At 52.7% G+C, this 142,949-nt stretch overlaps 1 protein-coding gene across 2 annotated transcripts; it reads right to left on the bottom strand.

Annotated features, from left to right (window-relative positions):
* Positions 1-52,527: 52,527 nt before the first annotated feature.
* Positions 52,528-128,647, bottom strand: PRDM5 (PR/SET domain 5). Of its 2 annotated transcripts, XM_054561990.1 has the most exons (16): positions 128,555-128,647; positions 115,848-115,931; positions 105,052-105,174; positions 95,467-95,644; positions 93,392-93,566; positions 92,260-92,352; positions 91,934-92,055; positions 89,518-89,597; positions 87,573-87,657; positions 86,238-86,395; positions 79,354-79,447; positions 76,919-77,079; positions 74,696-74,789; positions 66,141-66,226; positions 53,840-53,944; positions 52,528-52,692 (listed from the first exon to the last, which is right to left on the bottom strand). In XM_054561990.1, exons 1-16 carry the CDS (start codon positions 128,645-128,647, stop codon positions 52,528-52,530), a joined length of 1,896 nt encoding a protein of 631 aa, XP_054417965.1. The 2 variants fall into 2 exon arrangements, with proteins under 2 accessions (XP_054417965.1, XP_054417966.1); XM_054561991.1 differs by lacking the exons at positions 53,840-53,944; positions 92,260-92,352.
* Positions 128,648-142,949: the final 14,302 nt, after the last annotated feature.

The raw sequence follows: 142,949 nt of genomic DNA, 5'->3' as shown, positions 1-142,949 counted from the left end.
CTCAAGTGAGGCCGGTGCCGAGATTCTAAGATACATCCTGTGGGTCACGGCCAAGAGTCAGCCACGGCCAGGGCTCAGAAATCGGTACACTCGCTGATAGGTTGGTTGCCAAATCATAAAATACAGTGGGCTCGGAAGTGAGACCATCTTTGACATTTCTGCGACAGTACAGGTACAAGCGACAGAGACACCTGGTCCAAAGGAACAGCTGAAGCAGCTTCCTGCCACCTTAATACAACTGTGAGCCCTTGGCATAGAGAGTTGCTGCTTCATCGGGCTCAGCGAGACACAAGCTTAGTGTCTGGCTTTCTCCCTTTGTCCCTGTTCTATGCTCTCCATCTAGCAAAAGGGAAATGAGAGGCACGTGTCTATTTCGAAGGATTATATCACTTCTACAAAGATCTGCTGATGTCTTTAAATCTCTCCATTGAAATATTTCCGAAAATAGAACTATCACACGGGGGTGAGAATGCTTTCACTGAACTGTAGGTTCGAATTTCCATGACTCACAAATAATATCAAGTTTCCAATATCTGGTCAGCAGGAATAAACCCAAGTAAAAGAGTGATATAAAAATTATATTTTTATTTTTTTAAAAAATGGTTACTTAGAAATGCAAACTCACAAGTGAATTAAGGGACCAGTCTTTAAGAAAATCAATTACTTTACCGCGTATTATTTGAAATTTAAAACCGCGTTGTGTTTGTCGACATGCACTGTCAGGAACCCCAGCTCAAGGTTCGTGCCGAGGGTAGATGGGGGCAAGTTGCAGTTACTTGCCCGTTAGACCAGTGACTGGGAAAGTCTCGGCGAAGGCCATCAGACCTTCCAGACACTCGGTATCTCAGTGTCGGTGCCACGATAACAATGGGAATGGTTTTTATCATTGATTTCTTTACATTGTGAATCAGACAAAAGACAGGAAAAAGTTAGGAACTACATTTAGTGATGGTAAGTCTTCATACATCATTTTAAAAAGCAAGCTTCCCCAAACCACAGTTTCAAACGTGTCATTTGAAACCATGATCGCTGCAATAAAGAAAGGGTACAAGGAGCAAGGAAAGGGGCCAGAGGGGTTCTGATCAGGTTTTCGGTTTGGGGCTTCTTTGGGAGTGTGTGAGTCGAGATGGAAGAAGAGACTCCAGGTTCACAGGGGGCCGTGGATCGGTGCCTTCCGAGGTGGAAGTCTCTGCGTCGCGGGGGCGGGGGGTTCTGGTGGAGCAGGCGCTTTTAGGAATCAGGGAGCCGGCCAGCCTGCTGTACCCAAGAACTTGAATGAGCAGGGTGGGGAGGGGTCTTGTGCCCTGTTGTCAGCAAAGAGGCTGATAGCCGTTTGGTGGCCGCTGGCAGGACCGAGGACAAGGGCCTCCCAGTCCAGGGAAGCCGCGGCTCATCTAGGAGCAGGCTGACCCCGGACGTTCCTGGAGTTGCAGAACCGGGGAGACCAGAGCCGCCCGCCCTACCTCGTGGCCATGCCCAACGGCAGGGCGGACCCGCTGGGCTGCAGCGCGCCCCTGCCCACGCTGGCGGCCCTCTGGCCTGTTCCGGGAGCGCCCTCTGCCGCGGCCTCCAGCTCCCCTGGCTCCGTTCCGGGGAGCGGCTGTGGAGCGGGACGCTCGGCACTGGCGCGGCCTGATGGCATTAGACGACAATGAGGGGTGTCCCCAGCCCCGTCCTAGTTGGCTGTCAGGGTGGAAAAGACTCGACTAAATGAGTGACCACCCCTCCCCTGAACCAGACACAAAAAGAGATGAGTCAGTGCGGAATAAGGATGGAAAACGGCGCCGAAAGGGACCAAACAAAAATAAAAACCACCACCATGGGAAGCATCAGAGGAGAGAAAAGACCCGGGGCAGGGAGATTCCCCCCGGGCCCCAGGAGGGGTTCGCAGGCTGCACACCAGCGCTTCCCAGGGTGCGGTCCCCTCTGCCTCACCTGGGGACTCGATAGAGAGGCACATCCTCAGGGCCTACCCCATCCCGGTGAGTCAGAGGTCTTGGCGGCTGCGCCCCGGGACCCCTGCTCTCCGTCCACATTCTCACTGGCTTTGGGACCAGCACCGGTGGAGGCTGTAGCGGATCACTCTCTGTGGTGCGTGCTATGCTGGGTAGAACAATAATGCAAACCTAAAATAAAAGACATTTTCTCTCTGGATCCCATGTGTGGGCCTGACCAGTTGTCAGGAAAAGCACTGGCTTCTATACCGTGCCAATTTTCCATTATTAGTTCTGAGTTTCAAAGTATGTCTGCTTATTTGTGGTATTTAGCACATATTTTAGTTTAGATTTACAAGTATCACATAAGAGGCAAAATAATGTATAATTGGAGACGGGCCGCTCATCTGAAAATATTTGTATTTGATACTTTCCTTTGGCACAGAAAGAATTCTACTTGAACTTAAAAGACAGTGAGGTAGCCATGAAGATTGTTTAATAATTTAATGAGATAACTGGAAAGTTCTGATTTCTACCCATTACTAATATTTCAGAATTCACTTGCATGAAGTCCCGCTGCCTGTATTGTTTTGATAAGTAACGAACCGTGAACACACATGTGCAGCTTTCTTTAAATTTTATTCTTCAAAAATGAAGTGACAAGTGGCCTTTTCTGAATATTTTAGTGGCTTGACAGCCTGAGGACCAAGAACAAAAATCCAACAGGATGCTGTGGGCATAGTGGTCAACGGAAGACGAAATCAAACAGTGCGTTCGAGCAGCTGGGAGGCGACCGACTTTTCTACCTGGGTCAGCTATAACTTTGATGGAATTTGTGCGTGATAAACACTAAGAAGCAAAACTTGCCACACACTAGTGGGACACATCCACGCCCTCACCTGCTAGTGCACACCCTCCAAGGGGTGTATTTGCAGGTGTCCCCGAGGCTCCTGGCTCTCCACATCCCAGCGCCGCAGGTCGCCGCTGGATCCCCGTCCGAAATTCCCTACCTGTCTGTCTTTTGTCCCCCTTGTCTTCAAAATGGGCACAATGTTAGCACCTCCCACATAAAACCGTCGTGAATGCTAAGTGGCTTGGCACATGTACAGTGCTTAGACTAGTACTGCAATCAGTAAATGTTTCTGTTGTTGTATCTGTAACAAATTTAATGTTTTACATTTAAAATGAAGCCCATGAAATTATGTAGTACCGAAATCAGTCCTTGGTAACCTCTAAGGGACGTACCTAGCAGTATTGCCTAAATACCTTTGACCTGTGAGTCACAGCTCATTTTAAAACTTAGCACACTGACTGGGCCCGGTGACCCCTGTGGTCCCCGTGGTAACGCACCAGGAGGCGGATTCAGGCGAGCCGGCAGGTCACCAGCGGCAGCCCGCAGCGCTGCATGCCCTCTGCCTTTGCCGCCTGTAGGTAGCAGCAAAATATAGTGATTGCTCTGTCCGTCTGGTGTGCACCTGGCCCTCCACGCCTGGACCTTGGGTTCCTGTGATGTCACCCTTTGATCTTTCTGCTTCTAATGTCCATCTGTTGTGTGACTTTCCCTCCCAGCCTGAAGCACAGACGTGTGAGAATGAGCACGCCTCATTTAACATGAAAAACTGATTATTTCTATTAAATAATGTTTAAAAATAGACATGGTCTAATACTTTCAAGAGATTTGGAGTAGATTCATGAGAACTTCAAACATCTATTTGTTCTCTTGCCTATGGCTGACCTAACAGAGAAATGAAGCGTGATACCTCTCCACTGGTCACAGCCCACATTTTAAAATAAAAATAAATGTCAAACGCCACCATGGATCCCCGTTCTCAATATTTTTTTTTAAACATGGAGAAAAGAAATGGCGCGTGGACCTGGACTGGCAGCTGGCCTGCGACAACGGAGGCGGAAGGGCAGCGGGACACCCGGGCCCGGCGAGATGGCAGAGAAGCGCGGAGCAGCGCAGCAGCCTTGCTGGGCCCCCTGCTGCCCGACTCCCCGTGCGGCCACAGGGGAAGAGCCGTTTGCGGTTGAGGCTGCGGGCAGGACAGCGGGCCGTGGAGCTGCGCACATCTGGTGCGCAGGTGTCCACGTGGAACCTGCCATCACTCTGGGAAACAGTCAGATGTTGTCTTTATAAGGGGAGAACGGTGCGAGGGCGGGCAGAATGCGGTGTGAGATGTCAAGCGTGCAACATGTTCTTTAAAGGCAGAGTTGCTGTTCGACTTCCTCCTGAGTTAATTTTGCTCTGTTGAAAATGTTTCGTGGACGTGAGGCCAAAGCCAATGTGTTGCTCTCCCTTTGGAATCGTGTCTCCGGAGGAAACTGGTGAAAAGCAGGCTGTTTTGAGTTTCCCTCACTGAACTTGACTTTAGTTACAGAGAGATCAAGTGCTTTTCTGGCTTGAAAGAAACAAAAGAGTCTCAGAAAGATTACTGGTTGCAGAGCTTGAAAACAGACTTCCAAGAGCCCATTTATTTGACATGCAAACGGACCCTTTTGACAACAACGTAAGCTGTCTGGCTCCTTGAGTCCCGTGGCTGGTGCCTCCCCACCCCTGGATTCACAGTATCTGCCTTCAGTTCCTCTCCGGGAGGCACCTGCTGCTCCACAGCGTTGGCCTTATAGCCTTGGATCTCCCCACGGGGAAAATATAGGCACAAAACAATGACAACACCAAGCCCTCTGTTACGCATTAAGAGGCTTGGTCGCTCTGTGCTTTAGCCCCTTGAAAACAGTCCTTTGACTTTTTCTGCTCCTGTGTATAAGTCAGGGTGGTGCTTACATGGTGCTTGGGGGGTCTAGGAAAGAGCCACATGCTTCTGGCTTCCAAGGAGCCCAGTGACGCACTTGAAGTCAGCCACCGGTAACAGCCTGCTGCTGAGGGGACTGTCCGCTCTCGGCTCGGCCCGAGCAGGATCCTTGCCGTGGAGCCTGAGCAGCAGAAGCTGTTGGCTGATGGGCTTACCGAGTCCCCTGACTTTCTGGGCCTCTTCCTTCTGACCAGGCTCAGGGACGTCCCCAGGTCTGCTTCCCTCCCTCATCCCGAGGACTGACTCTCAGCCCCGTTAATATGAGGCCACCACTCTGGTTCCGCTGAACATCACACGGGCCCCCTTTGCTTTCTTTGGACAGACAGTGATTTCGTGTGTGTGTGTGTGTGTGTGTGTGTGTGTGTGTGTGTGTGTGTGTGTGTGTGTGTTACTTAGAAATGCGGCTGAGTCCCTGGGCCTCACAGTGCGTCAGGGTATTGGGGCATCGTCTGGACTCTGGGCCTCTGTCCACTCTGTCATTTGCCCATGGAGCTCTGCGCCATGATCGTTCCTCACTCTCCCCTGCGTGACCTCCTCACACGCAGTGTCTCGTCCCTTCGGCTCCTCTGGTTCTGATCCTGGGGACTGAGAATTGTCCTGCTTGGAGCCACGCCGGGGCCCCGGAAGCCCTGGGATGCTGCCTGTGCTTCCGTGTGTCAGGACCCATTTCGCAGCTGTGGCCTCTCCAGGGTCCTCTCTTGAAATGCTCGAACTGTTGTTTTCAGTTTGGTCAAGGGGGTAGATTTCAATGACGGATATTTAAATGCTGACCAACCTTGCGTTCCTGGGATAAATCCTACTTGAAATCCTGTAGTATCTTTTTGTGTCCCACTGGGTTTGATTTGCTAACATTTCACTAAGGATTTTTGTCTATGTATTTATGAGTGACATTGGTAGTGAGCCTTCTGTTTCTAACATCTGCGTGTGATTGGGTGTATTAAGGTTGTACAGAGGGTGAGGTGAGCAATGCGCCCTCCTCTGTTTCCTGAAAGGGTGTGTTCAAGGTTGGCCATGTTTCTTTCTCGAAAGATTTATGGAACTCACCAGTGAAATCATTTGGATCAGCGGGTTTTGTTTTTTTTTAAGAAAAAAAATCTTTAATAACATTCAATTTATTTACAACATATAGGGCTATTAATATTTCCTATTTCTTTTTTAATGTATTTTGGTAATTTGTTTCTTTCATAGGTTTTTCCAGCTCAGGCATGTTGCAAAATCCATTCGTATAAAGTTGTGCATAATATTCCCTTACTAGTCTTTTAATGTTCATAGAGATTCCTTAATTCATCCTTGATATTTAGTACTTTTTAAATCAATCTTGCTAGATATTTAACAATTACATTATTTTTTCAGAGAAAAACGTTTGAGTAGTTGATTTTCTTCAATTGCCTGTTTTATGTTTCACTGATAATCCACGTTCAATGCTATTGTTTTCTTTATTCCACTGACCCTGGGCTTAATTTGCTGGGGATTTTTGTTTTTGTTTTCACTCCTTAAGGTGGAAATACCTGCAATGGTTTTACACCTTATTATTTATAACACCTTAATTATTTATAACACTATTTATAATACCTTATTATTTGTAACTTAAAATTATAACTTTTTAAAAACATTGCTTTAGTTGTACCCACATAGTTTTCCATATGGTTTCATTATCATTTAGTTATAATTTAGTTCAAAATATCTTCCCGTTACTTGTGTAATTTTTTCTTTGCCTCATGGGTTATTTTGAAGTGGGTTGTTTAATTTAAAAGTGTTTGAAGATGTTATAGGTGATTTGTTTATAATTTCCTATCAATAACCGTTATAAGAAGGACACATACTCTGTGTGCCTCCCATTCTTTGAAATACACTAAGACATGTTTCATAATCTATAATATGGCCTAGCTTAGTGAATGTCCCGTGTTCATTAGGAAATGCTACTAAATAGCCACATACTATCTATAAATATCAGGTAGGCAAGACCCACTGTCGGTGTTTCTCAGCTCTTCGGCGCGCGTCCCGTCCCTCTGCTGTACTCCACGGTTTGAAGCAGGTCGCCCCCCACCATCAGGGAGGGGGTCACACCTGCGTGGGAGCGCCGGGGGCAGGAATCACAGGGCTACTTTAATAGTTAACTACCTTTCTTGTAAAGATCACATACTTGGTTTTTGTGCCTTTATCAAGCCTGAGAGTCTCTACCTTTTAATTGAAATTATTGGTCCATTTACATTTAATGTATTATTGCTATCACTTTGTCTGCCTTCTCTTTTAAAGTTCTATTTGTCCTTTCTTTCTTTCTTTCTTTGTGCTTCCTTTCTTAGAGTCATTTAGGTGACACACATAACTTTTGTATTCAATTTTATATCTCATATCAACTTTTAGATACATCTCTTTACGCTATTTTATGTTACCCTATGATTATAACATATACCTATAACTTATCAGAGACTGCCTTTAAATAATACACTGTTTATACTTCAAATAATATACTCTGAATTGTATGGATTATATATAGTATCTACTATATGTTATGTATTCTATTCTTCAAATAATATACCATTTTATACTATTTCACAACCATTATACGAACTTGATGACAGTTCATCACCTTTTTCTTTCCCACTCTGTATTCTTCTTGTCCTGTATTTTAATTCTGCACACTCCCAAATCCTCCAGAAAGTCAGCTCCACTGTCAGAACCACAGCTTTCAAGTGTTATACTTGAGACGCACCTTTGCATTTTGTGAGACACTAGTGGACCTTGAACGGTTTCGCCCAGGTCTCCGGCCGCTCCTCTTCCTTCAGCAGGCTGCTGAGTCACGCTTGGCAAGTGTCTCGTGTCCATCGGGGCGATGTCCCACACCCCTGGCCTGTCTCTGATCTTTGGAGAACAAGCTCCATCGACTCGTTTGGCCAATAAGAGAGTAGTGGTGGTGGGTCCATGCCTTCCGTGTGCCTGGGACTCGCTAGGATTGCAGTGTCCTGATCCAGCACATCCACTTCCGTTGGAAGTTCTGCCCATTTCTGCTCAGCCCACCTACTTCCCTGGTCTTACTGTTGCTCCTCTAAAGATGATTGCAGTTGTTGGCTTTTCTTTCCTAGTGAGAGTTAATCGTTTTCTAGAAATCAGCTTAGTGAGCTTTCTTTGCATCCTAAACTAACTGATAGTTTAGACAAATCTATGATTTTATAGATTATCTAGCTTTTGCATTTCAGGGTGGGAGCAATTGTCTCTTGGGACTCTCTATAATCTAACAGGAAAAGGAAGTCCGAGAACTTGGAGTCTTTAAGAAAAATAAAGCCAGGAAATTATTTTTCTCAATTTACATTCATCCTTGTTATAATTTCCCCATGGACAAGATCAAGGAAGCAAAACAACATATGTTAATGTTTCAAAAGTAATATTCTGGTCCAAAGATTAAAGATCCAGAAAAATTGCTCTCTTCTAATTAGTAAAGTTTCTATAAGTTTATTTCTTAGAAAATACACACTTCGGAGTTATTTGCTGGAATGGAGAGGCCCATTGCCGGACGTGTGATAGAGGACGAGCAGTAGCAGGTAGAATGTAGGTGTTTGAGAGTGTTAACTAACGCACAGCACTAAAAACGTGGCCTTGTGGATCATAGAAGTTTTTCAATTATTAAAGTCTCAATCCATGTCACTAAGAGCATGTAGGCTGTTTACTAAAAGTCTTAATAAAGTATGCGAAGCCAGATATAAATATTATAATTTCATTGACTGAATTGAGAAATATTTATTTCTACATTGGGCTTCTTATACCTTACTAAATAACCAGAGAGAAACTACTCATGTTCTTAGGTGTATATAAGAACTCCTCCCATTTCAAGCAAAATTATTAATTTCCTTTTGAGCTGTGTTCACTTAAGTCGAGTGACTGGTTTTTTAATACTTTTAGCCACAATGTTACCCATGTAAGAGTTTGTGTTTGTTATTTTTAACATGATAACCCAGGTTGATGATCACAATTAAAAATAACATCTATATAATTCAGCAAAAGTTATCTAGACTCATTTCATAATTATCAAAGACCACCAATGACTTAACACACAAAGGAACTGGAACCTGAAACCATCCGGCCCCTCACAGACCCACCTCGCTTGGTGTTGGACTGTATTTCATTGCTGTGATCTGTGTCATCATTACTGCCGGGTCCTGTTTTATATACACAAATAGTAACAAATATTGTGCTATTTGTTATTGGTATATGACAAATAACACAAGATTTTTTATTACAAAATCTCTTATTACAAAACCCCAAGCACATCATTCTGTAACAGAACAGTGTCACACGCAGGCACACCCTGAGGCACTGTCGGCGAAAGGGCCGCACTACAACCGTGAATCGTGGCGCCCGCCGCCCCGCCGCCCCGCCGCCCCGCCGCCCCGCCGCCCCGCCGCCCCGCCGCCCCGCCGCCCCGCCCACACTCTGGCAGGCCCCCTGCTCCCAGGCCCTGCGTGTTGCCCTCCCTCTTGAATGGTCGTTCAGTCGGCTGTCAGTTGTGAGTTCATGTTTTCCACCCAAGCAGACATCAGATTTTTAATCATTATTCTTTACATTTTGATTTATTTATTTTGCCAGCTGACGTCCCCTCCACCCCGAGGATGTAGTGATTGGACGGCTCCGGCTGCATGCACTCCCCCTGGTTGCCCTCCCGCCGTGCCCTGTCCCCTCCCCGGCTTGGCGATAGAAACCTAAGGCCTGGGGCCGGAGCTCCGACAGCCACAGCGCGCCCGCTGCCGGCCCCCGCCGCCCTGGCTTCAGCTCTCTCTCGCTTTGGCTTCTGCGGACTGTCTAGAGGTTTGGGGAGCGCAGCTTAGCATCTAAAAGCTGTTTGTATTGTCTCCTCCAGAAAGCGCAGGCGATTTCAGCGGGCGGCTTTCCAGCAATGAATGCCATGGTGCCCGATCCTGGGATTTCTTCATGCGTGCCTCCCCGCGTTGCCCCGGTACCGAGCTGGGGCTCCGTCCCTGTCCTAAGGCCCCGCCGGCACGCACTCCCTCAGTCCCTGGCCTCCCCTTCTCTGCGTCACCGCGGTGGCCCAACCGCAGACCTGGTCCCACAAGTCCCATCCATCCCGCGAGCATTCTATGTCTGCACAACTGCGCGGGCCGGGACACTTCAGTTCAGGAAACAAGCCTGGAGTGGTTCAGCGGGGCCAAGAGACCTTTCTGCATTTCCAAGGTCAGCTGCCTGTCCCCCTCTCTGGGAAGACACATACCCACCTTCCCTTTTTTGCAGTCATCAACACACTTGGAGCTAAGGACCTGCCCCTTCTTTCCCCGAAGAAAAAGAGAACAAAGAACAATGACCTCACTCCTCCCCACCCGCAGGGTCTGGCCTGCCGTTCTTCGAGAGGACAGCGGGTGCTCCCGCTAGTGACCGCGCGTCCCCGTGTGTGCTGGGTCCCTCCCCCCAACACCAGAGCCTGCCCCGCACCTCCACCGCTGCCCCACAGCATCGGTCCCCTCGCCCTGCCCCAGCAGCACGTGACCGATCCGCGACAGCACTGCCTAACGCAGCTCTGGCACCTTCTGGGCAGAGCTCCACGCTCGCAGGCACAGGGCCAGAGGGGACAGGAACGTGCCCCCACGGCCGCCCTCCGACGTCTGTGGGCCGTAGGGCAGCGAACAGGTCTGAAACACTTCGGTACTCTTTGCTTTTCTTTTTTAAATTTTTGAAATAATTTTAGACTTACAGGAAAGAAGAACCTTTTCCACAAATGGAACCAAGCCAACTGGATGTCCACAAAACAAAACAACTTTGAAAAGGAGACTTGCTCCTTTACCCTCTGAGTTATCTTGTTACTCGGTTCCCGTCCGTGGACGGTCAGCGAAGGAAGCCATTTGGCCCTCAGTTGTGTCTCACCGACTTCCGCGCCAGCGCTGCCTTTTCTCGGTGACTGTGTCTCTGTGGTGGCTTTGAACTCCGGGAGTACAGATGCTCCGACTTCGCTCTTTAACAAAATTATTTTGGCTGTATGTCCTTCATATTTCCAGACATGTTAGGATCCTTTTCTCCATTTTGATAAAAAAGAAAAAATAAAACCCACAAAACCTTCTAGATTTTTGATAGGTATTGTGTTAATTTTTACATTAATTTCAGTAAAATTGACATCTTGGTAATATTGAATATTCCAATCTATGGATATATATTATACTCCATCTATTTAGATATTCTTTAACTTATCTCAGCAATGTTTTATGGTTTTCAGTAGAAAGGTGTTTTACTTCCTTTATTAAATGTATCCCTAAATTTTGTCGATGCTATTATGAATGAAATTATTGTCTTAATTTTATTTTTAGATTTTTCTTTTAGTACTAGGGCATAGAAATAAAATGAATTTTTGTATGTTGATCATGTATCCTTCAACCTTGTAAGATTTATTTTATTTCGTGGAACTGTGTGTGTGTATTCCTGGGGAGTTTAACTAATAAGATCATGTCATCTGCAAATAAAATTTTTATTCTCTCTTTCTAACTTGTATATCTTTATAGGGATTTTTTCTCCCCTTTTCTCTCTACTTTCTTTTTTAATTACATTTCTTGTGCTTGAATCCTGGCTTCCCCGCATTCTATGTGAGCCTGGGAAAGTTACTTTATCTCTTAGAATCTCCATTTCCTCATCTATAAAATGAGGTTAGTTATTATCAATACCTCCTTTCAAGTGTTGTTAGGCAGTTCAAATGGTTAAACACACACAAAGTGTTAGAAGAATGTGGTGTCCTGTACATTCTCAATAAACATGAGTTGTTACTAGTTAACAGCAACCATGTTTGAACTGTGCCATAGTTCTTCTAAATGCCCTTGGCCTGACCTCTGAAACCCTCACGTCACCACACCCAGCCCTGCCTTGAGGCTCAGCTGCAGGCTTTGGCCAGGCCCCAGTGGGTATATTGCAGACCCATTTTTTTCTGCTAAACTCCTCATATCCGTCAGACCAGAAAAAGGCAACAGAAACTGGCAGTCCAATATAATTTCTTAATAATATTTCTAGTGTATAACAATTAAAGAATCCCTTGTTTTTATGAATAAAGTCTATGAGTAAACTCTGAAAGGAAAAAAATTAAAGTTTGCCTAGAACCTTCAATAACGTTTGCTTATTAGAGCAATAATAGTAATACGACAAAAATACAAGTGTGTCTAATAGAATATAGAAAATAACAGACATTACATCATGGTGTTGTGTTAATTAATGGTTGTCTATGTACTTGGGAAAATTTAATTTTAATTAGGAAAAACATCAACCTATGCCAGAAATGTTGCTGAACTTTTTCTTTTACTTACTTTCAAGTATATATATATAATTACAATAGGTGATGTTTGTAAATAATACAAGAACATAGCACACATTGTAACTTTGAAAAACTATTGAAAGTGTTAATTTTATGCCCCACCAATAATGTCACAGTGGGTTTTAATCAATCGGGCATATACAGTTTGTTTTTCAGAAATTAAATGTTACTTAATGTCCAGCAGGTCAAAGAATATATAACTTGTAAGACAGGGTTTGGTGAGACTTACAAACTTTACTAACAAATGAAAATAAATACCCCAGGCAAAATGACATTGTTACATTTATTTTTAAAAAGAATCGATTTTCGTGGTGGAATTTCTACAAACAAGACAGTGGATCAGATTGTATCAAGTGGCCATCAACTCTCTGTCACATGACTGGTCTGTGGCTTGATTATAAAGAAAACTTTACGAAATTAGTGACTGGCTCTGGCTTCCTGTCATGCACTGCAGAACATAAATTCAAACGTCCTTATGGAAATCGATTAATAGGAACTAATAATCAGATGGCAAAACGAGCTCAGCCGAGGGAAACAAATGTGTATCGTTCCCAAAGTAAGTACAGGACTGCTGTGGCTTTCCCGCCCCTGAGTCCATAGAAAGGAAATTTCCAGGCTCTTTGCGGGGGGGGGGAAAGCATCATAATCCACCCAGCTTCTTCCTGCAGCCCAATTCCTTTCTCTCCCTGAGATGAAACGTCACTTACCTGTTTGAAAGTTGGGGAGAAGGAATGGGGCGGACCGCCGAGTCTGGTCACGGTCCTCTTTCCGCGGTCCCAGACCTGTCTATGTGAGATGTGACTCACTCCCTCGGGGAGGCCAGTCACTCGAGCTGCTCACACGCACCCTGGCAGCAGCACCGGGAGACCCTGCGCGGGCAGCGTCTGGGTGCCCTGAGCGGCAGCTGCGTGGTCCTGTGGCCGAGCTTGGCTCCACCCGCCAGGCGCAGCATTGCCGCAGGCAGGCAGAGCTCCCCAGTGAAAATCGTGAGTGAAGCTGATGGTGATCGTAACAGCAGGGCCCATGCCTTCTGATTCCACTAATTCCCACCTCATCGTATGTGCGAACCTTTTGCTTTGAATACATTTGAACTGTGTGTAATTTTTGATGCTTCTTGCATAAAAACAAGCAGAACCAGGCAAGTCCTTAGTGTTCTGAGTACCCAGGTTGTGCAGACCCGAGTCGGGGAAAATTGTACATGTGCACACCGGGAACGCACCACCACTCGGGCACACACAGAAACGTCCATGTGAACACGTGTGCAAGAGTCCAGGTGCTGCGTCAATGTAAGACGTTGCCGCTGTTATACATCCTTTATGCACAAAATTACTTGGGCCATTGTTCATTTGAAATAGGTGCCTCAAGTGCGCTGTGCTGAGCCGGCGTCTCCAGAGGACCCCATGCTGGCAGACACACCCGTTGGCCCGCTAGCCCCGAGCGCATGCCGCGGGGACGCCAGCCAGGCCGGATGCGACCCATTCCCTCGCTTGGACTCCGCTTCCAGGGCCCTCATTTTCTGGCTCAGTTCGGGTTCAAAGATGTGTCAGACAACAGTATCTGGCAATTCTAGGGCAGGAAACGTCCCAAACTAAACGGAACTGGGAAATCTCATAGGGTTTCTATGCCAGGACTTGCTGGAAAGGGAACAAGACCAAAAAATAAAAGAAAAAAAGAATTTAAAGCAGAAATGCAACTTTCGCTCCTGGGACCGATTCAGACTCTCCCCAGTCCTACACACGCGCGCACATGCGCATGCAACATTAAGGCAGAGCTTAATCGTTACTCTCTCTCTGGATCACGAGCGGCCTAGAAGAACAGTTCAAGAAAGAAGAGGGATTGAACGCTGACGCATATAACTCTGCTCTAGCAATCTGTGAAGGAAAGTCTTTGTTTGCAATAACTCGATTGTATGAAACAGCTCCAAGAGCCAAGGTGCATGGAAACTCCTAGGGCGCCTTGTACGAAGGATGAAGTCTTACAAGTTTTGTTTGGATGAGGCACTACTCGGCCAGATTCTCGGTTGGTGCCAGGTGGAAAATGACCGCCTGAGCCCCGCCGGTGCCTGGAGGACAGACACAGTGCCGCAGACACAGGGAACGTGCGGGGAGTAAGCTGCCGCCCGCAGCCCCCCAGGCTGGAGCAGGGGCGGGTGAGGATGGTGAGGGGCAGCCCTGCCTTCACTCTCACCTTCACCACCATTGCTTGTTACCTGGACGCAGAGCCCACGTCCACGTGGAGGCCAACTGCGACCAAGGGCAGCGGTCACACACAGCGGACTTGCGGAGCCTACCCTATGTATATAGAGATGCAGGTTCTCTCATAAAAATCCCTCGGGTACTAAGTTTGCACCACAGTAAAATACCTCCTGCTGCCTCTGGTGCGGGTGAGAGCTGGCCCGCCTCGAGCTGGCTCGTCTGCTGCTGACGTGTGCGCAGGTGGCAACTCAGGGGCTACCACTTAGCCGGGCGCAGGAGAGAATGGCCTCACGGCCCGGCCAGCTGGTCATCAGACCCTACACCGCAAACCTTCTCTTTCCCCAAAGCCACACGTCCTGTGCCCGTGGAAGTCAGGGGTGCATGCGTGCTTGTCAATTCTACACGCCCACACACTGCACAAGCCCTTCCACGTGGCCTTTCAGCTATGTCTTTACCCTTTCTGTTCCCACTCTCTCTCCTGCAAGGAATTCCAAAGCGAAGACCGCATTGCCGGTGCCTGTGAGTTCTTCCCTCTCTCACGTGAGTCACCGACTGCCGTCGCCCGGCCGGTCCAGACATCGCCCCGCGTGCAGAGCCCCCTGAGAGCAGGGACCCACTGTGCTTGCTCACCAGCGCAGCCCCCAGGCGTGCTCGCGATGTGTGCTCAGTAAACGCTCGTTGGCTCGTATTGAATTCACCACCTGCATTTTTTATTCTCATAAACCCCCACAATAACAAAAACAGAAAATTAGAAGTGTTACTTTGAGTGGCTCTCATTTTATGGTGAGTCTTTTTCCACTGCTGGAAAGTTCCTGAAACCCAGGTCTGCTCTGTCCCCTCCACCTAGTGCACTGTCCGCTCCCCCTGGGGCGGCCCCAGCACCCCCGCCCGGTGAAGGCCCTCGGGCGCCCAGCTCGCCCGCGCACCAGGCTCCGCTGCGGACCGCCGGCCTGGGCGCCTCTGATGGCAACTGTGTTAGAGGGGCCCACCCTCGCCCTTTTTCTACGAATAGTTTCCAGGGACAAGGCAGTATTTAATATAAAATAAAAGGGCTTCTGTAACTGGGAGAACGTTAGTAGCCGTCTCATTCAAAACCTTTCTGCCGATGACGGAATCGGGTGTGGAGAGGGTTAAAACATCGCTGAAGGTCCTGCCACTGCGAGTGAGTGTTCAGTGATCGTTGCTTACTTGACTCTAGAAACAGAGAAGCACCTCACCTTTTTAATATACCTACAAGTTCCAAAACATTGATGAAAACCCATCCTAAATTGATCCATGATCTCTATATGCTTTAGTCTAGGAATGCCAAGAAATAAGTGATTTATATTATCTGCCTGGGATGTGTTATATGCATAGAAGAGTTGAGTTCAGCAAAAACTCTCAGCTCCGGAATTCTAGCTCTGGCTTCCACGGGCTTCTGGCGGCTTCTCTTCCACTGGGGAGACAAATGGTTATTAAGCCTCTGCAATTAGGTGTAACATGAGGATTTAAGTGGCCTCAAATTTTCAAAATTGTACCTTAGTTTTTTAGCTTGGTAAGAATTTGCCTCAATTAAATGGCACCGCGTGTAGCTAGCAGTGGGAGCAGGAAAATAAAGTTGAGGGCAATTAAGTTTGTATTTAAAAAGAGTTCCTGTGCACCAAATTTTATGTCAGGTTCTAAAAGAATATAGAGACAAGCAAGTACAACTCTGTTTCAGGAAGCATGGATTTTATTAGCACAGATAAAGAACACCCACAATGAGACATAAAACAGAAAATTAAGAAAGTGTTTACTTTGAGTGGCTCTCATTTTATGGTGAGCTAAGAATAAGTCTGGGCACACAGAAGGTCTGGGCGGAACAGGAGGTGAAGGAGAGAGGGAAGTCCAAGTTCACGACCAGGACAAGGCCCAGAGGTCACTCTCGTGACTTCTGTTGGCAAGAACTTGGTCCTGTGGCCACTCCTGCTCCAAGGGATGTTGGCGAATGCGGTCCCCGGCTGGCAGCCCACGTGCCTGGCCAGGAGTGGAGTTGTAAGTTGAATTTTAACTAAGGCTTTTTTCTGCTTCAATTGAGATAATCATCCACATTTTTCTTTTAATGTATTCTTTGCAGTGAATTGTATTAATAGATATCTTACTTGCAGCAATTTGGCATATCTGAGAAAACCATGATGTGATAACTACATGATCTCTTGTATATATGTCTAGATTTGGTTTGCTAATTATTTGAGAAGTTTGCATTTATGCAGATGCTTTTGATCAGTTAGATATTTACTTTTCTCTCATTGGCTTCAGTAGACTAAAGCAAAGAAAAGGGTAGACTCAAAGGAATACAAATTTAAAGGCATTAATGACAGCGTGGCTGTCATCAAGGAGATGAGGGGTCATAGGTGCTGGCCAGGCTGTTCGCATACCCAGAGCTCATTTATTAGGTGTGTGTTAACGGGAAAAAATAACTAATCCAGGGACAGGATGAAACGACGGAATGAATAGCAGCTAGGATGACCAGCGAAGGCCTCGTGGCAGGATGTGCGGCAAAGAGCCCCGGGCCTGCCTGGAGGGCGGGGGGCAGCACTTCAGGCAAGAGAGTGGGGACCCACCCTGCCACCTGGAGGCGGGGGGAGGGCACAGCTGCAGGCGACCGGATGTCCTGGTTGAAGCCGAGATGAGCGCTCCATCCCCGTGGGCCACCTGGGAGTCCTCTTTTATTAACGGTTATTCTTTGGTTGCAAACTCGGATCATTTTCTATGTTTCAAATGAGTTGTAGGGACACGCGCAGCACGGAGGGCCCCAGTGAGTCCACACCGCGCCGCGCCGAGCGTGGCCGAGGGCCTGACGGTGTCCGGGCGGGGGTCGGGGGGCGCTGCGCGCTGGGGCGCAGGGGGCCCCGCCAGCGCCGGGGCAGCTGCCGGGTCCCTGGCGCACAGAGCCTGTCGGGCACCGCCCCGGTCAGTGCGCCCTTCCAGAGCGGGAGCCTCCTCTTGTCTCGCGCCTTCCCTTTGGAAGGCAACCCTCCCACGCAGTCCGGAGGCGTCTCTGCGTGTAGCGCGTCTCTGCGCGTAGCATGGCCTTGCGCTCTGAGCTTTGGTTTCCTTCGGGTGATGGTGTGGAGACAGTTTGCCCTCTGAGCACCCCATTTATGTCCCATAAGTAGGTATGTGGATGCATTTGTACATACGTGTTTCTTGGCTGCCTTTGCATCTTTCACAGAAGCATCTATTCAGATCCTTTGCTCGTGCACTGTGTGGGCTGCTTGTCTTCGCTGTTGAGCTGTGCGTTTTTCCTTGGATTGTGGCTTCTAGACTCCATCGATAATTTCTTAAATGCTACACTGTAAACAGATGCTTAGGTGGGTCATATGCTTTTCTATATATTTGGAAGTGATTATGTGATTTTTCTTCTCAGTGTTATTAATCTTAATTATGTTAACGGGTTTCCTAATATTGAACTGCACTTGCATCCTTGGAATAAACCAAGCAGATGAAGTGTTTTTCTTAAAGAGATTTAGAACTATTCTAAATTTTTGAAAACATTAGGACATAGTACAAAGAGTTCTCATGTAACCCACACACAGCTCCCCCTATTATTAATTCCTTCAATTAGTATGGTGCATTTATTATGACGAATGAACTAATATTAACTAATTTCAGGTAATGTCAATCCCTGCCATTAGCCGACGTCCACACTTCATTCAGATTCCCTCCGGCTCTTTCTTTGTTAACCGAACACCCCTTTCCTGTCTCGGGCCCCGCCCACACACATCACATTTCCTCGTGGTCTCGTGGCCCCGGCGTCCCTGGGTCTTGGCGACTCTGACGGGCGAGAAGTCCTGGTCAAGGGTGATGAAGAACGACTCTCGGCTGCAATTTGACTGAGGTTTCTCTCAAAACCCGGGACTGTACGTCAGAGGGCCTGCCTGCAGGAGCGTTTCTGGCGGCGGCGGGACTGGGGAGGACAGTCGGGGTGACCACACCGTCTGTGAGAAGTGGGGGGTGGGGGAAGTGGCCATGTGCTGTGACTCTATTTTCATAGAAGTGAATGTGGATGCAAATTTGTATTTTTTCACACAAATCTTCTAAGCACATACCTCAACGGTAATAGCGAACAAAAATGCAAGTTACCACAAAACGACCATCCGAGTTTGGGGACATGGAGAAAAGAAGGCAGTGCCCCGCGCTGCGGCAGCCAGCTCTGGGCTCGGGAGGCTGTGCCGAGCTTTGTGCACCTCGGGTAATTTTTCCGTGCCGGCCGGTGACGACAATAGCGTTTCTGCCTCTCTTTCTCCCTCGTGCAATTCAGTGAGTCCACTCCATTCCAGCCCTGGATGCCCGATCCTTTTAGGGGGTTTCAGGATGGGGGGCAACGAGCAAGACCAAGGGCAGTCTCTCCAATTTGCCCTCCCCTGGCCCATTGGAGGGGGTCCGCACCAGAGGAGGGAGGTGAATGAAAAGGGAGTGAAAGGTCTGATGTGGTTCTTTGTCCTTCCGCCGTTTGATTCAAATAGGGAATCCTTAGCTGTCTCACTGTCACCGGCTCATTCCACCGCAACGGCAATGAAACCCGCCCAGCCGGGCCCCCCGAGCCGGGAGGGAGAGCAGCTCCTTGCATTCCGTCCCCTAATTCTCCAAGTCTCTGGTGTCCGCAAGGGAGGACAGTCATCATTCTCTGCCAATATCTCCTAGACGGTCCCCGAATCCAGCTGTTTCTGCAGCTCTCCTCCATTCCGTGGGGGAGGTCTCAGGAAAGAGTCCCGCCGGACCTGGCTGAGACTATCAAAAGCGTAAGCACTGAAGTCCCAGAGCTCCGAGTGGCCCCAGGCGCCTTTCCAGGGCACGGCGGGCCCTTGCGGGGGCCTGGTGCATGTTCGCTCAGCGCTGAAGGAGGGTGGCTCTGCGCGATGGGGACGCGGAGCCTGGTGGCCGCCCAGCAGGACGGCTGTCACAGGCTCCCTCAGCGACACCGTTTGAAGTGCTGCTGCTTTCCATGGTTTTTGCAGTACAGCAGAGAAGATCGTGCTCCACCAAAAAGCTTGACGTGAGAGCAAGTTCAGACACGCCGCCTCTCTCTCTCTGCTGCGGATCATAACCTCCCCACCTGGCACGTGCGGCTTGCTGACGCCAGCACGTCGCTGAGTGTTGAGCGACCCCTGCTGCGGGGCCTGGCCAGGGGCCTCGCGTGGGTGTAATGTGCTCGGAGCGGGCTCAGCACACACGCCGCCACATTGTCACGTCTCCTTGGCTCTGCATCCCCTTCCCTCATGTGCCGCGACCACCCGTTCCCTAGGAAAGGGCTTTGTCCTGGCCACCAGGGAAACCCTGGGCCTGGGTCTCATCACTAAGCACACGCACTGACTTTTCAAGACCCCGCTGGAGCAGAAGGTGCCCGGGCTTGCGTCAGCAGCCAGCCCGCATCGGCTGGTCCCTCCCCGCAGCTGCTCTCCAAGGGAATCGTGGGAGGAGCCTGCCAGCGGGACATGCTCTCTGCGAGTGGTGTGTGCACCGCAGAAAAATGGCGGTGGGGACGTGACTGAGCGCCTTTTTCTTTCGGGGGTGGGGGGGCTGCACGTGTCCTTCCTGCATGCACACGTGGCTGCAGCTTTGCTCCCAGAGGCCAGCAGGGGTCACCTACAGAGTGTGGGGGTTTGTGCCCCTGCTTGGCCTGACCAGGGCCCCAGGTGTGCAGACTCGAGTACAAGTGGAAACAGTGAAGCCAGAACAAATGTGCAATACCACACGGCCAGAACTTTTTCTTAAATGTCTGGTGTTAAAAAGAGAGTTGTACAGATCCATCTTTACTATTCACTCCCCTCTTTTACTTCCCTTTCTGACTGTATACAAACTCATCACTGAGTTTATAAAGCATATTTGGAAGCAAGCCATCTCGTTCTGCTCATGGGACGGGGAAGGGGAGGCCAAGCTTTATGGCTTCACCAAACATATTGGTGTCCTGGTGAAAATGAAACCACTTGCTCTTCGCAGAAATCATGACAGCCACGCTAAGGACGCCTACAGATAAACAGTCGGTGATTAGAAAGGAAGGCAGCCCTCACCCTGACGCTCGCCCCAGGTGAACGTCCAGGAAGCGAGGACGGGCTATAGGCACAGGTGAAGGAAATAGTTCCTGGATTCTGCTAATGAGTTATTCCCACAAGTAATTCAATTCCCCACACACTAGATGCCTTGGAGAGACGTGTACGACTCCCAGGACTGATCTTTAGGTCGTTGGTTGGTTGGTTGGTTGGTTTGTTTGTTTGTTGGCTTTGATACAAGCAAGAACTAAAAGGACCAATGGACACATCCTGGGTTTCAGCTTGTTCCCCACTGACGTCAGCTGCGGTTTTAGATCCTGTTTGGGAATCTGTAACATGGAATGATGAGACTGTAGTGCATGTCCCAGACGAAGTTACTGTACCAGCATGTTCACAGCATGTCTTGCTGGAATTGGCAGATTTTCAGGGATTTTTATTTTAACATACTGGCTTTTTTTTTTTTTCTCCTGATTCATCAAGGGAAGCCAAGTAAATTACTGTTTTATTTTAATGTGGAAATTGTTTAACTGTCTCATATAAAATAACAAAAATTCTAATATTCTTAGCTAATATTTATCGATTGCTCACCAGGGTGAGGCACCGTGCTCAGTACCTCATTTCTATTATCTTATCCAGAGAACCATAGGTGCCCTGTGGTCTCGCTTTACTGTCTCTGTCTAGTGGGGGAGGAGACCGAGAAGCTCGGCCAAGGTCCCTCCAGAGTGCCCTGCACACGCTCTTCCTACGTGACCGAAGGCCAGTGTATGAAACAGTACTTGGCCTTCCTCAGATGATGCTTTCTGGCCGGATTCTATTGCATCTCACTAAAAACCTTGCCTCCAGTTAAACGTGACAATAACAGAAGGGGAGTGATGGACTCAAGGGTGGGCATTATCAGTCTCTGTTCCTTAAATGTTGTTTTTACTACTTAGGTAATTATTTAGAGTAACAATACGGAGAGAAAGAATTGCCTACGATTCAAAGGATATCCCTATCTCAGCATTTCAAAAGACTAATAATTTGACCACTTTTCACAGAATCTTTCTGTTCTTTTTTTTAAGTTCAGGGCACAATATGACATACAGAAGACAAAAATATTAAACCTTGGGCCAGCTTTCTCGCATACACAACTCCCTGGAATATTTTTGGTTTTTAATAACTCAAGCCATAAGACTCTACCATTTTCAGTTGGTGGTAACTCTACAGTTTGGTGATCCTACAGGATAGAGGGTTGTTTTTTTGGTTGCTTTTTTCTTTTTGTCTGATAGTTGGACTAGATATTAATATGCTCAATTTCATTTTGTTTAACATTTTTTACTAAAAATAGCATAGTGGCACATGCATATTCCTTCTTTTTAGCTAATATATAGGATTTTCTTTCTTTTTCTTTCCTCACATATCTCAAGATTCTCTTAGGTGTTAGTAGTTTTAAGCTTTGAGAAACAAAGAACAAAATAGGAAGAAAATAAACCTTTCTGAGTCCCAGCCGCATGGGAGGGCATTGGCTGGGCCCGTAGATGGGGCAAGGGGGGCGGGGAGGGCAGGCTGTGGCCTGTCCTGCCCTGCGGAGCCACCGTGGGGCTCAGAGGCGCGTTTTCTGTCAAAGCGAAGCTGTTCTGGAGGTGCTCTGGGGGACGAGGTAAGAGCGGGGATATCGGCGCAACTTTATAAAATACCCAAGGTGATCAAGGATGATGAGTATGCGAGGGGTACGCACTCGCATATGTTTTGCTCCTTTAGTCTCACTTTATTTGTCCCCAAGCACAGGCTGCAGAGCTGCCCAGGCATTTATAGATTTGGGGGGGGGGGGTACTGGTATTTTTAAAATTGAAAACCATGCAAATATTAACCTTCGGGGACCTGTCGCAGCTTTGCCGCCTCTAGGATTTACACCCCAAGTCCCCCGCAGCGAGGCTGGTGAGATTCCACCAACCCCAGAGGTCTGGTTTCCGCGTCCTCAGGTTTCCACGGAGCTGTTTCACTGTCAAGTGGAGATGACAGGAAACAAAAGTAAAGCAAAGTGAAAGAGCAACAGAAATCACAGTCGTCCGCTGTGAAAGCGCTGTTTGGGAAGAACAAAGAACAGTAATTCATCAGGCTCTCAAGATGATGCGACTAGAGAAGAATTTTAGAAAACTGTGGTTTCTGGAACACGTGAATGAAATTTAATAATTGTGCTCTGCTTCTTCCTTTTTATAATATAGTTTGAGATTAAAGATTTGTGTTTTATTGCTAATGAATTACGGTAAGTATATTTAACACTTGAAAAAATCTTTAATTCATAAATGTAAGTATATAATACAAGTACATATACTAAATATGTATGTTATAGGAAATACATGTGATTAGCAGAAATCAGAATAAAAGGTGTTATTTAAGCCCATCTTTTTTCTAAAGAAGTACATATATTTCCAATGTAAGTGATGATTTTTATCCATTATAATGAACTAAGTGGTCCCCTTCATAGTTATTTGCATATCAGTCCATTTTAAATGTTGGTTATAAAGTGAAAAATAGGTGCATAGTATATTTCCTACGTTTATTTTCAGAGGTGTTCTGAATCTAAGAATGCTAGGCATCCAGTAAATCCCCATCTCTTCATTTTAAAATGAGTAATCCCATCCAACCTGAATTTGGTAATAAACTTGAAGCTATGTTCCTCTACCATTATATATTATCCACTCTACCATCTTTTTTCTACCTTTTTTTTTTAAATGAGAGTGCAAGAAAATACTGGCGATGCACTGTCCTGGGAGTGGGTCTGTCCAAAGGTGGGGAAAGAAAGGCTTCCGACCAAGCTGGTCAAGAGAAGCACAATTTTAGTGCTTATTCAGTGTTGATCAGTTACTGTTCTGAATTTTCGTAAATTAAAAAAACAAAAGGAAACACCTCCACCTGCTAGATCTTCTGGAGGCGCCGGCTCCCCTCGCGCTCCGTCCTGGAAGGCAGGTTCTGAGCCCTCTGAGCAGCACCACCACCAGGTCTCTGCCCTCAGGAGGGTAGAGGGAGCGTGCCCCGCGCAAAGGCGGCCGGGACAGAACAGGACCCCGCAGTGTGACGCTCTGCCCCGACGGCCCACGTGAGCCCCCGAGCGCCGGCGTCCCCTCCCGGCAGGGCGCGAGCTCAGGTGCTGCCGTCCCGTGGGACCGCGGCCGGGTCGCCCAGGCTGCCCTCGCCAGGGCTCTGGGCAGCTCCCTGCTCTGCGGGACACGTGGGAAGGATCGCGTAATTTATTTTATTCATACCAGCCATTTTCACCTTCTCCAATGACCAATTGCCTGAGATTAGGTTTTGCGCACTGACTGCTAAGTAGCGAGCGATGAGAAAGTCACCTGGGGAGCACAGCTGCGCGTCGCTGCAGCACCAGAGCCTTTTTTGTTGGAGGGGATGACTGTCACCTGGCCAGGGCTGAGCACAAAGACGGTCATTTATTCTGCATGGAGACAGAAGTCCTCGTTTTCCAATTTTTCAAAAACTTTAAAAGATTTGTTGGCATTCAAAATAGCCATTGTAAACTCTATTCAAAAGTATATTGTGTCAGTGTATTACAAGAAGGCGTTTGAAAACTTCTGCTGGAGAACTTACTACCTCCAAACAGAAACCACACTACCCTTTCGTGGCTCCTGGCTGCCCACGGGGCACGGCGGCTGCAGCGAGACCGGGCGGCGCTTGCGGGGAGGCCAGGAGGCCCCTGCATGCGCTGCACCCGTCCACACATGCCCCCCGCCCCCCCACCCCGTGCGTCCCCACCAAAGTCTCTGCAAAGTAATTACTGGACAGCCGACCCTGTAATAAGGCTAATAATGAGTTCGTAAAATGTAAAGCTTTTCCCACTAATTATTCATTTCCAAAGGATCATTTCAATTAAAATTATACTTTTAAAAATTAGTTTGACTGTTTCTGTCAAAATAAACAGGAACAGGAAGTGGAAACCTCTACGTTAAAAAAAAAAAAAAAAAAAGAACAATTTTGTCAAGATATATTTTAGGACCAAGAGTATAAAATGCTTTTTAGACTGTAATTCTCTCAGAAAAATGGAGACTCAGACAGTAAAAACATATCTTCGAGAATGTCAGATTTTTTCAAATTATTTTTTAGAAGAAGATGGGTATAAACAAACCAACAAAACACCACATTCTTTAAATAAGGTCCCACAGGCTCCCTTTAGAACATATATAACAAGAAAGAAGAAGCCACTCCCCACAGAGGGCCCAGGCCTTTAACGAATACCAGATGCTCGGCCGGCCCCTTGAATAGCAAGCCCGCACAGGCACCACGCACTGAAAGTGAGAATCCAAGGGTTAACAACATGTATATTAATTAACTCCCTTAAAATAAATGTCAGCGGCCAGTCTGTGGTGTTGTGGCAGTTCCTTATAGAAGAGATGCATGATCAGGCATAAAGGACCAAAGTAAAACATTCTAAGCTAGAAAATTTTCAATCAGGGCAAAGTCTCTTCTCTCTTACATGTAAATCCAAGCCTTAGAATATTTAAACATCATACAAACAGAAAACCCATAACAGAAGTTATGGGAATATTATATCCCAATTCATGTTCTGCCAATTGATTATTTAACGTTTATTTCTGTGTAACATGTATTAAAACACAGTAAAATGCGGGCCCTTCTGAAATCCCTGGGGACCAGCAGCTCCGTGGGGAGCGCCAAGGTAACCGAGGAGCGTGGGCCGGGGCTGACGTTTTCACACAGCATCGCCTCCTGAAAGCCTGCAGCCCTGCACGGGCGACGTGCCCTCTGCCGGCCGCTGCCGCTGGGCCTCAGAACTTGGACTGACAGGTGCGCCCCGTCCCCCACTGGGTCCGGCCCGCCTGGTCCGGCCCGCCTGGCCCGGCCCTCTGGGGGCAGCGCCGAGGTGGGTGAGCCGGGCTGCAGGGCGGATCCGACGCCCACCTGCACACACGTCACAGGCCACAGGGTCCCCGGCGCCTGAGCCCCCGAGGCTTTTTTCAAGCTTCGTTTTGAATCTACAAACACAACCGATGTATATCACAGAATCGATGAGAAATGTGATCCCTCGTGTTTCCTTCCATAAATTCCTTACCTCATATGTGAGGGGTAGTAACAATAATAGAGTAAGGTGATGTTTTTTTTTTTCCTTTATCTGTCTCAGCAAGGAATAATAGCATAATCCTTCAGTGGTGAATTTTCCACATTGAAGAAAAAGATGTTTTAACATTTAGTCAGTTTTTGAATAACTGAAATTTGAACAATTTCAAATGCATTCAATAAGCCCAATCTTAAGGTTATTTCCAAAAAACAAAATAGTTAAATAAATAAACGGAACATATTTTGAAATACTGTAAAAATCTCACCAATCTACTTTTTGTTTTTACCAACTACAGTCATTCGCATTTTTTCTGAATGTGCAGAAACTTAACACTTGTTATTTGCCAAGAGTATGTATTTTAACTTAAGATCTGGGATTTAAATTAATAGTTGACTTAAGGATAAATATTTTAAGCAAAAGAACTGAAAGTATTCCTGAATTCCAACAAGAAGAAAAATGAATGACAGTACTTTCCCTGGACTTGCCCTGCCTCGTAGGGAACGGGGCAGGAGGCACATCCTGTACGCCATACGGGCTGTGTGCTGTGTTGTATAAAGCGAGCATGAGCAAAAACGTATTGCAAAAATCATAAAGAGGAGAAAATGCGTTGACAGCATTTATTGAAAACACCCTGCGTGGACGGGGACCCACGCGGTTCAGGCCGGCGTTGTTGGGGCCCCCTGCCGACTGCCGTGCCGAGACAGCGAGGCACTGGAGCAGATGCTCGGGCCGGGCCAGTCCTGCGCCCTTTGGACTGTGCCCCTCGCTGTGCTCCAAGAATCTGAGCAACTGAAGCTAAGCCTGTATTTTCTGCTCAAAGTGAAATGGAGAGTGAAGTGGAAAGCAGAACTCGGGACCACCTAGGATTCTGCCCTATGTTTGGCCCTGCGAGCGATGTCCTGCAGAGCAAAGCCGCGCGGGAGCCTCACCCAGCCAGCTGGAAGGGCCCGGTCACACTGCGGGGTCCAGGCCGCGTCACACAGTCAAGCCCATGTCACTCTGCGCAGCTGTGCCGCTGCTGACTCCAGGAGAAAGGGGACCCCCTGCCTACCACTCGCCCCTCAGAGCCGACAGGACAGCTCTCTGTAACCAGCTGTCCCCTAGCCCAGGAGGCAAAGACGGCCCATTCAGTTTTCTGTCCAACTGTGGGTTAAAGATGTTCCCTGTAAATCGCTTTGCTCTTACACCTCGAATACGCCACAGTGAGATCGCCGCTGCTGGCAGGGAAGTGAAGCAAAATCTTTCATTTCAACACTTCTTGCCTTTCGTGGCAAACTTTTAAATATTCTTGGGAAGAGTTGCCAGGCCCTGACAAAAATTTTACCACCTCCGGTCTGAAGAAAACGCCTTGCCTGTTTGACAGAACACTGTCAGTGTTTGGCAACCTTGTGAAGGCAGGTTAATTTTCAAGACCTATCTACTGGAAAACAGAAGTCCCGTGTTGTGGAGGCGTGAACAACAGAAAAATCATTACCCGGGGTTGACTTCTCAGGCCGAGGGTCTCCAGGCTTTCCTGCCATGTGGTAGCAATTGTACTTTAATAACGCAGCTGCTGGGGTGTTGAATGTGTAAGAGGAGGAATCGGGAGTCACTTGGGGGCTGCCTGGGCCTGGGGTCCCCACAGACCCTCAGGCAAGTCACCAGCCTGTGAGTGCCTCAGCAAAGGCATCATCTGAATTGTGATCTGAGCATCCTCATAGCGAAGCCTAAGGTGTCTTGTAGTTGGATACTATTTGTCTTCCTGCGGCTTTTGCATCTCAAGTTCCAGAAACTTAGCCTCAGACTCACAAAAGCAGCCTTGGAGTTCCAGGAGCCAGCAGGGCAGCCTGGCCATGGAGCGTTCCAAACTGCCTCTTAGAAGACAGCGGTGTTCGTAACAGCTCCTCGGGCGGCTCGGCCTCAGCCCGCGATGCAGAAAAGAGCTGCCCAAAGGCTGAATCACTGATAGGGAGCAAGGTCAGTAGGTCAAAGGATCTCTATTATTAATATGATTTATGGACTTTAAGCGAGCATTTTTAATGTCATGGCAAAATATTCGCAGGGCCCTTTTCTCTGCACTATTCAGAATTGTCTAGAAGGAAATTCGCTTCCACTCTTCAGCCAGACTCTCCTCAAAGGCAGCGGCCCCTCCCGCCCTCTCACTTGCCCCTGCTCAGGCAGGGCGCCGGCGGTCCCAGGGGCTCTGCCCCCCTGCTCCGTGCGGCAAGCCGCTCCCGCTGCGCACCCTCCGGTCAGCAGCAGGCCCCCGCATTCCTCCGACTCTGCTCCTCCCTCGCAGGCCGAGGCCCCCTGGCCGGCCGCCGCGGCAGGGCGCTCCCAGGCTCTCTGCTCCCGGGAGTCCTGCAGTGGGTCCCCTCCCCGCCCCGACCCATGACCTTCCCCTCGCCTCTCCCCTCTCACAGGGGAGTCTGTGTCCACTTGCCTCCTGATGACGCCCTTAGCTCTCCTGCCAGGAGCACGGCTCTCAGAGCTGCGTTTAGAGCTGAGCGCCTCCATGAACATTCTTGAACAATCCCTGTCCTTCCCAGACTTGACCCAATGGACTCTCGCCTCCAACAGAAACGCTCTTCTCACCCTCTCTCCCTGGCCCGGGACCCCACCGCCCTCCCGGCCGCCCCAGCCCGCACCCTTTCCTGAGCCCCACTGTCTGTCACCCTCAGGAGCAGTCACCTGCACACTCTCGGTCCGGGCCCGTGGCTCTGTGGGCGGCACTCGCCGCTTCCACCCCTGCCGCACCCCGCCACGTAGCCCGGAGTTCTCGCTCGAAAATGGGCGTAAATAAACTACTCCTATGCTTAAAGTATTTCATTTCTTACCATTGCACCTAAAGAAACGGAACAAAACAGAAAAAGCCACAACCATGTCTTCTTCTCACAGCCCACCAACCCTGCAGGCCCCCTAACCCGCGGGGGCCACCCTGCCCCGTTCTCGGTGTCCCGCACGCCGGCCCTCGGCCACCGCTCCCTCGCTCCCCGCGTGCCCAGGTGCGCGGCCCCCTCTGTGAGTCGCAGCTGTCAGGCCGGCTCCTTCAGTCACCACACGTGCCCGAGAACCCGCCCTGCGGGGGATTCTCCCGCTTCACGTCGATCGCCGCACGCACCTTCCAGGCCCTTGCCCGGCCTGCAGCACCAGCACGCATGGCTCTGCGAGCTCTGCGCTGTCTGCGCTGCGGAAACCAAGCTCAGGGCCGCGCCTGCGCGCCCCCCACGGGTGTCCCCGGCCCCTGGCTCTAGCGACTGGACTGTGGTAGCGAATTAGTGAACACTAATGGATTTTGTTAAATGACTGAATAAAGAGCAGCCCTGGTTCTTGATTCTTATTTCAGTGCTCCTCAGCAGAAGCCTTGCGTGGGTCTGCATCTCCCGCTTTCCCAGCGCACTGCGGAGCAGCCGTCGGGCCCAGGCTGGTGGTGAACGTGCGGGCTGGGCGGGCGCAGCGGGCAGGCGCCTGGCAGTTCCACGAGCTCATGCCGTTTACCTGGCCGCGACACGCCTCTCTCAGTCCCGTGCCGGACCCTGTGGCACTGAGCGGCACCCTCGGTCCAGAACGCCAGGCTGCCGGCCCCCATTCTGCTAGCTGCACGGCCTGAATGAGGCCGGGAGGGACTTCCACCGAGAGCAGTTCAGAGACCCGAGGGGCGATCTGTAAGGCATCCCCTCCACCCCAAACCTGCCGTCTCCCATCACCCCTGAGTCCTCTCTGGGCTCCCTGGCACTTAGACATCATCACTGATACAACGTAAAGCCTTTCTCTTCGTCTCTTTACAGACAGGGGGCCTTGTTCATGTCGCCATGCCTGTCCGTGAGCAACAGATTATAATTATTTATTCCTACCACTAATTTTGAGTGCTTAATATGTACAGACATTGCAGGAGGCACTGTGTGTGGGGGGCGGTGGTATGTATACATACATATACCTTGCCTTCAAGGACGTGGTATTCTAGGAATGTACAATCCTGATCTGATACATTAAACACTGTGTTCTAGGTGTAGACAAGTCACTACAGGCGAACAGAGGTAAAGGGAGGCTGGTTTGAATTCCTGCTGCATTCCAGGTGCCTAGGCCCTGGGCAGTTATTTCACATACACGGTCTCTTTCACACTCAGCTTCCCGGCTCTCGGCCAAGATCACGAGGCTGGAACGGGGTCGGGGCCGTGCTCCCAGCCCCGCCGTCCGACTTCAGCCCCCCCCCCCCACTAGAGCACGTTGCCCATCTCCTAAGATGAGGAAATAGGAACAGATTTGTCCTGCGCACACAGCCCTTTACTCCCATTTCCATAGTATCTGGATGGAATTGCCGGGCTAAACCCCCTTCTAAGCCCACACGTAACTTCAGGGAAGGCAGTCTTCCAAATGGCCCCCGCCTGCCACTCCCCGCCATGCGGCGCTTGGACGGCAGAGCACAGGAGCCATGTTGTGCGGTTGACGATGCCCAGACGGGTCCCTGATGATGGTCCCCATGTTTCTGACCCTGTAGGTGTACCTTTGAGCGTCTGTGGACACACAGTTTAACTCTCTGTGGCAAGGTTTCGCTGAAATGTCTATATTACTTTTCTTCTCCATGTTTCCTGATCTACAAGAGAGACGCATCTACTTCGAAATGAGCGCTAAGGCTTCTCATGGGTAAGATGATGGGCGATGATCTCAGCTCTGCGCTCACTTGTTCTGCTCGCACTGCTCCAGAAGACAGGATTGACGGCGAATTATTTTTTCATCATTTCGCACCTTTAAAACATCCATGAGCGCACCTGTCACCTTCGCCTCTAGCCAAATGACATCATCCAGTCCCTGAACACATGTGTGAGCTTATTTGGGAAAGTGAACTTAAAGAAAGAGTGAAGCATTAACTCTCTATTATACTTCACGTGCTTATAAAAATCCGAGCCACTTCTAGAGACCATGGGTTTCATTTTTCCTCCCATTTGATATTATCTCACATCTGTGGAAATAGGAGTGAAAGATCACCTTACTGGGCAATAGAAAACTATGGAAACCCTTACGGGATATTCAAGATAAAAATTAAACAGGCCTGATGGATTCCAGAGACCAGCAAAGAGGCTGCGGTGGGGGAGGGGGACAAGACGGGGGACAGGAGACTGAGAGGTCCTGGGCTGGGAGGTGACCAGAGCCTCACAGGACCTGGGGACGCTTTTCTCCTGAGTGAACTGGGACAGCGCTGTAGGGTTTGGACCAGAACAACATGATGCCACTTGCCACATAAGGGACGGTGTCGGTTGCAATATTGCAAACAGGCCACAGCGGGACGGGGCAGACCCGTGAGAAGGCCACGTGGCAGGTGATGGCGACTCACAGAGGGCAGCGCGGTGCCCTGGGGAGGGCTCGTCTCATGTGGGTGCGTTTCCTGAAGGTAGAGCCGTCAGGGTCCCCTCGCAAACTGCGTGTGGGCTGAAGAGAAAGAGGAGGCAAGAATGACCCCTCGGCATTTGGCCTCTGAGCCCGAAGACAGGGAAGCCCGGGATGGGGCGGGCGGGGGATCAGGTGCCGGCCTTGGCCGCGCTGTGCTGGGCTGCAGATGGGCCGCTTGGCGGCCGTGGCGAGCGGGCGGCCGAACCAGCAGGAGCGTGGCCTTTGGAATAGGGGTCTTGTAAGATGTAAAGTTGGGATTTATGAAATTCATTTTTTAAAAATATTTCATCATCATTGCTATTTTTGTATTTTTTCCACTATCATTTACCCTTCCATTCCCCCTTCCACCTCTGCCTATCGCCCCTCCCCCCGCAATCCCCACACGGTTCTGTGTCCAGAAATTCTTCCTTTGTTTTTCTTTTTGCTTGATCCCTCCTCCGTCTCAGTCCCACCCCATCCCTGAAGCAATATTGTGGTCAAAAACGTGGTCCTTCTTTTACTGAATATTTGAGACTGACTGGCACATTTTACGATATAGTATATGGTCATTTTGTAAATGGTCCACCCATGCTAGAGAAGAGCACGTATTCGCTATTGGATGTTCACCTTGATATCCTGACCACTTTTTAATCTATTTGACTTACCCATAAATTACGTCTGTGGAGCGTGTGTGCATAGGCAAACATAAGTTTAGAATATTTATTCTTGGATAGTCCATACTACTTGCTAGAAAAAGAGCGTCCTAGTTTCTCCTGCTCAGTATTTAGGATGAATGACTTTAACCTCCTGAAGCCATCCGGCGCCAACCCACAGCGTCAGCGTTGGCGTGGACGAGGCCTTCGTGAAAACATGCATCGCGGGTGCGTCATGGCTCCCTTCCCGTCCACCCCGTTCTCTGCAGGGACCATAGGCTCCTGGGCGCGGCAGGCCCCTGGGGGACCACGTAGGGCCTCCCGTGGCCGGAATGAAAGGCAGAGGCCCCGAGATGTGAGAGAACTTGCTTAGACCCTCAGGGCCTGGTCGTGGCAGATCCAGAGAAGGGAAAGGAGTCCCTTGGTTCTTGTGTCACAGGTGAGCACCAGGGCCTGGGCACACGGCTCCCAACCACGTCCTGCCATCAGATCAGCTGAGGACGCACCCTCCACCCTCCTTGGGTCCCTCTACCGGAAGAGCTGAAGGGCACTTGAGATGGGACATCTTTACCTGTGGCTCAAGCACACGTCCCTGTAGATCCTGAAGCCAAGGTGGCACGAAGGGGTCCTTTCCTTAACAGACTCTGTCTCATGAAGAGTGACCGCTGCCCACGGGGTCCTGACATGCTCGGCAACCCCAGCGTCCTGGGGGCCTTCGAGGCTCTGCCGAGGGTCCTCAAGACCTGGCGTCGTGCGTCTCCTTCAGGCGAGTCTGGCAAATGTTCCAGGTCTTCTGAACAATTTTCCAACAGCCTGATTCCCCAGAGGACACCAGATTTCCTGTTGGTCTCTCTGAAGGTCTCGTTCCCGTTACATTGCGCTGTGATCACTTCAACCATGTGGCTTCTGTGTTTCGCCAGCCCTCTGGTTCTTCCCCTCATTCCTACCGCGTTGTCCCCTTTTTCCCTTGGAGGTTCCCCACTAGGTTGACATCTTACACTCCCTCCTTTTTCATTTCTGAAACCCCTGGCCTGTTGGTCCCACATTTAATGCTTAACCCAGGATTTCTGGAGACCTAACCCCTGCAAAAATGCAACAACAACAAAAAAATTGTATGTGTACATACTTGACTTTGTCGAAAGAAGCAATCACAGCTTTCATCGGCTTCTCCAAAGACTGGCACCTAGAAAGGGGGAGGCCGGCCAGCTCTTTGCCTCTGGCTCTGCCCGCCCCGGCCCCGGCCCGCCCCCGCCCCTGAGGATGCCTGTGCCGCCGCCCTCCCCCCACCCCGCCGCAGCGTGGAGCTCACGGGGCCCTCGCTCATTTCTCTGCGGCGTAGCTTTGCTTCCAGGGTGGTGACTGGGTTAGCCTGACACGGAGAGGTGGTGACCCGGCACGGGATGAGTGGAGCTAAAAGGGACAGCACGCTTCAGCTGATGAGTGAGATCAGGGCGTGGGCCGTGGACCAAGCACACTTGGCGGGGGCATTCTCTTGGTTGTCATGCATGATGCAGGTAGTCAACGTAACGCTGCCAAAACCGGAGGCCAGAAAGAGCTTCCCAGTACACGTCCAGGAGCGTGCAACCACAGCGCTCCGTGCGCCGAGTCAGGGTGGGTGGGGCGGGGATGGAGAGGGAGGCCGGCGAGTCCTGAAAAATGCGGGGGCAGCCGTCGGCGGCCGAATCGAGCCGTGCACTCAGCGTCCTGCTTTTTGATAAAGCATTCCCAGTCGCGTGCGGCTCTTAGGGACTGGCCTTATTTTATTCGGTTCTAATTAACTTTCCAAGCAATTTCAGAAAGTAACAAACTGAGGAAAGATTGTATATAAGCTGGAAGTTTGCTTATTTATTTCCTTGGTGACTGTGAAGTCAGCTACCACATTTCCCCGGCACAAATTATTAGCAGCACTCGATCACCGTAGCACCACACAGCACCTCAGCCAAAGGGCCTCTCTTTATTTACTTCATGGTGAAAGCAAGAAACCATGAACAGCTTGGTAATAGATCCATGACTGATTCGTATTTGAGAAACCAGTTATGAATATCAGCATCTGCTGTAAGAAAACTTTTGTTTCCAATTTATTTTCTTACATAAAAACAATGTGATGAATCACATAGCTTAAACAGTCAGATGTCACAAAATAAAGATGGCTTCTACTCATTCTTTTCACTGGAACAATAGGTTGAGCAAACACTCCCTGTTTTGAATGGTTGAGAACACACTCCCTTTGGGCTCAGACATCCCACGTCGCCTTTTCTGAAAGCTCTGTCATATTTTATGCATCCAAGAGATTTCACTGAGCAGAGCAGGCTTATTTTTAATGGTTTGAGACAGATTCAGCCACTGGTATAAATCAGAGTGATACTCTATTCTACGTTTACTTCTTATTCTATTGGGAATAAAATTATGGTTAAGTTCTAACATTATAAAAGTAATATAGCCCTATCCGTTGTAGGTCAGAAACTTTGTGTGCAACTCTTCAAGCGAGGCTCAAGGTCGCTGTGCCACGAGGGCCCTGATGGTGGCCTGGCCACTGCCGGCCCTCCACCGAGCTACCCCGAAACAGCGGCGGCGACAGCTGCCCCCCCACCCCGTGTGGCCAAGTGCCAGGCGCTGGACACTGCTGTTAGGGGCAAAGCTGGGATCTCAGCAGGTTTTCAAGAGCAACTTGGGATTCGTTGCGCGATATAGAGGGCAGAACGTAATTTTGGGTGTTTTTATCTGCCTCTAAGTCAGTAAAAGAAGCACCTTGCCATTGAGTCATGTAAAGATTTTTTTAAGCCCCTTTCATTGGCATTGCATGGCTCCTTTGCACAATGACGATTTGAGTGCAGGCAGGATTCCGAGGGCAGCGTCCGCCTAAGCTCAAGGGCTGCGGGCCCACAGCCGGCCCAGAAAAAGGCCCGCCCTGCTGCGGGCCTGCCCTGAGGTGCCGAGTTGCTGCGCTCTGGGGGCTGTGTCTAAGACTCTCAGCTTTACCGAACATCTGCTTCTCACAACCACATTTTAAGGATACAAATCTAGGAGACAGAAAAACATCCCAAGTCCCCAGGACAGGAAAATTCGCCTCCTCGTCTCTTCCACAAACCAGTACCAGATCCCAAACTGCACCCCCTGATCACGCGAGCACGTTTCCAGGGCTGTGGCTTTGCCCGTCCCCGCTGTGAAGCGCAGCGGGGGGAAGGTGAGTGCGGTCTGGGGAACGTCCTGTGACAGTCGGCGTTAACAAAACAGCGCAGGAGAAGGCCACAGGAGCGGGCGAAACCCCACTCCCCCTCATCATGGGTCACGCAGATCCTGTTTTGAGTCTGAGATACACACGCTGAGCTCTCGGCCTCTTGCTCTGTCCGGGGGCGGGGGGGTAAACGCCCCAGAATCACTCAGAGAATTCTGCCAACAAACAGGGCTGTGGGTGCGGGAGAGAGGCTAGAGCCAGCCTGCCCTCCGAGAAGGAATAGAAACGCGGGCCTTGTCTTCCCTGAAGGCAGGGGACTTGCCGCTTTCACGGATGATGTAACGCTCTCCCAAAAAGTGGGGCACAGCACCCACGCCCTGTTCTTAGCGATGAGGTGGAAACCAGTGCCTGGTTCCTGCCGTCACACAGCTCTCCTGCCGCGACCAAGTGACCCCCGAGAACACACTCCCTCTGGGCTCAGACATCCCACGTCGCCTTTTCTGAAAGCTCCGTCATATTTTATGCGTCCAAGAGATTTCACTGAGCAGAGCAGGCTTATTTTTAATGGTTTGAGACAGATGCAGCCACTGGTATAAATCAGAGTGATACTCTATTCTACGTTTACTTCTTATTGGGAATAAAATTATGGTTAAGTTCTAACATTATAAAAGTAATATAGCCCTTTCCATTGTGGGATGATAATTACTCCTCCTCCTCCAAGACTAAAGACTGTTAGAACTGTCAAGTTTTTAAGCTAAACATGGTTTGGTGGTCTTCAGTTCTAGACCCTACATTTTGCAGAAGATGGAGAAGATGTCTGCCAAAGGTCTCAGAGCTTTCTCCTATGTTATCGATTTCCCCTTTTCTGCTGGAATATTCCCTGCATATGCAAACATGTCTGGAGTCTTCCTATTATTGGAAGAAAGAACGAACTTCCTCCCATCCTTCTATTTCCCCCTAAGTTCCACCGTGTCCCTCTGCCCCCTTCCCAGTGTCAGCTCTGGGGAGATACGCCCACTCAGGTGGCTGTGACTTCCTCGTGGGAACCCTCTCCCGATGCTCCGTGCTCCTCCACGTGTCCCACTACCAGGCGAGGCCACACGTACCACGGCCGCAATGGTCTTCGTGTTGTGGCCGCCTCGCGTGTGTTTTCCCGTGTGATGCACGGAAGAGCAAACGCGGCTGTGGGCGGGGAATGACCTTGCACCGCCACGCACGCAAGGGATGCCGCGCTGGTGCCGCCCCCGCGCCCGGTGCCGCGCCCCAGCCCCCCACCCCGCTCCCCGACCCCGCCGGCCGACGCCCAGCCTCGGCGCCTCTCCGCGGGGCCGGCCCCCCGCCCCACGCTTCCTCACTGCTCACGTGGGCGTCACCCCCACCAGGGCCGCGGGCCTTAACAGCGCAGCATCCGCAGCCGTTCCCAGGCCGCACCTCGGAATTTATTTCCAAAACCTAACACACAGATGCAAGAAGCCCCTTGGTTTCATTTCCAAGGGTCCCAGCCAGAGTGTGTGATGTCACTGCTGCACAATTAAAACTGTGCCTTGTTTCGCTGAAAATAAGGGGCCTCATTTTAGCCAATTAAAACCTAAGTGACAACTAACTGTGGAACTAAGGCGGAAAGAATTGAACTCCATCAATCTCAAGTTTTTACACCTTTTCTGATTTTCACGTACGTGGTAGACTGGCTGGAAGGGATGATTTCTAAGCTCTCAGCCCTGGAGCGCCTAAGCGTCTCAGGAGGGGCCACGTGCAGACTCGCCCCCTGAGTGGGTGCTCAGTGCGTGCAAGTTGCAGCGTTTAGAAAGTCCTCAAGCACCAATTTTCCTCAGTTGCCCTTTGAGTTGCAAAACTAGCTTCCAACAGGAAGAGAAAATTTGCTACTTCCCCTTGAAAAGTGTCTGTTTTCTGCGTGAAGACACCGAGGTGAAGATGTCACGTGTCACGCCTTCCCTGAGCCGTGATGTCTGAACACGGGTGAGATCCTGGCGCACAGCCGCGCCGGCCGGGCCACCACAGCCTGTGCACAGCTGCCTGTCACCACGCTTTGCAAAGGGCAGATAGTGAAGATCTCACTCGTCCCTTTAAGGTGGGACATTACTCTTTTGCCCTTTATGGAGAGAATGACAAAATTACTCTGGAACTCGGAATTTGTGATTTAAGGAAAAAAGGCAAATCTTATATGACAGTTAATGGCTTACAACCCTTGAAATCCAATTGCTTTGTATGAGTCCCAGATCAACTTCTGAATAACGAGAACCCAAACATATGTACGCCTTTGTGGCCGCGAATTGGCCTGCATGTCCAACTGGAGTCAGCCTATCAGTGATTCAGCTTCCAGAGTGAGGCACGCGTGCTCGTGACCACCTCGGCGCCCTCCTGCCGCCTGCTCGGTATTCACGCACAAGTCCTCACGCCGATCCTGCCCCACCCTCCCACCCCCCACCCCCCGCAAGTTACGGCCCCAAGGACAGCAGGCTCCACTGGCGAGCAGGGCCTCGCGTTGGTGAGCCACACGTGGCGGCCGAGCCAGCCACCGTAATGCCCTGCTTCCTCCTGCTCCCTTGAGCAGATGGCACGTGGTCCGAATTTTGAGGATGTGTGCTAGGCCACTGTCATCCAGGTGGCAGAGACCCTGCCAGCCAGTGAGGTGTTCTGAAATCCAGGAAGTTTACGTAGGTGAGGATAATTAGTCATAAGAATAAACTCAGCATAAAAAGCCCCAGGATGTGGGAACCAGCCAGGATAGCACCTAACAAAAATAAATTGAGTTGAGCTTTAAATTTTTGGAGGCTTAAAAAATCATTTGCATTAACAGTTTCCTTGAGTTTGAGATTATGTTTTAATAATGTCTGTAAAAGCAAAGATGACCTACTGTGATTGTACTGCAAACCCTTCACTTTAGAGAAAGTGAGTATCCGGATGCTAAGTCGATAGCTTTTGAATTTCCAGGCCCCACCCCCTCCCACAGGCAGGCTGTTCCCCCTGGGCCTTCTCCACGGACAGGCGGACGCTCACCCCCCCGCCCCGCAGTCGCCACTGCAGCGTGGCAGGTGCTCCCATGCGCGTGCCCTTCGCTCTCCGAGATAACAGCACTCTCCCTTGTTTACTACTTAGAAGGAAGGGCGGGCGTAGTTTAGCTTTGGGGAGGAGGGCGGGTGCTGGGAACTGACCGGCCTGTGAAGGGCATTTCCCTTACTTGGAAGCTAACCAGGTAGTCAACCAACGCGCGGGCTGGCAGCGGGCAGGAGACTCCCGGCTCAGAGACAAAAGGAAGTTTCTTGGTTCACAGCAACGGTTGTAGCTAGAGTGCCACCACTCAGACACCAGTTTTCTGAGCCTGGGTTCCCACAAGGCAACGCAGCAGGGCAAGACGCAGGCATCAGGAGCACAAGCAGGGGCTGCAGAAGAGGCCTCAACGTTCAGGGGACCCTCGCGGTGTATCGCGGCTATAAGCACACCCGGTCGGCCCCGTCGCCCGAAGGAGGCGGCCTCTGCAGCAGCCCGGGCAGCCAGTTCAACGCCTTTCCCTGTGCTCCAGACGGAGACACTGTGACTCCCAGGGCCGCAGTCCGCCTGCGTCTTTGGAAAGAGAATGCAGAATAAAAGGCTGTTGTTGGTTACCCTTACCAGGTGTGCAGAAACCCGAGCGACCTATGGAGACTGTATCGGCCACGGAAAAGGGGAAAAAATCCTCATTTTAAAATCAATTACAATAGTCCAGGTGTAGCCAGCAGTGCTTTACACGTGTTAATGGTAGTAAATGTTCACATCCTACGAAGCATATGTTGTCTGTTCTACAGAATCTCTGCTACATTAAATTATCTTTCAAAGTCACCTATCTGTTAAATGATATAGTTAGAATTTGAAACCAGATTGAACTCCCACTGAATGCCTTCTACTTAAGTTTAAATTTGATTTCAGAGAGTAGAGCCTTTTAGAGAAAAATATATTATCACATTTTTAATGAAATGATCAAAGTTGAAAGGAAAAAAGATAACTCATAAAGAGATTGTTTTAGTGTGTACATTAAAAATATTTACAAAAACTGTTTAGCTGATATTTCTAGAGCCTTCCACCCCAGAGAGATGAAGAAGTTGACTTAGGTAGGCTCAGCGTTTGGCTGAAAAGGAGAAGCTGATGCCGCATCTTCTGGAAATTTCCCAGAGCTCAGTACCTTGGACATCTCCCCACATGTTGTATGTAGCTCCAGTCACTTTGCAGATGAACATTGTTCCGGGGAATGAAAGCTTCTATTCTTTTCTGTTCTTGCACTAGAAAGCAGCCCATCACCACCATCGTGTGACATTATCTGTTCTATATCCTAAAGGATGCCTTTGAAATGGTTCCTAAATTACTCTGAAATTTGGGTAAGGGGCGGCTGTCCAGAAATAGAACTTACTTATTTGAAGTGGCAAGTGCCCCTCCCTGTTCACGCGTCTCCGCTGGCACTGCTTTGTTTCTCCGAGGCTCTCGCCGCCAGCGCCTGGCGCATTCCCCCTGAGGGCCCTCGGTTCCCCCGTGCGAGCGTGCGCTCCCTCCGGGCAGCCTCCTCCCTGGCGCTCTCCCCGCCCCCGCCCCCGCCCCGCCCGCTGCGCGGCTGCCTGGGCACGGAGGGGCAGTCCGAGCGCGGCTCTTAGGTGTCACGTAAAGCCCTCACCCCTGCAGTCACGTCCCCGCCATCGCGATCCGTGTGCAGGCCCCACCGCGGGCTTTCGCGGACTTACAAAGTCGTATTTTACATTTATGATGTGTTTCTATTTCTGTTTTGTGAATTTCCACTCATTCTGGATTTACTGAAGCAATAAATATATCGCTTTTCAAAATCTGATGGTGTTAAAGTGGAAACAGAATAAACGAGGTGTGTGTTCATTCTTTCTTACACAAATACCGTCGGTTCTTTTTTGTCCTGGAATCGGTTTCAGATTCCAAAACAACAAAAGTGTGAAAAAAGCTTTATAGTCTGCAGTTTGCTACATATACATATAAAACCTAGAAGCAGCCTGCTGGCCGCTGCCATGCTGAGAGTCTCCCCGAGGCGCGTGCCTGCCCTGCCCGCCGGACCTCCTCCTCACAGGGCGTGGCGGCGCTGCTGAGGGGCCCAGGCGCAGAACGCGCCGGCAGGGGCGCCGGGGAGGGCTGTCGCCTGTCTGCGGGCGGTCCCTGGAGGTACACTGGGCAGTGAGGTTCGCGCTGAAGGAGACTGGCTCCCAAAGTACAAAATGTGCAGCGTCCGGGTCCCTGCGAGGGAAGCTGCTTCCAACCGCAGAGGCGGGCGCACGGCCAGGGCAAGTGAGTCCCCATGGCGGAAGTCACCCCACATCCGTTTCTGCATCTGCTCCTGACTTGCAGCCCACTGAGGGTTCCGCCGCTTCCCCGGCGCTTTCCCCAGCACTGGGTGGACGGAGTGACAGCTGGTGGGCCACCGGCGCCCCGCAAGAGTGGCACCCCGCCCTGGCCTGTCCGCGAGAATTCACGCTCTCTGCTTGTGGCTTTCAGACAGGGAGCAAGGGTCAAGACGACCGAGGATTTACGCGTTGGCTCACCCTCTGGTGGGTGTACCACCTGGATGCTATTAAGAGGGGGCATTTTTAAAGAGGCTTCTTATTTGTGAGGCAGTAGACTTAGTCAGCTACTGCCTTTACGGACAATAGTAAATGTCACTTAATTAAAAACATCATGCACCAAGTGCCGTGCAGAAGCTTGCTACTCCAAGTGTGGTCCAAAGACCCGCGGTATCAGCCGCGGCTAGAGCTCGGAGAGGAGCCTGAGCCATGGCGTGATCCCGCAATGGGGTGTCGTTTGCGGTGAGTAAGTGCGCTTCCAGGCGGCTCTGTCTCACAGATGTAGCCTCGGCGCCAGGGAAGACGCAGGGGAAAACCTGCGGTATGATTCTGGCCACATAACATTCAGAACGGGGCACACCAGGCGTGACGGGCAGGTGTGCACAGACTGATTTTAAGAGCAAAGGACGGTCATCATGACCTCCAGCCGGTGCGGAAGGCGTGCCGGGAAGGCCGCAGCTGCGGGGGGCAACGTTCCGCTTCTTGGCCTGGATAGTAATGGCGTGGGTGTTCACTTCGCAGTTACAGATACACGAGGTATCCCCCAGCAAGCGGAAAGAGCACACCTACAGCATCTATTTATAAACAGAGTCTGAGGATGCTGCCCTGTTCATCCCAGACATAACATGAGCCAAGTTCTCAGAGACATGGTCTGCATCACTTGCTGTTTAAATGTTGCCTATTCTTATCATTACAAGGATCACATTACAATCGTTAATTGACTGATTCGAAGCTTCAGTAGGTGAATGTAAACTCTGAGGCATTTTCCTCTGCCCGGTTCCCATGTTTGAATCTTAACCCTCAAAGTGACGGTCCCAGGAGGCGGGGCCTGTGGGAGGAGATGAGGGTTGGTGGGGGGACCTCATGGTGGAACTCGCGTCCTTATGAGGAGAGGGAGACCAGGGCTCTGACCCTGCCACGTGAGGACGGGGCACAAGGACCGCGAGGCAGGGCGAGGGTCCTCCCCAGACCCCCCCACGCGGGCACGCTGCCTCGGCCTCCCTCCCTCCAGAGCTCTGTGAAGTCAGCGTCTGGCTGCAATCCGCCGGGTCTCCGGTGCCTTCTCAGGGTGGCCCAAGCTGACTAAGACATTCTTCATAAATAAAAAGCCAGCTTTGCATTATTAGGTAGTCACTGAAACTCCTTCCACATATTATTTCTCAAGAACACAGTTTCCTCTTCTTTCCTAACGAGAAGCATTGTATTCAGCCAAGAGCCGGACCGAGGCTGGTGTTCTGACACACTCTGCCCACGCACCTGTGTCTGGCACGGGTCGTGTCTCGCTCCTGCGTCCCTGGCCACGAGGCCAACATGAGTCGATGCTTCTCAAGCCCCCTCCCCTCTTACCTCTGGGAAGAGTGAACGTGCTTCGAGTTTGTCTAAAACATTGAAAAAGTGTAAAATGCCTTCATGGCTTAGGGACTGACAGGAAAATAAAATATTCATGTACTTATAAAAATGTTGAGACAATGGCTGACGACACTTCTTTATTCTCTGACTTGGAGTTTCTGTATTGCTCTCAGACCTGTGCCCGGCGTGGTTTTTAAACCCACCGTCACGGCGAACAGCATCCCCCAAGACTGCGAGAGGGTCTGAGCTTCAAACCGCTGGGCAGAGTGGCCTGTTGTCTTCGGATGGGCTTTCACTTTATCGTTAAATGAGGGCTTAAGTCACTGAAATAAGAGCATCTATGTCTTAGTTATTCATTTTGGTTTGAGGTCCTTATCCTCAAACAGAGGTGAAGCCTGGCAAGTCCCAGGCCTTATCCAGCCCACGGATGTATTTTGCTTGATCCAAGAAGTGCTGTAAATTCTATAAATTGGTACATAGTATTCTAGAATGGGAGAATAGTTGGGAAATCTGGATTTCTGACTTCCCTTGAAAAATCAGATGGTCTAGCCTGAGATCTGGACCAGCGCCGCTGAAAGGAACAGGCTGGGGTTGTACAGGTGCCCCCAGGGGAGAGAAGGGCAAGGGTGCAGGACATTTGCTCCCTGGCTCACACTCGCGAGGCCGGAGAGGCCCTCCACTCCGCCGCTGGGAAGGAAGTCGCCCTGGTCCAAGAGGGGGGCCCACGGGCGGGGTCAGAGGGCTGTGTGTGCCGTAAGTCTTGGAAGCGACCCTGGGACTTGGGTATGGACTCGCACGATTGGTAACATTTGCTTTGAATTTTTAAAACACTCTATCTACTAGTCGCGCTGTTAAAAAGAACCTCAGAAAAATAAAGTACTTTGGCTTCAGTGCATAATTAAGAGCGGTTCCATCAGGTGGCCATCTGTTACCTCAGAAATCAAGACGTCCTGCCTGATTTGTCGCTGTGATTTCCAGGCCCAGGTTCCTTCGCCTGCAACCGTTTAGCCTGAGTGCGATAGGTCACAGGGTCAGAGGTCACGGCCATTACCCCAGGGGCTGTCCCTGTGGGTCCAAAGCAGGGCGCGCCAGGCAGTCCCCAGCCCCGCCAGCGCAGCCATGCAGCTCCCGGCCCCGGCAGAGTCTGAGACGCGGGAGGCCGGGTCTGAGCCTGCTGACCCAACAAAGTGGTGAGTCTGGCAGCGCAGGTGCCTTCACATCACCTTCATGACCAAGAAAGAGAGATTCATTTTCTTGGTTAGAAGAACTGGGAATAAAGGGGTGCACTGAAGTATTTTAGTGGGTAAAAACTACCTGTGTCAGCCACTCACGGGGCGCGCACACATGTGAACACATGCGGCAGCTCACTGCATTACACGCATGCGCACACGCGCCAAACGAGGCACATTCTAACACAGCTGTGTTCTCTGACATGACCCTGCATTAGGCCCCGGCCACCACAGAGGCCCTGAGGTCATCCCTCAGCACATACTGACTCTCCCTTTATACTTAATTCAAACAATATTGGACATTTGAGTCGTCAAATTATAGCAAATTAGAGGCAGCACGTCACAAGCCTGTAGCCATCGCAAGAGTCACGCTGTCAGCAGAAAACTGCCTGCAGGCGTCGGCAGCAGGGCTTCAGACGATGGTTCAGGGTCACTCCCACAGTGGTTTTAGAATGTAATGTTTAAGAATCAAGGAAAAAACATCCAGACAGTTGCAATTTTTGTATTTGATGACTTCAAAAAATGCATATACTAACCCTGGAAAATTCACTTACAGAATGTCTCCAGAAATGCTGGACATCTTCTTTGCGACATTGCTTCATTTACTTTCCTTTGTTTCTCTCTGAAGTATATTTTCACGTCCTGGCTGTGAACTAATAACCATTTTATGCAGCGCAAATGGTAAAGGGTTATCAATAACCTGTATTTCAAAATATTCTGTTCAAGACTAGGTCACTAATCCTGTAGCACTGGAGCACAAAGCAGTTGGTATGTTAACATTCATGTTGCTCCATGGTAAATGTCTGAAGATATCTTTCTGGGCATCTCAATGACTACTGTTAACACCAGTAATTCCAATGCTCATACGTAAAAGATACCATCGCGGCTTATTGGTCCGATAACTGTGCTGTGGCCATACTGCCTGGGTAGCCTGGCTGCCTGTGGCACACGGGGCCACATAGATGGGTCGCTGTGGACCACATGTGTCCTTAGACGTTTTTGCACAGGCCTGGCTTTCAAGGACCAAGTTTCAAGGACCCTGCTGTGTGGGGTGGATGTCCCCAGGGACCTTCCCAACAGGACAGGTGTCCCACAAGGCACAGACTTGGTGCAAGGCTTTGGAACACACACGGCTGTAGCACAAAAGGAAAGCACATGCAGAAAATGCTTCCTGTTTAGATGCAGCTGTGCCAGGTTGAGGTGAAGAATGTGTCAATAAATTTGACAATAGACACTTTAAATGTATCTTCAGAGGGGACTTACTGAAGAAATATCAATATTGTAGCATGAAGTGTATCATTCATTTCTTTAAATTATTTAACTTCATCTTGTACCTCCATAATTTAAGAAAAATGAACCATCGTAATAGTTCAGAATAAAATGATGGAATAGATTTCATGCCACAAAACATATGTAAGGTTTGTACTTAGGCTAATCAGAACCATCTTCTGAGCAAGCCGGCCCAGCACATTGGACCTCCATTTGCCATATTAATGCATCTTTAGAAAACACGTCCAACAAGCTGTATCTAAACATATTTTTCCCACATGGCCATTTAGAATAAAACACAAAGAACAGCCATTGTGCAAACAAAGTCAAATTCTTAAAGTTGCAGGCGCACGAGACCATCCGGGCGAGACGCGCTCATCCCGGAGCAGCTCTGGGTCAGAGGAGCGGGGCTCACGCTGACAAAACCAGCCGCGCTCCCTGGCTGGAGCTGTCCGTTCGTAACAGCAGGTGCGGGCCAACAGCACGGGCAGCAAACCCGACTCCGTCCGTGGGCAGATGGTGACCGTGTGCACGTGAAAGCCATTTGCCAGCCCGGCGCACGCAGAGGACTCTCGCTAGTGGGGTCCATCTGTCCCCGGGGCCACCGTGCAGCCCGGCTTGTCAGCACGGTTCTCTCTGTGCCAAGGGGCAGTTCTCAGGATTTGAGCTGCCCCACGAAGCTATCGGAAGGATCACCTAGGTGCTTTCCCTTTGAATCTTCAGACCTACAGGAATGAACGATCACCTGTACTTAACACAGGAGAAAACTGACATCCGTAATGGATCATGTGCCTAGAATCAGGATCCCACTCTGGACAGTTCAGGGCACCTGCTCCCTTCCCTAGACTCGGGGCTGTGTTCAGAGGCCCTAAGAATGGAAAAAGTTGTGCCCCACAGCACACAGCCACTGCCACCATGTGCAGCTCAAAGTAAAATGGTTGCTGTTACGTACGTCATGAAGGCCGCAGAGCCACCTGAATGGACGCAGCTCCATCCTGAGCTCTGGCTGTGAAGTCCTGGGGAAACCCGCTGACTGTGGGGAGTCTGGCATGACTTGCCCACGGGGCCGCCTTAGAGGAGTGTGTCCTAATATGCGATTTAACAGACAGGCCGCCCAGAGCCTCAGGTGCGCCGAGGCTTCAGCCTTTTCCGCCTGCACAGTGGATGGAGGTCGCATGTGGCGCACTTATTTGGATGCTCGCCCAGATCCCTGTGGGCTGAAAGAGATTAAGCCCGGGCAATGGCCAGATTGCGGGAATGTAATGCTCCGTCACTCCCCCGTCTGTGGGGGCGCAGGAGGCAGGCTGGGGGAGCGGCCCCCAGGCAGCCGTGCCGCCGGCCAGCCGTAGCAATGGTCTCCACGGCCAAATGTGGCCAAGGAGCCCCAAGTCAAAAACATGTGCTTTCCAGGAACTGCGATGCAGAAAAGGCCATGCGTTTGATGCATCTCAACGTTCTGTGTGGCCGTCAGGGATCAAAGGCCAGATGATTTTCACAAGCACTGTGCCATGTGTCCCTCTTCAAACCAAATGCTGACAATAAGCACTTCCATCGGCGCTGGGAGACAAGCCTCTACGGACCTCCTGCATGTCTGCGTGTCTTACAAACAGTGCCTGATGCCCACTGCCCTGCACGGTCTTCCCAAGGATGTTCGTTTAGCGAGCGGCCTTGGCAAAGACAGACAGTGCCCCTCCCGGGGAGAGGGCGGGTTGGATTACGGCCGTACAGCGAAAGTGCCATCTCCCCCGGAGCTCCGGCAGCAGGCGGACTGCCTGCGACAAAGACATGGGTCGCTAAGCTCAGGGCGTCCCTCTCCCGATGCAGCTCAGTGCATGAGCAGCTGTCACCTGGCCTTCTTTCCATTGTCCCATAGGATGTGGTGGTCCAGGACTGAAGCAGAAATGATGATGCTCCGGCCGTGGCTATGACCGGCAAACTGTCCTTTGTCTCTGACCCAGGAGTCGAGTCTTCTGCCAGCATCTGTGAACGTGGCAGGCTAGTTTGCTCCACTGTTAAGGAGGGTGAAATTTCAGACCCTTCGAAGTTTTTGACATGTAGTTTCAGTCCTTATCATTTTAGGAAGGCATAGGTGTTATATGTGTGAATGCAGGCATGCATGGAGGCGTATTATGTATCTATTTACCTATCTCCATATGTGTATGTGTAACAAATAGATGTTGTTATGGATAAATGTATATACCAAAAGTCTTGTTTCATAATTTGGTCAGGGCACCTGTGTCTTCATCACTCAAAAAAAGAAAGTGACTACTTTTGTATGAGCTACTTATAAAGGCAGAACTCAGAATCGCATTCCAGTATTTAAAAAATGTATTCATCTTTTATAGGTATGCTTATTAACAATGACCATGGTAATAACTAGTTCCTGAGCTTCAAAGATAAGGAAACAAAAGACCCTTTTTTGTCAAAATGACACAGCAAATAAATGTTCCTTTTAATTGTGTCAGCAAGTTCATTTTGATCTCAAGTATTAGGCTATTTTTGCTTATCTTAAAAATGATTTGGTGTTTTGGCGTGAGTGGTGATGATAATAAACATAGTAATAAATGTAACCCCTTAGCGTCAGAAAACTTTGAAACCTTAAAAAAGGTTTTGTGGGATTAAAGTCATGCGGTAACAGAGTGAGGGCCGTGAGAGACGACGTCTGCTCCCAGGCTGGCCCGACACAGACCCCAGTGAACCCCACGCCCGCCGGGCGGCCTCGCGTCCCCAGGTGGAGGGAAGCCCCCCCAGAGGCACCCGGCTCGAACAGCTGACAGACCAAACTCCTTTGAATTCTTTCTGATGTGGAAGGAATATCTGCTCCTCTGAATTTCACAGCTGATTCTGCTTCCAAACCCAATTTCTCATATAGATTCCAACATTAGAGGTGACGTTTATCAGCGTGTGACATCGATCGACCACTTTAAATTTCCGTGTCCCCATCTGCACGTGGACCACGCTGCCGGGCTCCTCACTCCGCCGCAGGACACCCCTCCCCGAGGTCACAATGCAGCCGCCCTGGCTCTGATACTCGGTTGGATGTAGGTGTCGGCTTGGTCTGGGTTGGACACAGTTCGAGGGCTCTGCCTGGAAAATGGGGACTTCCCTCCCCGCTGAGGCAAGTCCCTAAGCTGGTGCCACGCCCTGCACTAGCGGTGCTTTCGCTCAGTCTGACAAGGGGCTCATGTGGCTCCTTAGGGTCCCAAGACTGAAACAAACACACATATAATTATTGCAGTTAAAGTGCTACTAAAAATAACGTCACTTTAGAGCTATACCCTTTGAGTACTTAGAATCTCACCAATTCCTCGTGCGTGGCTGTACTTTCATTTTGAAGATGAAAAAATTATATTGGAATGTGTCCTCAATCTTAACTATTTTGAACATGTATACTCAATATGTTTATTCACAAAACATAAACATATCATACTATGTCAATATAGTATTTGTTATAAAATATATAGAACGGAGTCTTAAAGGGAGGATTTAAACTTGAAATACACCATTTAAGCCTTCTAAGCAACAACAGTTACAGTGAACGCAAACCCTGACAGCAAGGAGCCTTCTCGACCACCTCAAGTCGCTGTGGCCGTGACGTCAGGAGAGCCGATGAGCTGCTGGTGGCTCGTCTCCTGTGACGCGAGCCACAGAGATGGCCTGGGAAGAGGTGAGGGCGTGACTACTGCCTTGCGGTGGTGTTCACTGCATTTCTGTGTTGTTGCTAATGCACGGTTCTTACAGAGTTTTTAAGCGACTAGAGGTGCAGTGGTAGAAACCGGCCGCCCACCCACCCACCTACCTGGTCCGGCCGCGCCCTGGGCCCCACTGCCAGTGCGTGAGAGGGAGTGGGAGTGGGAGTCCCGTCTCACTTCCTTTACGTGGCCTGTGACCTTCCCAAGGGTGGACCGAGCGAGGAGACTGGTGGCAGTCTCTGTGCTGACACATAGTGAGGCTCAGTCCCTTGGACAGGGAGGAACCCGCTGTCCACAGACAAGGTGACAGGTCCCTGCGGCCCCCAGGGACCATGCTTCTTACACGCAGGCACGCTCCGGAGATGCGTGTTGTCCTGTGTCTGTCCTACTCCAGTGTGGGACGTGGGCGTGTCCTGTTACCTTTTAGAAGAAAAACAGCGTCCCTCCAAGCATTGCCTCATCTTGAGGGGAGGCCACCCCACCGAGGCTGCATCCAAAAGGGCGGGGCCGCGCGTCCCACCAGCAGCACCGGGGAAGGGGACGCGCCCCCCACGGCATTTTACCGGGCAGCCAGTTCAGACACGGCAAACTAACAGGTTAACCCCCGGGGATCCACCTGGCGCAGGAAGTACCCCGCACTGGCACAGGGCGCTGTGGGTGAGAGCCCTCTCGTCTCTCCTCCTGACGGCGCTCGTCTCGGCAGTGACACGCACTGCCGGTGAGAAGCCAGCAAAATGGATGGCTGTGAGGACGCCGCACGGCGGGGGACTTGCCCCAGAAACTCCGACTCACGGAGCTCCTGGAGCAGCCATTGAAGCGGCGCGCTCACGCAGCAGGCGCCGAGCACAAAGGGGCGCGCCCTCCCGGGCCTGCGGCTCCAGATCGCTGCGCACGGGGTCACATCAGCCACTGCCCCGTCCCGGCCGGCGGCTGTGAGCCGTGACTGGTGGCAGAGGCCCGCATTTCGGCCCGCGCGACTGCACACACGCCCTTGCTTCCCCATCTGTTCTGTCCCCAGCGTGGACCAACGAGGTCCTCGTCAGAGCTGGGGGACATCTCCCTGCGGGCTGGAAACACTGACGATGGCAGGAACGGGGCACAGAAGCAAGCGGCAGGAACCGAGGTTTGCTGGAGACACAGGCTGCCACGCAGGCCGGAGGGAGGCGGGGCGAAGTCCGGTGCTGGGGTAGCGGGGCACACGCGAAGGCCTGCGGGCGCCGGCGGGGTGACCGCGCGCGCCGCCTTTTACAGACCCCAGACCCCAGGCCCCGACCTGGGAGCGACCAGCGGCAGGAACACACGCGTGGAGTTCACTCTCTGAGAAGCCTCCCTGAATGGAAACTTTGTTTTAATCTTTTCGAAGAGTGAAAACCTCACATTACCCTGCAGAGGACGCAGGGAGCCTTGTCCACCGCAGGCTTTCTCAAGTTCTCGGTCACGTAACGCTCCCAGCTGCCTTCGTCAAACATTTCCACAAATAAAATCCTAAGCCGCCTAAAAACTTGTTAGGACATGGAGGAGCTATAAAAATGATGTTGTGCTTTGTGGCCCTGCCCCCCGCGTCCACCGTTGTCCACGTGCATCTCCAGACACCCCCTCCCACCCGTCGGACCCCTGCCGTGGGGCCCGTGGGCTCTGCCAGGTGTTTGTGGTGTTTTGGGAATAGTGGTGCCCCCCGACCCACGCCAAGATGTAACAAATGAGCTGCTCAGTGATAAAACTTGTTTCTCAGGACTTCTGTGCATTTTGTTTGATCGGATCTGGCAGTCGTACTGAAGGGCCTCAAGGGGTGTTCAGGATGCAGAATACGGCCATCAAAGCAATTACGGGTCATAGGCAGGCCGTCCCCTGGGCGCGAGGCCGGGGTGCTGCAGCCACTCCGCGCTCAGGCAGGGCGGGGCCGGCAGGGCGGGGTGGCCGGGCGCGTTTCCTGCGGGGTCACGGTGTTAGTGGCCCATGACTCCTTGGGCAGCCCTTTCTCTTTACCAATTAAATGTTGTATTAAGTAAAAACAATTGACATTGGTAACTGGAACTTTCTTGGAGGGAAGCAGTTAAGGGCTTCCCCTCTTCAGCTTTGCAAGGAAAATGCTCCTTACCCAACTTCGCACCGGCTGTGAAAATCAGCTGTCATGCAGCACATGGAAAAAAACATTAGAAATAATTTTAGCCTGGATCTTGAGGGTTGTTTTAAAAGATACATTCAAACTCTGGGTTCCCTGAAATTCAGTAAGGGACAGTCATTTTGAGGCCATTAGAATTTTTCCAGGAATAAAAACCTAAGAAAATGCTTAGTGTTCTTTAAAACTCAGGATATTTCTGTTTAAAGCTCTCCAAGTGCATGAACGTGTGCACGCGCACACACGATATAGGTGTTTCTTAGAGGCAGCGTTTGAACTGTCCCGTGCAACCCCTAGGGCGGCTCTGCAATGAACACCCTTACGCTGCAACCGCAGCTCACAATTAATTGAGGAAGCACTCCGCCTGCCTAGCCCACAACTTAAGAGGAGCAGGAGGAGGGGGAGAAAAGAAAGGAAAATAATGTAAGTCAGAGATGAAACAGGAAGAATTCACTACGAACACATACCTCGAATGTCCATACCCAAAGCTAATAATGACCAAAGGGTGTGGGAACCCCGCTGTATTGTGCGGCACCTCTTAAAATGACTGAGCTCTGACTTCATGGGTCCCCGAGGGTTTGTCCTTCTCCCCAGAGAGTGTGCGGGCCTCATTCTCCACAGCAGGAAGGGGAGAACGTCTTCCAAGTGGGTCCCCGTCCCGCAGCTTGCCCGGAAGCCTTTTCCTTGGTGACTATTCATGCTCTTCGCTCTCCATCAAACCTGAAGAAGTCACCTTTCTTTGTTGCTGGGTGAGGGAATGGTCGCAGGACACGAATGCTAATAGTGAAGTGCCCTCCATCAGCGTCTTCTGGGCGGGAGGTGACAGCACCGCGGGTCCTCTCGGGCCCCGGAAGACTGGCCACGGGGCTTCCCACACCCTTTTCTCAGTTTCCTCGACTACGAACCCTCGGCCCGACAGAGCCAGCACCTCTTCCCTGTCACATCGCTCTGCAGCACGGTGACATGTGGCTTTGGGGGTCATTTCCCTAGCAGCCCGGCCAACTGTGAGTCACTGAGGTCGCACAAAATCGGTGTTTGGCTTCCTTTTCAAGTTTCACGCTGGTCGCGTCATCAGGCTTAGAGCATCCCAGCTGGGGAAGGCGACCCCCAAAGATGCACGCAGGCATTGCCGAGTGGCACGGCCGTCCCTTTATATTCAGATGACATCAGCCCACTGCCGAGTCCCCCTGGAAACACCGAGGCTCTACACACACGCTGCGGAAACAAACGACTCGGGAGAGACGAGACCAACATCCGTTCTCCTAAAGCACAGGCTGTAATTCCAGACACAAAATGCCACACACAAGTGCACCTGGAGCCCTCCAAACCTGTAACCTGGGGATGTGTGCTTTTTAAACATCTCTGGTGAGTTTCAAAGTATTTTTACAGAGCTTGGATATCTATGTTGAATCTTTTTTTCTTCCCCCCAAAACTAGAACTGAGCATGAATATAATTCTAACATGAGGACCCTGACTTAAGGGAATGGTGTCTTCAAATAACTTTTCTCCCTAAATCATGGGAACCCAAGCGCTTCCCAGAACCACACTTCCTCTCTTTGGGGTGGGCTCCAGAGAGAGCAGCCCAGAATTTGGGCTGCATTTTATTCATTTACTTGTCTTGGTTTTGGATCCCTCTACGCTACTTGACATTGCAATCCCATGTTCTCCTATCTTCTCCCCACATACGCTGTTCCTTCTATGTTGCCCTCAAATATTTTACAGAACTGCAACCTAAAGCAAGAAACATGGCTCTTCACTCCCGTTTCCCCTAAGCATCAGCGGTCACTTCACCCCAAACACCAGCCTGGTTTGTATTTCTTGTTCTGGACCCCTACTAACCCAGGATGGCTGAGGGTGAGTCACGTGTTTCAGAACCGCCACTGCCAGGACTCTGGACAGAACATCACTGCTCCGAGACCTCCCACCCGCACGCGCGCCGTGGAGCAGGAGGGGAAGGCTGGGGGTCTGTCGCTACCGACACCGCACATCCCCTGGGCTGCGCCGCCGGCCCCGAACACTGGTACCCTGTTCCACTTCCCTTCCCGGTGCGCATGTCTGCATGCGGGTAATTTCTAAAGAGAACGAGTGTAGACTCAGGAGGCCCCATCTGGTAAGCAGATAAGTGTGACAGTTGCTTTTGCATCGACCTCATCCAAGGACTCCGGGCCCCGTGTCTGCCCCGGAACGACGAGAGCGCGTACCATTGCCTAAGCTCTGCTGAAAATGAGCGCTGTTTCGGTAGACGCTTCCACTCTTAAGTACCTCTTTATTTAAACTAGCCTGCTGGAGGGAGGTGGTACATCGGGTCAACTTGGGTCCGTTTCACAAAACCCGGCCACAGCAAGGTTTAGCCTGTTGTCACGCTGGGGGCGTTGGACGCTCCCGCCCTCGTCCCCACCTGCGCGGCCGAGCACGGGTTTCTCCATCTCTTTATGGCCAAAGCAGCAATAACCAGCCGGTGCACAAAGCAGGCACACATGCAAAAGTAACAGTAAATAAAAAGGCCTCATGGGGGCCTGTGGGTAAACTTTACTAGGGACATGGCCAAGGAGGGCCCGCGCACTCCTTCCTCTTTCCTAAGAACAGAGCGCAAGTCATACTTTGTAAGACTACAGAGCGATTGTTTTGCATTTGTACCGTATCTTGGTAAAAAGCAGGGGCTTTTTGTTTTTGTTTCTGCATACATGTCTACGGACTCCAAAGGCTGGCCAGGGAGACTGCGGGGGCCATGCATGGCACCAGCCGCCCCTGCCACGCTGGCCAGGCCAGAGCCACCCGGCTGCCCGCCAGCCCAGCGCAGCGGCTCCGGCCGCCCTCAGCTGTCAGCCTCGCCGTGGATGTTGTCCATGTGCACCTTGAGGTAGTCGTTCCTGGTAAACTTCTTGTGGCAGAACTGGCACTCGGCCAGCGGACGGTTGGGGTTGTGGGTCATCTTGTGCCGGATCAGCATCTTCTTAAGGCTAAAAGCCAAGTCACACACCTGGAAGACACCCAGGGACACGGGTCACAAGGCACCAAGACGCCCACAGACGGCAGCTCCCCAGGCCAGCACAGGCGCCCAGCATTCCCGCTGTCAGGAGGGACCCACCCGCGACGCTGCCCCTGACACAGGTGGGGCTGACCTCCCCGCTCAGGGCGAAGGAGAGTGAACCCCAGTCCCTAGGAGTCATCTGCCCTTCGCACATGTCCTCTGCGCCCCAGCTCCCGTCCCCAGCCACTGTGTGTGGACACTTCGAGGAGGCAGCTCCTGGAAACAGTGCCTTTCTCCCCATAATGAGCCCTATTGACAACCGCCTATTTAACCTCCTACCCTGCCTTGTAGTCTAAAGGGCATTGCTGGCCGCAGACGTGTCTCACTGGCGACCCCTCAACCCCGCCTGTTGGGGAAGTGAGAGGGTAGCCCTGCTTTGGGCGCCCTGCGCTCGTTCCAGCCCTTCCCTGGCCTTTGTACCGCCTGCTGTAACGAAGGGGTCGCGCCTGCTGCCTCACTCAAGCTCTGCCGCGTCACCCTGGCTCGCCAGACGTGAGACCACCCGATTAGAAATACTGTATTTACACAGAAGATGTAAGGCATAGTCACTCAGGTCATAAAAGGAAGTGAAGTGGGATTCTTATAACACCAAAATTTCATTCCAACTTCGGTGGTGGTCACCAAAATTGCATGTATGTGAAATTCCTCCGAGGCAGCACACTTACCCCCCAGACACACCTCCCGCGCCACCGTGAACGGGGGACGTGCTGGGAAGAAGGCCGAGGCTCTGGGGAGGAAGAGGTTGTGGAAATTCGAAAGCAGAGAAGCATGCGCTCTGCGCGTGGGGAGGGCGGGCTCCACCTTCCCAGCCACAGGAAACGCCTAGAGGCACCGGCCCGTCTGCTGAGGACAGGGAGGAGTCCGACGCAAAGCAGCGTGGTGTACGTTATAAATAAGCAGCAGCGTACTGCGCTATGAAGAAGTTAAGTTGTACTTACTTATTTAAACGCATCGGAGGAACAATGATTAGTAATGTTAAAGTGCCAGGTGTACGAGGTCGAAGGGCCCATTGCCACCGCACCCGACAGGCGCTCACACTCAAGTGTGCGCACGCACACGCGCACGCGCACCGCTCCCGGCGGGGAGGCGCACTCACGTCGCACTGGAAGGGCTTCTCCCCGGTGTGTGTCCTTCTGTGCTCGTCCAGGCCTCGCTTCTGGCTGAAGGCCTTGCTGCACTCGGAGCACTTGTACGGCTTCTCCTGCAGGCAAGGAAGAGGCCGTGAGTGCGGGGCCGCGAGCGCGGTTCAGTTTTCGGGCGAAGAGCCTCCCCTACACCTGCAGGATGGCCTACAAGCCCCGGCTCCGGGGGCCCCAGACCCACGTCAGGCCGCCTGCCTGCCTCGCAGGAAGCCGCACATGCGCAACGCCAGGCTCCAAAAAGCCGCCTATGTCACCCTGCACCTCGGCCTGGGCTCCGGCCTCCCTCCGGTCTCATGGTTAACCCCCGGCGTGGACACAGAGAAGTGGGGCTGCGCCTCGGGCTTCGCTAGGACGGCCCGAGACCTCTGTGCCGTGACCGACCTGGCACCCCTCCCGTGGGCAGTGCTGTCGCTCATCTGCACACTGCCCGGGGCCCACGCAGGACGCGCTTGTGCAAGAGGTGCACGTTTAAGCTGAGGCACTCCCGGGAAACAGGGCCCTGAGCGTCCTGAAGCGATCCTTTTTGTCTGTAACAATCCCTTTACCTTGATGGTAACGCGTTTTGCAGTGAGCGTCTGCCGGCGGGGCGGGGGCGCCCCTCCGTGGCAGGAAGACGCGTGTGCTTCGGGCAGCCAGCGCGCCACACCATGGTGACCGTCAGCAGCTCGGTGGGGTGACTTGAGGGTGACTGAGGACGGGACACTGAGTGTCCTCCCTGCCCCAGAAAACCACAATGGCACGGGTGACGTGATGGGGTGTCAGCTCGCACTAGAAGGCGATCGTACTGCAATGTACCGATGTGTCAACACGTGTCCGCCGGCCTAAAACTACCCCGTGTTCTATGTCGATTATTTCTCCGTTAAAAATGAGGCCCAAAAAACCAGTGTTATATCCATCTTTTACTTCCAGTCTGTGGCCGTGGGCATGAGGGACGCCTCCTGTGAACAGCATACAACTGGATTTTTTTTTTTTAATTCAAATACATACCACTTCTTTGAAGATAGCAAGTTTTGCTCCTTAATATTTACTACTTATTACATTGTTATAATAGTTACTATTATATCATTAGTATAACATCCATTGCCATCAACAGCATATTTGAATATGTTTCTGGCATTTTATTTTGTTCACTGATGTTTATCCAGCTTGTTTTCCAAGTTTCTTCCCCTACACGTTCCTGCACGGTTGATAGTGCTCGTGCCCGCTGCACGATTACAGAAGTTACGAACTCCACTTCCGCTCTCCTGCTGGCTGCCCTGAAGGTGGTCACCACGTACACCGAACACAATCTAAACTTCATCTGCGTCGCTCCTCCCACCGACTAACTTGTCCTTGGGCGGCAACATCTCATACATACCCTCTTTTCCAGTGTCTAATATGCACGTACTATTTTATATCGTCAGCGCGGTACAGCTTTATACATTTCGTGCTTTCTTACTTGCCTAACCTTCTGAGGGTCTGTTGAGAGTAAACTGTTTTCATTGGACTGAATATGCCTTTGTTCCTTATTTATCTTTGAACAAGGGTTACCAATCCAATTAGACGTTCAATAGGCTCTATTTTTCCTGCCTGCTAACCTCTCTTCACCTTTTCCACCTCTTTGTATCACACTCTATGTTACTTTCTTAGAAATCAGTTGATCAATTCATTTTAGGTATGAATAACTTGCTACTTCATAGGATCACTAGCTTCTTAATTTCCATTATCATATTTAGAATATCTAAAAGTAATCTGATTCTTTTTGATGCTTCATTTTTATACGATCATATTTTTTTACTCATGTTGCTTATGCCTACTGAACAATATTCTGGGCATGCATGTGACTTTATCTGATGAGTCATGATCTTCAGTTTTTGGAAGTCGGGCGCTGCCATTTGGGGTCCCTCCTATTTCCTACTCACAACTCTTGTTTCCTCAGCAGTTCCTGGAACTTGGGACCAGAGGTCACCTGTGGTGGCCCTTACCTGTGAGTCCTGCGACCCCAGGCTGAGGGACGTCCCTCCAGACAGCCTGTGTTTGCTTCTGCACCAGGAGCCTACCAGTCAAAGACCCATTACATTTATTTTTTGCCTTAGGGTTTTCTAGTTAAGCACAATTTCACACCTGAACTTCAAACACGCCTGAGGGAGACGCTGTGGTTAGACTCTAAGAGGAACTGTTTCTCTAGCCAGAAATCGCTCCAAAGAGGTCCGCGCGCCGGACCCAGATTTCATTGAGCGCAGCCTTTCCAGGCCCGGCGTTGTGGCCACGTGCCCCTCCACGACAGCCTTCCCAGCGCCACGACAAACCACGTCCCGAGTTTGCCGACACGGGCAACCGCCCCGCAGGTGCCGCCACGGAGCTCCCAGAGACCCCGACACCACCCTCGCTCTAACGGGAGCCGGGCCTGGTTGCCACCTCTGCCTTCCCGCCGCGGTGGGCCCTTCACTGGGGCGCCGCTCCGATCTGGACCGCGTGAGGGTCGCCGGCGCGAACTGCACATGGGACTCATCGGCTGGGTCTAGCGAGACACGAAGTGATTAGCGTCTTGATTAATTCTGTTTCTGAATGATTACACAGTTGAACTGACAAATAGCTTGTCCTTTGTCATCAGGACTCAGGGACCGTGACCAAATGGAGGCAATCTATTTGTCGTTTAAACTGTAATCTATCAATGGCAGAATTAATGAAGCCTCATCAGCCCCGCTTTGATTAAACAGCGCGCGGCAGACATCACCCGGAAGGAGGCTTTACGGAGCCCTCCGCCCTGCACCCTGCCATGCAGCTAATAAAGTCGTGTTTTTGTGCTGCGAAGGCCCCTCTTTGTAACAGAACTGGAACTTTGAAGGTTGTATTTTTGCCAATATAAACTTGATTAGTAAATCTCAACATCACCTGGGAGGGTTATGTGGCAACCAAGGCACACGTGAAGGCACAGAATCATGCGCGGTGAATGTCCGTGCCGCCGGCGGCCTGAGCCCCACAGAACTAAGAAGGAAACCGGGCCGTGAGGGAAGGCAGGCGGCCTGGTGAGCACAGCGAGGAGTAATGACTAACTGTTCGGATTTTTCTCTCAGAAACCATACAAAAGTAGATGAATTGGATGAACAGGGAAATTTTATAAGGTAAAAAACTAGGCTCATCATCTTAAACAACTGTAAGACAAACTTTGAAATATAAATTATAATGAAAATATGAGAGTATATGGGAAGGAAATAGAAGAAAAACATAATAAAAAATACTTATCTTGTCCCGATAGCCTCTGTATCTATACGCAGGCGCACACCTACATACCCGTGTCCTGGGCTGAGTTTTGACAACAACCGGAACATAAGCCGAGGTGAGGGCGGCAGCCAGAGCTGCAGGGTCCCACACAGGCGGCTGGCGCACCGGCCCCGCCCTCCGCAAGTTCCACCTCCACCGTTTTGGTTGGTTGTGTTCTAAAAACCTGCTAATGAAAACTGAAGTCTTACAAGTTAAGGCCACCTGAGTTGATGCTTACTTTTGTTTTTCTGTCTGTTTGCATGTTCCAGGCAGCTTCGTTGTCAGTGGAGCGTTTCTGGAAAACGCAGCCTCACACACGGCCACGCGCCAGCAGAGGCAGCTCACGGAGGCAGCGGGGCCACTTCTCCGGGGAGGCCCTCTGCCGCACCTGACCCGGTTCCCCTGCGTACAGGCCAAGTGGTCCCGAAGCTGCCGGCTCCGCGGGCCGCTCAGCGGGCGGCAGGGAGACAAGCCCTGCTGTCAGATGGCGAGCCTGAGGGGAGGCTCACCAGCCAGCGCGCCCTGCGTCCTGAGCGCCCGCGGTGTCAGAACTGCGGGAACACGAGCTGAACACGTGGCCCTCGAGCCTGCGGAAGAGCCACACGATGTGCAAAGCGCAGACGAGGCAGAGGCGCGGGTGGCGCCCAGGTGCACCTGCCCACTGACCTGAGCGTTGGTGGCTACTCAGCAACTAGGGGGCACACTTCAGACACCCCTGCCGCTTCGGGGGGCGTGACGTTGCGGTGCAGGGACTGATGTCAAGCGAGAACATGGTCTCGCTGCAGACTCTTGTACTGAAGAGGCAGGTCCAATCAGTCCACAGAGAATCGATTAATGCAACTTGCCTACTTCCAAAAATAACAAGTATGCTTTCTGACATATGTGCTGGCGGCGCGCGCAATCCATCTTTGAACAAAACCATCAAGTGTATGGCGAGGTCCGCAGGAGAGAGGAATTATGTAAACGCCAAGCCTCCGAGCAGAGGTCTCTAATTCTAAAGAAATAACATACTTACCCCATTACACAACTTCGAAAATAATAAGAACACAGCAGAAAGGTACTATCACACATGCAACTAATTCACCCACAGCTGAGAGAGCACTTATTTCAGCCAAGTTCACGTCAGCAGGTGAAACAAAGCCATCAAGCAGCGGGCAGGAGCGGGAAGGAAAGGCCGTCAGTACAAAGGACGCCCCGGAGCCAACACGCCGCCCGAGGGCAGGCAGCTTGTCACTGCAGGGCCGCTCCCTCCAACCCCAGGGGCGCCAGGAACCCGCGTGCCTGCCCGCAACCTGCGTGCCTGCCCGCACGGGTGAGGGTCCCCGGCCGTCCTGGCTGAGGTTTTGCCAGGTTCGGATGTGCTCGGGCCATCACGTGTTTTGATGAAACAGCAGTGAGCCCAGAAGGTCAGGAAAAGAGGAAGAAAAAGAAGCCGACCCATCAGGGCTGCTGGAGGGAGCGGGCGACTTTCGCCGCCCCCCCGCCCCGCCCCTGCTCCACTGCTATGCACACTCTGGACCCCAGAGGCAGCCACAGGTCACAGCTCTTGTTCGTGCAATTCCTGCTGTGCCCTCTCCCCTCCTCCGACACCATGCTGTTCCCCAATGACCTGCACTCTGTCTTCGTGCACAGGTGGGCGGGTTCTTCGTGAAAACGGTAATTTCTGGCGGTGCTACCTTCTGCCAAATGCCTTTCTGACCCCCAAAATGAAATGGCTGCCGTCGCCCACAGGACCCAGGAACGAATCAGAGCTCACTTTTCAAAAAGTGTGTCCCTAGAAGGGACATCTCATTCCCTTCTCCCGGTGCCATGACTTGCACGCCTGACTGTCCCTGTGTCCCCAGGGTCGGCCCTGAAAGCTCCGCATCCCAGGAAACCCTTCAGTGTGGGGCAAAGGGCAGTGTGGGGCCGGTTTCCACAGGAACAGCACCACCAGAGCTGAGGAGTGACAACTGAAAGCCCCCCTTGGATAAAACCTAGGGACCATGTGCGCCAGCCACCCTGAGAATTCATCAGCTGTCACCTGACAGGACAACAGACTAAAGACTCTGCTACCACAAGGCCTGCCCCAGCTCCCTGGGCCTGCCCCAGTCACAGCTGCCCAGGGACGGTACAGAGGACCCCGCTGAGCTCGCCGGCTTCCCATCCCGCCACCCGCCGGAGTCTGGGGAACGGAGGCCCAGGGCAGGGCCGACGGGCAGTGAGCGGAGCAGAGCTTCAGCGGGGAGGGCCAGGACTTTGTTTCGTTCTGTTTAAAGGGAGAACATTTCACCTAGGAACTCGCCCTGTTACTCGGAACTGCCCTGCCCTTCCTCTCAGAATATGGGGTAAAAGAAGACTGAATTGAGGTGACCTCCTTTTTTGTTGGTAAATTCCAAGACAGAGACCCGATGGAACCACCAATCTCAGTGTGAACTGTTCCTTTGCTTTGTGAGGGGACCCTCTCTAGCGGTTTAATTGTTCACGTTTGCTCCTTGGTGGAGACCCACGCCAGCGTGTGAGAAAGACGCTTGGCCAGTGCAGTTGCTGAGAAATCCGATCCCTCCATAATTGCAGAGGTGGGGCCAGTCGCCAGGTCTCCCCCGCAAGTCACACCCACAACGACAATGCAGACAGCGGAGGATTTGGCCAAGGTGGCTCTTACACGCACAGCTCGGCGCTGCGCCCCAGGGGGGCCCGCTGCTCCGCGCTCAGCGGGCGCACGTTTTCCATGTGCAGCCTGTGCGCACAGGACCACCTCCGAAGCGCTCTGACTACACGGGATGAAAGAACACACGCTGGTCATCTTGGTCACACTTGTGGGGGTCGGGGGAAGCAGGTCTCTGGGGGCTGAGCCCAGATTTCACGGGAAGAACAGACGGGCAGCTTGCAGCAGCCACCGCACCGGCCGCCGCCTGTAGCAGGACAGATGGTGGGAAACTCACTCATGTCCTGCCAACGGAGACACATAAACAGGGCTTAATATTTGAAAAATGCAAAATTCATCCATCGAGTCATATATTATCCTTGGCGATAAACTGTCCCGCATGTTGCAGACTATTCTGCAGCTGGAACGTCATTCTTTGGCAATGACTTGGTACATTGCTTACATGTCTAAAAACACATGTTAATTTTAGCTCCTTTACTTCTGTTGTCTCCACAAAGCCAATATATTCCATGGACCCAAAGCAGCCAGGCACATCCCTTTCCAGCCAAACGTTCACTTCAACTTCTACAGGCAGAGCGAGCGTTCACGCACCGCACACGCAGGCGGCTGGGTCAGCACACAGCGTACCGAAGGACGTGAGCGTGTGGCGCGCGCCTGCTGTGCACACCCGTGCGACATTTATGAGAACGACAAAGGTCTGTGTTAAAAGGAACCCACCCAGACCAATCCAGGGCACCGCGTCCTGAGCCAGTCCAGGGGAGACACTCCCGCAGAAGCGCCGAGTCTGGGGGCAGGGGTGCAGCCTGCGCCCAGCAGGGCGACTTTGGGGCGTTCACACCTGGGCACTCCGGGGGGCCCGAGCCGTCCTCAAGCTCCCGGGGTTCTCAGGAGTCTGTCACTTGGGCTGAAGCTGACGGCCCTTGGCAGTCGGGAGGCACCGCTGAGGAACGCAGGCCAGTGGTGTCGGAGATGGGGAGGATCGGTCCCCGCGAGTGTCTGATGCCCCTCACAACGCGCCCTCGCCCTGCCACGTCCCCTTCGGTGACAGGCTCAGATCTGGTTACCAGTCCCCAATGCCCCCGGGACCCCCTCTGCCCCACAGTGCCCAAACCTCCCACCAGCATTCTCTCCTGTGGTGGTCGGCGGTGAGGGGACATGCCAGCATCAGGGCCACAGGGCCACAGGCCTCAGCACCAGTGCCGTCCCTGCCGGCCAGAGTTTTATAAAGGAAATCCAGGCAAAGCGTGAGGGGTAAACCCCCCTACACTGAAATGCCACCTGCAGAAATGCATCCCCAGGGCAAGAAACCCCCCCATCCCAGTAGCTTCCAAAATACTAACAATATGTTACTAAAAATGGCTGTCCAAGTGCCACCAAAGGGAAAACGCCTGCAGAGGTCAGACTGGGGCTGCTGAATGCTTTCCTAAGAGGGGTGTCCTTGTGACCGTGCCCTGGGGGCTCCCTCCTGCAAGACACTTTAGAGCCCAGGCCAGGTTCCTTGCAGCAGCCGGGGAGCAGGAGGGAGGGGTCCAGGGGCTCGGGGGCCCTCCCTGCAGCAGCAGCAAGTTGCTTTTGAGCCGAATGACAGATCATCCCGTTTTCTTAGAATTTCTATAAAAGACTGGTTCGTACACTAGGAAACGCAAGCCTGGACAGCTCTCGACACCTGTGTGCACAGCACTGACAAACGCGGCCTTGGGCAGCGAAGTCATCTCGTGTCCACCTCCCAGCTGCCCATCACTGGCCGTGTCACTGGGGACAAGCCACCTCACTCAGCCCTGCTTCCCTCACCTGTCACATGAGATACTGCCCCTGTGTCCTCGCATTTGCTGACCATCTCTCTTGGCCCATAATACAATTCAATAGGGCATTTTATGTATTATATGAACCTCCTTTCTGCTGTGTGTTATCCAAAAAATGCATGTGAATAATAGAATTCAAGCTGAAAAGGGCACACTTCACGAAAATATAACTGGGGTGCTTTTATGAAGAAAGGGAATTATGTGTGGCTCTCTCCACACAGCAGTGTTCCTGAAATCCACTCACATACGCAGATGGTCTTTTATTTCAAGATTTTTCATATAAATAGATGGTCCTTTATTTCAAGACGCTTAGGGTACTTTAGTAATAAACCCGTCCTGAATGGAATACAAGATGAATATAAACTCCGTTTCAGAGAGAAAATAATACAGAAAATGTATCACTTTCCTAAGAATAACAATCCCACTTTAAAAAATTAATTGTATATTGCCTCTCAGAAACAAAGAACATCTCTCTCTGCGCGCGGCAGACGCACGCACTTGCCTTCGGCCCCGCAGTGTATCATTAAAGTCTAAAGATAACACCACCGTGGCGGCGAGGCGGCCCCCAGCCCACGTGCTGATGTTTGCTGATTTTTGTTTTAGCTAAATCTGGAAACGGCTCTGCGCATACTCCCTGTTGCAACGCCAGGTTCACGACACAATTCCCTGGGCGCCGCGGAAGCGTCCGCGGGGTTTACGGACGGGCTGCCGCCAGGGCGCGAGGCTGCCCCGGCCCACGGTGCCCGGCCGCCCCACGCACGCCCCACCCGTCGCATCCGGGACGCACGGCGGTGTGGCGGTGTCCACGGCCGTGGCACGGGACGTGACGCTGGGACTGAAACGCCTCTGACTGAAGCCCCATCGAGGCACTTAGGATTCACTGACACTTCCTAGTCGGTTCAAGGCAGACCCAAAATAGCTCCCAACCCGTGAAGAAATTGTAGTGCGTGCGCTTGAATGTCGCTCTCACTTTAGCAACTAACAGCCGCAGACTTCGCAGTGGGTTAGAGCTTCATCACTAACCTGCACGACAGGCTTTGTGATGTAAAAAATTATTTATATAGGGGGGCGCTATTTCGGGGCATTAAGTTGCTTGGAGTGGATATTTGCTCTATCTCCCAGATCGTGTTTCTGGGAAGCAGGGAACTCCGAGGTTACTGCTAATCTCGCCCGCCCTCCGAGCGGCACACCAGCCTGCCCTGCCCCCGCGTGGGCTCCGCCGGGGACCGGCTTCAGGGCGCTCCACCGGGCCGCCCCGGGCACGGCCAGCTGCCGCTTCCCACGGTCCCCGTCCCCGTCGCACAGCGTCCCCACGCGGAGGAAACGTCCCGTTTAACAGTGGGAGCGCCCGGCTCCCCCTGAGCACGCGGCGCTGCCCTGCGCCGAGGCCGGGGCTCAGCGGTTTTGTCCTTTCCACGCGGACGCAGATGCATTTAGGAAGCCCACACGAACACCGAGGAGGGCTGGGTGATAGGCTGTCACACTGCTGAACGCATGAGAAGCGAACCTGGCTCCGAGGGGAAGGGAAAGGAAAACGACGACATGAAAGAAAAAACTGGGCTGATGCAACAGGGCACGAATGTGTCAGCCAGGATGTCCACGCGGCGGGGCGGTAAGAAAGCCAGGCCAGGCCGAGGCGGGGGGGAGGGGCTCAAGCAAAGAGGACAGGCGGCAAGGCGAGGGCCGCCTCCTTCGCCCGCCCCGGAGCGGCTGCAGCGGGCGCGGAGCGGCGCCGAGCTCCCTCCGGGCCGACGCGGGGCGCAGGCGGGCCAGGCCCGGCAGGTCTGCGGGGCCTCTCTGCGCCCCCACCCCCGCCAGCCGCGGGGGCCGGCGCCACAAAAGGGGGTCGGAAGAACAGGTGAAACTATTACTGGTAACAAACCACCAACAATGCAGGATAAATACAGAGAAAGCAGCAGGCAGGCCCCGGCCGAAAACCAAAAGCAGAGAAAACACACGGAAGGAAATGAAATCAATTACCAACCCTGGCCTCTCAGCGACAGAATGGCTGTTGAGCCTTTTAGGGTTTTAGCGGAACGGCCTCCCCTGCTCCGGCCCGGCTGCCCCCCACAAACAGCCGCGGGGGACAGGCGACCCGGGCAGGAACCATGGGGCGCACATCGGGGGCGTGGCGCGTGGTGTGGACCTGCCAGAACTTCTTACAGATGTGACTTGCTGAATGAAATAGTTTTTGATATTGAATTAAAATTAGCTTTTGAAATAGGACAAAAATGTCTGGAGTTAGAGCCAGCAGATACGGAATGCAAGGAGAGCGCAAAATTGAAACTGACATGTTAACGGTCCCACTGTAATGGGATCTTTTCTGACTTGACTCTTTTAAATCCCAAATAATACTGGGAAAATATGACCTTGTGGAGCTTGTTCCTCTAGAACTTTTTTTAAAGTCCCTTTTGGATCTTGAAATTAATTTGATTTCATCAGCTGATAATCAATGCGTTTCCAAGCTGTTGCACTAATACGAAGAGGATCTCTGTATTCATCCAATGCTCAGGAAACAGGATCTCAATACCGGGGCTGTCTGCGATCAACCATCAATGGCACGAGCGCAGAACAAGTAAACGTGAGTTCCAGGCAACACCCGCTAGGCCTGTGTCACTGCCGCAGTCCCCGCGGGGTCCTGGCCCTGGGGCCACCCCACGTCGCTCGCGGGCAGCGAGGGCGGGCTCCGCCTGCCCCCGACACCTGGAGGCAGCCTCAGCGTCCTTGGGTCAAGGCTCAAAGATGCAAACGAACAAGGAACTTACACATGCGGGGTTACTGCTGCCGTTTGTTTGGTGTAAAAACACACCAGAAAGTAGATCAAAGTCAGTGGGAGCCGAGAATATTGAACGGAATCAGAAGCAAAGGGGGAGCAGGTACGGGGCCGGCCTCCGCAGCCCGCGGCCGCGGCTCCGATGCCAGCGCTGCTCCCTCCAGGCCTGTGCCTCGTCTCCCTCTTTGACAAAGGGATCACGATGACGCCTGCCTCGCGGAGGCTTCAGAGGCTTGGGACTCCACCGAATCAGTGAATTACTGTGAGCCTGACGGGAACTAATAAACGTCGGGGCCTAGAACAGTCCCTGGTATATAATAAGTGGCCTTTGTATGTATTTTAACTATTTCTTTATTATTCTCATTAATAAACTTTTATTAAAATTTTTTAAATAAACTTTTATTAAAAAGTAAAAAATGACTTGAATTTGAAATAGCCCACTGTCTTGGGGAAAACTCAAAAGGTATTTTTTCCCTACAGTGACTTTAAACGGCTCTTTCTGGGGTGTAACCATGGAAACCAGGTAACAGCCCCCACCTGCCCAGGGTTGGCACGGAGCCAGCTTTGATAGGAGGAACCAGGGCCCCTTGCCTGCGCCTTGGCATCTTTAAAACACATTATTGGCACGCCTGTGGCAGCTGCACACATATAAAGCAAATTGCACTAAAACTCAAACCTCTCCAACAACGCTCATTGTGAAAGAACCATCTTGAATAGTATACTTAAGTCATTTTACTGTTTAAGGAGTAATTTTATACATAGGAAGTACTCCAGCTCCTACTATTCCTGCAACATGAGCGTGTGACAAGCTAAACCGGAAGGACGAAGCCGCGGAAGGTGGGCCGTAAGGCGCCGAGAAGCCGCCTCTCTGTCCATCTCAAACGCAGGCGGCCCCCCCGCGGGCCCTGCGGGCGCCGCTGTGCGCCCAGGGCGCCGCCGCACTGGAAAGGCTGCTACTCTCCCCCTCTGTTTGCTCTCAAGTTCTTAGTTTACAGCTGAGGTAAAAGGCGAGGTCCAGGAGGGGCCCGAATTCGAAGGGCTTGTAGGGGATCAGGCAGTCTCTGCAAACGTGAGAAGCACACCATCTATGCACAGACCATAAGCTCTTGAACGGCCGGCGTTACAGGCGCGGAGAGGGAGAAGCTGCAGGGGAACCGCGGGCGGAGCCCACGCGGGGAGCTGTGGCAAACAGCCCCCACTGGCCCCGGACCCGCGGCTCCCTAAACGGAGCGGCGAGCCAAGAGCGGGGCGGGAGGCCAAGCCAACGGCTGTGCCTAGAAAAGCCGTTAGGGCAGAGCGACAACAGTCCAGACAGAGGCGTGCGTGGCGGGGGAACCGAGGGCCCCGGGACAGAGTGGCCGCGCCAGGTGCCCCGACAACCTGCACCGTCTTCAGCGGCCTTCCCGCGATACACCTGTTTGTCTGCGCGCACGGCCGTGCGGCCCGCGCCTCCATGCCGGGGCGTTCCTGGCGAACGCTCAGCAAGGCACTACCACTTCTCATTTTTTCAGTTATTAAAGTGTTACAATCTGCTTATTCGAAGTTTGTCGCTTATAACTCCCTTTGCCCCTACAAACTGAGTCGCAGTTCAAAGAGCGGGGACCCTCTGGAGGTGTGGATCTTTGTCTCTTTGTTTTGTCTTGAAAAAAAATGTACCCCCCAAATGTCCACCATAAATACAAACATACAATTTCAGGTGTATCACCTTTTGTTCCCCCGCGGAAGGCTTTTTTTCCCAGTAAGAACTGTTTTTTTAGAATCAAGAGGAGCAAGGCAGAACGCCGTCTTACCCGCGTGTGGGTCCGGATGTGCATCTTCAGCCCGTCGTTCTTGCTGAACCCCTTCTCGCAGTAGGGGCACTGATAGGGGCGCTCGCCTACAAGACAGGGGGCGCTGCATCAGAGACCGGAAAGGGCGGGGCGCGCACGCGCCGGCGTCACCCGCCGGCACTCAGTCCCGCCCCGCGCGCTCGCGCACTGCCCGGCGCGCACCACGGGCTGCTCGGGCTGTGGGCCGCCGGCCCTCCGTCCTGCGGATGGGACAGCACCCAGGGCACGTCCAGGACTCAGAAACAAGGCGACAGTCCCCAGCCGCGGGTCGGGTGCATTTTCCTTTCAATCCTGGAGCCGAAATGAAATCCCCTAACTTTAATAATTTGTGTAAAAGATCTTACATGACTCAATTTATTAACAAGCTATTTATATTAATCAGTGAGCACTGCACTGCTCATTGCGAAGGTCTTTCATTGTTTCACTGATGGTTTGCTTTTTTATTTTGATTGATTTTAAAAAGAGAAAGGGGGAGAGAGGAAGAGCGAAGGAGAGAGACAGAGACAGACATCGATTTGCTGTTCCACTTATCTCTGCATTCATTCACCGGTTGGTTCCTATACGTGCCCTGACCGGGGATCGAACCCACAGGCTCAGATATTTAAGAAAAAATATTTTTTCACTTAACTAGGGAACGGAGATGAGTTCTTTGTATCTGCTTCTTTCTTTAAATTACATTCTGGCAGCTGGTAACATGAACATCCACTTGTGTTTTCTCCAAACACACCCAGGAACAAGCAGAAACATGACGGCAGCCGGAAGGGGGCAATTTTAGGGTGAGTCTAAAAGGTGCCACAGAGTGGGTGCGCCAGGAAGAAAATTATTCGTTTGTTAAATGGATTGTTTCTGAGCACCTGGTGTCTCCCAGCTATTGTCCTAGGCCTTGGGAACGCAGTTAGGAATGCATTCACAAAAGCACTGTCTCTTCCATTTTACTAGCATAATAGAACGACAAGAAAACGTTAAAGAAAAAAATGCACAGTAATTTCCGATATGATAAATGATATGACTACAATGAAACCAAGAGGTCTGGGAAAGACCTCTGCAGAGCAGGCCCAAGAAGGTCCGGGCCAAGGTCGTCAGAAAAGGCCAGAGAACCGAGTGACAGTAGCTCCCTGATGCCGACTTAACACTATTCGAGCATGTGCTTTATGAATCTTCATCTTTGCGTTATTTTATCTCACGGGCTTTGCCCCCCAAATTCTCATTGCGGGCGCGCCTGAGGGGGCGGAGCTTACATGGAAGGGGACACTCAGAAGAGGGCTCGGCCCTCCACAGGGCACATCTGGATGCCACACGCAAGACCTCCCCGAGCTGGCCTGGTCCCCAGACAAGTCACCTTGAGTCTTTGACAAAGAAAATGCGCATGACAACAACCATACACTGGCAAATATGGCTAAAAGCGATTGGGAGAAAACCAGAATCCAGCTTCCTGTAGGTCATGAGAACGATCATTTGTCAGCATCAGCATTAGTTTATGAAATGCGAAGTAAAGACATGAAGAAAACGCTGGCCCTCAGCAAAGGATGCACATACTAATATTAAAACAGCAGCTCGAGTTTGCAGAGGGGGTGGGGGAGCATGTGCTCGTGAGTCACGGACCCGGAGGCCCCTGAGCGCGAGCCAGCGGAGGCCGCACAGCCGCCTCGTCGGACGTCTCGGCTCGAGCACGTCCCCCCTGAAGGGCTGTGTTTAGAGAGCGTAAAATTCACCGGCAAAAGCCTTGCAAACTTTGACATTCTAAATTAGAGGTCTTGATATTGTGAAATCAGACCATGGATTTAATTTAACAAATAAACTTGACCACTGGGTCCGAAGGCTCAGAAGATCAAATGCTACTCCCTGCTAATAAACACATCAAATGCAACAGATCTGGCAACACTGGCCATGATCAACGTTGAAGATTAAAAATGTAAAAAAATAGGTAAAATATGTTTTATTTTATGTATATTCTACCAAAATTTAAAAAGTATATAAAAAATAATCCCTATGCTTTGAAAAATTTTAACAAGCAAGAAAGCTTAATATATAATGTATACATTTCAAGAGATTTTGATTAAAATAAAAATGGACAATTTTCAGACATTTTAATAATTTTAACTTTAATTTTGTCAGTATATTTTTAAAAGCTATGTAGATTTCAGAAAACTCATAATTCTCTGAAAAGATGAAAAGATTTACATACACAGAAAATGTAACTTAAGATGAAATAAAGTTAAAACTCTTGCTTTAAATGAATCCAAATTAAATAATGTTTAAAGACTTTGGAGTTACAGTTTTACATTCCACTTTGAGTTTTCTAACAAAAATCGATTTTGGAGACGGCAAATTCCAAATTAAAAAGAAAAAAAAGCTTCAGTAGTGCGTTTCATAAAAAGTATTCTACAAAGTTCCAAGTGGTCAAAGTTTAAAATAAACATATTATATGATATTCTTTAGAAGTAGTACTTTGTATTTCGTTTCTACACATATTATTAGACAGGCTTATTTTGTTTTTTTGAACTAAGGAAATTGTTACAAAATATCAATGTGGATCATTCTAAATGGAAATTAAAGCAAAAAATATAATTGCATAAGCAGCCCCTACTCGCCTTTCTGGTCCCGCCAGGGGACCCGCCCGGCCGCCTGGCCCCGCCTGGCCGCTGAGCGCCTGCCCCTGCGGACCCTGCAGACCGCGGAGCGAGAGGGGCACTGCGCTGGGAAACACGAGCTGAGCCGCTCAAGCCCACTCCTCGCACTTCTCCGTGGGTGGAAATACTTCCTTTGCCTGCAGCACAAGGAGCCGTGACACCCCGCGACCTCACCCTGGTACCCCGGGACGCCCGCGTTCCTCCAACGCTGCGGAATCCCCCTGGGTCTAGAGAAGCGAAACCCGAGGACCCCGTCTTCAGAGAAAGACAACAAAAATCTGAACTTGACATTTACTCCTGAAATCTTTATGGAGACACTCTACTTTTAGTAGTTTAAAGAGCTCACTACGGCAAGGAAGTGGACAATAAAATGTTAAAATTGAGAAGTGACTGAAAGAGGGAACTTCTCCAAATGCTCTTACCACTGGATCAAGGCGAATCTCTTTTAATGCAGGGTCCCAGGGGTGGCGCTACTGAACAGTGGCCGCGCGTCCCCTTCCTTGGAGAGCGCGCAGTCCGGGCACCGCGCGTCACCTTCAGGTGGGGGCCCTGGGGAGCAGGAGGGTCGGGGCCACGCGCCGCTAACTCTCGTCTCTAAGAACAAAGAGCCGCGCCTATTTACGGGCTGAAGGCCAACAAAACCCGAGTTTTACTGAAGCAAACCAAACAGAGTGAGATTCAGGATAAAATGGAAGCAGAGCTAACGAGTAATTTAAAAATATAATTATCCAAGGAGAGAGAGTAAGAGATTCCCCACAGAGGACGCCCTGGCTCGGGCCGACCAGGAGTGTGAAGGACGCCCATTGCATGTCATTCCCCTGAAGGGGCCGCACCAGCCTCGCGAGGCCTCTGTCGCCGGCTGGCAGGAGCAAGGGCCACGGCCCCCCACCCCCGGCGAGGCGGCCGCGCCACCCCGATCCTGGAGAGGCTTCCAGGGCCCTGACCAAGAGGAAGGCCGCCGGGCGCTCTCCACACTGCTGGGCCGGGGGACGCCTCCAGGCCGGCCGGGCGGGCGGCGCAGGGCCACCAGCAGTGACCCACTTGCTCCCGGTGTCAGGAGGTCGGACGTCGGTGGGAAAATCACTGATACTCCCCCCGCCGTGTCCTGCTCTCAAGGGTTCCCACCAGAGGTTTTAGGGACACAGTATTCACGAGCACAGACGGTGCACAGGCCCCACGGAGTGGCCGACCGGGTACCCCTCAGGCGCCTGCCCCAGAGGGCCTCCCAGCACAGGCGCAGGAGGAAGCGAGGCTGGGTGACTCCGAGCAGCGAGAACCCCCGAAAACGACTCCCTTCGCCTGACACCAGAGCGCCTGTAAAACCTGCCGAGCCCTGACGCACAGAATTGCAGGGAACAGCACAGGGAGCCGCTCAAGGGAGACCTTAGCCAGGGCAGAGGAAGCGCCTGTCGGACGGAACCAACCCTGCCCCGGCCCCCGCTCCCGCCCCCAGTTTTCCTGGGTGAAAGGGAAATTTAACAGTGGGTGCTGTTCATATTCTCTAATAATTTACCAATAGAAATTAACCACCTAGAAAATAAATACGGCAAAATAAATCCCCTTTCAGCAATCATAGGTGGGTTATCTAATAAAAATGTGAAAAACGTACTTTAAGTTGCCATTTGTGTTTATAATTACTCTATTGTCTATTTTTCTGTATTAATAATTGTCACATTGTCGTACAGTTATTTAGAATTACGTCTAGCTACTGTTTTTCAAACCTGTGAACAAATATTCTAAAAAGAATGAATAGATTCCTTTAGCACAAGTATTAGAGAAGACAGACAACCAGCGGCTGACATCCGTGCAGAATCAAATGACGACTTACTGGTCCTTTACTTCCAAGCTGATCGCAGGGACTCCCTGAAAAAACAAGGAGCCCCGGACAGTGATTTATCACGGCGGCGTTCCCGCAGCAGGGGGCGCCCCGCCTGGAGCGAAGCGGGGCAGGTGGGAGGGCGGCTCCGCGGCACCTAGTAGCGCGGAAGCTCGCGGGCACTGGAGGCAAGCAATTAACCTCCTGGCCCAGAGCTCTCAAACCCAGAAGCCGTTCCGAGAATGTCGTTCGTAATTTATGAACCGCTGAAGGCGCCGCTGCCACAGCCCGTGGACCCCTGCGGCATCGGCCCGGGTCCCACCGACCCTAAGCAGCGGCAGCCCCCGGGGGCCCGCGCCCCACCATTTCAGCCGACCCACGGGGCCGCCGCCGCCACTCCCGCGCGGGACACCGATGATGGATTGCGGGGCCGCCGGCCAGGCCCCTGACCGAGGGTGACGGCAGCCCCGTGTGGCAGCGGCCCCTCGGCCGTGCTCACAGATGGGCTGTCACCGGCGGTGGCAAAAAGAGATGGTGACGGTGACACTGGGAGTAGAGGCCGGACGGCGAACCCGGGGGCGCGCCCGCGCGGGATGAGGCCCCGTAGCAGCCGCAGAAACAGAGCCCAGCGAGGCCACAGGTCCCGGCGGGCTCGGCCGTCGCCCGGCCCGGAGCCCAGCGCGCCGCGCACGCCCTCCCGCTCCCGGGACACGGCCGAGAACCGGGGCTGCCTGCCCGTTTTCCAGAGGAGGCGGCGAGGCCCTGGCAAGGCCCAGCGGCGTCCTGAGAAGAGGCGGCACCTTACGGGCCCCTGCAGGGAGGAGGGAAGTAAAGAGGGTTTGAAAGCCCGCGCTCGGACTCCGGGACCCACCGCTGCGTGTGAACCAGCACCAAGAAACAGCGCAGCGCAGGGGGTGGGCGCTGCGGCCGGCAAACTCCTCCGCCGTGGAGTTCAGTTCTCGGGCCATACGCAACGAACTACGCCGTCTGGAGCTTCCAAGTCGAGACCCTCCTCCACAAACGGTCGGCGGCCAAGGTACTAGCCTCGCATTATGGGAGGAATGTCTGTAATTTCATGGTAAGTTCAAGAGCAGCGGGAAGGGCGCGGCGGCCTTGGGAAAGGGTCAGGAATGAAAATACCAGCCGGGGGCACAGTGGAGAAAGCTGAGGCCTCAGGCAGGCGCTGGATGAACCACACGCAAGTTGTGCGGCTTCAGCAGATCGCTGTATTTTGATGGGCAGAGGTTCAGTTAAGAGGCTTGAACTAGGAATTTTCTGAAATTCTTTTCTACTCTGAAAGTCAAGAATGTTATAAAAGAAAATGTCTTGTGCGCATTTGCTGTCCACGGCCTTATTCTAATCACCTAATTATGAATAAGGAGTTGACTTTAGAGGGCATATACAAAGTTATGAAAACCAGGAAAAATAATATTTTCTAGATTAATGGAAAAAAACTAAGTTTTGCTGGACTTTGCCCCAGGATGGTGGGAATGGGAATGGGGGTTGGGGAGAGAGACAGAGAAGGCAGAAGGAGAGACAAGGGGGCAACTGGTTGGTTATCTCAGGCAGGAAAGGATGAAATCAGTCAAAATGTGAAGGACCAGAGGAATTTTTTAAATGTTTCCTTTAAACAGTATTAACAAAAAATTTCAGCAGAGACATTAACACTAAGATTTCCTCCCAGAACGGACAGACAGGTAGTAGTTCAATAGCTAAGTTATCGTTGTCGTATAGAATGACCGCTAGTCATGCGCCAATAAACTAAGACGTGCTCTGAGAAAGCTATTATAAAGGGACCTGCCTTTAATGCTACACAACGCAACGCCGCCGCCCTACTGGACAGGAAGTGAAGAACCACCCCAGCCGGCAGAAGGGAAGGAAGAGACCGAGACTGCGGTCATATTCCCTCTTCACGAAACTTGGCTGAAGTTACAAAAGAGAGTTTGCTTCCCAAAATACTGATGGACAGTTTAAATACAATAAAAACAAAATGAAATTGGCTCCTTCAACATAATGGGAAAATAGTGAAAAAACTATTTCCTCTATAAAAACCTCATTAAGCTGCAGTGTATTCAAAAGTATGTCACCTCACTAAAAGGTCTATCAGTGAATAATCGTTTCCTAGAGATTAAAAAAAAAAAAGTACTCTAGCCAACTATATAACATTCTGGGAAAAAACTGGAGACAGTAGAAACACCAGTGGTTGCCAGGAGTGGGGCTGGGGATGGACAGGCAGAGCCCGGAGGATTTTAGGGCTGTGGGACTGCTCTGTGCGACCTTACCATGATGGACGCACGTCACTATACGTGTGTGCAAACCCGCAGGACGTCCAGCCCCCGGGCGGACCCGAAGGCAGACTGTGGGCCTGGGGGGCAGGCGGCGGGCGCGGCGGCGGGGGGAGCAGCAGGCAGGCAAATCTCTGAACTTTCTCTTACTTTTCCTGTGAACCCACAATTACTCTAGAAAATAAAATCTGCTTTAAAAAAAAGAAATCCGGTGAAACTAGATTTAATCATGCCTTTCACTGTATGTTACCGCCCCCTGAAAAGGGGACTCACAAGTAGTGAACTGGGATGGTACCTTTTTTTTTAAACACCTCTCATTTGGCTCTAAAGCATAAAACTGTCAAATCGCTGAAAGAATGTTAGCCTTTTAGAATTTCATCCCCCCCCTTTTATACCGGAGAACTTACCACATGTCGTAACTCTTGTGTAAATTAATTATAATAGCTGTGCAGCAAAAAAGAAGAGACAACACAAAAATAAAATAGGATTTTAAGTCGAAAGACTCAGATTTGATGTCCTTGACCAGATAAGTCATTGCCTCACTACCTGGACTGGACGGGTCACTTGTTTCCCTGAGTCTCAGCTGCATCGTGGGCCGTGCGCGTGGCAGTGGACACTAAGCACACGCTGTGGGAGAGACCCACCTCCCCTCGTGGGTGAAAGCTGGCACCTGCTCTGCCGGGCCTCTCGGCCAAGCGGAGTCCCAGACGGATGCACATGTGCCAGGTCACGGCCGAGGGGGGAGGGCGGTGCCGAACGGAAGGGGGAGCCCCCAGGCCAGACCGCCCACTGCCCATCCAGCTGCTCTGGGATCCACCTTGTCCCGCCGAACGGACGGGCTCCTCGTGGCCGGCGGCTGGGATGAACCGGGAGGTGGGCACCCACGAGGACGCGAGGTGCGCGGCCCGGACGGAAGCGGCCATGTGGGAGGCGTGCGCCGCAGGGGCGGAGCGGGCGGCGTGCTTCGCAGAGCGCCGTCTGCGTGTGAAACAGAATGACCGACGGACAAATGCAGCCACTCGGACTTGAGTACTTGGGGAACTTGAGTATCAAAGGAGTGAGCCTGTCACTTCAGGAAGGAAAGAAGGAAGAAAGGAGGGAAGGAGGAGGGAAGGGCAGGAGGAAGGAATTTTCACCAAATACAAGAATTAGAGAAATCGAGCAAAATGTAGACTGGAGGAAAACTTTTATCTGCTACCCGGGCTGGAGGGTGGACTGGCCGAACGAGGCCAGCGATGACACTAATGAGGACGAAGACCTGGCGACTCAGCGAGACAACATTTTCCAAATGACCTGTGCACGGTGTTACAGAGTCACGTGTGGGGAGAAGGCCCAAGTGCAGGTCACACCTGTGATTTTCAACGCAACAGACGGAGAAGTGTTCGCTGGGGTGACGGGAGGGTCCCCCGACAGGGCCTGGACGGGCTGCCCCTTCCTGAGTTCACGGGAGCGACTGCTGTTAAGAGCGGGCCCTGCGCCTTCCACGCACAGCGAGCCGGCCCTTCTCGCCCCTGCCCATTAGAATAGTGGGCAAAGCAAATCGCAGCTGAATCGCCACCAGACGGCAATCAATCGCTTCTGCCCTAGACTCTTCCCGTCGTTTGAGGGAAGCAGACTCATTCCAAATGTGTCTAGAGTCAAAAATCGGATTTCATTAAATTTTAAGGGAGAGACAATAGCCAAGGTGACTTCTTCACTCGGGAGACATTTTGTGAGATCCCAATGTCCCTTTTCTTGGAAGAACGCGCTCTGAGTCAGCTGTGTCACGGGGTCCAGCCTGCTTACCGGTGTGGCTCCGGATGTGCACCCTCAGAGTGCCGCTGCTGGCGAACTTCTGGCCGCAGTACGGGCAGGTCTTCTCCTTTTCTCCGGTGTGTGTCTGCATGGGAGGGAACAGCAAGGGTTGAGGCTAAATGTAAAGAATGAGGCCGAGATGATTAAGTGCCTCTGACAATGGTAAATCCTTTTTTTCCTGGATTATGTTTCATTACAATGATTTAATATCACAATGAGATTTTAAACCATTTATCACAGGCAGTCCCACTGCTTCAAGAAACCCCTTTAGAACCACGCATTAGTGCTCATTTGAAAATAACTCTGCGGTTGACTTTTTAAGCCTTCGCGGAGCAGCCCCCCCCCAAGAAGAGAATGATGAAGTGACACGGAGCCAGCGCACACGGCACAGCACGTGAGCAGAGCAGGGCTGCGGCCGCCCGCCTGCTGCCACGGAGCGTTTCCCTGGACGCATTTCCACATTCTCTCTGTGTGTTTAACTCTTGAGGACAGAATTAATCTCCATAAAGGAATGCTACTTGCATCCTGCCTGTCCGACCAGACTAATTTGGTGCAAAAGCAAAGACTATAAATCGGATTCGACCTTCACGATCGGCAGCAGCTGACGGAGCGGTCAGGGTGGAGCAGAGCAGCTTTCCTGACGCCCGCGTCCCTTTAATCGGGGCACAGAACCGCCACCCGCGGAACCGCGCGCCGAGGGAGATGAGCGTCGTCAGAAGCAAGTGTTCACACCTCGCGCCTGTTCGAAGGGCTGTCATCGGGAAGACAGGAAGCAGCGAGTGCTGGCGAGGCCGTGGAGAAAGGGGGGCCCCCGTGCACGGCCGGCGGCCACGCAGGGGGCGCAGCCGCTGTGGGACACAGTCCGGCGGGTCCTCAAAAAAATCAGGGTGCAACTGCCTAACGACCCAGTGTCCCACTTCGGGGCACATATTAGAAGAAACCCCAAACACTCATTTGAAAAGATACAAGCACTCGGGGCTGTGCCAGGTGTCAGGAGACCAGCCCCTCACCATTGTCTCGCATTGACATTAACGCCTTCCGCTGCGTGGCAGGAAGGAGTCTGCCTTTTAAAACACGTACTTAGAATTTACTTATTTAACGGGTAAAAATAACCTGCTGATTTGCTTGAGGTGATCTGCATAGCACACAAAGCCAATCTCCAAAGTCGCTGTGAGCAGAAACATCACTGAACCTGAGCAAATGCTTCTCAAGACCCTGCCCTGGGCGGGAACGCCGGGCCCTCGGGGGTGCGGGAAGGCGGACCCCGGCAACCCCCACGGAGTCTCGGGCTAGTCTCGGGCTGGCCAAAAGAGACCGTCACGTTTTTTTCAGTAGCACGGCTCTAGTAGGAGCGCTTAGCCGTCTTTACCTTCCCTTGAAACAGTTTTGTTAGCTTGTAGGGCTACAGCTGCCGTATCAGTGTGCATTAAAAAAACACATCAAAATTGGTGACTTTTTGTGTGGCCATTTTAGTATTGAAGATGGAATAAGCAATGTTTTCGGCATTTTTATCTCAAGAAAGGTAAAAATGCAACTGAAATGCAGAACAATATGTGTGCAGGGTATGGAGAAGGTGCTGTGACTGATTGATCATGTTAAACGTGGTTTGCAAAGTTTCCTGCTGGAGATTCCTCCCTGGATGATGCGCCACGGTTGGGTAGACCAGCTGAAGTTGATAGTGATCAACTCGAGATATTAATTGAGAAAAGCAACGTTATACCACCACACAGGTGATATCCAACATACTTAAAATATTCAAATCAATAAAGTTATTGGTGAAAATGAAAAATTTATTTTTTATTTTATGGAAAAAAAGCTATACAGGCTTTTTGGCCAACCAATACCTTCCGAATTACCATAGCTTGGAAAAATACAATTCTTCGGGCACTTCATGTTTCTTTTTAAAACACCCGTGTAATCTAAAAACCTACAACAAGCGAGACGCTCCCGCTCCCCGGGCGCCTGCCCCTCATGGGCACCGCACGGGCTGTGTGGCCGCACACCTGGCTCCAGGTTCACTGTCACGTGAAAAACGTCTTTTTTGAAAAAGTGAAGAAAACAGACACCTCCTGCAGCGCCGACGGAAATCACGCATTCCTCGTCCTTCCGAGCAAACACGCCGGTAAAGGACCGTGAAACTGCGGCTCCCGCCACAGCTCGCCCACCCCCGCGGTCGGGTGAGGGTCCGACCCGCCGCCAACACGGCGGACTCACCTTCTTGTGGCTCCTCAGCACGGACGGGGTCACGAAGGCCTTGTTGCACAGCTCGCACCGGTACTTCTTGTGTCTCTCGTGGACCACCTGGACGTGCACGTTCAAGGTGTCCTTCCTCTTGAAGGTGGCATCACAGTGATGGCACTTGAACGTCCTCTCACCTGAGAGGCGAAAAGTCGCATAAGAGAAAAATGAGACGCGGTCGCAGGGCCCCGCCTACTGCCCTCGGGTGCCCTGGGGTTCGCCTTGTTCCCCCCCCATTAGCTTCAGGGCTCTGACCACTTATCACGACGTAAAAGGTCACTTTTCACACTAAACTTCGGTTCCCTATTTGCTGAACCGCTGTGCGACAGGGGGAAGAAGCCCTTTAACCTTCCTAGGGTCTCGGCCCCTTCAGCTGGGAACCGTGGGGATTGAAGCCATTTCCCTCAGGTACCGTGAACTTTAAGTTTCCAGGGCAGGGGCTGGGGTGGGAAGTAAGTAGAGTCTCATGGTGACAAAGGACCTCTGTCACGCAGGGTGAGACGCCTTGGGGGCCCCTCACGTCTCCCCTCAACCCCACAGCCACCCCTGTGGCCTCCGGGGCCGGGGTATGGCTGGCCGGGCCACGGGCAGCCGTGCGGGAGGGAGGCCCAAGGGCGGAGAGCGGCGGCCAGGGCAGCGAGGCCGCCACCCCTCCTGCCCCGCGGCCCCCGGCGCACGGTCTCAGGCCCCGCCTCGGCTCTCAGACACTCACTGAGAGAAAATACTCAGGGGACTCTCCATACCTCAGTCAGAGGCGACTGAACGCGGGCCTTCGGCCCCCCGACTCTAACCGGCTCACGTGCAGAAACGCGAGCGCGGCATTACGCGAAGGACGCGAGCAGAGCCCACCCTCAGGCACCTCCGCCCTAGGCTTCACGCTGACGCGAACCAACAGGCTGAAATCCCAAGCATCCGACCCCTTCTCCTGAAAATTCCTGGCTGGTATTAAAAATAAAATGTCCTCTTTCCCAAGAAAAATGTCTTGAGCACCAGGCCGAGTTTATCAGCCTTTGCAGCTGACACGGGCTCGCGGGCCCGAGTCCCCCTTCTGAAAGCCATTCTCCTCGGGGAAGCTGCTGTTCTTCGTGCAGCAACACCGAGGTGGAGCAGAAAGTCCTGCGGTCGTGCGGCCAACTGTCTATTAAAGGGGCAGCTGTCCTTTATGGGGAGAACAGGGGGACGTGCTGAGAACGTCCCCAGGGCCGCGAGGTGGCCCTAGAACAGCCCGAGGTCACAGCACAACCGTTTCTACGGGCCCAGGCGCATCTCGTCACCATCGCCGCCCTCGGTGCCACGAACACTTCAGCAGCTTCACCACACTGATTCTTAGATGCTTCTATGGACCAGAGAAGCCTTCTTCCAAGATACTATCTCATCTGCGCAATCAGCTGTCAGGACTGAGTGATTATTTTGCTTTCCTCAGAAATATTAAAAATTCAATCGGCAATAGAGATGTCATGTGTAATAGAGACGTGATGTTCTACCGATTAAACTATTTGAATTATAAGCAGGAAGTCTAAGTATCACCATGACGTGTCCTTTTGTCTTTAATTTTAGCGCAGTGGAGGAAGGCTCTGTTCACTTCGACGCCTGACCAACAAGCGCCCTGACCACTTGGCTGAGCGGAGACACTGTGTCCCCTGGGACAGAGCGCCGTCCTGCGGGGGCGGGGCTGTCCGCTTGCCGCCGGTCTAAAAACCGCTCCAAGTGTGGCTGCCAGGTACGCCTTCACGGCGCCAATGTGCCTAACATGTCGAAAGAGACGCCTGCCCCGCAGAGAAGCGAGGCGTCGCAGGCCCCGGCAGGGCAGGACGGGCAGCGGCCTTGAGGCCTGGCCGCGCCCGACGCTGCAGAGCCCTGGGGACACCCCTGTCTCGCTCTGCGTCTCTCACATCTCAGTTCCCCCAGCTAAGAGTCCAAGTTCGACGTGCACTCCGACCTTTCCAACCTCACACTCTGTGAGCTTGTGAAATCACACCAGAGTCGGCCTGTTCCCTTCCTCACCGCGTGCATTTTTTACTGGGATGTGCCCACATCCTGATGGGTTTTGCACAGACGTACACCCACGTAACTGCTGCCTGGGTCAGAACAGAAGACTGCGGCACCCGGAACGTCAATCACTACATTTACAAGGGACCAAATGTCTGTTTTAGGACAAACTTCTAAGATACCGTACCCAACACAGGAAATGTATTTCGACATAAACTTGAACTGATGGGAAGACATGATGGAAAGTAAAATGTCTCATAAAGTAATCCGATGGTAGGAAAGTGAAGCGAGGACCAGTGACGAGAAGGCGGCGGGCCGAGGACCAGCCCGGCGTGCACAGCAGCCCCACCTGAGTTGGCCGGCCCGGCCTGGCCCGGGCCCTCCCCCCGGCCCTTGACGCCCCCCCCACGCCGCGGACTCACTGTTGTGGATGAGCAGATGCCGGTGCAGGGAGAACGGGGTGCGGAACAGCGCCTTGCACTCCTCACACTGGAACGGCCTCTCCTCGGAGTGCGTCTGTGGACAGAGACACCGAGTCAGCGGGACGCAGACCCTGCGGAGTCCCACGTCCCCCCAGAGCCGGAGCGCGGGTTCGGGGGCAGGCGCTGGACAGCGGGGGCCGCAGGTGGGGCCTTGCTTCTCCTGGTGACCTTCTTGCCCGCGGGAGCGACTCGCACAGCACGCTGTGCTCACCGGGGCAGCGACCGCCCTCTCAGGCCCCCTCGTTAGCGGGAGGGCAGTCGGCGGCGCTGGCACCCGTGCCTGTCATCGCTCTCACGCGGCTCTGAGCGCACACGGGCTCCCTCCGGCTCTCCTGGGGGTCCGGTAAACGCGCGATTTCTCTGAGGCTGAGGCCCCTTCGCCGCAGCATAGGCTGTGACTGTGCGGGGCCAGCCCATCAACAGGAGGGTCCGCCCCCTCCCCCGCGAGGTCAGTGAGTGGCGTCAGGCCAGTTTTCACCGCCCCCTGGCAACGCTTTTCCCTAAATTAAACCAGAGCATCATGTTATAATTAACACAGGGAACACGCATTAAATTTTTACTTTCTGTCAGATGCTAACACGTTCTAGGAATTATCTTACTGAATTCTAGCGGAGACTCAGTGAGTAAGAATAGTATCACTGTCCCCATTTACAGATGAGAAAACTGGGGCTCGGACAGTCTCAGTCATTTGCCAGATGCCAAACAGCAGAGATGCAGCAAGCATCCTTAAACACGCAACAAACAAAATGTATCAACAAACAAGAAGCAAGAGAAAGCCACCTGCTAGACTCAAAACTCAAAAACAAAACCACAGAGCAAAAACCGGTTTTCCATTCTCCCCCAGGATGAATCCATTCAGCGCCAATCAGTGAATAAAACCCTATCCACTGTGGACAGCAAGATAACACCAGTATCAAACGTTGCGCTGTGCTCTCTTACTACAATAAAATAAATCACACAATCAATGGGCTTTTACGATACATACGGTATAAAAATAAAGGAGGTAAGTTACAAGAAAATCACTTTATTCATAACACAGTGATTGACACATTGTCTTAGCCCAATGAATGTTATATCGTTCAGGATGCACTCACTACCTATGAACACAGTGTTCGTGAGAAAGATGTCATCGTGCCTGGTTTCAGTTTTGAGAAACATAGAGAAAGGGTGAGAGAAACAAATACTTAAAAATGAGGATAAACTACAGACATTTAAATGTGCCATTTAAGCCACAGAAATTTGAAATGGCAGGTGGAAATAAACATCAATAAAAGAGAAAAAGGAATAGATTTCTTTTATTGAACATAAAACATATCAACTTTTAGTATAGGACAATATGGCATTTCAAATTGACAGGAAAACTATAGAATGTTTAGTAGATGGCTGTTAGGCAACTCTACAGGCATCCAGGAAAAGAGTAAGTCCGGTTTATTTTACACCCCTTACAATAAGATAAATTCCACTTCAATTCAGGTGTCTTTTTAAAAGTTTGGAATAAAGCCCTGAGCTTACTAGAAGAACATATAAGTGGATTTCAATATAATTTTTGAGTGGGGTTTTCTAAGCATGTTGGAAACCCAGATATTCGTATGAGAGACAGAATTAAATTTTAAAATGCAAGGCAAAAAGTCTGAAGCATAGGGATGCCTCAGGCTTCCAAAAATAACCCTCGGTCATGCTCCCCTTCTTCCCAGGCCAGGGCAAAGCAGCTGGCGGGGGGGACTTAGTGGCTTGATTTGAAAGAACTTGGGGGCAAAATGCTTTGCAAACCGAAGCCGCTTCAGGGAGACGCCGGCCTGAAGGCCACAGCGAGTGGGAAGCAGGACGTGTTGGTGCGCAGCCAGGTGAACAACCGCCTTTGTCATGGACTGCGACTCCACTCAGTGAGCTGTGGTGACAATGACGTGGCTGCGGGAACATCTCAGCGAGGAAGACCTGGGGGCCGCTGCGCTGAGGAAGGCGGAGGAAAAACACGCCGCCTGCGGACAGACCCTTCTGTCTCCAAGGTGCTTTTCACAAGTGCCGGATAAAATGTAGCTCTTTAAAAGGAGACTCAGCTTCAAAGGGAGACAGTTTCCACCAACATCAACCGCTTAACCCTTGAGCGACAGAACATCCCTGTCTCGATGCCAAGTCACTCAAGACGCCGATCCCTGCCGACAGGACAGATGAACGAGTCTGCGAACCCAGGCAACGAAACAGGTCCTTTTGAGCAGCAGTCTGATTACTGCTGCAGAGGCAGAAAATGCAGGCGGAAACTTGTTCTGGTATTTGTAACACCTAATAAAATGTCACAAAAGTGCCTCAGAAGGTTTGTAGCATAATTTTCATATAATAATTACCAAATTAGCACATTTCCAGCCACACAGATCAAATATTAATTTCATGAGATTAGAATAAAACATTCGTAAGGGCCATTCACAGTTAAAAATGAAAACCTTGACCGTCTGTAACGTCTATCGCTCCACGGTGACAGAATTTACTGGAAATTGTTTTCTTCTGCAGGTCACGCAAAGCAAGAAAACTTTCATAAAGTTCAGGGGAAATATACTGAGATAAAATAAACTTGGAGAATATACCCCAGAAATATGTTAGAATTATTCTTTAAAAAAATAAAAGTTTTGTTATTGAAGTCTCAAGCCTGCATAGCATAAGCACACTGCCATCCCACGGGTCACGTAATAAACCTAAACGTGTGGTGTGTGGCTGTTTACGACGTCTGTGAGTTAAACGTTCGCCGTGGGCGTCACGGCCGGCTTCTCCGGGCTCCCCCTCACCCAACGAGCGGCAGCTGGAGGGGGTTGCAGACGCCCGTTTCTCTAAGCTCAGCCCAGGAGGAGGCAGCTGGTCGCCCACAGAGAATGAAGATGGTGCCACGCAGGGAACGTTCGTACGGAATCGGGGCTGCACGAGGCCGGGCCTGCCCCCTGCGGCGCCCCGAAGGCACGGCTCCTCGGGTGCGAGGCCCGCGTCCACGGAGCCGGCTGCTGACCCCTAGGCCTCGGGCGAACCCCGGAGAGGGCAACGGGGCACTGCCCACAGAAGGAACAGCCTTAGGCTCTCAGAGGAAGCCTTCCTCCAGGACAGCGCTTTGGACCCCACTCAGGGACCGTCCCCTCTCCCACGCTGCGCAGGGATGCTACCTTGGGCGTCCGACCTGGAGGCCTCAGACGGGGCCTCGCCACGCAGTGCGCTGCCCGTGGGCAGGTTTCCACGCTCCAGCCCCGCGGCTGCCACGGGTGCTCACAAGCGCCTCCCCCCCCCCCCCAGCAAAGCTCTCTGGGTGCAGGGGACAGCTACCCTGGCTCTCCCCTACTGTCCGGGGAACACACCGCATCGCCCTACTTTTCTAGACCACAAGGCGGGGGGTGATTTTGTACAACCAGCCCCGCAAAGGGTCGCTCACTTCCCCTGCAGCGCACAAGGCGGCAGCAATGCTGATGCAGAGCCGGAGTGAAGCGTGGCCGGCACGGCGCCGCCCGAAGAGACTTTCAAGGACTGTTGTTTGGTTTTGCTCCTATGTAGAACCTAGGTCATACACTACCGCCTTAGAACCTGATCCATGGTCTAGTAAGAGAACGACCTGTCTGATCTTCAGTATCTTTCACACCGTCTGACCGAGGCCAGACGTACATTCTGTAATGAAAATCCAACACACAGACACATTATTTCATTAAATGACCCTCATTCTTAGACTTTCTGTGATGTTTTCAATGGCTCTCCATGGACCCCTAAACTGATTTCAAGACCCACAAAGTGGTCGCAGCCCAGCGTTTGGAAAGCACGGCATGACACGGTCCCATGACTTATTCCTGGGGCAGGATGAGAGGTCCCGACGGGCCTCTAAAAGTTTGCCTCGGGAGGTTATTACAGGGTCAAGAAAAAGGGTCTTTTATTAGCCCAGACGCACCTCTGTCCCCAGGGGCTGGCTCGTGACTTCATCAGGACCGAAGCCCTGAGCGCATGCCCCCCCCTGCACCGAGCTCGCGTCGCCAGCTCCAGAATCTCGGCTCGTTCCACCCGCCTCCACGGCCAGCCTATGGGAGCCGGTTCCCCTCGCCCCAATTCTGCTATGCGCCCAGTCTGTGAGGGACTAAAGTGGGGGATGCAGACGGAGTGAGATGCTCCTGTCTCCGTGGTTCTGAAACGCCTGTCCGATTGTGATTGCAGGCTCTAAGCATCCTCGGACCCAGGCAATCCCCGTTTTGGCTGGGTCCCACAGCACAACGACAAATCGGGTCCGGTGATGACCGCGCAGGACTAGGGACCCGGAAGAGCGGCGCGGACCGATGTGACTGGCAGGAGGGTGAGGTAGCTCAGTTTTAGAAACAAGTCCCTCCTAAAATCTCACTACATGTTATCAGAATCACAGTGAAAGAGGCTATTCCCTTCCCGAGCAAATCTAAATGTTAAAATAATTCACCCCAAAATAAATCAAATAAGTTCAGTAAAAATGCACGGGTTATATAATCAAAAACCAAAAGGAGTCAATTGACTTTAAAATAAGCCTTCGGTCAGGCTACACGGTGACGATCAGACCCTTTGGTCAGACTCTTACTGGTTTTTTCCTGCTTTCCTTACATAGCCCTACTTCCGCTGGCGGCGCAGGGATAACGACAGGGAAAGCAGTTGACCCCCTCCTCTCACCTAAGCCTTGGAGACGACCTCAGGCAGCTTCCCGAAGCCCTGGCAGACGGCCGCTCGCAGGTCTGCAGCGGGGCTGAGCGCCCCCTCTGGGGACGACAGGCATCGCGGGTTCCGTCCTTCCGAGACACCACCACCCGCCTCGCGCGATTTATGGCCAGAAGCCGGAGAGGCGGTGCCAAGGGCCTGGGCCCGGTCCCCACGTGGCGCGGAACGCCCGCCACACTGTGACGATGTCGTCAAAGAGAGAGCAAGCGAGCTCCACAGACGGAGCGGGAAGCTGGCCGGAGGCGAGTGACAGTCACGCGGTCCCAGAGCGGCCGGCGCGGGTGGGCTCCTGCCCCGAGCGCACGGGCCGCAGGCCAGGGAGGCGGCAGCGAGAAACGGGGCAGAGACGGCCTGAGCGCCCGGGGCCCAGGCTCATCCTGTGGCAACTCTGCCTTTTGTTTTTCTTTTTAGACTGAAGCGGAAACTGAAATCATAACTTTTTAAATGATTTCAAAAAAGATGTCTTTGAAGAGTCCCCGCAAAAATACTGAAGTGACTACAGCTGCCCCTTGAAAAACACAGGTTTGAACTCGATGGGGGGTCCATGCACACGTGGAATTTTTTTCCAGTAAGTACTGTAAATGCATTTTTGTTTCCTTACGGGCTTCTTAACATTTTCTTTTCCCTTTTCATCTCTTTTTCTTACTTTATTGTAAGAACACAGTATATGATACATATAGTCTACAAAATAAGTGTTAACTGTTTATGTTGTGGGTAAGGCTTCCTGTCAACGGCAGACTATCAGCATTTCAGCTTTCGGGGGGGGGGGGGGGGGTCAAAAAAAGTAACGAGTTATTTTAAAAGTGTGTATACACATTACTTAACAGCATGCCTCTACCAACCGAAATCAACGAGCAAATATTTATCATATCACCAATACATTTTAACATACAATTCTAAGACGTCATCTCTTTGAACAAGTTTCCTGAATTCCACTCAAACGCTATGTTGTATGTACCCCGAGGAGGTCAGGCAAAGCTCACACACTCCGGAACGAGAACGCGAGTCCAGTGCAGGAAACACGAAGGCCAGCGGAGGAGACTGCAGGACGGCAGCTGGGAGAGAGTCCTGCCGGAAAGGAGGAAGCCCCGGGGAGCTGGAGGGGCCACGCGGGCGAGGGCGGGTGTCAGGCTGTGTTAGGAACGGCGACGCAGGGACTGAAGCCCAGGCAGCCGGAGAAGCTCTCCGAGGCCACGGCGCAGGGACCCGGGTGACGGGCGAGGCGCGTACGCTGTGACTTCTCGCGGCTGCGGGAGTCAGCCGCGGCCCCGAGCACACACGCGGGAGATGCCAGGTGCGCTCCAGGGCGGTCTCCCTGGCAGGAGCGACCGCCGTGGCAAGTGGCAGGCGTTCGCGTGATGACGGTGTGCGGTCCCCGGGGGCAGGGCGGCAGCACGTCACTGGGACGGCAGTGACACTGCAGAGGGAGGACCTCTGAGAGCAGCCTTCTGCTTTCAAACAGGGGCTCCGGCTCCAGGGAGACGCAGGGGCCACGCTATGCTTTTGTCATCCGCAGAAATAGGAAACTCCGGAAGGAGTTTATCGGAGCCCAAAGGGCAGGGGGTCCTCCTGGGACCAGCCCTACTCGCTGGGTCAAAAAGGCGCCCAGCTACGTGCCCGACAAGCAGCCGTAAATGCGCGTCTGACGCTTGGGATTAAAAAGCAATTAGAATTTGCCAGTGGAGAGTGGAGAGCAGAAGCCACGGTTGCAGTGGTCCCAGAGAAGACAGAAGGGGACCAGCCGGCGCGCCCAGGACCCCCTGGGGAGGGGCACCAGCGCCCAGAGAGACCGCGATGGCACCGCTGAGAAGCGCGCTTCAGAAAGGAGGAGGAGCAGCACGTCCGAGGTCACGGAAAGGCAGGGGGGAACAGAGGCTGCGTAATTAGCCCAGGTCTTACAAGGACTGGAAGACACTTTGCTTGTGGGGACAGCGGTTTCAACAGAGAATGAAGACAGAAATGGGGTCCCGGGGACATGGCCCGAGTGAGGGCTGACACTGCAGCACAATCTTCTCCACCTGTTCTGGGGACGGCCTGCGCCAGACATGGGAGACCGCCTTCAAAGACAAACAATCGGAAATCATGTCAGCAAATCGGCAAGAAAAGGAAGTGACCATATGACAAGCTTTTACCTTCTTGTGATTCTTGTAAACATTCCGGTGGGCAAACCCCTTTCCGCAGAGCCTGCACTTGTAGGGTTTGTCTTCGCTGTGGATTACTTTGTGGGCACCCACTTGGTCGAGCCTCTTGAAAGATTTATTACAAATCTCACAATTATAGGGTCGTTTCTCTGTGAAAAATGAGTGGAGACAATAATCTAATTTTATCTACATAAAGTAAAGGATAAAAAGGGAAACGGCCTTACCTCACGTCACTTCTTATGGATGTGCCCACTAAAACGCAATCAGCACGACCGAACAAAGTCCGCCGCCCGCCCCACCTGCGCCGACACGGGCCTGTTCAGGCTCAGACCGCGAGTTTGCTCTTTTAACGTCTAAAGTCGCTTGGGCAGAGCGACTTAAATTCAGTGAGGAAACCTTCTTCCCAATGAAAACCCTGCCAGTCGGTATGCGTGTGTATCAGGGCCCCAACTGCAGCGCCGGGGTGGCCCAACGGGGACAGACAGAGGGGACGCGCCTGCCCCCACCGTCACAAACAGGGCTCCGCGTCTCTGCGGAAACCACACACTCAGGCGGTTGAGAAAAACCCCACGCACACAGTGTCCAGCGGGCGCTGACAGCGAGGCCTAAAAAAATACCCTCTGTCTCAGGGAGAGCACGCCAGAAGGGCCCGTGTTCCCAGCCTCCCGGGGACAGTCGCCAAAGTGCCTCTGTGTGTCTCCGGACTGAGTGGATGTTCAAAAACACTGACTTTCATGGCCTCAAGGTAGGGACACCCTAAAGTCTAGAAAGAGACTTCCTAAAGCAAAAATTATTTTCAGAGTTGATTTTTTTTTTTAATCTGTGTAACAGACCTATTTATCATGCAAACTTGCTGAAAATGAAACTATGGCTTTGAAAACGCATCTGCACCGCGCACTGACGTTTATTAGCGCCGCAGGTAGAACGCCAAAGCCCCCGGGATGCAGGGACCGTGGCTGCTGCCAGGCCGCTGGGTGTCGGGCCCTCGGCTGGGACGGCTGGCGCCTGACCTTCCACCCCAACCACCGCCCCGACGCGCGGGCGCCCGCCCCCCAGATGAGACCACAGGCACCGCGGCTCGAGGAGGGCCGAGGGACAAGTCAGGCGGCGCCTTCGAAGGTCCCCCATTGCTTCGTCCCACCGCCTTTGCTCTGAGCAGCAGGCAGGGGTCTGGGGAAGTGACATAACTTGTTCAGAATCGCTTGTGAGGGACCCGCTGAGCTAAAACGAACAGCCTGGGCCCTGCTCACCCCTCGGCGAGCTCCCGAGGATGACAGGGTGGGCATCGGTAGTGATTTCAGTATAAATAAAACAAATATACTTTACCTGAGTGAGTGATCATGTGACGTTTCAGCTGATTCGCTGAAATAAATTTCTTCATACATTCTTGACAATCAAATATCTCATGAATCTGCCAAAGGTTAAAGTGACGGTTAAATCAACTGTCAAAGCCAAATAAATTATACAGGACCCAAGTAAAAGTACAAACGGGCACACGGCTGCTACGGCAATAACCAAACTGTATACTATCATTCAGCCCTAAGGTATTCATTCCATCCTACATCAACTGAAATTGCAATGAGCATAGGTTACTGAGTAAAAACATGTCATTGAAAGCACATAAGAGTGCACACTGTTTAAATATGCAATACTGCTGACCTAGGCAGTACATGTTAAATCTACCCTTTCTGTAAAGAATTGCACTAGTGTATTATGTTAACTCTTCCTGTGCCCAAGCACACGGCAGGTCGGAGGCTGCCAGCCCGGCCCCTGCTCCGGGCAGAGCCGACTCTGGGTGGGTCTGTCGACTCCGCTGGGAAAAGCGGAAAAGGCAGAAGCAGGAAGGTGCTGTTCCGCAAGTCTGGCTTCCACCCCTAGGTGCCGGGGCAGCTCATGTGACCGGGGACCGGGGAGTGGAGTGGAGTCCAGAGACCTCCACAGTCCCTCAGCAAGCAGTGCGGGGTCTGCCAGGCGTCTAGAGGGCAGGCACCGCGTGGCACAGGCAGAAGACCCCGGCTCGGACCTCTGAAAGGCAGGCCCTGCCACCAGCAGAGCCTGCCCCGAGGCTCCGGCTGGACACCTCCTTTGGCCGGTACTGTCTACTTACAGACAGCGAGAGCAGATCTATATTCTTAAACTCTGTTTCTCCAACACACCACAACACCCTTTCTAATGACGAGATACTCTAAAGGTGTTATGCCTTCTCGGACATACCTAAATGAAATCATATACCTTATTTTCATTTTTAATGTTAAGCTTTTATTAGCCTATAAAATATAAAAAATTATTAATGCATATATAAATGGAAACTGTTAAAAATACTGCAGAATAATACTTGTTTACTCCTTAATGCTCACGGCTTCTGAAATATGAAACATTTTAAAAGGTTGGATTGAACGTTTATAGTCCCCAGATTACAAAATAGAAGTATTTACTGTGCACGAAAGCATTTTTCATCTTATTTACTGTGGAAAATTTAGGCCAAAGCTATTTTAAAAACTCTTTCAGAGGTTTAACAGAACAATCAGATATAAAGTGAAAATGATAGCTAATACTATTTATTTATGCCTAATGCCGAGTAACATACATTTCATAAAATGTCCACTGTACTAAATCGGTATGGAGGGTAATAACTTAAATTTCAAGTCTCAAATTAAGTGATTTTTAGAAGGATCACTGTATATCTTATTGCAGCGTAGAATAGTAAATAGCAATGTAGGATACCACGCTGGCTGAAAATGTAATTTGACATCATCTTAGAGCACCACCTACTGGCAATGTGAAATACTGCAACCAACCTCTATGAGACCTTAGATGTGCCCAACTACAGGAGTCAGTCACAGTTGCGTAGGGCTTCGAAAGGGCTAAGATAGCAGAGCTCCGCTGCCATGGGGGAAATGCCGCATTGAGCTAATCGGTCATCAGTATCCCAAAGACCGCTCAGGGGCTGTGCTCCACCACTGCCAGCTGGGATTGAGCTCTACCAAGATCTGAACTAACAGCAACCGGTCAAGCTTGTAGGTGAGGACTCAGCAGACACAACACTGCATTCAAGAAACTTTCCTATCAATCCTGGACAGTAACTCAAAGCGGTCTTTGGAAGAACCTACTCTTCTATCAGTCTCGCATTTTGCAACGTGTCTGTATTTAAGTTGACGACAAGCTCTGTCTTTACAATATAAAAAATCAACGTAGATGTCCATGGCAGATGCCATACGTGACTTTAAAAAAATCTTCCGCTCTGAGGAGCCTTCATCTTTATCTCACCGACCTTTCTATGCTCCTGCAGGCTTGAGGCTGAAGAACACTTCTTACTGCACACTGAGCATATGAGCTTTTTCTTAGGATCTCCTAAAATAGAAACAAAAGGCTGTCACGATTTAAGTGAGAAGAGTGAGGGGTACCGGCTGCAGTGTTTCTGCGTCTCCCCTCTCATCTTCTAGTCTTCATTCTGGAACTGGAGTCCTCCCTCCGCTGAGAAGAAATACGGGGACAGTTTACGACCATCACCTGAGCATACGGACAGAAACTGTCTCCCATAAATACAAAATCTCCCAGGGGCACCCAGAGACTCCGCGCAAAGGAGGGGATGGGCACTGGGGTCAGGAAGTGAGCCCCTTCACTGTGTCCTGCTGGGCGACTTGAAGGTTCTCACCTCCCTACTAGCACCTCTAGGTTCAAGGACAACAGCACCCACAAAGCCAAAACTAGTCTTTGACCCAGTTTAGTTTTCCTGTATTCAGGTAAATCTAGTATTTGACTTTCATATTCAATTTTCAAAAATATTAGGAACGCATTACTGACACAGTTTAGAGATGCGTCGTTAACACAACAGGATGGAACACACCGTTGCCCGGTTTCCACAAGTTTCAGCACGGGTGGGCCACACTCGCCTCTGGGAGCTGGGCTGGGAACCCCCGCCACCCCGTGCACAGTTTCTATGGAAAAATGTGATGCTCACCTAAAAATTCACCTTCTCTCTTCTCAGCATCTTCAGCTCATATCACTAACAAGAACAATTGGTCATCATCAGCGGTAAAAGCGGCAAGACCTTGTCTTTCTCCTTCATGGAATACTTGCCTTTCTAGTCAAGGGTTCTACAACCCCATGTGTGAACACTGCTCCGCTTCGGAATATGGCCTACCCTTTCCCCAAGAGTCTGTGTCGGTCAGAGAGGAGGGAGGGCCAGAGAGAGGCGAGGAGTGAGCAGCCTGTGAGCCAGCCCCAGCGAAAGGCAGGCACAGTGAGCTCCACGTTTCCACGGCCCACGGCGTGGCAAAATAAAGACTTCGTATGGCCAGCTATTTCCTACAGAACCACCGCGAGCTTCCTGAATGAGTCATATTATAATATCCAAGGCCAATTACAAGAAGCCTCAAAGAAATGACGCTTACATAAGACAGCCTGAGGGCCACATGCCCCGTCACGAGCGGGGACGCAAGTTTCCAGGGACAGTTCCCGCGAGCATCTGGCATTTCACTTAGTTCAGCAGAGCTAACATTACGAATGACAAGAAAGATCTGTTATAATGCATTACAGACAAAGATGGAGAAAATTAAGAACAGCGTTTTAAACACACAGCTTTTTAAAAAACCTAGGAAGACAGGTCTGTCAAAAAGCCAGGCTTGCTTTCACCAGCCTGGGGAAGGCCCCAGAACCCCGAGCCCAGAAAAACGTCGTCTCCCTTCAGTCAGCCACAGTCGCCCGAGGGGACGCGTCGGCGCCCCGCACATCCGCGCCGCGGCCGCCCCCGGCAGCTGTTCCGCGAGGCGGTCCCCTCTCCCTCTCCCTGCGCCCTCACCCAGCGCTCACACCTGCGCCGCCCAGGCCAGGCGCCACGTGGGGGCCAGCACCCACGCTCACACCGGTGCCTAGGGCATTAGCACCCAAGGACCACCACGGGAGACCGAGGCTGACACCATTATCCTTGTCTCCTGAATGTGAGGACACAGGACGGGAGAAGAGACATCCAGGGTCCTCGCGTCCGGAAGAGCCATTCCGCCCCCTTCCCGGAAGCCAAGGGCCACAGGACGCACGTGGGGAAAGTGTGGGTACAGAAGGTGGGACCGCGGACCTCTGCCTCCTTCAAGGTCAGGGTCCGGGGCGGCAGGTTCGCCCCGACGCCGCCGCCACCTGCCCTGCTCAGCGCGGCGCAATGGGCCCGATCCCTGGGCCTAAGCGCTGTGCCGTGTGCCAAGCAGCGGAAAGCTAAGTGACAGTCCCACGTTACGCTTGCTTCCTTGTTTACCCAGCCATGAAGAATTCTAAGTTACTCATCCAAACACTCAATTCCCATCTGAAAATGCAGGCGGTATTTTTCTCCAACACAGGAGAAGGAGAGGCATTAAAAACAGAATTTTACTGTAAACAGATGAAGGTAGAGAGCATCACTTAATAGTTTAAATCTACTAAAAGGAACATCCCATAAGATGAAGCGTAATTACCATTGAAAAACCCCACTGCATTTGACTACCAAGCACAACTAGACTCTAGCGTAGGTGTCCAGCTTTGATGAACTGAGACAGGAAAATGACAAATTCTGCGGAAATCAACTCAAAAAGGAAACAGCGTTGGGTGATGGGAGACGGCCACGGCCAGGCCCACGTCCGCACGCACTGCGGGGGAGAGGCCCGCGCCCCACTCCACAGCGACCGCAGGGGACCACCGCTGCGCCCGGGCCCTCTCACCCGCGTGGACGTTCTCCTGGTGCCTCCTCAGGGCGTCCCTGCTCTTCAGCCTCTTCCCACAGCTGCCGGCCTTGCACACGAACCTGGCTCTGCTCCGGCAAGTCTCCTGGTGCTGCTCACAACTGCGGGACAGGGGCCGGGCCGGGGGAGGGGGAGGACTGTGACGCCTGCCCCCAGCACGTGCTCACGGTCACTGCACGCGTCACCGGGGCAGGTGGAAGGAAGGCGGTTCAGGTCTGGAGCCCCGACACTCACTGCCTCAAGACAGCGTGCACCCCGAAATGACCCGTACCCCGTGACAGCCCTCGGCTCCCTCCGACACAAACCTGGACGCCGAGCTGAAGGGGGAGTCACACACGGAGCACTGGAAACTTCTGGAAGAATCCTTCAGACGGCTCTTCGCAGGGCACTGAAGGACGCTGGGGGGTCACAGCAGAGACAAGCAACAAAAACCACAAATCCAAGATCACAACTTACGAAAATACCTCTGCTTTGAATAAAGTCATGCACGTGACCTCTTTCTTCATTCTGTCTTGTGCCCTTTAAGATTTTTAGCAAAAGTGTCTTCAGTGTAGCACATGTAATACTAAATTCAAGAAAAGCTGATTGGAAGGCAGCAATAACGTCTATTTAAAGTGTATAGCCTTTGTTTTGTTTTGTTTTTTAGGGGCTTATAACAGAATTTCCAAATGTTTAATCTCTTGTTATTACAAAAATTTAACAGATTTCAGTTTTTAAGTTTTGAGCAGAAATTTTTCATCTCACTTTTCATGAGCCAAAATGGAGGTACGTAACCTATGGCAACAGTCTTCCTATGAAATGCAGCCTGCTTCAAAATTTTACTTTAATGAATAAAAAAATGAAGTATGAAGCCTATGGTAAAGATTTCTTGCGCATATGCAAAGTGACATTCTGTTAAAAATAGAAGTTTACAAATATACGTATCTACTCTCTCGATTTCAATAACTCGCGATACCGTAAACGCTCAAGAGGAGGAAGAATGGCCTGTGCTGTTACTAAGTCAGTGGAGCAGCAGAGGCGCCCCTCCCTGAACGACCCCTCCGAGCCCCCGGGAAGGGCCGCCGCTCCAGCCCCGCGCCTGGGCCGACTTCAGCGGGGCTCTCGGTGCGGACGCCGCCGCCTGCCTCCGGTCCCCCCCCAGCGCCCGCTGAATTCCGCGGGTCTAGCTCAGGGGAGCGGTCCCGTGGTTTCCTGGGCGCAGGCGGACACAAAGGCTGACCCGCACAAGCAAGGGTCACTCGCTAAATTCCTAACCAGGACGTTTCAAGAGTCCACCAACTATCCGAAGAAAAGGTGAGTTAAGGGCGCTGACACGGGAATGCCTGCCCGCCGCCCGCCCCCCGCGTCTGCCTCTGTCGCGCACACGCGCGCAGGCAGGCGAGGCCCAAGCGGCCGGAGGCCGGCGCGCAGCTTGGAGGCCGCGCCGCGGGTACGCACTGTCTCTGCAGGGCCTGCTTCACCGGGAAGGTCTTCCCGCAGCCCTTGCACTTGAACTCCTTCTCCTCGCGGGGCGTCTGGTGCAGGCTGAGGAGGTGCTCGGCCAGGACCTCCTCGCTGGCGAAGCTGGACTCGCACTGCGGGCAGGCGCGGTCCCCGTCGCAGCCGAAGCAGCCTGCGCGAGCGGAAGGACACGGGCTCGTCGGGCGGCCCTGCAAGGGGCCGCGCGGGTCTCCCCTCATTTGAAAACCCCATTCACTGTGTTCAGTGGCACCGGCACCGTGAAGTCTCGCTGCCTCTGTGCGCACTCATAGCGTTATCCATGGAAAATAACAGGAAGTGTTACTAGAGAGAAATACACTGTTTTTTAAAATCATTTCACTCACGTTCTACCAAATTTTTACAAAATCAATTTTTGATTCACCCTGTAATGCTAACTGTTCCATTTAAATAGCTACGGTATCACAACTGCTGAACTGGAAAGCAAAAGCTCTCCCTGAAACGGGTCATCTTGAGTTCACATTTAGCTGCACAAAGAGGAAAATGATGCTGCATCACCAGGGGAACGGCCCGTCCACGGGAGACGGCCCAGGTCCCAGGGCAGGCCCGGGCGCCGGGGAGGCAGGTGACCCGCCGCCGGCCGGTCAGACCCTCAGGAACAGCTCTACCCAAGGTGCATATTTAAATGACGTATTTTTTTCTAATGACCGAACGAGATTAGATTTTGAAAATGCAGGAAATATGAAGAAAATAAATACGACCAATAATCCCCAATGACGAAGAGACCGGTGGTACTGTCTGCTTCTGATGTGGGTTCCGCGCATCTCGCTTGATGCGCAGCCCAGGAAAAGCCCCATGTGTGGTTGCTCCTTATATGCAGTTACGTGCTGCTCTTTTTTCCATTTAAAATGGAAAAGTTAAAAAAACACTGTAAATGAAGGTACCATAACTGACGTAACAAAACTCTCCATTGTTAAACATCGGAGTGGTTTTCTTTTGTTTCTTTTGCTGGTTGGTTGGTTTTGGTTTGGTTAAACAAAACTCCAAAGTCTAAAGCAAAAATAGCAACATTATAAGTACCTAAATCATATGTTTTAAAAATCTATTTTCTGTTGATTCTTCTTCACAGAAACAAAGAAAATTGATACTTTGTTAACCGAAGAGAAACAGGGTGGGAATACACAAGTAGGAGATTTTAAGTTTAAATAATGGACACAATGAACAACATGCTCAGCGGAGCAATGGAGGCAGAGAACAAACACAGAAACAAAGGAAACACAGAATAATACAAAAACCCTCCCATCACTCAACGTCTGACACGCCACACGGTGTCGTGCATATTTGAAACTCAGAACAGCCCATCTGTCCTCAGCTTCCCCTGAACTATCCAAGTGAAACAAAGAAACAAGCCTCGAGTGGCCAGCGGAAGGCGCCTCGTTCCCAGCCAGGGGCAGAGAGGACTCCTACAGAAGACATTACTCCCGCGGTGACTGGAGAGAACCGGGCCCGGTGGCCCCGGCTGCTGACCAGCGGTGGGATCTGCTACCTCCTGGACGCGGGACAGATTTGGGCAGGTCTGACCAGCGGTCCTCGCGAGCTGCAGGCGGCCCTGCGGGGGCCCTCCGCAGGCCTCTGCGATCAGAGCAGAAGGAGCGTTCCGGAGGCGCCAGGCTCTCAAAGACTCGCGAGACAGCAAGGCCCCGGGTAGTCCCGTGCGGCCCCCCGCGCACCTGAGCACCTGCCGTCCCCGCAGGCAGGTGGGAAAGTCAAGTCTCAGAGAGGCAGTGGCCAGCCAGGTCACAGGCGGCAGGTCCAGGGCTGGGGATGGGGCCCTCGCTCCTGGCTGCCCCGGGCACCGGCCGGCGGGGAGCTCCCTGTGGCCACGGCAGCAGCGATGCTGGGTGCATCCCCGCCCCCCACCCCGCGCCACCATGCTCCTCCTGCTGGAAGAAAGGGGGGCACACAGCTGGACCCCCTCAGAGAGCAGTGCTGGGCAAGCCCCTGACAAGGCCGCCCTGGCGCACCCCAGGTCTGTCTCTCTCCTGCCTCTGCCCTCACAGATCCTGTCGGAGGGCGCACCTGTCCCCCCAGGTGCCGACCTCGAGCGTGTTTACCTTCCCCCTCCTGGGTCCCCGCGGCGACCGGCGGCTCGTCCTCCTCGTCGGCCTCCATGTCGCTGTCCAGGTAGCCGATCAGCAGCTCTGTGTCGGTGTCTATGTCTTCCACCGCCAAGTAGAAAATATTCTCTCCTTCCTGCGGCCACATGTTAAAAACACACGGTGCTGTGTGGCAAGTGTATCTCAACGATGGTAAGAAACACTGCTGAGTGACTCTCACACTTGTCATAGTAATTAAGACATCATTTTAAGACACTTGAGGACCAGGCCCCCTTAAAAATTTACTGTTACTTTTTTTTTATATGTCCAGTTAATCTGGATACTGAACAAGGAAACAGACACTATTCAGCCACCTTCAAATGAAATACAAACCTATATCGTGGAGAGCGACATTTGTACCTAGCAAGTCGGGTGATCACCTGAGCTTCTACAGTGAATCTGCATCATTAATTGGCCTCACGCGGTCCAGCCTGCGAGGCCCAGAAACGCAGGAAAAAGTTCCGTGCGACTTGACGGCATCAGACAAAGTGGCAAAGCATCTGGGATGTCGTTTTGAAGAACACTTAGCACAAAAATGGGAAGAAAAATGAGCCTTCGAGTTGTAACGCAAACCGAAGGCACCGCAAACAAGCCCTGAAAGGATCTCCGAAACGCTGGACCAGAGCCAGAGGGGAGATGAGGCACCCGCACGGCTGGAAGCACCACCAGAGTCACCGCGGCACCTCTGTCCCCCCCCCCCAAAGACAATAGGGAGGAGAAAACAAGTTCCACCAACATGCCAATGCTTTTCAGAAAATTCCAGAAGACAGAACTCAGGTGGGGCTGAAATGGCACAGGACTGCGGGAGAAATCTCACTCCGAACGGCCGAGCAGGGGGGTGGCCGAGCGCTCTCCCCAGGAAGCCCAGGAAAGCGCACACTCGGAACCCGCGGGGCACGAAGCCCGAGGGCCAGGGGCGCCAGGGGCGCCGGGGCGGGGCAGAGGCAGCCCGGTGGGCTGGGAGCTTGCTCTGGGCGGGATCCCAGGGCGGCTGCTGGGGACAGAGAAGCAGAGCCCGGCCCGCACTTGCTGAGCCTTGGCGGTGGGCACGGGGCGGAGGGGCCAGGCCCCTACAGGCTCCACGGGGAAGAAGCTCCGTGAGGCCCAGCACGCGGAGGGGCCTCCCTGCTCTGGTGCCACCGCAGCACTCACATGAAGGAGACGGGCGGGGAGGAAGAGGGGCGTGTGTGTGCGCGTAGCCCGTCCGCGTGTATGCATGCACATGTGTACGCAGAGCGCCCAGCACCCGTGGGAAACGGGAGAAATACGCAGCAAGCGGTTACACAGTTGTGGCTCAGTTTCGGCGGCAGAAGCAGCAGTCTACATTCAAGGCTGTGTTAGATTCTTTTCCCACAAAGAGATGACTTTGTAATTTTAAAAACAGGATATGTGAGAAATGCCGTGGAAGAGACAGAAATGATACACGGATGTTATGTCTAACCAAGAACACTAAATTCACCTCTATACAATGGTTACTCTCTGTGCAGCAAAGACAGACAAAAACCGACGTCCGCCCTCAGCCAGCGAGAGGCCTCTTGTAAAATCGACTCAGAAGCCGCACTTCCCAGGGGCTGGAAAACCACTCGCTAAGCTACCCGAAGCAACAAAGAACTCAGCTAATAAAGATTTCGGAATACAATCATAAATCTTAGTGCTTATCTGATCAACATCCACGAAAGTTAATTGGAATGCCTTTCTCACATAGTAGTCATTAATTTTGTGACAACCTTCATAGCGCCAAGAAAAGATAGCAATTTTTAATTTTAAAACATGATACATTAACTTAAACTACAATCACAAGACACGGCATGCCTCATCAGGGCTTCTGTGGTAAAAGACAGCTTTAATATAGCGGTTAAAACTGCAGTTGAGTAAGAGCCACGCCAGCATGAGAGGCTCCAAGAACCAGCCAGAGGTTTGGCCTGTGCCACAAACGTGGTCAGAGGGGACATGTCCACACAGCGATGACGCCAACCTGCGTCGTATCGGAGGCGGCCATCTAGCTGTCTCTTCGCGTTGAACTCCTGCCGCTGCCCCTCCCCGTGTGCTGCCGTGATGGTTCTGAGAAGCGTCCGCTGCCTGACAGGTGCGTACGGGGCGTGAGCGAAGCGGCAGCACCAAGGGGAAGTCCCCGGCGAAGGCTCCTCAAGGCGTCACAGCTGTGACTCTATGTAACAGTAAGTCTCCTTCAGTACTCAAAGCAAAACGGCAGCCAGGTTGCCGGTTTGACCCTCTGGCTTCCCTGCCCACAAACATATACTTTCAGGTGGCCCTGCCCTCAGCTGATCAAGAAAACCAGTCAATGCAGCCATTTGTAAGGTAATTGTTATTCTTCAACGAATCTGCCAAGTAAGACTCATTCATATCCCCCACCCAGAAAACACTACTCTGGATCATAAGACAATCGCCAAGCTGCCCCTTTGGGCAGCCAAAAACGTGCTGACCACGCAGGTGCTTCCCGGGGGCGGGGGCGGGGGTGACAGAGGGGGTCAAATCACGGCCACACAAGACCTGACCTTGGGCGGCGGGCACACCACACTGTATGCAGACGACGGATCATAGAAATGTGCCCTTGAAACCTGTGTGATTTTAGTCACCCATGTCACCGCCATAACCTGACTTTTTTAGAAAAGCACGGGAGAGTCCTGGTCTGTTTACCAGGATGGAGCTGAAAGAACGGCAGAGGCTGAGGTTCCTCAGACTCGCCGTCCTGATTCCCCGCTAGGGGTCGGCGCTGGGCACGAGAGGGCGGCCCCCGCGGCGGGACCGCCCGCACCCTCCCACCCCTGCAGCCGGCTCGGGATGCCGCGTCCAGACGAGTCGCCGTGCGCGCAGAGTCGTGTTCGACTGGCACGGGTTGGAGGGGTTCACTGGACAGGAATGGTCTGAATACAAACATGGCCATCGGCATCACTGCCCCCCACAGCGGTGACCGCCCCCAGCCCCCGGGGTCTCCGTGCGCACGGGTTGGGGGACGCGTCACGGAGGTCAGGGGTCCGTCGCTCGGGCCTCCAACGCGTCGCCGGCGAAGCAGGGTGCACGGCGCCCCCGCCCGGCCCCTGCCTTGGACCTCACCGCCGAGGCCTGGGAAGCGGCCGAGCTCCCGCAGAGGAGCAACGCTCCCTCGGCCGACCTCGCAGCCCGAGGATTCTGAAGCTGCCCCCCCCCGCCGCCCCTCCCCCCGCCCCGTGCCTTGTTCATCAGGTCATCATGGTGACCTCACGAGGGGCAGGCGGAAATGTCAGGTGCGCGGGACAGACACACTCTGCTTTGGAGGCAGACAGGTGCCACGTGGGATCCTGGCATACAATTTACTAGCTATGTGTCCTCCAGAAAGGTCACCTTAGTTCCTTTTAGTCCCGGGCGCGCCCTCTACAAAGTGGGGTCAGCAGCGCCCCCCTCGGAGAGTCTTGTGAGGATGAAATGGTGCCAAGTGCACAGAGCACGCCCCGTGGGCACAGAGGGATGGCCAGCAACAGGGCCCACCCGCGACAGGGGCCCCACCCTGGCCACGTTTTACACAAGGGCAAGTCGGGGCCCATCGGGGGTCGGCAGATCCTCAGGGCCGCCCCGGGAGGCCCAGGGCCAGCCCCACACGGCGGACGCAGGCGCAGCGGCGGCGGGAAGGAAGTCGACTTGGCCTGCGCAGCCACGATGTCCCCTTCACAGCGTCGCACGGGCTCCAAGGGGCCTAAAATAACCCGACGTCTTAAAAGCCAAAGGGACTCTGTCTCCACATGGTTTTCTACTCTTTCTGTTCACTTTTCAGTGACTCACAAAATAATTTTCCTTTTTTGGTCAGCCCCTGGGCTCGGAACCTCTTACTGACTCTGTGGCCTCCATCCCCTGCACAGGAGGCAGCGACGCCGCGTCTCCTGCCTCCGTCTGACAGGGGCGCCGTCGCAGCGGGGCTCCTGACCCGCGTCCGCAGGAGGAAGAGCTCCCCCCGGGGGCCGCCGCCCGCCCCTCCGGCTCTGCCTCCCTCACCCCCAGCCCTGTCACCTTGTGCAAGTCGCCTACCACCTCTGAAGCCCTTTTATTGCATCTGTAAAGTGGTGACGCTCCGCTGGATTAGCTCACCCCCAGCGGAGCCGGAGTCAGCCACAGGGACAGCCTGGTGACGAACGTGAAGGAAAGGACACCCAGGCTGAGAGAGGACAGCCGTGTCTCCCTCCCGGCCTCACCCGACTGGCAGGGACGGTGCCGCGGGACCCAAAGGAACGTCTAACTAGGGTGTCAGTGGCAAGCTGAAGAGACGACCTTGTAAGTGGGGGTGGTCTCCACTACAAGAGAATTACTAGGACAATGGACGCCCCACGCAGGGGCCAGAGATGGGGCCAAATGAGCTCACCATGCGTCCGGCTAATTCTTCCTGATTCTGCCACCATCTCACAACGCTGACCCCGGGTCTCTGGGGGTACCTGTTCCCAAGCTCCCCCTCGGCCGCCCGCCCGCCCTGGCATGACTGACAATCCGCAGCACCCTCTGATCACGTGCCCCTCGTCCTTCCCCACTGCCGTGCCCCACCACGATGGGCCCCACGTACTCGCGCACCTGGGGCTCGGTTCCGCTGTTTCGGAACAGCAGCAGTAACTGCCTCTTGCTTTTTCAGGAAACACGGGTCTCCACTGTGGGCAAAAGCACGTGACCCAGAGGAGGCCGCGGGCGATGCGCCTCCCGCTGCGTCTGTCCCTGACGCCCGTCGCCTGCGTTTGTTTACTCGCCCGCAGGCTGGTGTCCACCTGTGGACCCTGGAAGGAGAACCCTGGGTGCGGGGCGGGCAAAGGCGCAGCGCGTCAAACCGGGGACGGAGCGAGCTGAGAAAACCCAGCCTCCCCAACCGAAACGACGAATGGGTGAGCAACACCGAAGGAGAGCGGCTTCGGAACGAATGCTGGGCTGACGAACTGAAACCATCTAGACCAGTGTGGGGGAGGGGTCAGGTGCGGACTCCTGCTCCGTAATCAACAGAAGGAGGGGACAGTGGGTGACGGCGGAGAAAAGAAAAAACACTAAAAGAGCACGTAAGGGTTTCATACTTAATAACCTCTCCCTTAACTCTCCTTTACAAAAAGCTTTCCTCTGTGTCAACCTGTACCTCAGTATCATTCGTAGAGAGCTCGGCAGACAAAGCTAATAACCATCAGGAAAAAAGATCCCCCCCACAGTATGACAGATGTCTACCTATTGATAAGGAACCGAAACTCTTCCGAACGACTCCTGCGGCCCGAGCCCACGGCGCCCCCGGGCTCGCCGCGGCCCGGCAGGCCTGGCCCAGCTGCCTTGTGGCTCCCACTGCTGCCTGGCAGCCAGGGGGCGGCGGGGGCGGGGGCGCGAGGCAGGCCACACGTGTCAGGTTTCACCAGGGGACTTGCCCCGACCCATGAAATGCAATTACGAAGCGAACCGTGTGCGAGGGAAAGGTTCCGGCGTCGCCGCACGTTTGGGCCGCCGCTCTCTCCCCCTCTGCCTGGACACCGCGTGCGCCTTCCTGAGTGAAAATAACAAACTGCTGAGTAATAAACTTCCCCGCACCCCTCAGGAGCATGTGAGCACAGCCGGGCTGATATTTCAAACTTCATGGGACCAGGGGCTGGTAGTTTTACTTCCGTTTAAACTCTCTCCCTACTGAAAGACAAGTATTTACTTACATTACTGGACAATAACATTAAAAGACAGATCTGCAAGCTCTGAAACTGATATTTTTAGGATATTATTGAAGAAAATCACTAGACAGTTGCACCTTACTCTTCCATAAAACCCTAGAAAATACTGTAGAAATTTACTTGTATAAATCCGACAAGAGACAAATAGAAAAGAATGGAACTAGAGGGAACTGCGGCTCGGGGCTGTGTGCCTCTTCCCTGCTGCCGGGCGCCTGGCTGTGCCGCTGGGGCCCCAGCTCCCGGAATTCCGCGCCCGCGCTGGGGACGAGCCCGCGGGCCCCGAGGCTGGGGAGCCGCGGAGGGAGCCCGTCGGGGGCTCTGCGGGGAGACGCCCGGGCGCCCGCCCAGCGCTGCCCCGCTGCACTGCGGCCAGCACGGGCTCTGGGAGAGCTGCCGCTGCCACGGCTCCTGGTCCCGCGAGGCGCAGCATTCCGCAGGGATCACATGGGCCTCCAGGTGACAGGGATCCCCACCCACCGCAGGACGGGTGGACTGTGTCCCACCAGAGCTCGGCTCAAGGCCCAGCGCTCTTTCAACTCCCTTAGACCGTCCGTCCCGGCAGCCGACACCCCTCGTGAGGCGAGCCGACCCGGCCGGGCTCCCCTGTGCTGCTCCTGGTTAGGACACCAAGCCGCCTTTCGTTTACATTGAAAATATTTTACAAAAAGTCCCAGGCCAGATTAAGGAAAAATATGTCCGTAAGAACATGAGATGTAGAAGTGGCCTAGTTTTGTATTTAAACGAGCAGTTTTCTATCACAAAAGACGAGAAACATTTCAAAGCCTAACCAACACTGAAGTCAAATATTTTTTCAACTATTACATACACATTTTTCCTTCAGTGTAACAAAATCAACATTTAGTAAGGATCACCCATTTCCCATAGAGCTTCAGGATTCTTTGGTTCGTTTTAAGCTACATCTTTCATTCTTAGAATGTTCCGGTTCACCTGGAAATAGTTTTCAGGAGTCGGAACACACGGTTCAGCTGATTATTCTGAAACGTGGGCCTGTGGGGACGGCTGCTGGCCTACAAGGTCCTTCTTCAATAATTCGGATCCTTAAATCATCATTTCCAAAGCAAATTTCCCAAAATCAAGTAAATTGCACAACGAGAAATATAATCGTGTCTCCAAAAAGAAGTTCCAATCCTCTGCCAAAACAGACCTCGAATTCCTAATCCCCTGTCCAAAAAAACATTGGACCAAGTATTGACGTTTTCCACCAGGAAAGCCACAGAGCCACAAATGGTTCTCATTTGCTCCACTCCGGGGATGTGCAGCTCAAATAAAAAATATCCTGAATGCCCCGCATTTCAGATGCAGTTTGGAAGGCAAGGGATTCCTAACGCTGCACAGGAAACACTGCGCTCGCGCCCGCAGCGCGGAGCCTCCGGGAGGCCGCCCTCTGGAGGCTGCTGGCCTGGGTGCGTCCTGCCCCGCGCGGGTGTGGCTTTGAACCCTGAGACCCCGCGACCCCAGCTACTGTTCAGGTAGGAGACACGCTACCCCGGGGAGCTGACAGAGGCCCGCGCCCTGCGGCGGTCACAGCGCGCCGGCCCCTCTCCAACAGGGGCGGCTCCGGCGGGTGGGGACGCAGGCCGAGTCCTCACCTCCGCCTGCACCGAGCCGCCGCTGCCCCAATCACGCGCTGGGGGAGCTCGCAGTGCCTGTGGCTGGCTCGTCCCTGCACGTCCCACGCCCCCCACCCCTTCGGCAGGTCCGGCCCGGTCCCCCTGGGGTTGCCGGCCCCTCCCTGGGTCCCGGCGATGCCGCTGATGCAGAGGAAGAAGATGCTGCCCAGGCGGAGGGGCCTGCGGGGCGTGTGGCCTCCCGGAATAAATAAGTGGCGGGGGGGGGGGGGGGGGAGCCTCAACCCAAGGAGCACGAGGAAAGCTTGGCCTCACTATGTAGGTGTAAGGAAAGAAAACTAGTTTGAAAAGAATATTTCCTAAAACCCTTCGTTAAAGAACCTACCAAACAACACTTGAGCAAAAATGTCATAGTGCTCCAGGCAATTCTGAAATGAGTAAATTTACAAAAAAAAAAAACCAAAAACAAAAACAAAAAGACAACCACAGAGTCTATAAATTAAAATTAGAACAGAACTGAGGTCCCGTGAGATGGGTTTGCCTCAGGAAACTATGAAAACATGTAAGATACGTGAAAAATGAACGTCTGTGCACAGGAAAAGAACCCGTTTACATGTGTGGCCGCATCAACGGGACCAATGCACATCATAAACAGTGTTAAAAGTGGTTCAAATATGTCTGGCTGCCGAAAGGTCCTATGTGCCTTCCAGCCCAATCCTTTGGAAAGAGTCACCGCTCGTTTTCCACCTAAAAAGAGACAGTAATCACATTGGTTATGCAGCACTTGTTTCTACTGAAAAAAAGACGCGGGCGGCCGAGGGCGCGAGGAAATGGAACAGCCCCGATGCCTGCACCCCCGGCTGCTGTGAAAGCTGACTGTGCGCTTCTCCGCTTGCCGCTGTCGGTGTTATACTTGGAACTGGGCGGCATCGGCGTAGCGCTCAGCAAATAGGGAGCTCTGAGTTTTTAATCGATACCTGACAAACGGCGGGCGAAGCTTCCGGAACACCCCCTAGGGTAAATATTCAAAAAAAGGTTAGTTCCCTTATTCTTTTCCCTCCTCTCTTCCTCAGTTTAAAATCGAGGTGCCAGGTGTCGGTGAGCGATCGCTCCATGTCCGAGCAGAAGGTACTGCTTCTTTATTCTCTTAATCATCTGGTCAATGAGTTTTAACGACAGAGCCCCTCTGAACTCTTCTTGCCTTCACTTCTTCTCTTCCCCCTTTAATTCCCACTGAGGGCCCCCTAAATCCAGCTCAGAGCAGGTGTCAGAGCCTCATGTCACATGCAGGCCGCCCTAGGCCACGAGAACCCACACACCAAACACACGGTTCCCACCTGGGACGGTTCGTCCTATGTGTCGGCTTGACTGGACCACCAGGTGCCCGGACATTTGTCCAAACATTCTGCTAGAGGTTTCTGTGCAGACATTTGTGCATGAGATTAGCATTTAAATAGATGGACTTGAGCAAAGCAGGCTGCCCTCCACAACGTAGGTGGGCCTCGTCCCATCGGTTAAAGGCCTGGAGGGAACCGGAGGCACGTCCTCCTCGAGGACGGGGCGCCATCCTGCCTGGTGCCCGGCCCATGGGACACCTGCCCTCTGGCCTGGCGGCTGGGTCGGGGCCTCGGCTCCGCCTGGCTGTAGAGCCGCCGCGACTGGCCGGCCCCCGTGACCGCCTAAGCCAGGGCCTCACGGTGCGTCTCCGTGCCTCGCTCTGTCCCGAGCTGGGCGGGTGGGTCGCTAGGTGGGTAGGCAGACAGACAGACAGACACAGCCCCTATTGGCTCTGCTTCTTTGGAGAACCCTGACTAACCCCCTGCCCTTCAGAAGTCCCAAGTCTAGCTGTGGGGTCATACCCGAGCAAGCTTTGTCCAGGACGCCTTTTCCCAACAATAACACAGAATGGTGTGCCATGAGCCAGATAAGCCATCAAAGTTTTAAAAAACGACCAATAAACATTCATGGAATGAATTAAAAGTGCTGGACAACATGACCTGCCACAGACACTGTCAGCCTGTGTAATCCATCCCATCCGGGGTTCCCATAAGGCGAGAGGCCCGGAGCCCACCGCCGCGCGTCCCGCCCTCCCCTGCCTGTGCCGACAGGCTGCCGTTTCTCTGCGTTCGCAAGCTAGCGGCTGCCTCTGCAGCCGGCCGCCGGGAAATCAACTGGAAACACGGAGCGCAGTCACGACGAGTCCACGCCCCTCCCCGAGCTCGGGACAACCGAGAAGCGACTCGGCCCACCTGAATGGCCGCCAGGTTCTTCTGCTCCCGCGACGGAGCCTCGTGCACGAAGCGCAGCCAGTTGGAGTGCCGCGGGTTGGTGGCATCCAAGATGTACAGAACTTCTCCCTTACTCCCGCGGACCTGCAACACAAAAGGCTCCTGAATTGACCCGTGCAGTCAGTACCAGCCATTCGCAGATCGAGGTTAGACCATGGTGATTTTCCTAAGTGTGTACCTTCCTTATCACCAGGTGTTGAATACGTGCTGGATTAACACCCTTCTATCCCCCCAAAATACACACAAATAGAGCTCCCTGTTTCCTGGGGCCGTGTCCAGATGACCCACAATTGCCACAAACGCTCAGGAACACCCTGGGCTGATGGCTGCCTTCTGGTCCGGATCACTTACTTGTAGGTAGATCGTAACGCGTGTGTCGCAACTGCAATTGTGTGGGGGGTCAGCCAGCTGCAGCCCACCCTCCGTGCCCCACGGAAGGGGGCAGTACCACGTGGTTCCCCAGCTGGGAGCCGGGGGAACGCCGGGACGACCCCTTCGATTTCCCTCTCCACCTGCTTCCTGACTCGCTTCCGCATGAGGAGGACGCGCAGGCCTAACCAGGGAAGCTGACCTCTCCACTAGCCCCTCATTTCACATTGTCAACATGCAGGTGAGCAAACCAAGTTCCATCCTGTCTTCTCCTGGCTCGCCCGCGGCTTGCTGAGCAGCGCGGTGGGCCCTCCTGGTCCGCTCTAGCCAGCCTTCCCGTGGGGCAGGGGGCACCTGCCAACGCAGCGGGCGCCGCCCCAACACTCCTGGATCCACGTTGTTCACACCGGGCCTGTCCAGCGGCCGGCGCTGCAGGCCCTGGATGCTCGCCCTGCTTCGTACACCACCCGCCCGCCTCTCCCGGGCTCGCTTTGTGTGGAGGTGCAACGGGAGTCCAGGGCGGGGGGGACAGGAGAGAGTGGTCAGCTCTGCGGCTCCCAACACCAAGTCGCATGAAGGCAAAGACGGTGAATTCACCTCTGCAGACTTAGGATGGGAAAACAAATGTCAGATTTCTAAGACTATACTTTATAAAATAAAGCACAACCAGCCCAATAAATGTATTTTCATGATACACTTAGGCAATCATTCGTTCATTCATTCGACAAATATTGGAGTCTCTGCCCCGGGCCAGGAACTTGCTCAGGGTCCAGGACTCTCTCAGTACAAGGCAGGTGAAGCCCTGAGTGACAAGCCCAGTTCACAGCCTCAGGCACAGAGAAGCACTTGCAGGCAGCACAGCAGAGCAGGAGGGCGCGGTGGGAGGGGACAGGGCTCGGCCAGAGGAGGCGGTCAGGCCGAGCCCCCCGAGCAGGTGGCCTGAGAAGAGCCCCCCAGGAAGGGGACAGCCCAGCGGGGGCGGGGAGGGGCATGCGGGCAGAGGGCACAGAGGTATGAGGTGGGCAGAGGGGCCCTGGGGTGCCAACAGCTCAGGTCCCATCTGGGAACGGCAACGAGGCCACAGGCTGGAACGGAAGGAGCCGTGGAGAAAGTGGTGGGTGTGACCTCAGACAGGCTGGCAAGGTCAGGCCGTGCGCCCGCCGCAGGCCGTCGGCGGGGGTCCCCGCAAGCCGTTAGAGTATCGGCACCTGGGACTCGCGTCTTCCTGCCTGAGCCCGACACCGTCCGCCTGGAAATACCTAACAGGCAGCCAGAGATAATCCAGTCCAGCCTTTCTCCTTCCAGAAAAACCAAACGCCAAACTCCAGACAGATGGCTGTTATTAAAGTCTCCAGTTATCTATTTTCATGTGATACCAAACCCTGAGGTAATAAATGGAACATTTTTAAAGTCTCACAAAGGAAGGAGATTCGAAATTCCTCTTCGTATCATGTTCCAGCATCTGACCAACCTTTGCAGCCAGGGTGTGATGTTCGTTCCTATCAGAGCTCATCTTCCAAATACCGTCTTCTCGTGCGTGAGTGTTCACGGGAAGCCAACGTCCTGGTTCGCGTGCTGCGGAGAACCTGGGGGCCGTCCCCTGTCCCGCCAGGGCCCGTGGCGAGGTCACCATGCACCTCCCGCACCCACACCCCTACCTCCGTCCGGCTGGCCCCGGCCCCCAGGCCCGGTCCACGGGGGCAGTCGTCTCGGGCAGGACAGCAGGGGGAACCTCAGGGGACAGCGAGGCTTTCACGCCCCAGCGCGGCTGCGCACGCGGTTGTGCCCTTCGCCGCTTTATAATAAGTGACAGCTACCGCTGCCCAGGAACACGGCAGGTCCCCGCCTCTGTTAAATGCCACCAACGCCACTTTTCAGGCTCCTTTTATAAAATTAAAATATGCCTGTGTATTCCTACATTTCCCATCTCATCCGTTTTCTCCCAATCTTCCCTTGTTTTTTACATTTCACCGGAGTGTGCTTTCCCCAGGGTCTGTAGAGATATCCGACCCGCACCAAGACCTTAGCGCAGGAGGAAACCGCCGGCCGTAGATATCCTTCTATTCCGTTTTCACCTCAGGAAGGCCCAGAGCGCCGCCAGCGACACGGAGGGAGCTCACAGTGGGAGAAGTGGGGGGCCGACGCCCCGCGGGTACTAGGCGACATCGGTTAGGGTTTTTAAAAGTGGGCTTTCCCAAAGACAGTGTTTTAATTTTCAACAAGTGACCTTTTAAGATAAGTCATCTAAAATTACCAAGTGACAAAAACACCTTCTCTGTCCGCGATACCCTGCCACACTGGCAGGTGTCAGGCCGGGAGTGAGAAAAACGTGTCCCGTGCACATTGTAAAAGCCCTAATGTTGGGCTCTAACGACCGGCCCCCTGGATCGACAACGACACCTTCCAAGGTATCACCGGGGGGTGGAAGCAACACGAGTGTGTCGCTTGCGACCAGCTCCTGGAAGGCAGAACCACCGGCGCATGCGGGTGTTCCCGCGTCTGCCTCGTGGACGCACATGACGTCGACCTTCACTCACAAAGAACCCCTGCCCAGCTCTAAAACCGCCTGCTTTTCGCAGGACCATTGCCCGATTCTAGTGCCTTTAACGGTTCTCTCCTTCAGAAGTGTCATTAGCGCTTCAGCTTTTACCTAAACAAAGACTGGAAATGTTCCTACACAGGATCCTTAACCAACTGTTTCGGAAAACAGATTGTCTAAAAGCTTGTTTTAGACGGCCGACGCGGATGTGGCGCGCAGCCCGCGTTCACGGGACCCTCTCCCAAAGGGCGGGACGCCATCCCATCATCGAACCCGGTCATGTTTCAACGCAGGAACAGCCGTGCCACGCCGGGGATCCATAGGAGGCCACGAGCAGCTCGCCTAAGTTCAAGTCGAGTTTTGCGGCGACGCAAGTCACTGAGAAAGAAGACGTCTGGCTTTCAGAGGCCTGGGGGCTTCGGGTTCCAGCTGAGCGTCTGCCATCCTAGAGGCTGAGACGAGCGAGGAGACGGCCTTCCGCTCCGCAGGGACGAGGCAGACGGGTGAGGACCGCGACCGGCGCACTGGCCGCGGCAGGTGGGGAGAGCGCAACGGCACAGGACTCGAGGACAGCACGCCGAGGGACCTGCCACCGAGCCCCCACTGCGGCTCGCCCGCCAGGCTGCGAGGCGGCAGGCACGCTGGGCAGCGCTGCTCAGCCCGCCCTCTGCTCCCTCCGCCCAGGCAGCGAAGCCCAGGGGCGAGAAGCTGGGCGCAGACCGCAAGGGTCCACAGTCTCCGCGGGGTAAGAACATATTTCACCTCCTCCACCTGCAAGCTACGTCCAAACATGCAGATTGGAGAGGGCGTGCAAGCCGGGCCTGGGCAGCAGGTCAACACGACCGTCCTTTGGACGTGTTGAAATGTCTGTGATTGAAAAATACAAAATGACCATGAGGACCAAAGAATACGTGTGTGTTTCCGTGGATCTCTAGGACCCCGTCAGAAGGAAAGATTTTGTAAAAAACACAGCTCGTTAATCAAAAGTTAAAAAGTAACAAATACGCACAACAAAACATTAATTATCTGAGCTGTCCTAAAAATTCTTCAAAGAACAAAGTACTTTCAGAATACTCATTTATCATACAGCAAGGGGATTATAGGCCAAATCATTAAAGGGAATTTATTCACGTCCATGAACATTAATCTTCTTTGTACAAAATGGAAACCCGGAAACCCTCAGGTAGTGCTCGGCGCGAAGGTCCAGGGTGCCTGGCCAGCCTCCAGCGTACGGAACGGCGCCGCGCGTGCCAGCGGCTTTTGCTCACGCAGCACACCGCACCTCACTTCAGAAAACGCTCATTAAACCCACTTCTTCATACTAAACATAAATTAGCACTACAGTTTGTTACTAAAACAGACCAAAAACCAAGGAACCACGCAACAGCTCACATACTCCTATACAAACAAACCAGGCTGCTCAGGGCCTTGCGGCCTGTCTGCTGTTCTCACGTTTAATTTGCTGCATAATAACAGCAAAAGGTCTTGGCAAACAAAGATGTAAACTGCCCTGAATACAAACGCAGCCTGTGTTGCTGTCATATTAGAGAATCCACAGATGGTTGGCATCAGGCGGTTGGCACAAATGCAAAAAAAAAAAAAAACTAGAAAGACAAGTAACTAAAATGGCAAATGTGGAGACTGAACAAGGTATATTGGAACCTCATTTGCCATGTTAGAGGCGTAAAAAAAAGATCTGTGTCAACACACCCAGGAGACCCGGGGTCTCCACAGGACGCGTGCGCCTGAGGTCTGGGAGCCACTCGGCTCAGCCCGCCGATGCCCGAGCTTCAGACATAGAGGCCTGCCGACTCCGCGGGGAGCACAGGGAAAGGGGGTGGCGCGGGTTGAGGAGGGTGGAGTTAGAAGAGGAGGAGGAGGAGGAGGAAGAGGCAGAGAGGAGGAGGAGGTGGAGGAGGGAGGGGGACCCCACTGGCCTCCCGCTGAGAATCCGCTGCACCCCCCACCCCGATTAAGGTCCCTAAAACCATCTGGCGATGTTACGACCGATACTGAAACAAATGCGTATGCCCAGCTCTCCCAGCCTCCCACAGCCACAAGCAACGGCAGGGGGGTCAAGGCCGCCGGCAGGGGGTCAAAGCCACGGGCACACCGACCAAGACTCCGCCCCTTTTCATTTCATTCCAGAAACATGTTTGTTTGCACCAAGAAGTCAAAGGCCACAACCTATAGTCACCGTGGAGGAGCCCGCAGCCCCGGAGGGGGACAGGCCCTACCCCGTGGTGACCCAGCACCACACCTGCGTCAGGTGCTCTGCCCAGCGAGGGGAGGCCGGGTGGCCTGGCAGGAATGGGGGGCTGGTCCCAGGGGAGGGGCAGCAGAAGCACAGGGCCCACACGGGGGCGAGGGGAGCGGGGTCTGTGAGAGTCGAGTGAGCAGCAAGGAACAGCGGGGACGAGGGGAGGCAGGTCCGCGGCCGCGCGGGGCGCAGGCTCTCCAGCAGGGACCCCGCCGCTGGGCGCAGCTGCAGGGTCCTCAGCCCCACGGCGAGGTCCCGCGGGGCTGCTCCGGGCCTCCCCGAAGAACTGGCGGGGATGGGAGAAGAGGCCAGCCGCCCGGTGGGCCCCCGGGCCCTGGCTCAGGCGCACAGCACGCGGGCACAGAGAACAGGTGAAAACGAGGACGGGGCAAGACCCGAGAGGCGCGCCCACTCCGAGGGCGCGGCCCCGGCCGCCCGGGCACGGCGCCAGCCATGGCCCCGAGGCTTCAGAGGCCGCTGCGCCCGCCAGCTGCGTGCTCAGAGGCCGCGGTGGCGGGTCTCCCCGGCTGGGCTCAGCCGGCCACGCGCCTCGGAGCCCCGCAGGGCGGCCCCGACACCCTCGTCCTCCGGTGCCGGCCCGGGTAGCGCAGAGGGCTGGCCGCAGCGCCGGGGCCGGGTCAGTTGCCATGGGCTCGCCTCGGTCTCCATGAGGAAGGGGCCACGCAGGAGACGGGCCAGGTCAGGTCCCACCGGAAAAGGCGGGACTGTTGGGTTCAAAAGTCACCTAGAGACACAGGGCTCTCTAAAATGTTATTTTACGTGAGATATTAACCTAAAAACATATTTTCATAAAATATTCAAAAGCGATTGCTGCTAGGTACAGTGCTTCTGAGTGACAAAAATATTCCAAAATTAGTGGTGACAACTTCACACTATCAACGTACTGAAAACTACTGAATGATACATTTCAAAGGATGAATTTTGGCCCATGAATGATCTCGATAAAGCTGCTATAATAAATTCCCAAGTGCCTCCCCTACTTACATGTAAACGATTAGTGCGGAAGAGAAGGCTCGCTCCGCAATCACCAGTCAGATAAGCAATGTTAACGTTGCATGTGTGGAAATAAGACGCAAAATCGTGCAATTCCTGTTGGCCTCCAACATGCATGGCGCGCCCCCCACAAGCTGCCCCAACGCAGGAGCTGCTGGTCGGACAGCAACGGCCGCGTGGCTCTCACGGAGAACACGGCCTGGCAGCAGACACCGCCCCCCCTATCAAGGAACTAGCGCGGTCCGCGTCCACGCTGCCAGAGAGGACGGCCGCGCCCAGCCCCCGGCCGCACCTCACGGGGCAGGCACCACCGCCCCGCCTGCCAGTCCCAGAACGACCGTGTGAGGTGTGGACCGTATTCAAGATGGGCTCGGGGCCGAGGGCTCCTGAGCACACGTCCTTGCCCCATGGGCACGGCCTTGCCTGAACCTCGCCTGGCACCGCCACCTGCCTGAGGAAGAGGCTACCCCCCAAGGCAAGCAAAGCGAAGAGGCGCCAAGAGCATGGAAACGTCATTAGGCTAAAGAATCAACCATCCCTGAATCCAGCTATCTAGGGAGTTTCCTCTTATTTGACATAGTCCTCGTTTTTTAAATAAGATGTAGCTGATGTTTTGGGGAGCCGATTGCGTGCAGTGATAAAATTCCTGCAGCACTGGAAGTTGTGATCAGAACCGCAAATTCGGTGCAAGGGCTCCCATAACGTAGATAGGGTTGCGTTTCTTGTGTTTTTCACTAAAAGACTTGGCCTGGATTCCCAGGATTCTTCTAACCGTATGTCAGGTTGGCTTGAATGGCCAGATGTTGGCTGCCATTCTCAGGTGGGAACCTTCTTGTAAAAAAAGAACGAAAACAACCACCACCAAACCGGTGCAGAGCTGCCAGAAGGCCCGTACCCTCCTGTTGCTCCGCTTCGTCCCCAGCACAGGGACAAGTGTCAGGAGGGAGGGACTCGGCCTTTGTTCTGGGGTCCCCAGCGTCCCACCGGGCATCCTGGGTGGCGCTGACCGCGGACGTCTACCCTAAGTGGTTCCATTTGGAACCTAAAACAAAATGTTATCATCTGCAAAATGAAAACATTTGGTGAAGACAATTCTTTGTTCCAAACACCTAAAGAGACTTCTATAAACAATCAAGAAAAATAAGAGATTTTAAACAATTGAAAACATTTTTTCCAAAAACTAAAACACATTGGAATCCTGGTTCTGAACCAAGTTCCCAAACAGCAGAACAGCTGTGATCACAAAATCACTGCAAAGAGGCAGGAAAACATCTAAACAAAGCGTCCAGTTCAATAGCCAACCCCTCGGCTCCTCTAAAAACCATTTTTCAGTCAAATCACCCTCTTCCCAACAAAGAAAGCCATCTACAAAGCAGGAAAACCCACGGCAGTAAAATACTCAGAGAAGAGAAGCCATTGCAAATGCCCCTACTATACCTTTAAATTTTATATCGTCTAAGAATGCCAGTGGTAAAAATAACATACATTTATTTAATGTGTTTATTAAATGTTAATGAGTTATTAAACATTGACTGTGACATAAACTATACTGTTCTCCAATAAGACTGCTGTTCTAGATCCTACGAAGTGAAGACCAGTGTGGTCGCACCACCTCCGGACGCTCACGGTGCAGGGGTCCGCCCCATCCTCCCGCCCCACGCGGCTCCGGCCACACGTGTCAAAGTCACTTTGGACTTTTCTCTCCAACACATAAGCCATCAGCAAGTGCCACGGGAGTGAGTCGCCTCCGGTGACGTACGAGCAGACGCCAGGCGCTTCCTGTCAACGTCCCCCGCCCCGCCCCCCCGCATGGCCCGAGGCCAGCCAGCGCTCCCCGCCGCGGAACAGGCCGCTCGCCGCCTGGGCCCGGACCCCGCGTCCCCGGCCGCCCTCCGCACAGCGGGCCCAGGCTCTCGCCCGGCCGTGCACACGCCACACGGGCTCCGGATGAAAGGCCCCCAGGGACACCCTCGGCCACTGCTTTGCATTTCCCAGGCGACAATGAAGTTGACCGTCTTTCACGTCTTTTATGGGACCTTTGGGTCTCTTCTTGTGTGAAGTGCCTGTTCAAGTGTTTTGCCCGTTTTCCCGTTTTGAAATCAATCTGTTGTTCTTAAGCTATTTTAGATGCAAACCCTTTTGATGACAAATGCATTACAAACATCTTCTCCGCATGTGTCACCTACTTTTTCATTCTCCTCACGGATCCCATCTGATGAACTGCTCTTTGTCTTACTGGTCTCAAATTTATCATTTTTCCCTTTATTGTGTTTACTTCTTACTATTTAAGAAACCTCTGCCTCCCCTACGATCATGAAGCTACTCTTCTACATCTTCTTCTAAAGGCTATTGTTTTTACCGGACATATTGACAGCTACAATGATATTAAATTGATTTTTATATATGATGCGAGTGAGGAGTCAGAATACTTTTTTCCCAAAAGGACATCATTTTTACCCAACCACTATTGTAAATGCCCCTACTATACTGCTAACGACATCTTTGTCAAAGAACAACACTACTCAGCTATCCCTGTGCCAACACAGCATTAAAGTTATTGTATAATAACCCACGGTATCTGATACTATAAATCCTCCAGTTTTAGTCTTTCGCTTCAAAGCTGCCTTGGTCATTTGTGGCCCTTTGGATTATCACATAAGTTTTAGAATCCACCCAAAACAAAACAAAAACCAACTAGCCACCTCGCCCTGCTGCGCGTTCGCGCCTCACGGCAGGCCCGGTTCGGCTCTGTGCAGACACCCCCGCCAGCTGCCTCATCTCTGAGTGGGAGAAAAGCAGCCCCGGTTGCCGCCCCCTCCTGCGCCCCCAGGCCGGACGCTCCCTCTGCTCCCTCCACTCCCCGCGCCCTCGCTCCCCCCCCACCCCCGGGGAGAAGGGAACGGGAGCCGCTCTGCTCTGCTTCTCCCAGCGCCGGCCCTTCGCTGCCCCCGCCGCTGAGACCCTGACTGCCCCCACTCTCTCTGCCCAGCCCCCGCCCCTGCTCGGTGGGCCTGCCCTGCACTCTGGGGACTGTCCCTGGCCATGCTTGCTGGTGTCCCCCGTGGGAGGCAGGCCCCAAGGGTCCCTGCGGTTGATGGGCGCCTACATGCAGAAACTGCCTTGCAGGCCCAACTCTCTGCACACACGGTGCAAAGGTCAAGGTTAAAGGAGCAGAGGATGAAGTCCACACGCTGGTCTCGGGCCCCAGCCACAGGCTCCCGTCCCACCTCCCTGGGGCCCTGCATGGCGGGTTACCACACACTTGTGAGACGCAAGGTAGGGGCCCCCCAGCGCGTAAGTGGAGTGGATGGGGCGGTGGGGCTGGGAAGGGAGTTTCCCAAAACAATCCGCAGTCCTTGTTTATAAAGCCCAACTATGTAGGGGTCCCTGCGCACCCGTATGCACATTTATTGTGAAATAATAATTTGCTGTAATGGTAGGAGAGCAACAATTCTTACAAAAATACTTGCAAACCTTGTAATCATATACTGGGTCCGGCAGAAGTAATGCCTGCTTGCATGTGGTTGTAATAATGTATAATCTGGGTGTAATAATGTACAGTTTTAATTTGAACATTTCACCTAAAATGTCATATGGTGTGCTTGCGTGTGATATTGTTATGTTACAGAATTGCATGCTTACGATTTGTAGTAAAAAATAATAATAATAATAAAAGGGGTGTTATTTGTGCCGCACCCCGTATTTTGGTAGTTAATAGTTTTGAAAAACATGTCACTTAGCCAGAGGCACAGAATCTTTTCTGCCGACAAAAATAAATACAACTACAGGAACGTGCCCACCTCTCGTTTGTAACGTGCAGCTGGGCCGTGCGGGGAATGGCCACCCGCCCCGGAGACGCCACGGGCCTCGATGTGAAAAAGGGAGTTTTCCTCGTCCGCCCCCAAGGGGTGAAGCTTTAAGAAAATAAACAGAAAGTTCCCGCGCCCCCTGAGCTGGCCACAGCAGGCGAGGCGGCCACTCCCAGGCCTCCCCGTGCGGCCAGAACGGCGGCCCCCGGGCCTCCCAGGCCTCACCTGCTGAGGAGGAGGAAGGAGCATCGCCTGTTTGAAAAGCAGAGTTTAAATCCTGTTCTGCTTTTTTCCCCCTAATATCCTTGTATTGAGAGAGATACATGTGTCGTGTTTTAAAAAGAAGGTAGAGTTTAAGGTGGGATTTTTCATTCCCACGCGGAGCTCAGGACTGATTCTGTGCAGTTAGAGCTACAACCAGGAAATAAAGGTAAAGGGAAGGTGTCATCCCGTGTCCAGGAAGATCAAGGTCTAAATCCAGCACAAGCATGTGCTTATTCTGAAATCCAGGTATCGTTATGCACGGAAAACTCCTTTTTCAGTAATGAACTCCATACACTTCCAAGTTCTAGAATCGTCTGGTGAGATATTTCAACAGCACTCTTCCTTGAATGCCAAACTTCCAAGTTACCCAGGTTCCTTGAAGCAGACACGCTGCAACACGGTGATCAGCAACTAGAATCCACACTTGTTACCTCGCCTTTTGAGGGCAGTCCCCGGAACACAGAAAGACACACCAGAACCCCGGGGAGTCCCAGCGCCTCACCTCCCACATGAGCCTGTAATCCATGTTCTCGTCCAAGTCTTCCGGCATCCGCTTCTCTCCAGCGAACGGTCCAAACTTTTCACCCTGCGCGGGGATGATTATATTGAAGACGCATCAGTAGGACAATCAAGCTACTAAAATAAACTACCATTTGTCTTCTGGAAAGATTTTTTTCTCTCTGTCTTTATGCTCCCTGATTGAGACACATTTAAAATATTAACTAATTCATGCAGCACAAAACATTTACATATTTAAAATCCATCTTAATCTGTGTTCAGCCTAAGATCCTGAGTCCAACATATGGGCGCCAAGATCAAAGGGTTAAACTGCGTAACATTCGAATCCGACGAGGCCCTGAATGGCCGCGTCCGGCACGCGGCCCTAAAATGACAAGCACTGGGTTTTGCCTGACTTGAGAGACAAGCCCACCAGGCTGAAAATCGCCTGGTTTCCATCAAAATCATAAATTCATCCCAATTGTGACGAGGAAAGAAGTAGCCTTGCCATTCTCAGAGGAAAACTTCATAAATACAGTTTAAATTCTCCTGCCAATCTCTCAAACAGCCAGGGGCACACCGGAAACCAGAGCCGTCCCAGAGCCTGCCTGCAGCCCACCTGCGAGCCGGCCTCAGCCTCAGGGGCCCGGGTGGGGCCGTGGGGGCTGCACCCTGACCAGCGCCCGGGCCAGCGGCCCCGGGGCACCAGGGGTGGCTGCCGGGCCCTGGAGGGACAGCGGGTCCGGGACGCTCTCCTCACCCAGCGAAGGAAGCGGGCGTGTCTAGGGTGCCGGCCAGACGTTCCGTGAGCGGCGCTGGGGGCGCACGCAGCACGGCCCTGCCTGGGCCGGGTCTCCAGCGGGCGCTGCCCTTCCTTCCTAAGGAGACAGAGGGCGAAAAGCCACCCAGGTCTCCGGGGAGCTTGGGAGGAGCACAGCTGGGGGAAGAACCACCAAAGCCCTGCCTGAAGGCAGATAATGACTCAACGAGCCACAGAAAACCCAGCCACTGGGGACAGTAAACTGTTAGAGCACGAAGGGGCTGCCACCAGCGAACCAGCCCCTCCTCTCGCAGACGGGGGGAGGGGCCCAGCGGCTGGGGGCGACAGGGGAGCCAGAGGGCGCTGCCCTTGATGTTAACTTGGGGGCAGGAAACACTGCAGAGACCCCTCCAGCCAGGGCCCTGATCCTAGTCACCCCGCACAGGGACGCTGCTCTTCACAGTGACATGTGGGCTCTGGCCCAGAGCTGAGGGCGCAGGTTTCAGAGGGCTCCGCGCGTCCCGGGCCACACCCTGCGGTCGGTGGGCGCCACCGCCCCAGAGACGCTTCTATGGAGGGGGTTCATTCCCACCCTAAGATGGGACCTTTCCGGTATTGAATGGCTGTGCAGAAAGGAAAAAAGAGGGAAGGAAAGTGGCATTTACTGACCTGCCCCGTGCCACATGCGAAATAATGCTTGTGAGAATGGGCCCGTCCAACAGTGAAGGCAACGGGGACTCCAAGAGCTTAAGTCACTCAGTTAAGGTCAGTCCCCTGGCAAAGGCCGGAAAAGGACGGGGAACCCTGGCCTGTTGTCAGCGGAGGGTCCCGGCACTGTCCCCAGGCCACCGGCAGACGGCCGCCCCAGCCAGGGGCCTGTCCGCAGCAGGCCCTCAGCACAGTGACTGCGGAACTGAATGGAGAACCGAGGACGAAGCCCGTCCAGAGGAGACCAAAGACTAGGTGTGCTGTGGTCACAGACGTGAGGATTTTGTGTGAAGGCGCGTCGTCCGACTCTTTGCCCCACTCAGTCAGCGTTCGGCCTGAGGAACGAGGGCGGACAGGGGTCACCCGTGTGCCCACCTGCCGACCCGACGGGTCGACCCATGACCGTCAGTGTGGCTTTGGAGGAAAAACAACGAACTGATCCATTCTACAAAAGACTGAAGAGGAAGGAAACCCAAATAAACGCCTGGAAGGACGCCGCAGGGTGTCCGCCTTGGGGCGCCCCTGGGCCACACTGAAAGAAGAAGGGTTGTCTTGGGCCACACGTTCAATACACTGCGGCACATAATCACAAAAACATCTCATCATGTTTAAGTGCATTTACCGTTTTGGGTTGGGCCGCGGTCACCGCCACCCGGGGCTGCGCGGGGTCCGTGGCCGCAGGCTGGACGCCCGATACAGCTGTGACTACTCACACTAAGAATCGGCGTCCGACTTGAGAGCCTCGCTGTTCCTAGTGAGGAACACGCTCTCCTAAGCCCGAACGATGACGGAGACGGCTTTCGATGTTTCCCCTCGGCCCACAGCGAGGATGCATTGTGCGTCTCAGCCGAGCACATTCGCATACACGCACAGAAATTCGCACACGTAAAACCAAATAGAAACTTCGTGCAACAACGCTGCCCTGGCCCTGCACAGTGCACTCCCATGTTGTCTACTCAGTTTCAATCGCTTGAGCTAAAACACTAGTTATGACCGAGTAACTTAATTTCACAACCCACCCACAGCCTGAAAAACGCTGGCACAAAAGCATGCGTAGAGGAGGGACGTTCACGAGGCTACTCAGCGCTCTGGCTTGGATGAGACGGCCTTTGGCGCGCGTGTGAGCGCCTCGGAATAATCGGATCAAATGTGCGCAAGCCTCTGTGGCTGCCGGGTGATGAACACAGGAGCGGCCAGCTCGTAGTCACCACAGTGCCGGGGGTGGGGAACACGGCGGATCCTTACAGCAACTTATTTACGTGTGGCTTCAGGTGAGGATTTTAAACTCACCAGACTCACCCTCCCCCTGAGGCTTCCCCTGAAGACCCCAGCCCATCCCCCCACACCCATTTGTTCCCTGCGGTTTCCACTGTACAAGCAGCACTTTTTTTAAATTAATTTTTGGAGAGACAGGAAGGGGGAAAAGAGAGAGAAACATCGATGTGTAAGAGAAATGTTGATCAGTTGCCTTCTGTACACGCCCCCACTGGAGATCGAACCCACAGCCCTTGGGTGTACGGGAGACGCTGCCACCAGCCGGAGCCAACCGGCCAGGGCACGGCACTTTCTTATGATTATAATTTTATTGTATGCACTGCTTTATTAACTAGTCTCTTCCTACAGAAATTCTAACCTCAGGGTAAACTTCTTCAGTCTAGTGGGCTTCAAACCAGTTTGAGTAACACAGGCATGTTGTAACACAGGGTCTGTCTGGAAAAGTCCAGCCGTTGTTACTGTAACAAGAACAGTGTGCATGACACTGATGTAACCCGGCAGCCCAGACGTATGGGCTGGAATGCGCATGCGTGAACAATGACGCCTTCACTGTGCTAGTCAGTGGGGGCCGTAGACATCACTGAGTGAGCGTGTGTACTGTGTGGCTGTCACATTCAAAATGACTTTGAGCGAGTACAGCCACAAATCTGCATCCAATTTTGCGTTAAGCGTGAACATTCCTCCGCAGAAACTATTCAGAGGATACGGAGGCCGCAGCTCTGGGCACTTGGTGAGTGGCAGCTTCACCATCACAGCACACCCGCCCACACATCACCTCTCCTGCAGTTTTTTGGCGAAACAGCAAATCCCCCAGGTGACTCAGCCCCTCTACAGCCCAGGTGGGGCGCCCTGCGACTTCTGGCTTTTCCCAAAACTAAAATCACCTTTGAAAGGGAAGAGATTTCAGACCATCCATGAGATTCAGGAAAATACAACGGGGCAGCTGGTGGCGATCGCAACAAAGGACTTTGCAGCGTGTTTTGAACAGTGAAGAAACACTGAGAACAGTGTGAGCTCCCAAGGTGCCTGCTTTGAAGGGGACTGAGGTGTCATTGTCCTGTGTACAGTGTTCTTTGTATCTTGTATCTTCTTCAAAAGAGGTTTCTATTTTTCATAGCATGTGGCTGGATACTTTCTGGACAGACCTCAACTAATATATAAAATATATGTAACATGTAATTACATAAAATAAAAATATATCTTATATAATTATTTTTTCTTTTAGTTGGACCACATGAAATTGTCAATATTTGACCATTTTCGACCTACAAAAATGAAAACTTTTCTATGATTCATTTTAGTATAAATTACATACCTATATGCCCTCGTGTATTCAACACACAGGGTGAGGTTCATAGTTAATGTTAATGACAGGAAGGAAACGCATGTCTCAAACTAGCTTCTTGAAAATGGCCACACGTCCCAGCTGCCCTGCGGCCATCGCCCGTTTCACTCCCCGTGGCTGAGCGGCTAAGCCTCGCGGCAGCCGCAGGACACACCGGGGCTCCGCCTCCCGCCGGCCGCTGCGCGCTGTCGGCAGGACCTTGCGCCGGGACTCTCCAGGAGCCCTGCGAGGCGCTTCGCTTCTAAGTACCGCAGAGGCCACCACCGCCGAGGCCCCCGGGGCTGGGCAGGGAGCAGCAGCGGACCCCGCGGGCCGGCGCCCAGGGCGGCTCGGGGAGGGCCGGGGCGCGCGGGGACGGAGGGCCCGCTCCCGCACTCTTTTCCTGGGGCGCACGTTGCCAGCCAGGGGCGAACACTTTAGAGATGCTGATGCTCAAGCATGTATGTGAAATCCCTACTTTTCTGTACTGGAAGTGCATTCCAACTCTGCAAAACCCTGTGCAGGCCTAACAAAACGGGACGGCACAGAGACACCTTCAACCCACAAACCCACAGACACCCAATGGTCCCGGCCAAACTCGCCTCTCGGACAGGCCGATGCCCAGCCCACACTGTGGCTCCTTCGCTGTTTCTGAACAAAGCTGATCATTATCCATTCAATTTGCCACCCACTGGGCTAGACAATAACTTTTTTAAAAAAAAAATATGATTGCAAACATGTGGGCCATTTTCTGTTGTTTTGCTTAGTACAAGTGTAAGAAGTTGAAAGCAAGCCTTCCGGCAGATTCGCCCCTTAGGAGGGGGCACTTCCTCCCCTAAGAGGCTTCCGTGTCTGAATCCTAAGCCTCGTCAGCCCCTGGCAAGCTGCGACGTCCGACACCGTAAAGCTCCGAGCCTCGGGGCTCTCACCTCTAAAACTTCGGGATCTGGATTGAGAGATGGGAAGAGAATGGGGCAGAGGGAATGGAAACCAGAAGGCTGCTAGGGGAGGTTTAACAGAGCTCACCGCATGCCGTCGGTGGACCGCGATCGGATCCTGGTGCAAAGGTCCACTGCTGTAAAAACATTTTGGAGGAAACTGGAGCGTTCTGAATACGGGCTAGAATTAGGAGACATTCGAAAATTGCTGTTATTTTTGTTGGATGTTAAAATGATATTATGGCTATTTAGGAGAAGGCCCTTACGCTGAATTGTTGAGGAATAGATGGTCATGAGGTTTGTAATTTACTCTGAAATGGTTCAGCAAATAAAAGATATACATACATATAGCTGAAAGACATTAAAGTGAATTCAATCGGCAGTTGAATCACTTATATGCGAAATGATGACTTTTCACAGAAGAAGCCTAGAGTTCCCACTTGGAACATAATGATATTTCAGTGGTAAACTGCTGTGCACATGTGCACTCTTGCAATGCAATTAAGCCTTCAACAAAGTGCAATTCTGAAAAATATCCAATCTTCTTCTCCTACTGTGACTGCCCAGCAGCGACAAGCTGCCTCCTTATATCCATCCTCCTGCATTCTCCTTCGTACCGGAACGCCGACCTTGTTGAGGGTACTGATGCAACCAGGTTGGAAAACTACATTTACTACCTCCCCATTTAGACAGGGAGGAGAGCTGACAAGCAGAAAAGACTAAGGCTCTTCAATGAGAGCTGGGTCAGCTGGTAAACCTTAGTTACTTCTTGTTTCTCCCCACCTGGAATCAGAGCATGAGGGCTGGAGCTACAGCAGCCACCTGGAAGCCAGGAGAATTGCAAAGTCGTCCACGCTGACATGCTGAGCCACTGGACTGAGAACAAAGCCTACCTGCCAACTCCTTGTCACGGGGAGATGCTAATCCCCGGGGTTTAGGTACCTCTGTTGTCAGGGAAAGTGCCCAGGTGCCCAGATGTACCTGAATCATTGAGACATGCATCACGTACAGACTAGATACGAAATGGGACGTGCAGGAGAGTTGGGGGAAGGAGAGATTCTGGGTGCATGATGACCGGCATATACTACCGTGTCCCTTAACTACCTGCCTCTCTCATGAGCAAAACAACCGCTTCTATTGTCCGTGGGCCACTGGGTGCAGGTGAGGCCTCCGGTTCTGGCTGGAACGGGTGTGAGGCTTTCTCTCCAGGGAGCGGAGGAATGAACTGGAAAATCCGACCCTGCCCATTTCTCGAGCTAAAACCCTTGGAACTTTCTGGGCGGGCCTCAAATGACCCTTCCCTCTCCTGCGGCCGTATCTCAGCAGCACATCTGTCGCCATCGTCTGTCCTCGTGGGCGCCTTCCCGGTCTGAGCCACGGCCACCTCTCATGGGGACGACTGCGGGAGAGCCTGACGAGTGTCCCTGGTCCCACACTCGCCCTGGGCCCACGCGTCCTCAGCAGCAGTCGAGTGACCTCAGTAAACTGGAGCCACAGCACGGGCCACCCCTCTGCCTACGCCCTGCAGTGAGCGGCACGCCCTTCACCCCACATTGTAAAGCCAAGGTCCCTACAGTGGCCTGAAGGGACTAAGAGATGGGGCTGCCTGCTTGGGCCCTTCCCCTCACTGACTCGCTGGTCTCTCGCCGCACTCGGCCCCTGGCTCACCCCATTCCGGCCTCCCTGGCCTCCTTGTCTGGACATAAGAGGCAAACTCCCACCCGAGGGCCCTGCTCTGGCGGCTGCCTAGCACATTCTTCCCCTAGAAATATGTTCGGCTCCCCCGCACCACGACCCACCCCGTAGGTTGCTGGCCGGGTCTCCCTGCTCGCGGAGCACTGGCCACGCCCCCGCCCCCGTTCATACGAGCACCCTGCAGGCGCACCCACACTCTGCCGAGCCCGCGGGCCGGCTCCACACGGCCCTCCCTGCAGCACTGCGCGCACTGCGCCACGGCCAGGCCCGGCCATGCACCCCGTTTGCTCGCTGACGGCCCTGGCCGGTGCGAACTGCTATTTGCTTCGCTAGCACTTTCCAAACACACGGCCGGGGCAGAGCTCGGTGATGAAGATGCATTAAACAGCTGTGCAAAACAAGACCCAAATAAACGGGAAGGGCAGCACACCCACCGCACAGAGGTGTATTCAGTCATTAAAGACAATAAATTTGAGCCAAAAAAAAAAAAAAAAAGATTGCCTGCAGGGATTTCCACAAGACGCTCTTACGTGAGACATGCCAGACGATGAAATGAGTTGACTCTTGTCTCATTTTTGTAAAATAATGTTTTAAAAGTGTCTCAGTCGAGACAGCATTTTATCAGTCTAGAGAAAAACCTCAGGGTTTTGTTTTTTTTTTCTTTAGTGGAAAGGGTCTATGGAATGATCTGAGTTCCAATCCTAATTCACTTACTATTGGTATAACCTTCCTCAAAGTCAGCCCCTCGTCTACAAAACAAGGACAACAACCGCCCTCCCACAGGCTCGCTGTGGCTTCAACGCAAACTGCGTGGCCTCAGGCTGTTACCCCGTCACTCTCCTGCGTCCTGGCAGCCCGCCCAGCGCCGGACGAGACAGGGGCTCCGTAAGTATTCGCCTGAAGAATTAACTGAGGCTGCTATTATCGCACATAGACAAACTGGGAAGTTTCTCAGGAAACACTCGTTTAAGTGGATTAGTTGTACAGTTCTGGGGGTTTGTTTAATCTGTAATAGCACCAGGACACGCAAAGCCGGACGGAGTCACCACCGTGGGGCCCAGAGCGAGACAGCCCGTGCGGCAGGCTTGGCCGGTGCCGGCTTCCGCTCCGCTTGCGTTTCCAGATTAGTTACCGTCCGCCACCGGGAAGCACAAGCAAACAGCGCGGGCGGAAGTTCAGCCCCAGCGCAGAGGCCCGCGGCCTCTTCCCGCGAGGCCCCCTCCACGCTGACCTACAGAGCACCGGGCCCCACAACGCCCCGTCTTCGGCGCTCACACCCGGGCGTTCCCGCCCCCACGCGCCTGCTTTTCCCTTCACGGTCCCCCGTCCCTGTGTTTTTCTAATCCTACCCAACCTGCCTCCTTGTTGGCTAATTGTCTTTTCAAAAGCTCAGACCGAAGCCTTTATGTCAGGTATCGCTCCCACATCTCTAACCACAAACCCCCATCGAGACACTGGCCCTGGCTGCAGACAGGGTGCGGGCATCGTAGTGGGCGTGGGCCCCGGAGCGGCGGCCGCCCGCGGCCTGGCCGCGTAGGGCTGCCCTGGGCTCCAGCGTCTTCGTGCGCACCACGAGGACATGCGCCTGAGGTCGCTCCCCAACGTCCCTGAACAGCTCCCCCGGAGAACACTGCCTGAGCCTCCTCCTGTTCGAGTCTCAGGCACAGACTTGCCCGCCACTTCCTGAGAGGCCCACCCCCCAGGCCTCCCTGCGTGAAGGCCAGCCCCGTGCACGGCTGCCAGAGCTTGTCCAAGCACCAGGCAGGATGCCCACCCCTTCGGGAGACCTGCCATGGAAACGCTGTGTGGGGACCAGCCTGTGGGGCCTCCCTTGACCTGGGCACTGTGAGATGTTCCGCGTGAGCTGGGCGAGGAAGAGTTTTGCCTCAGAGCTGCGGCAAGACGCATAACAGTCCCCCAAAATGTTCACACCCCAATCCTGGGAACCTGGGAGTAGGTCACCTCGCACAGCATTAATGAAGGGACTCGGCCGATGCGATTCTGTTAGGGACCTGGGTCATCTGGCTGGGCCCAGTGGAACCACAAGGGTCCTCACGGAGGAGGCAGAGGTTGGAGGCCATGGGACCCTGAGCAAAGGACGCGGGCAGCGTCCAGGACACCGACCAGGGCCTGCAGCGGGGAGCAGTCTGCCACTCACTCTGCATTTATGTCTCCAGAACAGGGCATGATGCATTTGCATCGTGTTCAGCCACGACATGCTGTCAGCCAGTTTTGCCCTGGGAAACCCCGAGGGTGTCCGGCGAGTCTGCCCCGGGACCTGCACCCGTTCCGGAGAAGGGCTCAGCGCAGCGGCGGGCGGCCGGAGCGGGCCGCCCCGGGGGCCACAGCCACAGAGCACCGCAGGCAGAGGTGCAGACGGCGGAGCGGGCAGGAGGCCAGGGAGGGAGGGCGCCCAGCCGGGTCAGCTCCCAGTACCGGACGCGCGCCCAGCTCGGTGCACCCGGGCCTCGGCAACACCCTTTCCTGCTTCCAGGGGAAGGAGGGGACCGAGGATCTGGGGGAGACGTCCTATTGCATTTCATGGATATTCAGTTATTTCCTTTTTCGCGCTTCTTCCATTTCCCGTTTAGTCTCTAGTTCTTTTTAAAAATACATAAAAACCCAGCTCACCTATGCTAAGCATATGCAAGTTAAAGGGCTCCGAAATACGTCTGAAGATCAGGTAAGGTTCCAGCCCACTAATGAGGAATGAACGGGAAGGCAGAAAAAATCGTAACGGTCAGCACAGGGCCACTGCAAAAATTTTGACAAGAAGTAATAACCGAGCAGGCGTGTAATCGGTAATTTGGGGGTAATAATTAGACCTTTGAAGTCTGCTGTACAGTAAAAGGAGGTAACGCATGCAGGGCAGGCAAAGAGAAAACCCCGACTTCAAAGCGTGGGACTACATGCCCGCCATTCCCCGCAGCGCCTCCGGCAAACCCCGCGGCCCCACCAAACCGGCCGGGAGCCCGGGCCCCAGGCAGCTCGGCGGCTCGGGCCCCTGCTCGCCTGTCACCCAGGCCGTGCGCGCCGAGTCACGCTGGCCGCCGGCTCTGCCTCCGCCAGGGAGGGGCACAGTGGCAGCCCTACTTCACAGTGTTCACAGGAGAGCAAAAACAAGCCCTGCCTGTGTGAGCGGCAACAATGTGTCCCCGTGAGACTCAGCCCCGCCGGCGGCCTCTGCGACCCCGGCCTCTTCTGATGACTCACTCTAAGGACTTCCCGTGGTCGCATCTCACACAACCTGGCAACCTCGGGCCGCCGGCTCGCTGGGAACCGTTCACATCCCTGCCTCTCTGGCCAGGCAGCCATCTCTGCGACTCTGCAGTCCCACCGCCGAGAACAGCGCCAGCAAAATCACCCGTACACCCACGCGCGGTGAGCCAGCCGGTCTTCCCTTCAGCACCTGCTCGCCGCCTATCGCCCCGCGCAGGGCAAGCTCCTGTGGACAAAGGCCTTGTCCGTCTGCGCCTCTGCATCCCCAGAGCCTGGCACAGTGCCCGCCACATGTGACAAAGTCAGAGAGAAGGAAAGCCAACAGCCTGCAAGGATCCTAAACCCAGGAGGACACACGTGGAGGCCGGAATCCGGCGGCTCTGCCGCAGGAACCCTGCTCCGGGACGCTGCCCCCAGCGGGACGGGGGCGCAGCGGGACTCCGGGGCTCCTGGGTAAGGGAACCCCAAGTCAACGGGGTGCGTGTCGTGCGGGTGGAGTCTCCAGCCGGATCCCCGACCCTCAGAACGGGTCTGGATGAGAGCCTTTGAATGTGAAATCGGCAGATGGCCAGGTTACTTCTAAAACAGAAGTGTTATATGCACCAATGTGATATAAAAGTGCAATGCAACGTCTGTGAAACCAACACACACATGTATCTAAAGCGATCTATTCCAAAGCCTGGTTGGAGAACATGAAAACTTTAGATTAAGGTCCTCCTAAGACCCCTTGATTTATGGCCAGAGTGAGGCCCAGTGCTGGTGACTTGGGAAACACTCATAGAAACTACAAGCAAGCAGGTAAAAGGTGTACAGATACTAAGCGTCCACCCTACAGTCCACCCAAAACCTGAACCCCACTCAGCCCCCTCCTCAGCCGGGGCGGCCGGGGCGCCACAGCCGACTGCAAGGTCATCTCTGGCATCAGAGAACCGGGCTGTGACCAGTGGCCTCGCGATGCCCTTCCTTAGGGTCGTAATGCGTCCGTGTCACCCACAGGATGTCACCCTGATTGGCTGCGAACACCTGCGCGCTCCCCAGAAGCACAGGTAAGCGTTCTCGATGAGACTGGGTGAAGCTCTTCGTGTCCCGGGGCGACGCCCCAGGAGCCAGGCAAGCAGAAGTGTGCGTTCAGTAAGAGGGGTGCTCTGATGGTGTCGGACGCTCTTCATCTGCGCCCCCAAATTATAAAAACTTCCAGGTGATCAACGGCATGGAAAAATAAGGTGGAATGAGTATATCCAAAGAAAGCACACTGGCCAGCTATCTCTAAAAACCTAAATGATCACCTCAGGCAAAATATAGGAATTATATAATACTAGTATTTCACAACTTTTTAGTATATTCCTAGTAATAACATTAAACAAAACAATGTTTAAGAACTGTGTTTAATGTTTAAGTATTTACATGTAGGCCTAGAGATCTTCCAGAAAAATCCTTTTGGGAATTTGTATATCTCGTGAGAAAGAATTAAAAGCAGATTTCCAACGTCTGCTTCGGAAGAATGATGATTAAGTTAACATCCAGCCATTTGGCAAAAGCCTCTCTTCAGTACACCTGCAACTCAGGTAAGCTGCTGGCTCCTGGGGAGCACCTCCCAGCGTCCTTCCAAACTCCCACTGGAGAGGGTGAACACGGGGCTCCCTGGCTCCACATCTGCCCTGGAGGCCGCACCCAGGGCACATCAGGGAAGCCTCCAGGCCTGTCCACCTGGGTCACCTACTCTGAAGTGAGGGGCGGGGCCGGTTCACACTCCGAGGATGCGCCCCAGCGGCGTCTCTGGTGCACCCTGGGGCCCTCCTGACAGTGTGCCTTACCTGCACAAGCCTGCTCTTGCCCGAACTTCCATTTGTAAAAATATCTGGTAAGGGGGTGGGGTGGGGGTGCTGGGAAGCTGGCAGGGGACCATCTGGAAGGAACATGAGCTCTGGACTCAGAAGCCACAGGTTTGAAGCCTAACTCTGTCGCTCGCTGGGAAATCAGACCCTGCAGCAGTTCCGCTTCTGCGTCTTCACGGCAGGATCGGCGCTATTCTCGGGGAGGGATGTGCGGTGAAGTCTCTCACGCAGGTGCCGCGCCAGGTGCGCCCTGGCACCAAGTACCTGCACGCGGCTCTCCCTACCCGCACCCCTGCCAGAGAAACGGCTACAACACAGGTCTATGCAATCCAAAGGCTTGGAATTTTCCAGTCCTCTCTCCTCCTAGGCCTTTGCTTTGAAGATCGAGCGTTCCCAGGCCATCCCGTGTGCACAGTGCCATGTGCTCGCCCTGCTCGCTTGCCTCTAAGTTTCTGGAAGAAGAGACCTCGTCAGAGAAACACCCAGAGGCAGAGAAGAAAGATCCTGTGGTTGGCACCTCCCCGAGTCCGCAGGGGGGAAGCACCCCTGGCGTCTGAGTGAGACTCGGGCGGTGTGGGCTGCGCGTGGGCTCATCCCACAGGAGGCGCGGAAGGCGTGGGGGGGGTTGGCGGGCGCCCTGAGACCCCCGCCCTGCAGGCGCAGCCCTCGCGGAGACGCGGTCGCGCGGGTGCCCGGGGCAGGGGAGGCTGCACGAGGACACTTCCTGCCGGGGGAGGACAGACATCCTGCCGCAGGGCCGCGGGCAGTGCCGCCCCCCGACCGGTCAGCGGGGCGCGGCCGGCACTGACGTGGCGCTGCCGCCGGGAGGCCGGCCGACAAGGCCGCCCGGCGAGACCCCGGCCCCGGGCCCCCGGGACCCCGCCGCCGGGCGGCGCCACGGGCGAGAAGCCGGCGGCCCGGGCCCGCGGAGGGCGCGCGGGCCGCCGGGTCACCCACCTTTGCGACTCTGCGGGCCGTGTAGAGCCCCATCCCGTCCTGCACCCGGGACGACTTCAGGGAGAACCTGTCGGGCACGTACATGCCCAACATTCTCCCGCCGCGGGAGGCGGCACATCGAAATTTGGGGTGCCGGCGGAGGGGCGAGGCGGCGGGAAGGAGGAAATGGAGCTTTCCTCCCAGAATCCCCACCTCCCCGCCGATTCCAGGATCCCCCGCGGCTCGGCCCCTCCTCGCCCGGGCCCTGGCTCGGCCCCAGCCGCCACTGCCGGCGCTGCCCCGGCGGGGGCGCGGGCCGGCCGGGCAGGGGCGCCGGGCGCCGCGCGCTGATTGGCCCCGAGGTGGCGGCTCGGACCCGCGCCCGGGCGCACTGCCCGCAGCGGGGCTGACCCGGGCCTCCGCCCGCGCCGGCCGCCGCGCGCCCCGCCCCGCGCTGGGTCTGCGCCTCGGAAAGCGCCGCGAGTGCCAGGCGGGGATTTTACTCCTGGGATGTGGGCCTGACACGGCCACAGCCCGGGCGTCTTCCGAACAGCCCGACCGAGTTCCAGATCCCGGAGGACGGCCCCCGGGGGCCAGGAAATAGGGGTCCCTCTCACATCTGACTTATGTAGCATTTTTTTCCGTGGTTGCTTGAGAGGTCTGAAGTCATAGGGAACCCACAGGCATGTTGTTGGACGTCCCAAAACAGGGGGTGTACACCTCGTGCAACCAGTCCATTGCGAGTTAATTCAAAATTTGTCGGAACTCTAAGTAATATTTAAATAGAGTAGGAACTAGTTTTGTTTTGGTTTGGTTTGGTATTTTTATGATGCCAGCTTCTGGTTAGTCCTTACGTTTCCCGAGGTACACTATTGCTGAGCCCTCTCTTGCTTGAAAAATCGCCTGACCTCACGCATTTCCAGACACACCTCAGCGGAGGAGGGGGCCGGGGAGGGCATACCCAAGCCACAGGATCCCGCAGTCGCGGCAATAACGTAACGCCACAAGTCTCGTTTGAGTGTTTTTAATTAAGTTAGGGTAGTGTGCTCAGAAGAAACTTAAAAGGCTGATTCATCCTTCAAGACAAGCCAGGAGCTTTCTACTCTTTTGATGTTCTTGATAATTTTCTATTCCGGCTCTTGGAAACCACTGATGTTCCCATAAACATTTGCTGTTCCTTAAAAACCAATAAAATAATAACTTTGACGAAATTAAAGGCCACTCTCTTAAAAAATGAAATTCAACAGAATGCATTTGGAAGATCTTAATGGCTTTATTTAACAACCCATGAACCAGGCAGCCTCCAATCCGGCAGATCGGACCGCGGAGGATCTTTGCAGAAGGAGAGACCTTGGTAGGCAGAGGGAGCCGGGACAAGGACGTTTAGGGGGTCCTGCCTGCTTGTTACTGCAAGGCCGCCGCCCTGAGGGGCCGGAGGTCTCCGTGAGGCAGATGGCCTCAGGAGGGCCCATCTGACGGCGCGTGATTGACAGGTGTCCGGGCCCGTTTCTGAGAGAGCGGAAACTGCCAGCGGAGCCGCAGTTTGGTGGCAGCCCTTGGCATGGGTGGCTCCACCAGGGGCCGGTCCTCACGCTTCCCACCCCGCGCACCAGGGGGATGGCGCCTGTTTCTGCAGGACCCAGGGAACCCTTGGAACACGAACAGTTACACGGACAGGTCTGGATTTCCCAAGTAGAAGAATTTTACTCACATTTAGAAAAAGTGATTTTTTTTTTAAGCAGTATGAAGAAAATCAATAATAGCAATATTCAGAGATTTTAAAGAATAGAACAAATGAGCCTAGAGAACGTCAGGGAGGCATTGTCAGGGGTGGGAGGAACAACGCCTGAGTCGATCTCTGAGTCTTGACCCCTTGGACCCACCATTGAAGGTATTACCTAACTTTCTGTCAGGGGGAAGCGAATAAACACATAAACGCGAAAAGTTTGGGGGAAATTTGAAATTAGATGGCCTTGAAACACATAATAGGTGTTCAATGAACATTTATGGGTTACGCGTGAAAATGAGGCTAAGCCACAGGTTTCAGTCCCGTCGATGGTGCGCCTAGAAGTCGCGGCTGGGCCTCAGGCATCCGGGCTACGCGGCTTTCCCCAGGTCCGCCTTCAACCCAGGGCGGACCCAGGCCGGGCGAGCCCCGCCAGGCCCAGCTGGAACCACGCCGCAGCGGGGCCCGCGGACTTCCCCAGGACACGCGGTCCAGGACCAGAGGGCTGCCTCTCAGCTCCAGCCCGAAGCCACACGGGCCTCCCAGGCAAAGGCCCTGCCACGCTTCGGCGGGCACAGGCGTTGCCCCGGTGCTGCTCGCTAAGGAGAGAAAGGTCTTGCTCTGGCACAGCCCTCGTTCACGCTGCCCCTGGCCCTGGCCTGTCTCCCTGGGGGTCGCGTGCGGTGTTTCTGGGGAACAGAGGTACCAGCTCGAGAATGCTCACCTTTCTCAATGCACCATAGTCAGCTTTACTAATAAGGAAAGGGTAAAATCAATCAATCAATCAATCAGTCAATTCATCAGTGCATTTGCGAAGATAAATCCGAAAGTAATAAGCTGAGAAACGTTCCAGATCTTTTATAAATCTCCATCAGGAATCCAGTTATGGAGCAAACAGCGTATTTCATCAAAGGATGCAATGTTCTTTTTATCTATTTGATGGAGTGTTCTGAAGATCTACTACCAAAAACATGGGAACCAGCAATAAAAGTAATCTCTATTACAGCGCATAAAAACAGATACAGCTTTGCCAAATCAAAATGCACAACAGTGACCGGAAATTTGATTTTGAAGCCGGTAAGACAGTGGTGGTACAATGAGTCATCTCTTAAAACCGAAACCCAGAAAGTGACCCTTCAATATTATCTTTGAAAAAAGGGAAATTAAAAGTCTGCTTTATATCAAACGTTTAAATCCAGCTTTAAGAAAAATGAGAAAATCAAAATATTACCATTTAAGTGCTACCATGCTCCTGATTTACTTACTTTACAAATTGTGCAGTATCTTGACACAGGAGAAATGACTCCCAACAGGTTTCTTGGTACTTTCCCATTTGCTTTTGGCAGAATTTTTTTTTTTATTGCTACGCCTAAAGCAAGCTCTGGCTATTGAATTCCAACTTAGGTACTGACACGGGCCCTGTTGTTTCATCCCAGGGAAGACTGGAATTATAATTCTATATTAATTAATGATTTTACCACACACCCTGTTGAATTCTTTTGATTGTGTCTCCGTTACGGACGACTCTCCAGCCGCCGTGGGGGAGTGAAAGCCTGGCAGAAAGAAACTCTGAGCTTTATTTGTCTTTAGTTTCCTGAGAGTCAGGAGGATTTTGGAGTGAAGGGACATAAAGCCAATGTTGCTGAGCAGAAAAGAATAAAGATTGATTTGGTGTGACTCGCAAAAAGAAAAAAAACCCTTGAAACGAAAATTCCGAGCTGGACGCGGGCTCTGAAGCCACGTCCCCTCCGCAGGGATTCCGGGGTCGCCAGAGCGCCGTGAGCACGCGCCCCCGCAGCCTGGAAAAGTCTGCGCATTCCCGTTTCACAGCCTCCTGCTGGAAGTGACGGCACCAACGGCTCTTGGGCAGAACCAGAGAAGGATCACAGCATCCTTTCATTAGAAGCCTAGACGCCGGTGGGACAGCGTGAGTCATGGCATAAAATGAAAAGCCAAAGCACACGTCAGCGGCCACGGCACCCCCGGGTCGGCGCCGCTGGGGGAGCGGCGTGTGGCGGGGAGGCAGGAAGTCGGGGACGGAGGGTATTTTCCAGGCAGTGCGCCTCGATATTCCAGAACCCGGTCGGGGTTCTTTGGAGCCATTATCTTCAAGCCCTACCAGAACAGCCCCACAGAGTAAATGTTCTGAGCCCCAATTTACGCACAAGGAAACAATCTCAGAGGGGTGACTGTTCTTGGGCAACTTCACGCGTCCGGGACGCGGGGGAGGTGGCTAAACTGCGGCCAACGTCCTGGATCCTGGGTCCGCCCGATCAGGCCGCTGCCCCCAGCGCGCCTCCCCCTGGCTTCGCAGGGCCTCCGGGAGCGATGGGCTCCGCAGGGCTCGCTCCGCCTGCCCTGCTTCTCATCTCCCCGCCCAGCTCCGCTCCAACTCCTCCTCTGAGCCCGCGAAGACACCAGATCGGCCAAGGTCGGGGTCCGGGGCTCCGGTCCGGCCCGGTCAGCAGTCCGCGGTGTCTGCCCGCAGGCGAGTCCTGTGGTTCTCCGAGGCCCCCTCCTCGGCAGGGGGCGCTGCGAGACGAGGCCGGTCTCCGAACGCTCCTCCGAAGCCGCGGCGTGGCCTCTTCCTAATTACACCCTAGCTCATCCACAAATTTTTAATCTACAGAAATGACGTTAAAAAAATTAGTACTTAATCAACAAAGCAATACCATTGCTCTCATACTTGTCAAAACCTCACACGTCGTTTTACTCCGTTTCCCTTGTCCCTTATTAAAATAACATGGTGACTAAAGAGCTCAATTGTATTTTTCCTAAAAGACTCATCTTCTGAATACACTCTTCCAAATGAGTGAGGAAGAGTCTTAGCATAATAATGCCATATTGTTTAGCACAGGGAAAAGAACCAACTTTTCCATAGAAAATGGTATTTCAAATACATGCGACACTTGAGTGCGATGTCTAATAAAAGGGCCAGGAACACACTGAGGTGTAATCCCCCAGGGAATGGGGGGCTCCCCAGGCTTCCTCTCTCCCAGCTGCTGCTTTCTTCTTACATCTGGCAGCGTGAAGTTTCATCGTCAGAAAGAGAAGCTTCTGATTCCATCCTATTAGGCTGAGTGTGCAATCATAGCAAATTAACGTTGTTGGAGGATCATTAATTTTAGAATTTTCCTCTGTTTTCCGATTGTAAGCAAGTAGTACATTAACATATTTTTACATATGAATTAAGACTATTATTTTTACTTGGCCTCTTAGGTGAGTTCAAGAAAATTATGTTCACTAGCATTAGGTCACTTTGTTTTAGAGTCTTTGTAAGTAGGCAACAGTATATACACACCACTTACTTCCAACACACCAAGAAAATTTTCTATCGCTAAAATAAGTCTGCAGATCTTCAGCTTTTAGATCCAAACCTAATTTGTAAAGTATATTATTTAAATCGTATACGTGACCAAAATAAGAAACGGTAAATTTTTCCAAAAGTTCCCAATACTCTGTGCCCTGAAGGTAACTTAAATCCTTTGTTGTAAGAAACTTGTCAACATATGGAAAACCAAACTGGAAGGCTTCTGGCTGTGTGACAGGCATATTCTCTGGAAAAGACACCCCCAAAATTTAAATAATCGAAGATGGCAGAAATAACAGGTTCTCTTAGGCCGTTGGGTCAGATGTTTCCTCCACGAATTACATGTGATCCCCCCGCCTTCGCACCGCTGCTCTCTTTGAGGAACGCGGTTATTGTAAGTCTCTCTTTATTGAGGCCACTATGCAGCTGGGAAGGGGGAATTGGCATCATGCTGATTCCTCAAGTCATCAGTTCTGAGCGTTTCTGCACAATATTACCATGAAGGACCTTAGACCAGAGGAAGCAAAAGACTTAAAAAAAAATAAAAAAATCACACAGAGCATGCCCGAGTCTGTGCTAAGTCATACAGGTTTCCCACAGAAAGAGCTTCTGGAATCCTCTCCTTCCGGACGCAGCTGCCAGGCTGGTCGCCCCCGCTGTCCCCACCGTGCGAGCCCCGACCCCGGAGGCCTCCGGGTCTCCCTTGCGGTGGGGAGGAGCCAGGGGGACAGCAAGGACTTCAGAGCCCGAGGGTGAGGCGCTGGAATCGCAGGCCTGAGAAGCATTCACGTGAGGCCGCAGGGGAGGCGAGCGGCCAGCCGGACACCCCGTGCCCTCGCCTGCACGTCGGGCACCCTCACGCCCCCTTTGCAGAGCCCCGGGCCCGGAACAGTCTCCAAACCAAGGGGAGTCGTTGGTATTACTGCCACGAGCGAGGACCCTGGTGTTCCTCAGCCAGGCACCCGGGTCTCCCCGCAGTCACACAGAAGGGAGCCTGTCAACGTGCGCCCGCTGAAGTGCGCGGCAGCCCCCAGCCGTCCTGCCAGGCCAAGGACAGAGGCCTAACGCCTGTGCAATGCCGACTCGGAGACAGCGAGGCTCCCGCGGAGGCGAGCAGGATCCTGACAACTCCCAGGAGAGCTCGCAGGAGCCTTTGTTCTCTGGGCTCACGGGCCGCTTCCGCGTCCCGCTGACGGAGAAAATAAACCTACCAGCAGTTGAATGGTGCTAAACGTGTTCTGTCAGTATGCAGTCCATGACGATGCTCCTAACTTATTTAAAACTTTGTAAGAAGTTCTTCAATTTTTAACTCAAAGCATGTGCTGTCTACTTAAAAAATTATATCTTTCCCTGGCCAGATGGCTCAGCTGGTTGGAGTGCCGTCCCATACACCAAACGGTTGTGGGTTCGATCCCCAGTCAGGGTGCTTGGAGGAGGCCACCAATCGATGTTTCTCTCTCTCTCTCTCTCTCTTCCCCTCTCTCTAAAGTCAATTAACATATCCTTGGGCAAGGATTAAAAAAAAAAAACATTTAAGGTCATCCATGTTTAAGGTCGCCATATATTCCAGCAACAAGTATGTATAGAACTCATAATTATGTGCCAAGCTCCAAGAGTTACTGTGGAGGCTGAATGAGTCTGCGGGGAAGGAAAGTCTTCCTGACAAAGAGCAGGCTTCCCCAGAGTCTGTCACATTAGCCTGGAGGCAGGGGACAAAGCCAGGAACCCAGCACAGAGAGGGCCTGCAGCAAATCAGACACACGGCAAATTATCAGCTGGTGTGAGGAATAAACTGGAGATTTTTCTCACTGAGAGGATGGGCGCCGTTGTCCTGGACATACCTTGCTCAGGCGCTAAAGCAATTGCTCTGAAATTCATCAAACGCCAACAGTAGAACCGAACGACCTCTACCTGCGCCTCGCCATCAAAGGCCGGTGCCCAAAGGGAGCGCCGCACAGCTGGCACGTCCCTTGCAGAATTCTGTCCACCTGGCACTGAATTTTGTCTGGGTACATACACCCCGTTATGCTAATAGTTAGAAAAGATCATTAAAGTCAACACCAAAAAAAGAGAACAGTTTGAAATCTTTGTAATAGTTTTCACACAATGAGAACGTAGAGGAGAAAAAATATGAGTTCATCTTAAAACTATTTGGTTCATTTATTTTGGATTCCTGGGTCCCCTATTTCACACACATGCGCCTCTATTTTCTTTCCCATTCCCTGCCAGTCTCCTGCAGCTTGGTGTTATTATATACTATAAAAAATAGTTCACTCATGCAATTGCAATGCTTTTAACTTTCAAGCTCAGTGGGGAAAAATGTGGAGGTGTTTAATTCTCCAGTTTTACATTTTTTTTCCATGGGAAATGAAAGTCAGAATCTGAAAAGTAGCAACTTGCAATAGTTTCTTCTTTTCCCAGTATGACTAAATGGCATCCCGTTCAAATGCATTATTACAGATAATCCCAGCCAATTTAAATGTCCAATTTCTCAATAAAACATGAATCAGGAGAAGTCAGTATCTTTGCAAATGTGACTCCAATTTTTGCCCTCAGTCCAACTATATTTCCACTCACTGCAGCGGGAGTTATGCTAAAGCACATCTGAGGGGAGAATTTGGCCCATGAAATTAAAATGATTGTAGGGTAAGTAAAATATTTCTTACGCTTATGATTATATAGCAGCTGTAGAACTTTCAAAAGGAAGACATTAAAAACCCAGTAAAATTCAATTAAAGAGAAGTTGTTAACTTAACTAGCTTTGAAGAGCTTTAGCTTATTTGAAAGAACACATCTAGGAGCGCTGGCCAGCAGCTCAGTTGGCTGGAGCGTCGTCCTGTGTGCCAAAAGGTTGCGGGTTCGACCCCCAGTCGGGGCACACGTCTAGGCTGCGGGGTCGGCCCCTCGTCGAGGTGCATACGGGAGGAGGCCAATCGGTGTTCCTCTCTGTCCCCTCCTCTCTCTCTCTAAAATCAATAAAACATATCCTTGGGTGAGGATTAAAAAAATAAAACCATCTCATCTACTATACAGTGCTTTATGTATTCAAAAATATTTATTCATATCAACATCACTTTTTTCAAAGGATATTTATTTCCTAGCCCAATAATACTCTGCATGACGGTCAGCAGCAATATAAACTCTGAAGAGGCCACATTGCCTCTTTTAAGAAGAACCATCCGGATCCATGTATTGTGCTTAGTTGCGATCAGACGGTTTCTACCACTGGTTCTAAGAAGAACAGAGACTGATTGTAAATAATGAAACTAAACAATTAAAAGAAAAACCGGCTCTAATTAATTTTTTTCACTGACGTCATGAGCCCAGAGTCTGCCAGGGCCTTTGACCTTTACCCCAATACCTTTACCCCCTCTGCTTTCTGTCTCCAGGGACAGTGCCGCCAACACCTGCGCTGGAATGCTGCCCCGCCCCCCGCCCCACCAGAGGGCCTGGCTTTACAGCTATTTCTTTCCCGTGTTGCCCTCCGCAAATCACAGAGCCCACCCCTCAAGAGCCCCCACTGACTATTGCAGCGTTGCACAGGATGCCGTCCCGCCAGCCCCTCTTTACCGGATGCAGGCGGGCAGCACGGCTCGATCAGTGTTCCCTCAATCCTGTCTGACCTCCCCGTTGAACAAGTCCACACGCCGGCCGGGTTCCAGCACCCTCGTCCCGGTCAACAGGCTGCCCGCACCCTGGGCCCGTGCCCCCGCCCCACCCCGCCTGCCTCTCTTCTGGTAGAATCCCCGGTCAGTCAAGTCCGCGGGCCCCTCCCTCAGGCGCCGTCTTGCCTGGCTCGAGGCTGCGCTCGCAGCCTCCCCAGGGCTCGAAATGTCCCCTCCTTTTTTTTATTCTTAACTTCTGCCGTCCTTCACTGTCCGACCTGTATCATCCTTTGCGTGAAACCATTTCTGAGCAGCACAATAGGAAGCGATCTCTCCTGCTTTTATATAGTCGTGGATAACTGTTCTCTGGTCATTTGGCATTTAACAATCTCTAGCTTATATTGTTGGCGGGGGGTGTGTTTCTTGTAACTATCTAATTAGATTTTAGGTCTTTGAAGGCAGATACTGTCTTAATTTTGTACCCTTACTTATCTAGAAACCCACTTTAAAGATAGTGGCACAGGTCCGAGGGGGACAGGCTCGCCCATCACGTCACGGTCATGGTGCGGGACGGGCCCTGTCCGGAGCGGTGCCCCGCACGGCAGGCGTGGCTCCACAAGGCAGCCTCCCTGCACACAGCGTCCGCTAGGAACTGCGCCCGAGTTCTACCTGTCTTGTGTCCTTTCTCTAACGTTTCCTAACAACAGTTTCTCAATAGTTTAGAGCCGCCTTTGACTCTACTCTTGAGGGTAGCAGAATACGCCACCCCAAAATATGCCTCTTGGGCATAAAGAATTATTTTGAGCTGATCATTTTGAGCTGTTGAGAAACAACAGACACAGGAGAACCTTGAAGATGTAGTTAGTAGAAGTTCCCCTTCCGTGGGGGAAATGCACATTTATAAAGGAAACCTCCATCTGTGAGGTGCCTCCCTCTTGGTACCAGGGAGAGGAGGGGACTCTAGATCACAAGAAACCTCTTAGGGACAAGGCAGTGATTGAATCTTCATAACAAGCCTTCCCCTTCACCCTGCTTCTCTGGGGCACCTCCCATAACTGGCGTATCCGTTCCTGCCTCAGCTTCTTTCTTCTGTCTTCAGCTGAAGATGGCATTTAAGGTGAAGACCTGGGCCATCTGGAGAGTCTTCCGTCTTCCTGGGTACCTCCCACACGTGCATGAGGGAGACACATCAACAAACTTTGCTCTGCTTTTCTGCTGTCCATCTGTCTCAGCCAAGAGCTCAGAAAGGTAGAGGAAATATTATTTTTCCTTCCTTCCCCTTTTGGTGACGAGGAAGGAATGCTTTCTTGCTCTGAAGGCTGCTGGTGGTGCTAAAAGGTAAACTGAGGCATAGTCAAGCTTGTTTGTTTTTTCTTTTTTTGAAGAGTTTGAGCAAAAGTGGGTTCACACTGGGCAGCACCGGACCGGAGGTGGTTAGCAGTGCACCATTGGCGGGAGCCGGGAGAGACTGAGGGAGGGAAGGTGGGAGCAAAGCGAGGCAGTTCCGGCGGCTTCAGGGGAAGCCTGGCTGGTGGCCACGCCTCGTCCTTCGCGTTGACGCCGTAACCTGGAGGCATGGACAGGCTTGGCTTCAGAGTTGCTCCGCTAGGCTGCCCAGCATCTGGGCCACCTCGGCCTCACTGCCTCCCAGTTTGATTGATTTCACCATGGGTCCGGGAAAACCAGCAGAAGCCAGGAAAAGGCGACAGCTTCTCCAGAAGTCAGTCCACCTGGTGCCCAGGTGAGGCAGGAAGGCAAAATTCTACCCTGACCTTTCCTTTCCAAATTCAGGTGAGCTGGAGAGAGGCATTTGTAGGAATCAGGCCTTTGAATTATGACTTCTGTGAGTTTGGGGTTGGGGGCCCAGCAGCTATCGATCTTTGTCTTTCGTCGGCAGCCATGCACTTCTGTTGTCTGGGTTGTGTCTTGAGGGCTGGGCTGGGCTGGGCCCTCTGCTGCTCAGGCGTGGCGGCCGTCGGGCTCCGCGTGAGCAGGTAGCTCGACGTCCAGGCTGGGGGCGCACAAGCTCGGCTGGACAGAGATGCGGGTGCGCGCTACCTGAGGCCAGTGTCCTGCCGACCGCCAGCCTGTGGCCGGAGCGTCGGGCTCCCCTCGGGAGCGGCTCTGAGTCTTGGGGGTACTGAGTCCATACACCCTCTTTGGGGCTGTACTTTATCCACTGCTGTCCTAAAAGGATTACTGGTTTGGGTTTCAAGTCACTCGATAGGTATACCTTTGGTTTAAAGGAAAAAGGAAAAAAAATTATTAAATTCAAAATGATGTTCAGTCCTGCCAGGAACATTTACTGTTGATCCTGGCTGAAACCTGATAAGATATTTGAAAGGAATTTTTTATAAGGAGCTCTACGGTCAGGAGTTGGCCTAATTGGCAGCTGGTATTTGGAACCTGAGAGAAGGGCGGGGGAGAGGGGACTTCTCTCTTAAGCTGAAATGGAACTGTATACCTAGAAGGAAAGGAAACATTCTGAAGCCTTTGTGGAACGATTCATTAACACACTCCAAAGTGACTCAGCTCTGAATCTAGAACGTCGGAAGCTTTGCTGTCCATCTCAGTTGCAGTGCTTCTCCCTGGTGTGTGTGCCGCAGCAAACTGAAGCGAGCGCGGTGGCGTGTGCAAGTCGGTCCCTTGGTCTCCGCGTCCGAACTTCAGCTACAGGAAAATAGCGGGACGTTGGCAACAGAACCGCCCTGAACTGAAGAAAAAGAAGGAAAATTTGCCTAGTAATTACCTAAGCCTCTGACAATAGGCAACTATGCCCCAAAACAGCTTCTTGGGGAAAACGTACATTCTTTCTGCGTCCCTTCACGATACATTTGCTGCCCTGCCTCCTGCAGGGCCTGGGAGCTGCCCCTGGATGCGCCAGCTTTAGGGGCAGGTCACTCATCAGAGGAGGAGGAAGGTCTACTAAACTGTTGATCTCCAACGAGGGAAGAAGGAGACTCGGATCGGAGCCGGTTTAAAAGGGTCCTAAAGTCAGCCGTACTATTCTAGATTTTTCCAAGAATGGATTTTTCATTACGTATGTAGTTTTAAAAAATAAAAATGAAGGAAAAAGAGGACAGACTCCAGAACCACAGAGACCACACTTTAGCATCTGGGTCCTCGTTGAAAAATTACCCGATGTCTTAACACCAGTGTCCTCTTTTCCTAAATGGGGAAACTCATATATATATATTATAATACATATAACTCTAGTATGTACCATAACATAGAACTCATACAGTACAATATCATATATAATTTAGTATATATAGTATAAAATAATGTATAATAAAATGTAATTGTATATCTATTCTGTATCGTGCATGTAATAATAATCATATACATCCTATGCACTAGATCTATAATAACAGAGAGATATAACAGAGAGCGATATAGAGGAAGAGCATTGAATGAGTTAATATGTGTAGCACACGGAATACTGCGTCTGTTTGTAGTGAGCGCCCAAACAATGCCAGTCCCCTTCTCTCTCTGTTTAACGCACACAACACACGCACCCTTCGGGCTGAGCCTCGTTCCGCGGCTGCGCCTCCCTGGGGCTCCCAGTCCACACTCGCTGTACCCGAGCCGCGCTGACCAGGAGGCTGAGAGGCCCAGGCCTGGGACTCAGACGTGATTCATTAACCTGAGCAGAGCCTTGCCTTCTCCTTCAAACTCCTCCGGCAGTCTCAAAAGATTTGTTTTCCAGTCAAAGGAACTGAAACATTATTACACTAATTACCTTGGTAAACAAGAGCAAAGAACCAAAGGTCTTTGAAAAAAAAGTGTTTTTGCCTCTTTGACAAATATTTCTAGGTCCAATAAAATTAAATATCCCATTGTAAAAAGATAAAGTGCCCCCAAATGGGGTATTAGTTTCTGAATAATCCTGTGCATATTCCCAGCGTGAGCCCCAAACCGTAACTCACGCTCGGCGGTTCGCTGGAGTCGTAAACCACCAGAGCACCGTTTTATGAGGGATAGGAGGACCTCAGACTGAACCTGCCCAATTAAACAGATTACATTTTATCTGTGAATTCAGGCCGGGGCCATGCGTTACTGTTCTACTACAGAATAAACATAAATTTACCGATGCAGTGAAGCTTGCAGCTGGTGAAAGTCCACAATTTTCCCCACAGAAGCCTTGACTGATTTAACTCCAACTGTAAAGTTAAAAAGGAATCTAATGCCTCTAAGGCAGAAAAAGGGAGAAAGAAAACATCTGTAACTTAGAGATAAACATTTGGGACTGAATTGATCCTCGGTTATCTGGGAACATTGTTAGTTTGACTCAGATGCAAGTTCTCGAGGATGTAACCCCACGGAGTGATACCACGGTGCATTCCTTATAAACATCACGGACCGGTGTGCGAGTCCCCGTGGACACACCACGTGCAGGAAAATGCCGGGCCTTAAGAACCCTATATCTAAACACAATTACTGATGCAAGATACAAATAATGATTTTGCTTTAAGTTAACCCGATGTTTTCTTTTAAAAAATAAAGATAACAGTCTAAGAAATGACAATAAATAAATAGTTGTGGAATCTTGGAAAATTTGGGGGTGGAGATGTAGGAGGCAGAATTGAGTGGTTATTTAAACAGAGCAAGTATTATTGCTTTTCTTTGAGTTCGATTAGTCCTTGATTCAAAAATCAGTCCTTTTTCTCACACCACAACCTAAAGAACCATGAAGTCTTTAACACCTCACCTGGCGATACCCACCTGCACGGACAGAAACACAAGGCACCTTGCACATTCTGGAAACTGCCACGCAACCTCAGTGGCTTGTAAGGAGTACCTGCAAAGGTAGGACACTAAATACACAGTTTGTGCATTGACATCGGAGGACCTCTTAATGCACATGCAATAAAAAATGGCTACTGGTGAGTATTTGCACAATGTTAAACTTTAAAAAAATTTTCCCCCTTAGAGATACACAGGGATAAATAGATATAATCCCCTTAAGGACTGTTGTTCACTTTTTTGTGGTGTTTTCGTGGTCTTCTAACGCCCGGAGAGGCGTGAGTCCAGCGAGAATAGACACTTTTTGACCAAATGTGTAATATGTGGGGGCTTCACATGGGGGTCTCCCTCATGCACACACACATACGAGGACACATGCATGCGCTTAAATCACCACGGTGGAGAAATCAAAAGCAGGCAAACAAAATTCGCAGGAGCTCCCAGACGCTGTCACAAGCAAACCCGAATGTCCCATCGGCGGGCGCCTCCTGCCGGGGAGAAGAGAGATGAGTCCTGACAGACGACGCACCGGGGCCCAGGGCCGGAGCCAGTTCCCTCTGCCGCGGGGTCTGCTGCCGCTTGTTCGCTCGGCATGGCCCACCCCCAGGCGTGGCCCCGCGGCAGCGCCATCCGCCCATCACACCAGCGCCCCGCCCCGCGCCCCCCGCGCTCTCACGCCCCCCCACCCAGGCCCCTGCTGTCTCCGCTGCGACCTGCGCCCTTCACTGCTCTGCCTCCCAGTTCTGCCCATTCCTCGTCCCTCTCAACGGAAGCAGAACGCAGACAAAATCCCACACACGACCTGCTTCCTCTTTGACGCCCTCCTGGATCTTCTCAGAAACACAGTCTTTGTCTCATTGGACTAGCAGGGGCGCTCATCTATCTTGTCTACTTCTCTTGCAGCCTTCCTGGACTTTGGTTACAGGGACTCCCTCTCCACACACAGCGGGCGGTGGGAGAGCAGGACCGGGAACGGGCACCCTGCAGGGTGGGCCTGTCCTGTTCCAACACGCCGCCCGTGTGCGGCGG

The sequence above is a fragment of the Pteronotus mesoamericanus genome, unplaced genomic scaffold (genome assembly GCF_021234165.1).
Source record: "Pteronotus mesoamericanus isolate MK-2021 breed Mesoamerican mustached bat unplaced genomic scaffold, CSHL_Meso_final contig_163, whole genome shotgun sequence".
NCBI lineage: Eukaryota > Metazoa > Chordata > Mammalia > Chiroptera > Mormoopidae > Pteronotus > Pteronotus mesoamericanus.
This window is presented reverse-complemented; position numbering and strand designations above follow the sequence as displayed.

What these genes read in the sequence shown, in the direction of transcription:
- PRDM5 (XM_054561990.1), bottom strand. Translation starts at nt 128,647, where the DNA reads ATGTTGGGCATGTACGTGCCCGACAGGTTCTCCCTGAAGTCGTCCCGG. An exon ending in GCCTGCAGGAGCATAGAAAG is followed by an intron (nt 87,658 to 89,517) that starts GTCGGTGAGATA and finishes AACCTTTGGCAG; the next exon opens with ATTCATGAGATATTTGATTG. An exon ending in GCACATCCGGAGCCACACCG is followed by an intron (nt 66,227 to 74,695) that starts GTAAGCAGGCTG and finishes CCTGTCTTGTAG; the next exon opens with GCGAGCGCCCCTATCAGTGC.